The sequence below is a fragment of the Haliotis rufescens genome, unplaced genomic scaffold, assembly GCF_023055435.1.
Source record: "Haliotis rufescens isolate VD_foot unplaced genomic scaffold, xgHalRufe1.0.p SCAF_12, whole genome shotgun sequence".
In the NCBI taxonomy this organism is placed as follows: Eukaryota; Metazoa; Mollusca; class Gastropoda; order Lepetellida; family Haliotidae; genus Haliotis; species Haliotis rufescens.
This window is the reverse complement of record NW_025963802.1, coordinates 19,064,035-19,185,930: the sequence shown is the minus strand read 5'-3', so window position 1 is coordinate 19,185,930 and position 121,896 is coordinate 19,064,035. Positions and strand designations below refer to the sequence as shown.

The window sequence follows — 121,896 nt, the reverse complement described above, 5'->3', positions numbered from 1 at the left end:
ATTCCATTTGTGAGTACCGGTATTGTTTCATTACACGTGGGGTATTAATCCTTCCTATCATGTTCTTGTCCTTTTTCGTTTGTAAGCCGTGAGCTTAAATGTGCATAAAATGTTATTCAACTGAAATAGGCAAAATTCGTAATTAAACTTCTTACGGAGTAGGTACAATGCAAACATACTGGAACAGCAAATGCAGAACATTAATGAATGAGAAAAAACACATGTGTAGGATAAATGTGGATAAATGTGGATAAAATGCTTTTCAACTGAAATAGGCAAAATTCGTAATTAAGCCCAGGGCTTAAAAACGTGCAGTATTAAACATATTATAAACAAAATATTAATTCAGTTAACAGCACTGGAATTAAAAAAGAAAATACCGGAATGTACGACTTATTGCAAATGCAATTTATGGATTATTAATATGTGAGAAAGCCTTGTCAAGTCTAGAATCTGCTTCACCACGATGAGAGTGCTTTCCCTTCACTGATATCGACCAATCAGTGCCACGCACGTCCCAGCGCATGTCAGACTTTTCCTGCCGGTAACGGAACTATCCACGACCACAGGTGGAGAAGACAGCAAAACAGTTACATTTAGCTTACAAGTCATTTGCACCGTCCCATCACAAACATGCAGTTTGACATCAGGCGGTGAGTATCCTTTCTTATTATCTGCATTGCAAGTATTGTTGTCACGTGGCATGCAGCCAATCCTCACAGCTGGAAAATAATATGATGTTGGCCAGCTGTCAAAACATTGCACGTGGACATACCGTTATACCATAGCACAATGCAGCATTGACCGATGTTCATTTACAGTTATGTCAGAGTTTGCGGGACAGTGCTTTTACTGTTTGAGTGCAGTGTTGTTGCAGTGTGTGCGATCTTTTGAATATAGGCCCACACTGAATTAGTACTGTACTGTGTACAAACAACATTGCAACTGGGTTGGGAATAGAACGAGATATCACCTTGAATGTTAGCCTAGTCGAAGTATAATACCCAAAACGGAATATCTTTGATACCGCTTTGCCGTATAAAATGATGTAAATCATGATGAAGAATGGAACACCCTATGGATGACAGCTACATTATGACTTCGTTGAGAGGCATTTAGAAGTTGGAGTGCAAAGAAGGGATAAGATATAGGGATGAACAACTTCTTTATTAAAATGTTAAGGTGTAGGTTCTAACACTGTTATCAAGCTAGTGATATACAGAGTATGGTTGACAAGTACATCACTTGCTTCATAACGGTGTTAGAACCTACACTGAAACGTTGCTCCTAATTGTAATGAAGAAGTTGTTCATCCCTATGTCTTATCCTTACTTAACTACTTTATTGTTTCGAGGGTGGTTGCCCCATCATCAGGTGAATAATTCCTAAATTGTATTGCCAATCAAAAACTTCATTACTGACATTAGGCCTGGCATCGACATGAATATTACTCATTCCCACCATGCGTAAACCGTCTCCATCACACTTGGTTACACACGTATTGAAAATCATGTGCAAGCAAAAGATTCTATTTAGACATGTTAGAATTAAATGTTTCCTCAAAGTATTGACGGCTCAAAGTGTTGAATACATATATCTATGAAGACAGGGTAAAAGAATAATAAAAGATATCTGCACTTACAGATAGCCTCAGATATCATGGATATGTTCCATTAAACATATTGCACATTATTGTATGTTTATGCAAATAATTCATATTTGCACTGAAAATAGTGAAAAAAGCAAGACAAATGTGTGGGAGTATGTGTTTATTTGTCACTTGTTTCTTACATTGACACTACACCATAACCTCAGCAACCCAACCCAAGGTAACTGAGATAGATATCCCAATGTGGCTTAACATGGGTTATATATCATATATGTATATGACTACAGCAAATATGGTAAATGGTTTTCTGAAACACAAGTCTGGTAGAAACCAATAGTAACTATTGCGGCTATTTTCACTGTTGCGATGGTTGTCACCGTTGCGATAGTGTTAAACCATGTATAAGTTTAATGCTTGATAATTATATTAATCAATGTAATAGATATGAAAAAAATATTGACTGTCAATTCAAAGTCGGCCATTTTCCTCGCTGTCGCAAACTCAAACCAAAGTGAAGTACTCTAATCTGTTCACGTAGTTGTAATCCTTACTAACCAACACACAGGCAGCAGAGCTCCAGATAACTTTTCGAGCAATTGAGTTTTTACACTATGGTTTCTATTTTAATTGGGTTATTACATTTTTCATTGGGTAACCAATATTTTTTCACTCATCTATTTATCAGTCTATTAGGTTTTTCCCAAAATTAGTGAACATTTTAAGATTTGAAAAAATGAAGAAATGTTTTTGATGTATATAACTGTTCTAGATATATAGGTTTGACTTGGAAAGCTCGTAATTGTGTTTTGGAAATTAGTTCCTTTGTATGCATGTGAAAAAAAGCTTCATTGGGTATTTATGTGTACTGTTTTTATAATTTGAGTTTTTCATTTAATGCGTGCGTTTCTGTACGCAAGTTAATTGAAAGAAATTGAGTTTTGAATATTTTTTTGGTATTTTATGCAAATACGCTGCTTATCTGTAGCTCTGAGGCAGGTTTGAAATTCGCATAATTTCAGTATTTTAGACCCAAGACTTCTCTTGCAAAATATTTCAGTGAATTGCAATGCTGACATTATAAATATATGATATGATAAGAAATTGCATATGCAAGCATATTGGCCTAAAGCTCAAGTCACCATGGTTGCTAAACAGGCAAAGGAAATGACTGTGTCTGTCTCTTTGATTGATGTTAAAGTAACAGAGTAACCTGTCTTCTATATTCTCCAGCAGTATCTTACATCAACCTCCACCGTAGGCCCTGGGGCTTAAGAATGATACAGATGTGTGATAACAGGACATTCACGGAGAGGTGATACCACAAGCTAGTCGTGCTTGATTGGTTTTATGGCAAGTTATGTACGGTTATTTGAACTGTTGATGGTTATTGTCCCAGCAGGTTGTACTGGTGACATTTACTGGAAGCTATTCACTGACGTGGGTAATGCTTTCATTAGGAGTACATTTCTCACCACTGTTTCATGAATTTCATCGGTTATGTTGATGACGTGGATCTCAGCACCTACCGCTTTCACAAGTATATTGTGTAGACACAGTTACCAAGCTGTTGATAACACAGGCTTATTGTTTTATGCTATGAAACTAAGGATGGAAACCATTTTAAGTGGTTTGTGGAGGAATTTTGCTTTTCTTTTCATTATACTTACTAAACCATGTAAACTGTTTAGTTGTTGTTACCCTGACTGGCACTCGACATTAAGGGTCTAAAACAAGGATTGGTTGGCGCGGAGTCAGTGTACTGTGTCTGAGTGGGGTATTCATGTTAAACTGCGGCATGGTATCTCAATGGGCTACGCCATAAAATTGGCATTTGTCAGGACTAGTACAAGCAGCCACACACATGCACATGCATTCACGTCGCTATACAAGTGCAATATTCCTGAAATCGACGTTAAACCCCATTTTACCTCCCCTTGTGGTGTTGAAAAGGTCTGTAATAGAATAGTTACCATGTTTGTAAAGACCTATAAAAGTAAAGATAATGTTTCTCATGAATTATTTTCAAAATGACATACCGGTAGTCACCTTTTGTATTTTTCAGTCAGTGAACAGACTCTTCTGACAGCGAAGACATTCTTGACCTTTGTAATCGAAATAAGATTTTTTTTTTAAAGCAAACATTATTTATCACCTTTAAAAAGCCACTGGTCACAGGACATGACCCATCGCTTAACACTGACAATAAAAAAGATTGACGTTTCATCATGTGTTCATGTGCTCTTGAGTATTCATACAAGAGACAAACCAGTCTTGGACTGACAAGCAGACACTTTTTTGTAAACTGACCAATTTCTTTAGCCATAATGGGCGATCTTTTTGTTCCAAAGGGCAATAACTCTCCTTTTGAAATGATATAAGCGACGGTCCAAACTGTCGCTTCCGGTCTGGTTCCCGGATCTATGCGCGCTGCGCCAACTACTGACATGTAGAGACGGAGCCAAGCTAAAGAGTTATCCTGTTGCACCTTCGTTCAAAAACGGTCGTTTACAACTGAATATTTTTAACTAGCACATATTTTGTAGTGATTATTAGTTTATATTATCAACATTTGTTGAGTCTTCAACTACAAGACGAATTGTCACTATGGAAGATAGCGGGAAAAACGTCATGAAAAACGGTATATTGCCACGGTATTTTCTACGTCAGAAAACAGCCAGGCATTCTGTCAGTCTGGGCTAACATATTGCATCGATGAAATAATGCAAACTCATTTTATTTATCAGCCTTTGTGTTATTTCCCACAACAATTCAAGCATTCAAATCTCAACAAATACTACCATGGACTTCAATTTAATAAAATCAGTGATATGCCTACATTTGCAACACACAGACATCTTTGACAGGGTTTACCAATGATCTATATATAGTAAGTATACATCCGTGCCTTTACAAATATTTTAAGAAGAAATAACATTCAAAATAATAAAACAACTGATTTTAAATGTTACTTTTTATATCAAAAATAAAAGTTGCATCTGAATATTTAAATTTATATTATTTTTTAGAAATAGGCCAAATGAAAATCTACCATGCATCTATTAAGCACTCAGTTACTCAGTTGCAATATACATACTAGTCATCATACTTTGAAAAAAGAGATTTACCCATATTATTCTGCCCCTTATAACATGTGTCTCACCATTAAGTGCTCTGAGTCATCACAGGTGTTAAATCATTGATCAATAATTTCTTACAGAATTCTGATACTCATGCTCTTCAAATAGTAGTAAATTACAGAGATTTGTCCCAACAAACAACAAATCATACTGACTACCCCACAAAATGTGTATGATGCATAAAAAAATGGAAATCATAGTTTTATCTTCTTGTTTTAGTAACATTATATTTATTTTAATGTTGACAAATTATTTCCCATACATACCAACACACTATCCTGATGTATCTAGGTATCCTGATTTTCATTCAACAATATTTCAAGACACCTGTAATATAAAGTATATTTTGTAGATATTATTATCATATAGCAAATATGAATTTAGAAAGTTTATCATCAAATCTTCTGATGGTTAAATAAATGCAAATTGAACCCCACAATCATTCCATGTAGATAAATGGATTTATTTATGTTATTTGTTTTTGCATACAACAGATAATACTTACATATGTTACAGTCAGTGTCTATAAACAGGTCCAATATGTATATTGACTGAAAATTTTAGTTAATGTGCATATTGACTGATTCACTCAGGCAAGGTATATTTTTTCTTAAATTTTCATTAATTTATTATTGCCTGAAAAATAGGACCGGATTTTAGACAGACTGGCTGAAATGAATTAGACTGCATAATTTAATCTCCTCTATTTAATTTGGATCTATTTTGATCTATCAAGATCAAAGTAACTTATGCAAGAAATTAAAAATGTTTTCACAATGAATTGAATCCTTGAGTTCTTTTTTTATGTTACTTATCTTTATTAGCATAATATTCAGTTCAGAAACAGATGACTGCTGAAAAGTCATGCATGTGTAATCAAAGACTAGTACACATGCACAAGTATGCCGAGATATTAAATAAAATAATAAGAGTCATTGTGCAATGCAGATATCTGTTGGTGTGTATAGAAAAAAAATAACATTGATAATTTGTTTATGTTGGAATTTGAAACATCAGTTTAGAACAAGGAAACATAAGAAGCAAGGCCTAATGAAGTTAAGAATCAGCTTTATCTGTGTTACAATCATATGGTTATTGTCAATGCAAACTGGATGTAGACACTGCAGTTTTAATACAATCAACATTATAGAGATTGACAATTAGTATGAATATATGTTAGTATTGGTATGTTTTATTTTTTTAAAATTGTAGTTGGTACAAATACTCTTGAATATGTATTTAACTAATATATAGGGTCCTCCGTGTCTGAAAATTATTTTTTTCTACTTTGTAAAATTCAAAAAAGGCCAAAATAATATATATCTTTCATTGATCATACTGGAATATAATCATGGTAGTATTTGGCAACAAACAGCTACCATTCATAACCATATAATCCTTTTATACAACATGCACTAATTAACCCTTAATATCAAAACAGATTTCAGTGATTTCCATTACTTTTGTTTTGAACATTGTATCATGATATCTAGTTGATGACAGTGCCTGTTACTCTTACAATTTCTTGAGAACATTTCTCATTGCTCTCTGTTATATATCTGACAAATACTTACATTTCACATCATTGACATGTCTTGCTGTCAATATTCACAACATTGAGGCTACGGGCAACTTTACGTTGCATAAGACCACATTTCGCGTACCGTATCGTCTCACCGTTGTACATACTGAAATGCATGCATATGATGTAGCCTGCTCGGCGATGCTACAACATAGATATAGGAACGTATACAAAATCTACTTATTTTTCATATTCATACATCAAGGACAACACTTTCAGTACCAATTGCAAAACGTCAACAAAGCGACCTGGGATGAACGATCAGCTGATCTCACCGCATCGCTTCGAAAGCCTGTCTAGTGGATAACTATACAATATGATCAGTCGTGGTCATCCCTGATGTATCATTAAATCGAAGAACATTTATTTCCGGACATGGATAAGTCATTGTTTAGGCGAAAAGATTTGCTGTCCAACACAAGCGTGACTGTTGCCGACAGAGGTGAAGGTTATACTAGTTAACTGTCTATAGGCGTCATAGTAACATGTAGTGCTCGTTTTGCGCATACCACATGCGACCTCAGTTTAAGGTTGGACCGTCCGGGTCAGCGCACCTAGCGGGTTAGTGAAGGGAAGATAAATTGAAAAAGATCGCCCATTATTAAGAAATGTACAACAGTTTCTTGACTTTCTACCCACCTGCAATGCCTATCACCTGTTTGACTTAAAATGTGAGGAAAATTAGATGGAGACAGGGAACCCCTTTGGGTAAAAGTGTTTTATTGTTTGGAACGATATTTCTGGGGTACATCTGGCCCCTTCTTAAGGTGACTACTTCTAAAATATATTGCCAATCAAAGACATCATAAGGCTACAGGTCATGACTGGCAGTGACATGAAAATTAAAACATTTTAAATATTATTGTTTTCAACATGTGTAATTTGTCTCCATTATATTTGATTATGTTGGACACTCATGTGTAGGCAAAGGTTTCTCTGCAGACATGTTAAAGAAAAATGCTTTCTCAAATGTATCCTTCAAAAGACAAACCAGTCCTTTTTCGTAAACTGCTATATTTCTTCAGCCTTTTTCATTACAAAATGTACTTGTACAGTTTCTTGACTTTCTACCCAACTGCAATGCCTAACACAGATCAATCTTCAATGGCAGTATGCGTTGTCAGCGATCACAAAACACCACCTGCTGTGTGCTGCCTATGCAGGTGCAATTGATTTATTCTTAACACGTTTCAGTGTCAGTGGCTGCAACAGGTTCCATTGCCACCAAATGGTGTGGATTTGAAGCTACTATCTGTGTTCAGATCTTCTGAATCCTTCCCGATGACAGCTGTTCAGATTGTTTTTCGAATCTCATTTATAAGATCGCTATTTAAACTCAGTATTTGTTATGGCGAAGTATGGAAATAAATATTGCTACAACCAAAGATATTGAGTCGCCTTGAATCAATTGAACAAATTATGGTTTATGAATTTCTATACATACCATCAGAAAATAGGATTTTGAAATTAATTTTAAAACCAAATTGTTAAAAGGAATCTATATGTACTCTTGTTCTGTGACAATATGTCACAGGGCACCAAATCTTAATGAATTGCTAGGGCTGGGATGATACACCCACTGTCCGTTCGATACATATCACGATACCTTGCTCACGATCCGATACATATCACAATACTTGCATGCGCTGTTATCTGTGGTGCGTAAACTATGTTTTCATAGATGGCCAAATACCCGGCACACAGTTGGCAGTGTCAAGTATGACACAATGGATGAAAATATTTACGTTAACACTACTCATTTTCACAAGTGATTAGTGTTTGGTGTCGAAATATTTAAAGAATACATTTAATGCAAGAATTGATAGATCGATAAGTAAAAAATCGTGATGCATCGATGTATCGTCCCCAACTACATGTATTTGTATCGAAGTACAGCATCTAGACCACGACTGAAGATGAGCTTCAGATCATGGAGTATAGTTGCCCGTATGTGCATTCAGACATCTAATTTTTGACCGCTTCCGTGGTCTAGTGGTAGAGCGTCCGCCCGGAGAGCGGAAGGTCCGGGGTTCGATCTACAGCCGCGGCATACCAAAAGACGTTAAAAGATGGTACTTGTTTTTAAGGGGCTAAAACAAGGACTGGTCGGCTCGGAGTCAGTATACTGTGTCTGAGTGGGGTATTCATGTTAAACTGCAGCATGGCATCTCAGTGGGCTAGCACTATAAATCAGCATCAGTCCGGACTAGTACAAGTAGCCACACAAACACACACACGTACATGCACGTTGCTATATAAGTGCAATAATCTTGGACGCGACGTTAAACCCAATTTCACCTCACCTCACATTTAATTTTCTTATTATATCAAACGATCATGTCAGAATGTGAACACCATATGGTGATTCCAGGTCAAAATAGCTCCCTAGCAACTGATGCTTGTCGTAGAGGCGACTAAATGGTTTTGGCGGTCAAGTTTGGTGATTGGTTGATTTTGTGTCAATATATCCTGCAGGTGTGGGACCGCCTCCGTGGTCTACTGGTAGAGCGTCCGCCTGGAGAGCGGAAGGTCTGGGGTTCGATCCCCGACCGCGTCATACCAATAGACGTTAAAAGATGGTACTTGTTGTTACCCTGTCTGGCGCTCGGCATCAAGGGGCTAAAACAAGGACTGGTCAGCTCGGAGTCAGTATACTGTGTCTGAGTGGGGTATTCATGTTAAGCTGCTGCATGGTATCTCAGTGAACTAGCACTATAAATCGGCATCAGTCCGGACTAGTACAAGCAGCCACACAAACACACACGCGTACATGCACGTCGCTATATAAGTGCAATAATCTTGGACGTGACGTTAAACCCCATTTCACCTCACCTCCTGCAGGTGTGGATCGATGTTCACAATATCAATCACAGGATTATGTGATCCAGATTCGATTATTTACAGGCCGCTGTCATATACTAGTAGCCGTAATATTGCAGAGCAAAGCAGACAGTGGTGTTTAACAGCAACAGACAAATCAAATTCAAATAACCAGTCAACTTTTCCATGAGAGTGTCTATCAGAATGTTCATCTCTGTCAACTTAATACCCAGTTCAAGGACATCAAGGTCAGAGAATATGTCTGACAGATATATTTTCCTGCAAGAAAAAATTCATATGTAACCACATATTAGTTGCCACTGCATTTTTGTCACTGAAGACTTGCTGCCGACAGCTGGCACGAGATGGATTTTCATTCTAGGCAGTGACTAGTTAATAACAATATCAATAATATGGTAATGAAGTTCTACAAACAAGGATAAGGTAACTATGCATTAAACAGCAGACCTCGTGGAATAGAGGATATTGAGTGCAGCAATGTTTATTGCAATAGGTTGTCTTTGTTTTGCGAGAGAAATGTAATATAAACTTATTACTGCTGACGTGTGCAGAAAGGAAATTCCATTGTGGCATATTTGGGCCACATGTTGTTTTAGGTGTTCCAACCTTTTTGTGTTTGATTGTTTGTTGTTTAACATGTTTAATGCCACACACAGCCATATGATGCATGGTTTTACCTTGACCTACAAAACTAAGAGTACCCCCTATTACAAAGTTCAAGGGTCCTTACAGGAAATACAAGGGTCCTGTAAAGTAATGATTGTTTGTTTGTTGTTTAACGCCTACTCAGCAGTATTCCAGCTATATGACAGCGGTTTAAAAATAATCGAGTCTGGGCCACACAATCCTGCGTTTGACATCATGAGATTTGATCTCGGCAACTAGGATACGATGACATGCATCAATCAAGTCAGCGAGCGTGACCACCTGATGCACATTGCTGCATCATGTAAACACTTTAATGGCAGCCTGTAAATAATCGAGTCTGGACCAGACAATCCAGTGATTGACATCATGAGGTTTGATCTCGGCAACTAGGATACAATGACATGCATCAATCAAGTCAGCGAGCCTGACCACCCGATGCACATTGCTCCATCATGTAAAACACTATAATGGCAGCCTGTAAATAATCGAGCCTGGACCAGACAATCCAGTGATTGAGATAATGAGCATCAATCCATGTGATTGGGATAAGATGACATGCATCAACAAGTCACAGAGCCTGACCACTGATCCATTTGGTTGTTCAATTTAGTGTGACTCAATGAGTAATTTTTGCTAAAGTTCTGGATGAAAGGAATATTACCAGTGATCCATAAAGTCCTAAATGTCCTGTGCAAGTAGTGACTGCTCTAAGGGAGTATCTGTGTGATTTCTCTGATGAGGGAGGGGGTTGGAGATTTTTCAAGTTAATATTTGTGTTCAGAAATATGCCCCAAATGAATAGCATGTTGATAGTGGTGATGAAAATGAATAGTTTGTTATGTGGAAAATACCTAAACATCAAAAGTTTTGTGGAAATTGTGGAAATAGTGGAAATAGATTGCTTGATGGCAATTCCCCCCCCAACCCCCCCCCCCCCCCCCCCCCCCCCCAAAACAAAACAAAAAAAACAAAAAACAACAACAACAAAAACCAAAACCAAAACAACAACCAACAACAAAAAACAAAAACAAAAACAAAACAAAACAACAAACAAACAGTTCATGTGAAATCGTGCTGTCTGCTTTGAATGTGAATGGTGGAATTTGTATAAACTGCAGTGTATAGTTTGTGGTACTCTGTAACTCAAGTATTTGCCTGTGGTCTAAGATAGAGAACTTGTGCCATTACTTTATCAGGATGAGAACTTACTATTGCGTCACTCTCTTGTGACAGTATGTTTATATCCTGAAAAAGAACTTGCACTCGTCCTCTATGACTCCGATTCCATCTTATATGCTGTTATCATGTTTACGAATGTTAAAAGGACGAAATTAGAAAATGACAAATTGGTTGTTATGCTTATGTGTGTTGATGCTGATCAAATGTGAATGCTTCAAGCAATAAGAGCTTATTTCTCTGCAGACTGGACCTGTATCGGAAGATCCCGAAGGACTTGACTCAGCCAACCTCAACAGGTGCCCTCATCTCTGTGTGTTCCGTTCTCTTCATCACATTCCTCTTCTGCTCTGAGCTGCTGCTCTTCGTCACCCATGAAGTGTAAGTGAAAGATCGTAACAGCTCAGTCAACACAGATCGTACATCACTCCTCGTACAACACAGCTCGGTCAACACTTCTCGTACAACACAGCTCATACATCACAGCTTGTACATCACAGCTCCCACAACACACCTCGTACAACACAGCTCGGTCAACACTTCTCGTACAACACTGCTCAGTCAACACAGCTCATACATCACAGCTTGTACATCACAGCTCCCACAACACACCTCGTACAACACAGCTCGGTCATCACAGCTCGGTCAACACTTCTCGTACATCACAGCTCGGTCAACACAGCTCAGTCAACACAGTTCGTACATCACTCCTCATACGACACAGTTCCTACATCACTCCTTATACGACACAGTTCGTACATCACTGCTTGGTCAACACAGCTCATACATCACTGCTCATACATCACTGCTTGTACATCACAGCTCCCACAACACACCTCGTACAACACAGGTCGTACATCACAGGTCGTACATCACTCCTCATACGACACAGTTCGTACATCACTGCTCGTACGACACAGTTCGTACATCACTGCTCGTACATCACTGCTCGTACAACACAGCTCATACATCACAGCTCCCACAACACACCTCGTACAACACAGCTACCACAACACAGCTTATACATCACAGATCGTACATCACAGCTCCCACAACACACCTCGTACAACACAGATCGTACATCACAGCTCCCACAACACAGCTCGTACATCACAGCTTGTACATCACAGCTCCCACAACACACCTCCTACATCACAGCTCTGACAACACACCTCGTACAACACAGGTCGTACATCACAGCTCGGTCAACACAGCTCATACATCACAGCTTGGTCAACACAGCTCGTACAACACAGCTCGTACAACACAGCTCGTACAACACAGCTCGTACAACACAGCTCATACATCACAGCTCATACATCACAGCTTGGTCAACACAGCTCATACATCACAGCTTGGTCAACACAGCTCATACATCACAGCTTGGTCAACACAGGTCGTACATCACAGCTTGGTCAACACAGCTCGTACATCACAGCTTGGTCAACACACCTCGTACATCACAGCTCGTACATCACTGCTCATACATCACTGCTCGTACAACACAGGTCGTACATCACAGCTTGGTCAACACAGCTCATACATCACAGCTTGGTCAACACAGCTCGTACATCACAGCTTGGTCAACACACCTCGTACATCACAGCTCGTACAACACAGCTTGTACAACACAGCTCGTACAACAGAGGTCGTACAACACACCTCGTACAACGGAGGTCGTACAACACAGTTCGTACATCACTCCTCATACGACACAGTTCGTACATCTCTGCTCGTACATCACTGCTTGTACAACACAGCTCCCACAACACAGCTACCACAACACAGCTCATACATCACAGATCGTACATCACAGCTCCCACAACACACCTCATACAACAAACAGATCGTACATCACAGCTCCCTCAACACACCTCGTACAACACAGCTCATACATCACAGCTCATACATCACAGCTCCCACAACACAGGTCGTACATCACAGCTCGGTCAACACACCTCGTACATCACAGCTTGGTTAACACAGCTCATACATCACAGCTTGGTCAACACAGATCGCACATCACAGCTTGGTCAACACACCTCGTACATCACTGCTCGTACATCACAGCTCATACATCACAGCTCCCACAACACACCTTGTACAACACAGCTTGGTCAACACAGCTTGAACATCACAGCTCGTACATCACAGCTCGTACATCACAGCTCGTACAACACACCTCGTACAACACAGGTCGTACATCACAGCTCGGTCAACACATCTCGTACATCACAGCTTGGTCAACACAGCTCGCACATTACAGCTTGGTCAACACACCTCATACATCACTGCTCGTACATCACAGCTCCCACAACACACCTTGTACATCACAGCTTGGTAAACACACCTCATACAACATAGCTTGTACATCACAGCTCCCACAACACACCTCGTACATCACAGCTCCCACAACACACCTCGTACATCACAGCTCGTACAACACAGCTCGTACATCACAGCTCCTTCAACACAGCTCGTACATCACAGCTTGGTCAACACAGATCGCACATCACAGCTTGGTCAGCACAGCTCATACAACACAGCTCGTACATCACAGCTCCTTCAACACAGCTCGTACATCACAGCTCGTACATCACAGCTCCCACAACACACCTTGTACAACACAGCTCTTACATCACAGCTCGAACATCACAGCTCGTACATCACTCCTCGTACAACACAGCTCCCACAACACAGCTCTTACAACACAGCTCTTACAACACAGCTCTTACATCACAGCTCGTACATTACAGCTTGGTCAACACAGCTAATACATCACAGCTCATACATCACAGCTCATACATCACAGCTCCCACAACACACCTCGTACATCACAGCTCACACAACACACCTCGTACATCACAGCTCGTACAACACAGCTCGTACATCACAGCTCGTACAACACAGCTCGTACAACACAGCTCGTACAACACTGCTCGTACAACACAGCTCGTACAACACAGCTCGTACAACACAGCTCGTACAACACAGCTCGTACAACACTGCTCGTACAACACAGCTCGTACAACACAGCTCGTACATCACAGCTCGTACAACACAGCTCGTACAACACTGCTCGTACAACACACCTCGTACAACACAGCTCATACATCACAGCTTGTACAACACAGCTCGTACAACACAGCTCATACATCACAGCTTGTACAACACAGCTCGTACATTACAGCTTGGTCAACACAGCTAATACATCACAGCTCATACATCACAGCTCATACATCACAGCTCCCACAACACAGCTCGTACAACACAGCTCGTACATCACACCTCGTACAACACTGCTCGTACAACACTGCTCGTACAACACACCTCGTACAACAGAGGTCGTACAACACACCTCGTACAACAGAGGTCGTACAACACAGCTCATACATCACAGCTTGTACAACACTGCTCGTACAACACACCTCATACATCACAGCTTGTACAACACAGCTCGTACAACACAGCTCATACATCACAGCTTGTACAACACTGCTCGTACAACACACCTCGTACAACAGAGGTCGTACAACAGAGGTCGTACAACACACCTCGTACAACAGAGGTCGTACAACACAGCTCATACATCACAGCTTGTACAACACAGCTTGTACAACACTGCTCGTACAACACACCTCGTACAACAGAGGTCGTACAACAGAGGTCGTACAACACACCTCGTACAACAGAGGTCGTACAACACAGCTCATACATCACAGCTTGTACAACACTGCTCGTACAGCACACCTCGTACAACACAGCTTGTACAACACAGCTCGTACAACAGAGGTCGTACAACACACCTCGTACAACGGAGGTCGTACAACACAGCTCGTACAACACAGCTCGTACAACACAGCTCGTACAACACAGCTCGTACAACACAGCTCGTACAACACACCTCGTACAACACAGGTCGTACAACACAGCTCGTACAACACACCTCGTACAACACAGCTCGTACAACACAGCTCGTACATCACAGCTTGTACAACACAGCTCGTACAACACAGCTCGTACATCACAGCTCGTACAACACTGCTCGTACAACACACCTCGTACAACAGAGGTCGTACAACAGAGGTCGTACAACACACCTCGTACAACAGAGGTCGTACAACACAGCTCATACATCACAGCTTGTACAACACTGCTCGTACAACACACCTCGTACAACAGAGGTCGTACAGCACACCTCGTACAACACAGCTTGTACAACACAGCTCGTACAACAGAGGTCGTACAACACACCTCGTACAACGGAGGTCGTACAACACAGCTCGTACAACACAGCTTGTACAACACAGCTCGTACAACACAGCTCGTACAACACAGCTCGTACAACACAGCTCGTACAACACAGCTCGTACAACACACCTCGTACAACACATGTCGTACAACACAGCTCGTACAACACACCTCGTACAACACAGCTCGTACAACACAGCTCGTACATCACAGCTTGTACAACACAGCTCGTACATCACAGCTTGTACAACACAGCTCGTACAACACAGCTCGTACATCACAGCTCGTACAACACTGCTCGTACAACACACCTCGTACAACAGAGGTCGTACAACACACCTCGTACAACAGAGGTCGTACAACACAGCTCATACATCACAGCTTGTACAACACAGCTCGTACAACACACCTCGTACAACAGAGGTCGTACAACACACCTCGTACAACAGAGGTCGTACAACACACCTCGTACAACAGAGGTCGTACAACACAGCTCATACATCACAGCTTGTACAACACTGCTCGTACAGCACACCTCGTACAACAGAGGTCGTACAACACACCTCGTACAACAGAGGTCGTACAACACACCTCGTACAACAGAGGTCGTACAACACAGCTCATACATCACAGCTTGTACAACACTGCTCGTACAGCACACCTCGTACAACAGAGGTCGTACAACACACCTCGTACAACAGAGGTCGTACAACACAGCTCGTACAACACAGCTTGTACAACACAGCTCGTACAACAGAGGTCGTACAACACACCTCGTACAACGGAGGTCGTACAACACAGCTCGTACAACACAGCTCGTACAACACTGCTCGTACAAAACACCTCGTACAACACAGCTCGTACAACACAGCTCGTACATCACAGCTCGTACAACACAGCTCGTACAACACAGCTCGTACATCACAGCTCGTACAACACAGCTCGTACAACACAGCTCGTACATCACAGCTCGTACAACACTGCTCGTACAGCACACCTCGTACAACAGAGGTCGTACAACAGAGGTCGTACAACACACCTCGTACAACAGAGGTCGTACAACACAGCTCATACATCACAGCTTGTACAACACAGCTCGTACAACACACCTCGTACAACAGAGGTCGTACAACACACCTCGTACAACAGAGGTCGTACAACACAGCTCCCACAACACGCCTCGTACAACAGTGGTCGTACAACACAGCTCGTACAACATGCCTTATAAAACTTGTTTATTCAAGATCCAGACTCTCTACTCTCTACTCTCTCTGTTACATCCTCACAACCTAACCATATATCCTAGCAGCATGTACCAAACATTCAATCACTTACCTTTACTTACCAGCAGAATTTCCCCAACTCACTACAGTGTTTACCTTCGTTATCACTCCTGGTATCTCGTGTTATCTCCCTTTGACTGTAAGCGCTTATCGCTAAGCTAAATACTGAGAAGTGAATGTGAGAATGAGTGAAATGACCCATTCACATGTGTCATCAGTCTGTGTCAAGAGCTTTGAGTCTACTAGCAATAAGTATCTTTTTCTGTACATTTTGATGTTATTTTAAACTATTATAAGTTGAGCTTACTGGACCGGACAGAATTTTACTAGACTCGGGCTTCAGACTAGTGGCAAAAGTTACGGACTCTGATCATCAGTCATTAGATCACCGTACATCAAACTTTTTGTTTACCATGAGAATACGGTAACCTCCACTGACAAGATGGCTGCCATCAAAGTTTACCAAGTTGTAAACAAGGCAAAAGGAAGAAATATTAATGGTGAAATTGATATATCTGTGGGACAATATTAAGAGGCTTTGTATTATAATTCAATAATATTGTCCCCAATTAAGGTATCCTAATTTTCAGTGTCTACTGCCGTGTGTTTCAGTATCAGTGAGCTGAGTGTGGAGGATCCCGTCCAGCACTCGGAGAAGATCCCTGTCTTCATCAACATCTCCCTCTTCAAGATGGACTGCCAGTGTGAGTACGTTGTCATGAATGGCGCTGCATGTACACCCTTTGTCACTCAATCTCATTAAAATCAGATCTTAGTTCTCGCTACCGCTAAACAAAGATCTGAGGACATCCCATTAGGGGTCATGTCAGAATGACCTTTCATCCGACCAATCAGAGCGTCGCTTACCAGATCATGAAAGTGACAGTCAGAATGGATTTCTAATCATGCAGCCTCGAAAACTTTAAAACGGGGTACTCCGAACGATAGTTACGGGCTTAACGACTGAATCTATACAATCTAGACCATATAGCCTTTCTAGAACGTTCTTTTGTTCAGGTTTCAAATCTTTAAGCGAGAATTTGTCAAAATATGTTTCGAAGCGTAGTCGCCAATTTGAAATTAGTGCCATAAAGCACGAGAAAGCTGCCTCCTGATTGGCTCATATCAACTTCTTGTCAGTAATTCCATTGGTCGGTCAGAGTTTGCGCAAGTCGGTCTGACATGACCCGTAATGGGATGTCCTCAGATCTTTGTTTAGCGGCAGCGAGAAGATCTGATTTTAATGAGATTGTTCGTCACTCGGGTGGTGGGGAGGGTGGTTAAAGCAGTGTTCAACATGAAGGGTTGTTCATCCTCTCTGTCTCCAGTAGACCTACACTAACCCAAGGACCCAGTCACAAGGTTTTCGCGATTTCAAATTACCTGCCCTTCATTTTTATTAACATTTACCCACCAATCAAACGTTGAGTTAAATAAAAAGAAAATGGGTAAGGGAGATGTCTCATATTGCTTAGAAAGGTTAACTATAGTAATATGAAAGAGTGAGTATGGTTTTACGCCACTTTTAGCAATATTCCAGCAATATCACAGCGGGGGACACCAGACATAGGAAAGAACTGGGTGATCCTTAACTTTTTGAAGTAGTATATCTTGCTTCTTTGTTTGTGCATGATGCTAGTCCCATGGTGTACCTTGGTTGTAATCTACATGGTATGTTTATAATTATTAACTTTCTCAAGAAGTGCATTAAGAAAAAAATGTTTTTATGTGCGAATACATTGGACGAAATACATTTAAAAATTTGATACATGATTCCGCCCCTTCAAATTTGGTTCATGCTTTTGTGTGCGGGAGTGAAAACAGTGTCTTACTTGTTTTACCAATTCCCACACGGATGTTTTTGTAGACATTGGGTTGGACATTCAAGACGACATGGGACGTCATGAGGTCGGCTTCAAGGACAACACGCAGAAGTTTCCTATAGGTGTCGGTGGTGAGGGCTGCAGATTTGAGTCCTTCTTCCTCATCAACAAGGTAATGCACAAGATTCAGCTCAGTGTTCACTCATGAAGACCCAGGTTAGAATAGGTATTCAGCTACTCATGCTTGTCTCCTGTGAAGACCTGGGTTTGAATAGGTCTTCAGCAACCCATGCTTATCCCACTGTAAAGATCCGGGTTGAAATTGGTCTTCAGCAACCAATGCTTGTCCCCCATGAAGACCCCCATGCTTGTAAGAGGCAACTAAACTCAAAAGCTGTATGTTACTTGATAAAATGCCCTTGCAATGTTAAAACAATGGGGAGATTGGGAAATGTATTCTAGTTCGCTGGAGTCTGTACTAGCCCTGAGCTAGTGGGCTACTGCTGAGTTATAATCCTGTCAAGCAGTGTGGATTGCTGCTCATGCTGTCGACCAATGGTTTGCCTGGCCACTATTAATCTCGTTTGCCTGTCCCAGGTGGCTTTGATGTTGCTGGAATATTGCTGACTGGCATAAAACAACATTCACTCAGGGCAACAGGAAGCCACTAAGTATTGCACAACCTTCAGGTCCCAGATCGTAATGTGTCCCCAAATTGGACAGTTGTTTTGATGTTTCTCACTTCAACATATGTGTTAAGAAATGCAACTATTGCTGTGACTGATAACTCCATTGCTGTTCAGATTCCCGGCAACTTCCATGTCTCCACCCACTCAGCAGTGGAACAGCCGCCAAACCCCGACATGACCCACATGGTGCACAAGCTCCGCTTCGGGATGGAGATGGAGGAGGGCAAGGTTGGTGATGACACTGTAGTGAGGATGCCTCCCTGGTCTAGTGGAGAGAGTGTCTGCACCGAGACGGTCGGTGGTCCAATCCCGGACGCGTCAGTACTTGTTGTTACCCTGTTTGGCACTTGGCGTTAATGGCATGAATCTAGGACTCGTCGGCTCGGAGTCAGTATCATATAATCGCTATATATTTAATGCCGCAGTATTGTGATGTCAGTGTGTGTGTTCTTACCATGCTTACAGTGTGTGAAACAGCTTGATTTTTAATACATCAGCAGAATTGTTGTAGATGGTTATATGTGGTATTTCTCAACTGTAATCAAGTATGAACACACAATGCCATTTAGAAAGTGGTCAAATGTAACAAATGTCATATTTGGGATAACACTTTCTTAGTAAAGTACAGATTCTCATACTTTTTTGGGTTGAGTTCCAAGGAAGCCTCGGTGGCTGAGTGGGTTAGATCGCTGACTTTGTGTGCTGGCGATTAGGTGCCTCACTCTGGCAAGTGTGGGTTCGAAGCCCGGACGGGACTCAACCTCAAAAAGTACGAGAATCTGTACTTTACTTAGAAAGTGTTATCCCAAATATGACATTTGTTGTAATCAAGTACCCAGTTAATGTCTTGGTGTAAGTCTAAGAAATATAGTATAAGCTTCTGTTAGGGCTAGGGGGGGGCACCGGTCGCCCAGTCGTCTAAGGCGCTGCGATTCGCCGTGCAGAGTTGCGTCCCTTGGGCACGCCAGAAACCTATGATTGTGGGTTCGAATCCCGGTTCGCCCCAATTATGTTTCTAGGTTTGTCAGCACCATACCCGTGCTCGTGGGTTTCACCGAAGTGGTAAACGTCTGACACCTGCATCACTTCGGGCTTTCCTCCCACATTAAGCTACCACACCACAATATAACTGGAATACTGTTAAAAGCGGCGTTAAACCAAACTCACTCACTCACTCACTGTTAGTGCTAGGATGAGTCCACATTTACCACCCAGGTAGCCAACTCCCTATTACCCGACCCTTCACAGGTACCTGCTGTAAGTCTCAAATTGGGTACAAATGTCCATTACGTGGAATTGTTTTACTGGAGCCCTGGCAAAAGCTATTTAGATACACATATGAAATGATCTGATCATGCATACACTGAAGTTGTCTGAAGGTTTATCTTTACTCCGACATATTTAAATCAGAGGGAATGCATGTATTGTCAGAAAGCAATGCAGACATTAGCGACTTGTTGTGTGACCATTGAGTTTTATTATTGTTATTAAACATTATATATCATGTGACCTACACTGGGTCGGGTAGACCTGTCGGTACCCAGGTCCAACTCAGGACCCACCCGACCTGAGTACCCAAGTAACCCGCCCCAGCCCAAGCCTCTATTGTCGAGTTGCTGTCACACACTACTGACAATATTGGGATGGAAGTAAAAGTTTATGGGACTTCCTGAATTTCTTGCAGTAGGTAATAGGGCTGGGGCAAGTCCAAATTTAGCCACTGTTGGTGTCAAGAGATAGGTATAAAATGTCTGATTGGGAATAGTTTGACAGTAGCCCTGGCAGAATGGTTTTAGATACACATATACAACGATGTGGTCATGCATACACTGACGTTGAATGAAGTTTCAGCTTTGTTCAAACATATTTAAGTCAGAAGGAACATGCAAACATTAGAGACTTAAAATTGTCGTGTAACCATATTGTTAAAATTATAGTGAATTTTTGTCAATGCAACAATATATCATGTGACTAACCAGGGGTCGGGGTAGTCCCTTGGGTACCCAGGCCCTACTCAGTACCCACCCGACCCGGGTACCCAAGTTTCCCATCCCAGCCCTAGTAGGTAGCACAATGTAGTCCTGAAAAAGGAATGTAGTACCTCTTGAAAATTGGCCGAATCGCTTGGAAGATTGAACCGTTGTTGGCAGATCCATGGCAGCAATTATCTACTGATGCGTGGACACAAGGTCAATAGCACTGGCCTTGTAGAATATAACTAACTTGGAGGATTTCTGTGGTCAGTGACGGACATTATTTATTCCAAATGTATCTACACTGGCTTGGCGTGAGACCCAGGTGTTGTGATAGCTCTGCTGCCAGAGTGATGACATGCTATCAACCAAGTCGTCAAGCCTGACCATCCAATCCGTTAAGTTGCCTCCAAGTTGACCAGAGTTCCTAGGTACCAGTTGTAGCCAGGAAACCGCACGGGGTCATCAACAGAGAGTGTGAACAGAAGGATCACCTTGACGTGTGTACCATTGTGATACCTCCCCTGCCAAACGGATGGTTCACGTTACAACATACAGCACTATTTGTAGTCTAATAAATAATGCGAGATGCCTTTGATCTTGCCACCAATCATGATAGAATGTTGTATCAAGGCTGTAAAACAATGTGAGAGTATGTGTTCCAAAACACCTGAACACATTTGATCAAACATCGCAACATTGTTTACGCAGATTACGTTATTACCTCCCTTACTTAAGTGTCTCTAGAAGCTGTATATTTTGTATGACTTGATCTGGCAATTAATGCATGTAACCATGGTAACATGACCCTCCTTTGATAAAAGATCTAAAATCTACTGCTAAACATGCTAAATGCTAAACTATCCAGTTTCCATGACATTCTTCATCTCAATTTCAGACAGTAAAGGGCTCCTTCAACTCCTTGGAGAATGTGGACAAGTCAAAGTCTAATCGTAAGTACCTGGTTCCTTTTCTTTGGGTAAAATATACTATCCTTTACTTCAGTTGAAATCTTGGCTGCAGCAAGCATGAGAGAGAAAAGTAGAGAGAAAGAGGGCTCAGATGGACGTCACAATCTCATTAAAATCAAATCTTAGTTCTTGCTAAGTAAAGATCTAAGGACATCACATTAAGGGTCACGTCAGAACGACCTTTCATCCGACCTATCAAAGTGTCGCTTACCAGATCATGAAAGTGACAGTCAGGATGTGTTTTCTGATTATGCAACCTCGGAAACATTAAAACAGGGTATTCCGAACGACAGTTACGGCTCGTACGACTGATTCCATCAAAGTATCTCTTGCTTCCGTGGGATAAACATTTGAACGAAGGAGGCGTTGCACAGTACATAGGAAGCACTGCCATACAATAGCAACCATATATTAGACATTCCGGAATGTTCGTTTGTTCAGTTTTCAAATTTTTAACTGTGTCAACATATTTTTCAAGCGTAGTCTGAAATGGACGTCGCCAGGTTGAAACGTGTGCCGTAAAGCTCGAGAAAGCTGCTTTCTCACTGGCTGATATCGACTTCTTGTTATTCGTTACAGTGGTCGGTCAAAGTTCGCGAAAGGTCGTTGTTCTTGGGGTGTCCTCAGATCTTTGTTTAGCGACAGTGAGAACTTAGATCTGATTTTAATGAGATTGGACGTTACCAGACAGATTTGGCGGGGATTGGGGTGTGGGTTGACCGATGGATCAGTAAAAGAAGAAATTAATTTTCCTGTCCTTATACACATGATAAAAAGACTGAAAAATGTAATTCTAACAATATTCAAATTCAGTTTTATGAGAACTGCATACAAGGAGTGTCCATTACTGTGGTAATGGCTTCAGAACACCTGTAACGAAATCCTGTAAAGCTTGATGGTGGCAATCTAATTCATCCAGATTAATAAGATAACAGATTAACCATGGTAACAGACGAATTATTGTTACTGAATAGTGGTACTCTGTAAACGTGTATGGGTTCCCAGTAGTAATCGTCTGGAAGGTAGTGTCGCCAGATTAACAGGGTCCAGACTAGTGGGGTTTTGTTGTATCTAATACCAACATTGTTTCTGTTTCCAGCCTTATCAACCCACGACTACATCCTGCGAGTGGTGCCCACTGTCTATGAAGATATACAAGGGGCTGCCAGATACCCTTACCAATATACACATTCCTATAGGGTAGGTGCAGCCGGATATGCTTCTAAGCAGACAATCAAATACTTAGCCAAGCAATGAGTGCTGTATGGTTCCAATGTTCAGCAAGTGAATATTTATCCCCCGCCCCAAGGGATTGGCGGGGGATATAGAAATGGGTTCCGTCGGTCCGTAAGTGCGTGTGTGCGTGCGTGTGTGCATGCGTCCTGCAATTGTTTCCGGATCATAACTTGGACATGTTGGAAACCGTTAAATATTTCTCTACGAAACTTTGCCTGTCTATCAGACTCATGATGAACTGGTGCCTTTTGCTATTTAGGAATTTTAGAAATTTATTTTTTATGTTTCCATGGCAGCAAGTTGGACTTAGAAAAAAATAAGGATAGGGTTTGATTCCAGATGAAATTTGTCACATCTATCAGGCACATGCTGAATTGTTGCCTTTTGCTATTTAGGAATTGTAGCCTCCCCTGAGCTGATACTAACTGGTGTTGTTATACCCACAGGATATAGTACAGTATCATCACGGTGGCGCCGCGGTGCCGGCCATCTGGTTCCGATATGACCTCAGCCCCATCACCGTCCGATACAAGGAGAAGAGCAAGCCTTTCTACACCTTCCTGACAACAGTGAGTTGGAGGTCTCTTAGTTCTGTAGGGGGGCATGGGTGGCCCAGTCGTCTAAGGCGCCACGATTCGCTGTGCAGAGTTGCGTACCTTGGGCACGCCAGAAACCTCTGATTGTGGGTTCGAATCCCGGTTCGCCCCGATTATGTTTCTAGGTTTGTCAGCACCATACCCGTGCTCGTGGGTTTCACCGAAGTGGTAAACGTCTGAGACCTGCATCACTTCGGGCTTTCCTCCCACATTAAGCTGACACGCCGCGATATAATTGGAATACTGTTAAAAGCGGCGTTTAACCCAACTCACTCACTCACTCACTCACTCACTTAGTTCTGTATAGGGGGAGGAGGCCCGGTCAAGTCCTCAAAAAACACTTTACTAACTGCTAACTCAACATTTTATTGGTTAATTATTTAGAAGTTAAAGATGACCCAGATTATGCAGAGGCAAAGTCTCATTTTATACGTGCCACTTGTTATAAGGTGTAGACCATGGCTGTAGAATGGCACGAGAATGTTTAGGACTCTGTTTAATCATAGTAATCTTCATAGCTCCCGAAAAGCTGAGTATTTGCATAAAATATGCATAATAAATCATCATCATAGTTTTGAGTTGCTTGCATACAAATATGCATGAAATATTTCAATACCTCTATAGTATGACAACATTTGTTGTAATTACACATTGTATCCTGTCAACTTGCGGCATGTATTTCTTTGCCGATCTTTATATTAGATTGAAGGGGGGCACGAGTGGCCCAGTCGACTAAGGCGCTGCGATTCGCTGTGCAGAGTTGCGTCCCTTGGGCATGCCAGAAACCTATGATTGTGGGTTCGAATCCTGGTTCGCCCCGATTATGTTTCCAGGTTTCTCAGCACCATACCCGTGCTCATGGGTTTCACCGAAGTGGTAAACATCTGAGACCTGCATCACTTCGGGCTTTCCTCCCATATTAAGCTGACTCGCCGCAATATAACTGGAATACTGTTAAAAGCGGCGTTAAACCCAACTCACTCACTCACTCTTAGATTGAATGCAGAAATCACAAACATAAACTCTACTTCAGTGAATAATGAATAAAAAAAGGCCCTGTCTCGATTGGCGTTAATTAGACATGTATTTCTGGAGTGCATTTATTGACGCAATTATTTGGAACTTCTATGTCATACTTAGTTTGTTTGTATTAGATACCCTTGTGACTTTATACATCCTGTTACACACTTGGTGCAGCACATGAACAGTGAACACACACAAATTAGTCACCTGAATCAACATTTTAAGCTGAATTATTCAGAAAAATGTTTTCTTATTGGTGTAAAAATACTCAATAGACTGGACTCAAGGCTGTGAAAATATATTGAATAAATAGAGAAAGCTATCGATAAGACATTTGAATTATAACTTTTGAGTAAACTAATGGCCTCAAACAATACCTGGATGCCTCGGTCTAACTGATTGCACTCAGCAATATTCCAGCTACATCGTAAAGCACAACAAAAATAAAAATTGATTCCTTGATATATTTTTTTCTGTTTCAGGTATGTGCCATTGTAGGAGGAACATTCACAGTTGCTGGAATCATAGACTCATTTGTCTTTACTGCTTATGAAATATTCCGAAAGGCCGAGCTTGGCAAACTGAGCTGATTGGCTGGTTGTGACAATCATCATCATCATCATTATCATAATCGTCAACACCATGTCGCTACATTCCATAGACTGTACAGTTGGTGGCGGAAGAGGATTTGTAGACACTATAGTCAGGGTCAAGGCTATCCAGGAACTCGCCTTTCTTGGGCTCCTCAAAATAGCTTATATTTTTCGGGTTGTTTATTGAGGAAAATGGATGTAATTATTTTCTGAGTATGGCAGCCATGCCATTGACATTTGTTTTGTTACCTGCCCTGGATATGGATGAAAACTCGGAAATATGATCGGTTACACACAAGATACTAGAAGTAGCGTGAATCTGTATTAGAGTTTTTCCACCTTAGTCATTGTAATCGACAACATGCTTTATAATATTATTTTGGGATTTCGATAATAATAATTTTCTTTCACGATATTTGTAACAAATAATCAGCAGCTTTTTTAATATTATGGTTTTTACTACTTTTACCAATGTTTACATTTGTCTGAATATTATTACTGGCAGAAACGAGAATCAAATTAGTTTTCTTTGGCAAAAAAACCTCAGTGTAATTATAATGTTACGATGGGTTGGATCATGTGTAAAAAAATGGTAAAAAAAATTGGTTTAGATTATATGTTTTTAAACTATTTTCCTAAAAGCTAACTTTGTTTGTTATTGGTCTAAATATTGTTTTTTGTTCATTTCTTTTCTGAATATTATGGTTTATGATCCTATGTGAAGAAATAATGACTTAATTAGAACTTCAAGTTTACAACCATCTATTTCCAAAGAATAGAGTATAGTATGGATGTTATAAATTTGGGAAGATTGATCTGTAGATCAAGGAAAATAATTTGCTGAGCCGTGAGTAATATTGTTGTAACTGCATGGAATTCACAATAAGTAGTTATGGAGGTAATATATTTATTCATTCAACTTGAAATCAGCTACGTGTTCATCTATTTAATAATGCATATTTTGTTAGCATGGCAACAGAAATTAGAACAACTGGATAACGATGTAGCATGTATTGCCTGTAGTAGTGGTGGTGGATGGGGTTGCCAGTGTTGTATATATGTAGTTTGGTTGTACTGTTGAATGTAAGACTGGCCGCCTGGTGGTTAAAGCTTTTCCTCGTCACACCGGAGACCTGGGTTCGATTCCCCTTATGGGTACGATGAGTGAAACCCATTTCTGGTGTCCCCCGCCTTGATATTGCTGGAATATTGCTAAAAGCAGAGTAAAAACATACTCACCCACTCATTGCTGGCAATATATTCACATGCTAGCATTATATTCACATGTGAAGTGTCGGGCGGTAATGATTCACTTCATCAGGCTTCAATACAATACATGAGATCGTGACTCTTACAAAGCCATATTCCACCAAGAGAATGGCTGAAGACACAAACAAAACCTAATTAGCCAACATGTCTTCGGACAATAATATTCAGTTCAACCCTGTTCATCTGGACTATAGTTTTCAGTGAAATTTTCCGGATTAACAATGATGTGGAATGTAAGGGTTGTGAATGTATGGTTAATCTCAACAAGAATCAACAAGGTCCAGATTGACAGTGTCCAAACTAACCCAGTTTTGTTTATAACATCTGAGTTATTTTTCATGCCATATATAATGCTTGTAGAGGATACATTTTGTCAAATGTAGCTCTACACCGATACGCATTGAATTGTTAAAGACGAGGTGTTCAGTGAGACTGATGTATATACTGTCTACTGAACTCACATATGTTGTTCATTATTATGTATTGTTGGATTAATGTGTATATTGGGCTAAAAAAATAATACTCTTGGTTCTCAGGCACTGCCCCCATAATCATAAAGTTTGCCGCACCTTTTGTGTTTTTTTCCATTTAAAAAAAAAAATCAAAGGGTTGTCAAAAACTTTTTTACGCATCAAGGAATAAATTTATGTAGGGAGGCCCTTTCCCAGGCTGATTGTACACAACCGTTTATTTGGTTACACAACTGTTTTGTTGGTTACATACTAGTTTGAACAATATCAACAGCAACAACAACAAAACCACCCCCCCCCCCCCCCCCCCCCCCCCCCGCTCTATATTTTCAAAATCCATTGCCTGAGAACCAATTATATTTTGTTTAAGCCTTGTTAAACTCAGTTGACAAAATATTCAGCCTTTACTGTTCCCAGTCCACTGACACGTTGCTTCATACATAGTTATGTTTATCACAAGAACAACTACTGGTCACTGAGTATACAAATACTTAAAGTAAAAGAATGTAAACATATTTGTTGACCTGAGAGATCGGAAATGTGCATTTTTACCTTTGGCTCAATTTGACCCCAGTTTTCTTCATTCCTCTCACCATCACCATCTTGCATCTTAGTAAGGGATGTAACATTAACCATGATCAACAGGCAGTTTACTTAAACAGGTCAAGATGACCTCATGGCTAAAAAAAATAAGTCTTGGTTCTCAGACACCAACTGCATCATCATAAAGTCTGCCGCACGTTTCGTTTTAAGTTCCATTTTCAAAAAAAAATTAAAATCTATAAATATTCTGCGTCTCGAACACACGACCCCGGCAATGAAATGCAACAATACTTAAGAACACAATGATTTTGCCGAAATTATTGTAAACAAAATTTGGTGACATACTAGCTTGAACAACCAAAAAAAAAAACACCAGTCGCCCGCACTACATTTTCAAAAGCATTGCCTGAGAACTAATTCTTTTATATTTTTAAGCCTATGACACAATATTTTCATGAACTGAGCTGGTGTCGATAGTCATGTTCAGTACCAGGACTGTTTAGTGTATTGTGTGTACCCTATGGTGTGTATCGTGGGACTAGATCATGTTTGTTGTCTAGACGTGTTGTTGTTTATGTTGACCCATACAGAATGTTACATGGCCGTAGCATCCCTCCATCTGGAAGTCTGGTCCGAGTGGTGTAGCTAACAAGTCATCATTTAAGAAACACTGTATAGCCTTGAATAGATGCTCAAACGTCTATGTGTTTCGGGGCGATCGGGTAGCCTAGTGGTTAAAGCGTTCGCTCGTCAAGCCGAAGACCCGGGTTCGATTCCCGACATGGGTACAATGTGTGAAGCCCATTTCTGGTGGCCCCCGCCGTGATATTGCTGGAATATTGCTAAAAGCGGCGTAAAATCATACTCACTCACTCACTCACTCACTCTATGTGTTTCAGAGACGTCTTACACCCAGCATGTATTTCTTAAATAAGGTAAACACTTCTAATTTCCACGAAGAGGGGACGTGTAATTTGAATAAAACATGTCTGGTTTGCATTTTTTAGGATAATGGCGTTCGTTTCAATATGGCTTTGAGTTCCTAAAGGATCATCCATGTTTCGACATAAAGGCTTCACAGTCCATTTTCTTGTCTCTTGATTTTGACCCTGCATCTATTCAAGGATTTACGGTATATGAAGTGTTCATTGCCATCAGCCTTTTGTTGTAATATCATTAATGACATCACTTGTGACATCATCATGAACATCGGCAAGGGAGACATCATGGCGTTTCAATTGAGAACAGTTTCACACTTAATCTGTTAACCATTATGATTAATAATGTCGATGTTTCTTTTACTTTTGAGTCGAACCTATTCATGTTCTGACAATATTACCAGGTGCCTGTCACATGACCTTGTAGCTAGACCGTTAAGGTGGAATACAAGTTTATAGATTAGAGGAGCATGTAATTGTTCGATGTTGCAAGGTTGTGTGGGATATATTGGATGTATTACATTTTAATAGTATGTATATGTACTTATATTGGATGGTGTATATGAGGAAATTTAATTGTATTTATATTTCATATATATTAAGTTGTATAAATTCCATTTCAAGTTTTCACCCTAGTCTAATTTCAACAAGTCCAAATGTATAACTATATTCACAATGTATGTCTGCTGCATGAGATGAAACTACATACACTGTGTAGAAAACACAAACCACCTCGCTGTGATCCATATCAACTATCTGCATGAAGACACACCACCTGATTTTTGTGTGAATTGTACAAGTGAACAGCCTCATAAGGATTAAGTGACCGACCTTTTGATATTCAGCAGGGGGATGGGGGAAGGGATCTGGATCTGGATCACCTACAGCTGCAAAACTAGCTATTTTCTACAAAAGAGGTGAGGTGTAATGGGGTTTAACGTCGCGTCCAAGATTATTGCACTTACATATCGATGTGCATGTACGTGTGTGTGTGGCTGCTTGTACTAGTCCGGACTGATGCCGATTTATAGTGCTAGCTCACTGAGATACCATGATGCAGTTTAACATCAATACCCCACTCAGACACAGTATACAGACTCTGAGCCGACCAGTCCTTGTTTTACCCCCGTAATGCCGAGCGCCAGACAGGGTTACAACAAGTACCATCTTTAAATGTCTTTTGGTATGACAGGCCAGGGATCGAACCCTGGACCTTCCGCTCTCCGGGCGGATGCTCTACCACTAGACCACGGAGGCGGTCTTTTTTAATAAGGACTATGAGCCTAAATAAATATTTAAGGGGGGCAACAGTGTATTTTTTGTGGCTGACAATTTCTTTTTTCAAAAGTTTGAAGCATAGTTCATTTTCAAGCATTTTCTGGGAAGCATCATATTTGTTTCGATAAAAAGCCCCAAATATGAAATGGTCGGTCCCTAACGACATTGTGATACAGATGTTTATATTGGTGTCACATGAACAATTGTATCTTTGAGACCATTTCATTGTTATCTGGTAATACCTGATTTGTTAGCAGTTGTAAGTTGAAATGAGAAGACGATATATTCTTGTTTTTTTATGTACTCGTTTTGACCAATATTTTTCACACTGTAATAGACGTAATTAGCAACCCTTCCTGGAACTGTCCCCACTATACAACCCCACGCCCACACTCTTCACCTTGCTTCAAAGCTGATCATGTCTGGTGTAAACTACTCAACATTTGCTAAGGATCATAAGTCATCTTCAGTCAAAGGGGTGGTTCTTATCAAATGGGTAGTATAGTTAAAAATCCTTTGGAACTTGTAATTGCAAAACAGTCTTCCTGTTAGACATTATATTTATATTTTCAATCATATTTGACCTATCAGTATTGAAATAGGCGTACGGTACACGTTGTAGGATGAGAATGAAAACATTTGTTTACCTGTCCACCTGAAGTACAGTGTCGCGTACATTGACGAGGCAACACTGACCAAGCAACACTGACGAAGCATCTATTCTAAGCCACATCCCACCAAGCATCTTCTTTGGCGCCAGCTGAGAATCCATGCTCGTTGGTTCCACCAAAATGGTAAATGTCCAAGACATGTATCGCTTCGAACTTTTCTCTCACATAAAACTGAAATGCTGTTCAAAGCAGCTTTTAACCATAGTCACTCACTCTTCATGATGTAAGCACCGTGAACTAACTACGTCTGTTACAGTTGTTTTTGGAAACAATAACATCCAAATTAACAGGTTATCTTGTTTGCACGCATTTTCATGTTATTTGCACTGCACTGATGCTGGGGACCAAACAATGTTAAGTTTTTTATTCATATAATTATTTGATCATTTGTCTCACGAGATCAGATTTGTTTGTTTGTGTAGGATGAAGGGTATGTTTGTCTCTTAAGAATCTCATCCTGGCCATCTTTTCACAGTTACAGAATGGCTTCATTAACTGATCGTTTTTCATTAATTGTACTTCAAATCCTTTGTACAAACGTTTGTTCTTTTAGGCTGCACATACAGTTGATCATGTTTGGTTGTGTAAATTGTCATCAAGCAAAGTATTCTACCTAATAAGCACCAAAGGGCGCTCACAAAATGAGAGTTCAAAGACTGTTAATTTTGTGGTTAATGCTGACTGTCTGAAATGTTTATATATGACAGGTATAATTTTCCAGAATTTGCCCATAAGTAAGTGTGATTATAACACACGAGTGCATATTATACACAAATAAATTTAAGTCTTGTATACATTGTTCAATCGGAAGGGGGGGCGGTCGGGTAGCCTAGTGGTTAAAGCGTTCGCTCGTCACGCCGAAGACCCGGGTTCGATTCCCGACATGGGTACAATGTGTGAAGCCCATTTCTGGTGTCCCCCGCCATGATATTGCTGTAATATTGCTAAAAGCAGCGTAAAACCAAACTCACTCACTCACTCAATCGGAAGGGATGCTAATTGGGATTGTTCACTTGCCAATATATTAGCAAATATCGCCGTGGGCGCTTATTACGTCAAATACGGTAATAACTATAGACTGGCAGACTAACCTGAATGCATTATTTGCTTAGTCCTGCAGCACAAAATCATTCAATCAAATTACTCTTTTATTTATCAGATTGCATCTCTATACGTCTTTTAAAGAGGGACTACCTGGTATGTCTCTCCACCTTGACCAATGTCTAGTCTAAATCTAGATGTTCCATTAGTTCCTTCAGTGAATTTGTGACCTTGTATGTTTGACATTGGGGTCGTCATTTGGCCTACTAGACACAAAAGAATGGTGTTTGAACGAGTTGCATCATCTGTTACGTGACATCAATCAAGCTGATACTTGCCGTGAAATTACTCATATGTTCTTTGTGCTACAATGTTTTTTTACACTTTTATAGTCGTTATGCTTATGATACATGAATGTACATTCATTTTGAAGACAATAGGGAAATATGAAAACTGGGCCGCAAGTGAAGAAAATGGAGATACCAATGAAGTTCATCATAGTTGAGACATTTTACGATTAGAACCATATTGAGCTGGTAGACAGCTGTTTCTGATTGTAGTATTGGACTATTGAGTAAAGATACCACAGGTACAGAAGCTCACCTTTATTAGATCTTTTCTAATTCATTGTCATTATATTTTGTTAATGACCTGTAAAAGTAAAAAAAGAGACATAATATACATTTGTCCTGCTCTGTGTAGCATTATCAAGACATTTCCTGAACTCAGATAAAAAATATCTAATTTCTATGTTCATTTGTCAGCTATATTAACCATGTTTGTACCATCAACGTTGCTAATGACTAATCGGAAAATATGTCCACATTCCAAAACATAAGAAACTGTACAACTTTATGGATAATAACTTCTGGTATATTGCAAACAGCAACATTTCGATGTAGATTCTTACACCGTTATCAAGCTGGAGTGACAACAACCAAGTGATAAGAGGTATATATGCATGACATGTTGTGATGAGCAGATTAACACTGACAACAACAGTAATAGATAACAAGTAGTTAACACTTGGTCACTCCAGCTTGATAACGGTGTAAGTGTCTACATAGAAACATCACTGTATGCAGTTAACCAGAAGTTAGGCACCATTATTTAAAGCCATGACATCAGCACACCTTGATAGTGTCTAGTAAGCTAAAAAATATTTTTCAATATTCAAGTGATAATAGATTCTTTTCAGTACTACAAGACCCCTTACAATTTTACTATATTTTATTACAGCCTGAAGCCAGTTATTTATTGGTATTTATGTTAAATGCATGTTTATGTAATTTTTGTTGAGTAACTTTCACATTGCCAAGCATGGAATCATTAATGTATATCTGGAGATGTCTGTGTTCGTACTGCAGTGTTCAACACCTGATGTTAGTCAATATTACTTCCTTGAATATCGAAACCTGACAATCATGTCAAACTATAGGTATGGCAGTCTCATAGGTCAATCTCTGCCACAATTGATTTACACAAAAAAAAGAAATTCTATTTTTTTTCTGTTACACTAACTATGTGTTCCAGATAGGTGTCATGAACTGGAGAGAGGTATGACAGACATTTGCTGCTGTTTCTATCATTGTTTTAAAATGTTAATATTTTCTAAAAATATTTTCATGAATAAACGTTTTTCTGTTGAAATGTGTATTGTGCTTTATTAGTTTGCTCTGCATGTTATATACCCAGTACTACTCAATAAGGGCAGTCGGGTGGCCTAATGGTAACAGCGTTCACTTGTCACACTGAAGACCCGAGTTCGATTCCCGACACCGGTACAATGTGTGAAGCCCATTTCTGGTGTCCCCCACCGTGACATTGCTAGAATATTGCTAAAAGCGGCGTAAAACCAAAACCAAACTCACTCACACTAATAAAGAAGACAAGAAGACACGATTCTGTCAGATTACTGTAGTTAATTGCCATGCCATGATTAAAGATAGTAATATGAAAGAATCGTGTGTTCTTCAACTTCTTTTGGGTGTGGTTCGGCTGCTACTGTGATACCAAAACAGACTGGAATCTTGTGACATCATCATGATCATGCAGTGGGCCCTTTGATCCAGCCAGTCTTTCATGAATGATCAGTCCCTGTTAACAGGGCCGTAAGTTCTTTTAAACACACCATGGACGCCAAGGATCAGAGAAACCAGGCTCTGGGATGACTGCATGAATAGTTGCCAATGTTTTCAATGTCCATGTGAGAACCATCTACAGATTACAGCAGCGATACCAGGTAACAGACAGATTGCAGTCTTCCAAAAGCCTGGTTTCTGATTCTTCGTACAACTTGGAATGGCACTAGCATCGATACAAAAATGTTGGATCCACGTATTAGGTGCCGTTTATCGGAAAAGGCACAAGGAATTTTGACTTTCATGGAAAACATTCAGGACTTTGTACCAAGGGCGTTTGTTAAGCTGTGTTTTGGCGAACCATTATATTCTTATTTGTAGCACTTTGTAGCACTACAGTATTATGTCAAAAACGAAATACCTCCAAAATACGCATTGATATTTCAATGGGAAACTTTTATGAAGCATTTTCATGAAGTGATGTTTCTTTGTGGCTCGGTACATAACTAAAAATAGTGTTCAAAGTGACACCTGGCACAGTTGGCCTTTTCAACCACTTGTTTATGACATTATTTGTTAAATATCTCATGGTGGAACAAATATTGTGAACGATCAACATAATATTGCAGTGAAAAGCATGTTTGTGTTGATCTATTACAGCACTCCAGAAATCAGTAACAAAACCTTAGGCATAACACCACAAATGCTTCAGCCTGTGTTTTTGAACAAATAATCTGGGATCAAGCTAAATTTTGCGCATTCTGGTTTCATATTGAATTAATAACATCAACATGTTAGATTTTTCAACACAACAAATAGTTTATTAATTTTCCTCTGTATCCATGACTACAAGATGGCAGCCACTGACCATGCTGTGGTTTTGCTCGTTTGTTGTTTCACGCCGCACTCAGTAATATTCCAGCTATATGACAGCAGTCTGTAAATAATAGAGTCTGGACCAGACAATCCAGTGATTGATATCATGAGCATCGATCCACGCATTTGGGATACGATGACATGCATCAAACCAAGTCAGCGAGCCTGACCACCCGATCCTGTTAGTTGCCTCTTACGACAAACGTAGTGGCCTTTTATGGCAAGCATGGGTTGCTGAAGACCAGTTCTAACCTGGATCTTCACGGTTAACTGACCATGCTGAGTAATATTTACCTTAGTATGTACAAAATAGGTTCTGCATGTTCAATTAATGTCATCAGTGTCAAATACTTTAGCTCACAATATTTCGCAATCTAGATAGAAAGCTGTATCGCAATATACTGCAATACAAAGGTTTTGCCGCTACACAGCCCTAAATATGACTATATAGATGAGGTAGCATGCCTGGACACAGTATTGTCTCTGGAACACAATGATGTTTCTATGCTATCCCAATCACATCATTCTGGGTATATCTCCCATGTAGTCACATTCACATCAACACACTACATTCTGTCTGTGTTCTCCCGACTTCCCAAGGCAAGGGAGTTAACCAACTATAAAAGTCCAGTTTCCATCCTTACCGAACTAGGCTGGAATTTCGCTGGAGTTGTAGTTGGGCTGGACTAACATGTCAATGTATAGTCCAATCAAAATTGCGAAACGAATTAGACATCCAGTTTGAAAAACAACATGGATTTCAACATGCAGATTTCATTCGACTGAAGGATTTGCAAAGCATGTGTTCCGCCAACTGGGCGTTGACAGATATTTTCCAAATCTTTTCATGTTTTTAATCAAGGTGTTCAGGTCATTTGATGCACATCCTCAGGTAAGACCTGTTTTATTTCAACATAGATCTTGATTATCGATCTAGGTGCTGCCATTTTGTTTGAAACAAATGCAAGTGATATGAGAGGTGGAATCTGATTGGTCAATAAGAGGGACATAGTAGGGACATAACTCGTAATAGCCACTGGTGGCGCTACGATCAAGCCTAGAAATTCCAGCCTAGTTTGGCAAGGGTGGAAACTGGACTTTTATACTCAGTTAACTCCCTTGCCTCAGGATTTATGGTATTCTCCATCAAAATGGCAACTCTGTACGGTCATAAGTGAGGTATTTCCCAGAGTCCTTCAGTGTGAGACTATTTATAACATCCATCAGATAGTTCACAGAGTGCTCTACGGTGAACAAGTTTGGCACACCCTTGTGGTAGGGGCGGGACAAGTCTGTGTCCACTGTCCCCGGGTGCAGCGCTACACAGATCACCTTGTTGCGACCTCTGCCAAGTTCAATGCTGAGGTTCTTCGTAGCCATGTTGAGGGCAGCTTTAGACATTCGGTAGCTGTACCAGCCTCCGAGACCTGAAGATGGAAACAATACTCGTCAACTTAGACATGTTAAGTGAGCAGGTACGAGGGGCGTTCAATAAGTTTTGCAACTTCAATATTAGACCAAGTCGCAGAATATCTTTTGCACTTTTTTATTTCAATATAATCTCCATTCATCTCAATACACTTATTCCAATTGTCCTTCAAACTTTTAAAGCCACTTTTATAGAAATCCGCAGATTGGCCCTCTAACCAAGTCTGGTTAGTCTGGGCTGCACAGTTAAATCACCCACCCTACAGCCCAGACTTAGCCCCCAGTGACTATTTCCTGTTCCAGCAAATGAAATCTGCCCTACGTGGAAGATGCTTCCAGGATGACGAGGACATACAGGCTGCCACAGAGGCGTGGTTAGAGGGCCAATCTGCGGATTTCTATAAAAGTGATATCAAAAGCTTGAAGGACAAATGGAATAAGTGCATTGAGGTGAAGGGAGATTATATTGAAAAATAAAAGTACAAAAGATATTCTGCGACTTGGTCTTATATTGAAGTTGCAAAACTTATTGAATGCCCCTCGTAAGTACAAGCACACTACTTATTCAGAAAATCATTCTGAATCATGTTTGTGAGGGTTGCTGAAATTGTCTGACTTTGTAAGCCTGTCAAGTAAATTTTGCATTTGTGGAGTTCATGGACAAGTAAAACATTCCAAAAAAATGTAAAATGAAATATTTAAAAATTGGTAAACAAAATACACATGTGACATCTCACTGCAATTTTAGCCTGTAGAAAGTGGTCTTTTATTATTTTTTCATATTCAAACATTAACATATACAATTTGTCGAAAAGTTTACAAATTTGTAAAAATAGAGGCACCAGCATGACAAAAGTTTAACATGCTCAACACCACAAATAAAAACAAAATGCAGAACACAAGCTGCAATATTGTCCCCATATAGTTATAGACAAGTAGGCTTACTGAACAAAGAGAAGTGAATTTCTGTCCTGAGTTCTCCACCCTGGTTACAAACCTCATTGTAGACGGGAGAAACGGGCAAAGTGTTCGGGGGATATGTGACATAAGCATTCTGTATTATTTGTGAGTGAGTGAGTGAGTGAGTTGGTGGGTGTTTGAGTGAGAGAGTGAGTTGGTGGGCGTTTGAGTGAGTGAGTGAGTTGGTGGGCGTTTGAGTGAGTGAGTGAGTGAGTGAGTGAGTGAGTGAGTGAGTGTCCACATCATTTGTAGCAATATTCTCATTCTCGGGAGAAAGGTGGTCCATGTTGGATATTGACTGGGTCTTCGGCGTGACGAGCCAACACTTGAACCACTACCCTCCCTCCCCATGCATGTGTCCCTTAGTAAACATGGCCCCACTCCAGAGTAAGACAACTCAATAAAGGATCTTAACAATGCTATCTCGGAAGTTCCTCATCACATACATAGAATATGTTTTGGGACTTGTTGAACACAAAATAGCTCTACAAATGATCCAGAAGTGCACATGCACTAACCAGTGTTCAAATATCTGATCCCCCGTGAAGACCCAGGTTAGAATTGGTTTTCAGCAACCCATGCTTGTCGTAAGAATTGTGTTCATTGATACACATGATCACAATCACTGGATTGTCTGGTCTATATACAAACCAATGTCATATTGCTGGAATATTGCTGATTGTGGTGTTAAACAACAAACAAAACAAATATCTGAATATATATATATATATATATATATATCATCCAAAACTGGCTCCCACAGGAGATATTGCTTGGATTAGATCAAGTGATATCTACACTGTAGATATCGCTGCAATGAAATTACATCACAATGCTTTGCAGACCATTGTGACGTCACCGGTTACCATGACGTCACAATCAAATGACATCACTAATGGCTCTGCTACTGAAGCTGTTAGCAGTACTTTTTACACTGAAGTCACTGCTAATTACTGTCTACAAATTGAAAAAGTTGGAAGAATGATGTTGGATGATAAATAAAATCTCACGCTCGTGTCTTTTGATATCAAATATATCAACACTCGTTGATAAAACGGACAAAAATCCTCGGCAAGCCTCGGAATTTTTCCACTTTTATCAATGAGTGTTGATATATTTGATATCAAAAGACACTCAGGTGAGATTCTCTATATATATCAAATAAATAGCCTCTACTTCTTTAAGACATCAAACTGATCATTTTCAAGTTAAAATCCGTAAAGAAAGGTGTTATTACCCACCATTATCTGTAATGGAGCCGACCTTGGCCGACATGTTGACCAGGACAGCAGAATGTCTGGCTTTAGGTTCCGCTGCTTGCAGCCCGAACACCCCCGACCCCTTAGCCAGGAGGGGGCTGAAATACTTGGTCATCAGGGTTGGCCCCAACGCATTGGTCATCAGGGTGACTGAAAGCCCCTGCAGCAAGAAAGTCTTATTGTTAATGACAGACCATATGTTTGTAAGACAATAGAGTGTATCCTGCATCACCATGTACACTCATTTCTGACAAAGCTGCATCCTCTCTATCTCCAGGGCTTGCATTTCGGTGTACCTACACTAACCCCTGGTGCATTCTCACAGTTCTCGCGATTACAAATTACCCGCCCTTGATTTTCATTAACATCTTACTGACCAATCAAACGTTGAGGTAAGTGAAAAGAAGAATTTTAATGGACATGAAGACATTGTTTCCATCACAAAGATTTTTAAGGCTTTCTTATGCATGTCAGTCAGTTTTCAATGTTGAATTTTTCGCCAACTCTATCATAATCAGTAGGACTGTCTACCATGTTGTCGATATCGCCAACCCAACATTGAGGCTGGTTTGTCACTCGCATTCTGATTGGTCTGTTAGACTGAGTAGCATAGCAAATCAAATTGCCTAAAATCAATGGTGGTTAACTTGAGATCGCGAGAACCCCAGGGATTAATCCAGGGGTTGGTGTAGCATAGACATGTGAACCCTGGACACAGAAAGATGACAAAGCTACTATAGTCTGGAAGTTAATTTAAGGTACCGACATTTACTACAATATCTGAAAAACTATTGGACCTACTCCAGTCAAAGTTGGTATGAGATTATTAAACAGTTATACATAACTGGATATTTCATTTAAAGACAATTGGTGCATGAATAAAAAATCTGTCTATTTAGCTATCACTATATTTCATCAACAACCAGACCTGTTCGTCACGGGTGGAACGAGCATTCATTGAAACAGCCATCTGCATAATGCTACCCCTGCGTCACAGGGCCATATGACACAGTTGAACCAATCAACTCAACTCGAAAGGGTGCACAGGAATCACGCACGCACGAATACGGTGTTAGCGTAAGGGATCTCAACGTGCGTGATTCCTGGTACCTTAAATTACCTTCCAGACTATACATGTACTTGAGAGAACTTGCAATTAAATTACATGAAGTAGTTGTAGCGGCCATAAAATTTCCGAGTCCCGTGATGGGATTCGAACCACGGACCTTCTGATCAGAGGTCGGACGCCTTGTCCACATGACCAAAGAGGTTAACCCCGTCAGCAAGCTGACAAGGTAAGGATGTCATCTGTGGGATAACTCCACGCCCTGCTACATACTCCCCCGTCAACAGAAGGCACGTCCCGGGCCGCATAGTAGGGTAATGAGGCTTATTTTGCTCAAATTTAATATGAACGTGCTCAGCCCCACGTTGGGCGCCAATGTAGCGGCCATAAAATTTCCGAGTCCCGTGATGGGATTTGAACCACGGACCTTCTGATCAGAGGTCGGACGCCTTGTCCACATGACCAAAGAGGTTAACCCCGTCAGCAAGCTGACAAGGTAAGGATGTCATCTGTGGGATAACTCCACGCCCTGCTACATAGTCATAAAATATACGACTTGTGCTGAGATTATCATCACAGATATTCAACGTGTTCCAAAAATATAAATATGCATTTAAAAAAGACAGTCCTGAATTCCCCTATTACCTCTGCGGATACGTCCTTGAGACTTGTTTCTCCACGCCCGGACGGATGCAGCATGCCTGCAGAGTTGATGAGGAGATCCAGTCTGTCTGTTTCTTCAGTGATTATGCGTGATGATTTTTCTATATCACCCTCACTTGTAATGTCTAGCTGGTGGATGCGGAGCTGGCTCGGGTATTGCTGGGACAGCTTTTGAAGATCTGTTGCAGAGTTTGGTGATCGACATGTCGCTATGACAACAGAGTCTGGACCACGGGCAAGCAATGTACGACAGAACTGAAGTCCAATTCCGCGACTCGCTCCCTGGACAAGTGATACAGCTGCCATGATGTTTAGCACATGCCTAACTTGATGAATCTAGGTATAATAAAAAGCAGACTTATCTATATGTAAGTGACACATAGTCCCTAAACCTATAGTTCTCCATAGAAGTTAAGGACCACTTGATTATTTCATATTACAAAAGTTAATCTGTCATGCCATGTCGGATTAACTATAGTAATATGAAAGAATTGTGCAGTCCTTAACCTCCTGTTAGTAGTATAAGAATAGTCATGCATAAGTTTTGATAAAATAAAACTATAAGGAAACCCTTGAGTCTCTGAACTTCAGATGAGAAGCAGATGGGAGAGTACGGTGGTGTTTTCATGGTTCAAAATATCTTGTATTAAAGTACTCATGGCAATGTAAATTCATTATGACTAGATTAATTAATGCCCAGTGCCTTAAAGGTACACTAAGAACATTGTAGAAATACATTTTTTTAACAAAATAAATAAATATATGTCCAATTTGTATTACGTGAAGTCAGTGATAATTGTACTTTCACACAAGTAAACTGGACAATCATATGGAATATAGTGAACACAGGAACAGGCTTCCTGAACAGAATTTTAAATAGCCTATTTCATTTTTCATTGAAAAATATTCAGATTCTTCTGGTTGACATGCTCAAGTCTCAAAGGGCCCCAATAACGTCAACAGGACTGCCCTTTGGCAGACTTGAAACAAAATACATTTATATGCCTGGTTGATAAAACATGTGTTCAAGGGTCTCCAAGAGAGACTGCACATTACATGCAGCCTGGATTTGTTTATTCGTTGTGGTTTTACTTATTTTATATGCATACACACAATAAGTAATGTTCAATCAAGGTAGTACTAATCAACTTATCAAGTAAATGACACTAATAAAGATCAAACATCACATCAGAAACCCTAAAAAAATGTAATGGTATCTGATCGGTAAAACCTCTGATGACAGGCAGCCTGGAATCTTTTACTGTTGTGGCTGAAATACAGGGAAACCTAATTTGTTACTTGAACTTCAATCACTTAAATTGATGCATGTACAGGGTCGATTCTGCACAGAATCCTTTGCTTGACCACTTGCTTCAGTTGAAGTCTGTTGATTCGATATTTCAGATAAGGTCATTTCTTCTGGTTTCGGGCGTCAAAATATGTACAATTTATTACCTTGCTGCATGCAGAGACCATGGTCGCTGTTACTAAGTATTCATTTTCATAAATGTGTCAGATATATGCGGAAGCTAATACACAGCCTCATTAGCTTTCCTAAATACGAGACAATGATAACATTCTAATGTGATTTCACTCATTACACACAGTAAGTAATTCAATCAAGTAACTGACACTAATTGGGATCAAATTTTAATATATCCTTCATATATGGTCGAGCGAGTGAATGTTGTTAAGCTGCAATGTGCGATATTCCAGATGTGACTATTTCATTCAGGACATATTTGAATCAGATTATTATTATTAATGCTTTTGTGAGAAAAAAACGCGGTTCTTACACCTTTCACTTGCCTGCAAAAAACTTCGCTGCTGGGCAGTTTATGTAATCAACACATGGCATTGTTGACGGAAGTGACGTCCGCGAAGTGTGACCAATCAATAGAGAGGTAACAAAATAGACCAATCAGGATACTTGTTATATCTGTTTGAACATGGCGCTGATTTTGACTACGGTAAATTTTGTTTCCTTAACTGTTCACTTTGTGTACGATACCGTCACCACAAAAACACGATCTCATGATTTTTTTACACATAAGTCCAAAAATAACGCATGCAATGTAGTAATATACAGGCTATTGTGAGTGTTTGATTTATTACTGAGTTGTTTTTCATGAGTGAAAACCTGCAAATACATCTGAATTTCAATGGAAATAGAGCTGTAGTTTATGACCAGGATAATTTGATAATGATATCATATGAAGTTATGAACCAGTGTTCCCCGGGCAGATTATTTGAAAACTCCACGTTCATGCAATTTCTCCTCAACTCTGGGCCAGTAATAATGATAAAAAGATCTTGAATGTACATCTCGATTCCGAAACCAAATGGACATTTATCGTCGGCTCCTGTGAACATTTGCTACTGGCCTAGATGCAAACTAGGCCTAAAGTGTTATTGTATTTGCCATATAAGTCCATCCATTTTTCCATCTACAGTTTGTCAAGACTGTGAACATGGTGAAGTCATGAAGTAATACAGGTTTAATGCCAACTCATTCACACATTAGGCTAAGTCATTACTACATTAAGCTAACTGAATTACTTGACTAGAACTCTTAATACACTACAGTGATATCTTTACTATCAGAAATGAAGATGTCAGTTGTTTTTTCTTTGCTAGTGAAACATGGGGCGGCGGGACAAGTCAGTACTGACAACATATGGCCGTCACAGGAACCGTGTGGTGGCCACAGACGTCTGGAGTTCCGATGAAGACAAGAAGAAGCATGTGTTCAGTTTCAGCTCTGGGGGGTCAATCAACTTATCCTCTGCTGAAAGTGATGTGTCCTTACTTGATCTGTCAAAGAAAGTACCAGTGACCAAAAGGAAAACCACGTAATGAACAGCAATTTACATATACTGTGTTTTAGTCATGGTAGTCAGGCCTTATAATAGATATGATTTTGCAAGTTCTGACTGCAAATATTCCAAAATAAACTTATTTGTGTAGCTCAATATTTTTCTATTTCACTTGGCATTAGGCATGTTCAGTTGTTTTAGGAGTTCTCTTTTTTACATGTTTTAAGTGCAATATGCAAACTATTTGGCCATGTTTAAGCATTGTCAAAGACCAGCCTTTGCATGTATTTACTTTGTTGTTATTTGTATTTAATATAAGTGTGTACAGTGGCCAAAGACTTCGTCAGTGTTCATGTTGTTCAGTAATTGCCAGTTTTTACCTATAAAATTAGGCTTGGACTGTAATTCATGTGACTGCCAGGCCCTATGGACCGGCAAATAAAGTACCTTATAAATCTTTGTTGTTGAACATCGGTAATACTCATATAAGTATATATTTCAAACTAAGTCAGCTTGTCTTGGGTGTCCCCTTGCAAATGTAAAATAATTCTATATTTTGTTATTGTGTCTCTTATCAGTTGTTCCAGAAAAAAATGTTGCTTTTGATTAGTTTGAAGTCTCACTTATCATGTAAAAAGATGATAAAAGCAGACATGCTGTTCCTGAATAATATGTACTGGTATTTGTCAAACACTATACTAGAAAGTTGCATTTTGGTGTAGTGAGTACATATGTTCTAAGGGGGCAGTCGGGTAGCCTAGTGGTTAAAGCGTTCGCTCGTCATGCCGAAGACCCGGGTTCGATTCCCGACATGGGTACAATGTGTGAAGCCCATTTCTGGTGTCCCCTGCCATGATATTGCTGGAATATTGCTAAAAGCGGCTTAAAACCATACTCACTCACTCACTCACTCACATATGTTCTAAGATATTGATGTAATGTGATTCTTATACAGTGCCAAGAATACAAAGAACACCAAGACACAAAAAACAAAGGGAGTAAATAAGGAGAACCGTTACATCAAGAAAAATGGAGGAAATAAGAAGGGGAAAAAATTTGCTGTTTTCTCAGAAACAGAAAAGGTAAATAATTATTTTATCAAGTCAGTGGACCAGTGTCAGTCAGTGGATTGCAAGACTCCATTTTGTACAGACCGATGTCATAAAGCTGGAAAATACCTGAGTCGCATTAAACCACAAACAAACACAAACTACATTTCTGTCCCAGCACTCACTCATGTTGATGTATTTTCAGGACAGTTGTTCAAGCACAGGAGGAGAAAGTTTAGTGTTTTCAGTCAAGGCTGTGAATCAGAGGGTTCTGCGGGACAGGAATGGCCTGACAGATTCCTCCATGTCCACAGGAAGTCCGGCTTCAAAACGACGCACTCGCAGACACAAGCAAAAAGCAACCAACAAGAAGAAAGATGATCTTTCCTACAACTTCAGTGAGTTTGACGATTACAGTCTTGTTGTGCTGTCTGGAACACCACAAAGTGCCAACAAGAAGCCCAAGAACAAAGCCTTGACTTCTGGCATCGAGACAAGTACTCCTTTCCGGGACGCCAAGAAGAACAGTCACATAGTAGAGAAGATTAAGGATCCCAATATATCTCTTATTGACCTTGTAGAAGACAGTCCATTTGTTTCCGATCTTCACAGTAGTCTTCAAGACTCGCCACATTCATTGTCTGATATGACCGGTATAACATCCAGCTATGGTGCTAGCCCATCATTAGTTGTGTCTAGTAATGCTGCCAAGAGGTCAGATAGGAATAACAGTCCTCATCTTTCCGTTGATAAGAACATGAAGACATTGAAGGACCGAGACGTGAAACTGCTACAGGAGAGTGTTCAGAACTTGCATATAAGTGATCGTTCATGGAGACGTGGTGACCAGGGCGATGCGAGCACAACCTCGGCTTTGGACTCCTTCCAGCAGTCTCAGAGCCTTTTTGACAGTTCCATAGAGGCAAGGTCATCACATCTATCAAGAAACGTCTCAGACTCTAGTCGACAAATTAGTCCAAACAGTTGTGTGGTGCAGTTACAAAAAATGCGTGATAGCCTGTTACGGTCACAGCTTAGTGATAATGTCTTTTCTCCATTAAGGACAAATATACACAAAACACGTTCAATATCGAAAGAGACTGAAAATGTGATAAGTGGTAGAAAGTTAAGGTCACAGAATGTGGATACAGGGGGAGACGAATGCTGCCCAAAAGTGGACTTAAGTTTGGTTGACAAACAGGGTGGGGAGGAATATAGTACAGATTACAGCACAGAGGAAGACGAGGAAGAGGAGGACCTCAGTGACATCTATGAGGATGAGGAAGATGAAGATGAGGACAGTTCAGCTGGTGGGATCGATGAGACAAAATATTCTCTTACAGATAATGTAGTGAGTGGTGATTGGTCCGTAGAGATGGTGTCGGGGTACTTGTCGGAGGTGAAGGAGATGGATATGTCCGTAGGATCTCTGCAGGGATTACAGAAGTCGGTGTATTACTCTGCAGAGTCCGACGGATCCTTCTACCGAACTGCTGAGGGGTCGAGCGCCGTGCATCAAGACAGGCGAGTCAAAGACAGGAAGAAAAACAAGCATCTGGAGAAGACCTTTGATGATGGGAACATGTCCAGGTCATTTGTGGTGAGTTCTTGTTTCGTTGATCTTCTGATCTGGCTACAAGTACAACATGTCTGTTGTGTAACACATATGCGTACAGTTTAATTTGTCTATGTGTAGATAAGTGTTATGTAAAAACTATCATTAGGAATCCCTGGATCATGTAGATACTATTGCAGAAAACCAGAACTGGCTCGGATCTCAGGACCCCCTTAACTCTGTTTATGTAGTTTGTAACACTGCTGGAAATGTTAAGCTGTATTCAATATTCAACCCCTGTTTTGATGCTGCAGAGATCTCCTGCTCTTGGCCCTCAATCTCATTAAATCAGATCTTAGTTCTCGCTGCCGCTAAACAAAGTGGTAGCGAGAACTAAGATATGATTTTAATGAGATTGCTTGGCCCTGTTCCACACAGCAATTTAGGGCTACGATTATCATGACTATCTTTAACATAGATTTACGACCATATAGCATGATATAGTGCTAAGATCGCCTTGTGGAATGGGGCCAGATCCACAAAGCAAGCAGCAATCCTTTGATCATGTAAGGTTCCTTCTGAAATGACTCTCTCTGGGGCGGTCGGGTAGCCTAGTGGTTAAAGTGTTTGCTCGTCACGCCGAGGACCCGGGTTCAATTCCCGACATGGGTACAATGTGTGAAGCCCATTTCTGGTGTCCCCCGCCGTGATATTGCTGGAATATTACTAAAAGCGGCGTAAAACCAAACTCACTCACTCTGAAATGACTTTGACTCAGCTACTTGTCTGTGACTACAGGAGATGCTGACGCCCAACAAAAAGTCGCAGTCATCCCCACCATTATCGCCAAGAAGTAAACTCTTCCAGATGTGTGAACAGAAGGCGCCCGTCACCTTCCAGGACGTCATCCCTGACAAGTACGTATAGTAGCAATAAAACATTAATGTCAAAATTAAGAGATACCTGTGTTTATACCTCATCCAAGCAATCATTTTGCTTTCTATAATGCTCTGTTTTGTTAGTTATTTCATCACATGAATATTAGTTGTCAATGAAATTCATCAAAACTAACAATCTAAGATTGGAAATTTAGATATCAGTGCAGGAACCACATCTGATGCTAATTCCAAGCTCCAAGGAAACTGTGTGGTTCATGTTCAGGGGGGGTTGCAGGGATTTACCTAGGATTCCAAACTAAGTACCCATGGCCATGTTGGCAATAAAATTGGAAGAATTATAGCCCTCAAATGCTACTAGTCTGTGAGGACTAACATCATTCGATTTTCACTTATCCTGATCACTGTTTAGAAGTATCGGGCCAGTGCTCTACCGTGAATTTCAGAGTCAGCAATATTCAAGCTGTCACAATGGCCATTATATAACCAGGGCAACCAGTGACTGAATGCTTGAGCAGCAAATCCCCACTTTAGTCAGCTTTTATGGTATGACTCTATATTATCGCAGTATAGGTAAATCTTGTCATCAACAACTTTTTTATGATAGTTTCTGGAATGTTTTTGAAGTGGAATTACCCCTACCTCCATTCGAAATTGATTCGAAAAGAACCCATTTGTTTGGACGATGTCCCTTGACCCAACCTAGGTCGTATGAATACTGATTATGCATAATCCAAAACAGGAAGTGTTGTAAACCACATAATCCACACGTATCACGCCACAAAATAGTGATGCCCTCCCTTTTGTCGCCAATGACAGGTACTTTGTTTACCGAACTCGCTAAAGAAAATCTCCATCAATCAATCAATCCTAATTGATGTGTCATAAAAGTTCGACAAAGAATAAGAAACATTTTGCATGTGACATATTTAATAGGTTAGTAAGTGTCACCATTATGACTTAATTACCGTGATAATATAGTGTACCATGCTGTGACCCAAACCAGCAGGAAGGGAAGGAGTATATTTGATATGCTAGAGGTGTTTGCCCTTGTTTCAGCATGATGAAGAAGATTGTGAAGATAGGTGAGGGTGTGTACGGTGAAGTCTTCCGAGCTGATCGCAGTGGGAACTCAGTCGCTATCAAGGTAGGTCTTTGTCTGGATGTCGTGGAAAGGCAGATCAACCCTTAACTGAAAACTGAAATGTTGAACCATGGAATGTTAGTTCTAACTACTTAGTCATGAGATCATTCACTGTATCATTGGATCGTCAGGTTGTTAATGTTAGTTAATGTTTGTGTTTGCTGCTGATTTTGTGAGGATACCTATGTATATTGCTATTTTGGTTGGTTTGTCATACTGTTGTATTCCCTTTTCGTATCTTGTTTGTATAACAACATTTTGAAATATTCCAAAGCATGATAGGATACAAATTAAAACAACAAATAATGAAAAAAATATGTCTACAAGATTGTTTTACTACTACTTATTCTGGACAAATGCAGTCTGTGACATTAGCCACTCCAAAACCCAAGTCTAGTTTACTGGTACATGTAGTAAATTTGTTCGGATCTAGTAAGATCAGTGATGCTAGTCCTAAAATCTACTGAAGCCAAGATACAACATGTACAAGTAGACACCAATGTTTTGACACAGACTGATAATGTATTCTGATAAACAGTGCCCTGATTTATTGTTACCTTCCTACTATGACTGTGATGTGCTCAATAACATCAATTTGCCCACCACAGCCACCTTGGAGACATGGCATATAAAAATGAAAATGAAATATGAAATTATTCTGGTGATTTTCAGCCATCTGTAGTGAGTGAGTGAGTGTGTGAGTACAGTTTTATGCCGCTTTTAGCAATATTCCAGCAATATCACGGTGGGGGACTCCAGAAATGGGCTTCACACGTTGTACCCATGTTGGGAATCAAACATGGGTCTTTGGCGTGACGAGTGAACGCTTTAACCACTAGGCTACCCGACCGCCCCCAGCCATCGGTAACCACAGTAACGCACCAAATAAAGTAGTGCCATGTAACATGTGTTGCAGTTTGTTACAAGTACCTGAAATCAGTGTTGACCATTAATTGACAACCGGTTCCTTCCCTTCCAGATTATTCCAATAGAGGGAAACTTCGAGGTGAATGATGAACCACAGAAAACATTCTCAGAGATTCTGCCGGAAGTTGTCATCTCGACGTAAGTTCCCAACAAAAGGAATATAAAATTATAAACTAAAAAATTATATCTTGTATTATGGCTTAGGTTCTAGGGTTGGCAGGAAACTCAGTAATAACTGTGTACCTACAGGACTACCCGGACATGTGGTTAGTCAAATGATATATTGTTTAAAGACCAAAATTATCTAGAACTCCATGAATACACTACAGGACAGGAATGTTCACATTTCTTTCGGACTATTCACGCATTCCTTCTGACTTTTATATTTTTTAATAAAAATATGCTTCAGTCAACTTCAGTTATGCATGACAAGATCGTTGTATAGTGTACTAAAATAGTTTTGTCAGGGCTCTGGTTGAACAATTCTCTGTCAGACATTTTTTACCAATCTTTTGAGACCTGCAGTGGGTACCCGAGTAGATATCAGAAAAGTAGCAAAACGGAACCCACAAAGGAGGTCATTTTTTGTTTTGTTTTTTGTGTGCGTTCTGCCCCAGCCTGCAACTACTCAAAGTGGTTTACTCACCAAGTATTCACTCACTCACTCACTCACTCACTCACTCACTGCTTGTATTCTACAGAGAGCTGAGTGGTCTCCGCCTCCAGGGCAGGAACACCACACCCAACTTCTGTCGGGTCAACAGGTAAGTTCCCACACAGTTATACTCAGGCACTCAGACACTCATAGTTAGGGCTCATTGTACAAGCAGACCGCCTCCGTGGTCTAGTGGTTCGATCCCTGACCGCGTCATACCAAAAGACGTTAAAAGATGGTACTTGTTGTTACCCTGTCTGGCGCTCGGCATTAAGGGGCTAAAACAAGGACTGGTCGGCTCGGAGTCAGTATATTGTGTCTGAATGGGGTATTGATGTTAAACTGTGGCATGGTATCTCAGTGAGCTAGCACTATAAATCGGCATCAGTCCGGACTAGTACAAGCAGCCACACACACACACACACGTACATACACGTCACTATATAAGTGCAATAATCTTGGACGCGATGTTAAACCCAATTTCACCTCACCTCACATAGTACATTGTACAAGCGACCACCTCTGCCAGGAGAGCGGAAGGTCAAAGGTTTGATCCAGGCCTGGTTATACCAAAAGACATTAAAAGATGGTACTTGCATTTACCCTGCCTAGGTGCTCGGCATTAAGGGGCTTAAACAACGTATGGTCAGCTCGGAGTCAGTATACTGTGTTTGAATGGGGTATTCATGTTAAACTGTGTCATAGTATCTCAGTGGGCTAGAACTGTAAACTTTGGCATCGGTCCGGACTAGTACAAGCATGCATGTCGCTATGTAAGTGCAATAATCTTGGGCACGACATTAAACCCCATTGCACCTTACCTCATTGTACAAGCAAATCTACAGGTAACACACTTTGTCATGAAAAGGAAATCGTAATTCTTATGTTCCTGTGAAACTGTAGATGGGTCAACTGGGATCTGTCAACTGTTTGGTAGTGCATGATGGTTCCGTGTTTGAATCATGTTGACAGTGTTGCATGTATATGTTCCATGTTTCTAGTGTGGCGTGTGTACAAGGCCGCTACCCGGACCACCTGCTAGCACAGTGGGATATCTACAACAAGAAAAGGAAATCGGAAAATGATCGACCAGGTTAGAGTGTTTCATGTCCTCATATTATGTGGTCCTCATCCTCATTTTGTAAGTTGCGGATTTTCTATGAGAAAGATCAAATTCCTTTGACAACAATCACCTGAAAATATGAAAATATAGTTTGGAAAGTTTGCAGTAAATTGTTTTTATGGCCTTTTCCCATCTCTCATTGTTACATATGGAATTCCCAGTTCACAATGCTTCGTCACACCATGATCCAATCATAAAGAGTTCCAATTAGATATGCCCATGTTATAATCCTTGTTTCGCCAGCACCATATCCTTCATTTGCTTTATATAGGTTTCACCCATAAACAGTCAATGTCTAAGACATGCTTCACTTCAGGCCTTCCTCCCACATGGGGCATGTTTCACTGAAACTCCATCATACAACTGTGACCAGTGAAAGTGTTGCTAAATCCAACTCTTTCACTCACTCACTCACTCACTCACTCACTCACTCACTCAGAATAAATGCTGTTCGTCCCTTGGGCTCGGGACTTACACTATTGTCTCGGGATAGATAATCCACAATTCCTCATGGCTCACTGGTATTCTCTAACTATGTCATACCAATGTTTCTGAAAGTTGTGCTGTATTCTGTTTTCAGATATATTTGATGAGAACCAGCTGTTCATCTTGTTTGAGTTTGCTGATGGGGGGTCTGACCTCGAGTCTTTTCAGGTACTGTCTGACAAGTATTGACTTGGCCTTACTTTACATATCAAGAGTTTGTAGGTACATGGACACAGTGGAATAGTGATGCATTGGTTCATGAATAGACCCATCCAAAGTGAGAGCATTGTTGGTGTTATGCCAACATGGTTGTTTATGCAATACATAAACTCCCTCGGCAATGTTAGTCATCACTACACAGTCATCACTATGCAGTCATCACAAGAAACCTACGCAAAACAGATGTAGTTAATGTTATATACACTGCATCCTCTATTTCACCAGGGCTAGCATTTCAGTAAACCTACACTAACCCCTGGCCCCATCCCCCTGGTTCTCGCAATCTCAAATTACACCCCCTTTAGGCAAAATGATTGGTTATGCTACTAGGTCAAACATACCAATTAGAATGCAAGTTACAAGCCAGCCTCAATGGTGGGTTGGTGATATCAACAACATGGCGGTCAGTCTCATGTCAATAGTGTTTGCTAGAAATTCTACGTTGAAAAACTGACTGACACGCAAAAGAAAGCCCTGAAAAGATTGATGGAAAGAATGTCTTCATGTGCGTCAAAATGGTGCTGGCTTTGGTTTCTAGGCAATACGAGTTACCTATCTTACCCATGTTCTTTTTCCTCACCTTGACGTTAACTGGTCGGGAAAATGTTAATGAATATCAAGGGCAGATCGTGAGAACTCAAAGATTGGTGAAGGGGTTAGTGTAGGTTTTTCGAAATCATTGTTGATATCATAGCAGATGCTGACACCATTCATTGTTGATGGTTATAGGTGCAAAAACGTTCAATGCAACGTTCGACCCCATTTCGCCTTACCCCCAAATTAATGATGTTTGCAGGGTTTCACAAATGTCATTTACATTGAACACCTGCAGCAATTGATTAAGGGTTTTCTCCCTCATTAATCTTGCATGCCAGGATGTAGCCCAAACATTTTAAAATGTTAAACTGACATCACACTTAAGTAGAGTTTAAAGAGTTGAAAGATTTCTAGAAAAATTACCTGTTCCAACTCATACCTGGGAGTTTTGAACTAGTTGGTTCTCACTGTACAAAAATATAGATGTTGGAGAAATGTAATTTGGATTTCCAAGACGCTCTTTGTTTAAAATGTTCACTGCTATGTAAGTCTGATCAGTGTTGTTGAATGTGTTCCAGTTTGCTCATCCCTGGCAGGCTAAGAGCATTCTCCAGCAGGTCTCTGTGTCTCTGGCCGTGGCGGAGGAACAGCTAGAGTTTGAGCATCGAGATCTACACATCGGCAATGTCCTTGTGCGAAGCAACAGCACTGATGACAACATCACTTACCGTCTTGCTGATGGTGTTGTTGAGACGGAGAGTCATGGCGTTATGGTCAGCATCATTGACTTCACATTGTCCAGACTCAGGAAGGGTGAGTTATGCTTTCAAATTGGACAGAGCAAAACTCAGAAGTTTGTCTGTCCTAGGGACCGACCCTTTCATATTCTCCCGATAATAATGGCACTTCAGGCTGTTGGAAAAAGACTTTGCCAACCACAAAAATTACATTGTTGCAAGGTGTTTTTCTTTAAAATAATTCAGGCTCATAGTTTAAAAAAATGATATGTCTGGTTTGTAGCTGTAGCTGAAAAAATATCTATCCTTGAAACCAAATCCCAAGTCCCCAAGAAATATAATTACCAAAAACATGGTCTCATCTTAGTTGTTTATTTCAGATGGCTGTACAGTGTTCTGCGACATATCGAAGGACGACAGCTTGTTCGAGGGCACCGGGGACTATCAGTTTGACATCTACAGGAACATGAAGATAGAGAACAAGTGAGGCAACCCACACTGTAGCTTAGTCATGCACAGGTTACTCTGTTGCACTGAAATATTAATCTACCACAGTGAGATGGACGTCTCTCTTGCTCTCTCACTCTCTCTCTCTGTTGCATGAATCTACCCCAGTGGGGCATAGACCTTTCTCTGTGTCTCTCTCTCTCTTCACTTTTTTATTCAAATCTATTCATATATTGTGATTATGATAATTGCTAGGGTAATGTGGTTTCATGTAGATTTATGCCTTGTTGCTGCATTCTAAACACCAACGGTTCTACAATGACACGTCTTCAATGCTCTTTTCCTCCAGGAATGAGTGGGAGCCGTTCAACCCTCACTCCAACATTCTGTGGCTCCACTACTTGGTCGACAAACTCCTCAAACAAAAGAGATACAAGCGTAACAGTAGGGAGGATCGGGAAGCTATGCGGTACCTGCGCCAGTTCCAGGCCGAGGTTCTTCAATTCACCAGCTGCAAACATCTGGTCCTGGAGAGCCACTTGTTCCAGACATGAACTTAGAAAAAAATGGGGAAAAGTTCTAAACATAGGGTTCTGGACCTCCTGTGTTAAATACATCTGAAAATACTCCCAGTCCTGCAGTCAACTGTCAGCGTGAAGGGCATTAAACAATGAATGGATCAAGGGTCCATTTCCAGAAGTAGTTTGCCTGACAGAGGGGCAGACAGTAGATAACACAAGTACATGCTCTCAGAACATCACTACGTACATGATCTGTAGGTTCATATGGACAGGTGCTCTGGGTGTTGACTTGCCTATGGACAGGTTTGATTCCCATGCTTTCAGAATCTGAATTCTTTGTCTTCCCATCATTATGTGAAAACACAAGCATTCACTTGCACATCTGTGGACATGGAGCTGATCATGACCCGTGAACATCCGGGTAAGTGTTGGTCTTCAGCATCCCATGCTTGTCGTAAGAGGTGACTAACGGAATCGGGTGGTCAGGCTTGCTGACTTGGTTGATGCATGTCATCATATCCCAATTATATAGATTGATTCTCATGATCTCAATCACTGAATTGTCTGGTCTAGACTCGATTATTTACAGACCGCCGTCATATAGTTTGAATATTGCTGAGTGTGCGTTAAACAAAACAAAAAAGGCCTGATTATGGTACCCGCTACAGCTGTGTGGGAGGTGGAGTGACTGATTGGAGAATACAGCTTAGATCATCACTTGGACTGTTTATGTTCAGAGGTATCTCACACAATATACATCTGTACTTTTGACATAATAGGTGCTTTAATTAATTATAGAAAGTGTATCTCAGTTGTTGAACTCAATTCAGAAAGATAGCCATCTCATATATATGAAGTGTATTACTACAGTATGATACCTGTCTGCATGTAGATCTGATGACCATAGGTCACACCAGGTGAACCTTCTAATCAGCCAATCAGCAGTTGAAAACGATAGTTTCGAATTAATTGTCATAAATATCTGCCAGAGCACACTTTGTGACCTCCTAATGAATGTTTATGACGGTTGGTTTGTCATCCAATCAATGTTTATCTCAGTTGTTTTGTCAGCCAATCAATATTAATGTCAGTTGGTTTGTCAGCCAATCAATGTTAATGTCTATTGGTTTGTCTAGCAAGGAGTACAGAGAACCTATTTAACACTGAACCCAACAGCTGGTTGTAAGACAATATTTTCCTGTGGAAGCTTTGTTGAGTGATGTGTATAGAATCATGTGAGCATTGTACAAAACATTGATCCCAACATCCTGTGTTACAAGATAGGACTGTAACTGAAGTGTTGGAACTGAACCTTCTTATGAAATGCAGTAGATTAAATATTGAAACATAATTTATATGGAAGGGAATTCAAATGATGATGACCATCTTCTAATGATAAAATTGCTTGTCCATCCAGAATACCCCTGTCAGTATTGTCCTCAACAAAAGGAGTGATATTATGGCATGTATGTGGAAAGTGAGAGAGTTGTTTGTACCATAACTGTAAATTTGTAATAAAGTGTATATCTGAATGAAGTCATTGTTTTGCAGTTATCTTTGGATCAACACAGTGCTAAAATATATTCAAAGACCCAAATTTGGGGGATTTCTTTTTTAAGTTTTACCATGGCAGGGTTATTTATTGCCTTTGACAAATATGGTGGAGCTCTTACAATGAAAATGTATACATTTGTTAAACCATACTTTTCATGTTTTGTGTGCAAGCAAATAAGAATACCAAGGGATTTTCTTATTGCAGCTTTTAGCGCTGCTGGTCAAAGTCCATAAAGCGAAAGTGTCACTTTAAGTGAGTGTGTTGGATTTTACGCCACTTTGGACAGTATTGCAGTTATATCATGGCGTGTCAGCTTGGTGTGGGAGGAAAGCCGGAAGTGATGCACGTCTTATAGACGTTTACCACTTTTGTGAAACCCATGAGCACGGGTACTGACAATCCTAGAAACATCGATTCGAACCAACAATCATAGATTTCTGGTGAGCCTAAAGGACGCAACTCTACACAGCGAACTGTGGTGCCTTAGACAAATCGGACATTCGGTCCCCCAGCAGCTTTAAAGGGGCAATTCACCGAAATCAGTTGTTGTTTTTCCCTGTATATCCCAGAAAGCTTGACTAGTTCGTGACCTGTGATGCGCCAACTGTAAGCGCATTTGTCTCTTTTTATGAATGGTACAAGGTGCATTAGTGGGGCGGTTAAGGCTGGAGTTTGTCAAAATTGTGAGCTTTGGGTTGAAAGCACCAAACTTGGCACACTTATACATTGAACCATTCCAAACATTTCTGGATATGGATCCACCTCAGCAGCGCCCCCTAGTGGCAGAAAATTCAAGATGGCCGCCAACTCGGTTGAAGTCTCCACTGATGCCAATCTATGCTCAATGTATCATAAATATCTGGTCAAATTCAGTAATTCATTAAGAGTTCGTTACAAAAATTGTATATAAATAAATTCATTATGCGGTGCCCCTGGTGGCGACAGAAATCCAAGATGGCTACCAAAATTGCTTAATTTTCAGAAATTTTCAAATATCTGTTAACAAGAAAAATATTATTTGTCCAATTCAATTCAATTTGGCTTTAAAGCTAAATGCTAAATAACATAAGTTGTTATGCAAGTAGTATCAGAATTATCTTCCCTGAAGAATCTAAGATGGCTGCTTGTAGCAGATGACACATTTTGGAGAGCATTATTGTGGCAGGTAAATCTGAACGGTAAGTATCTTACCATTATCAAGCATCAGTCAATAAGACACCAGAACAAAGAAACATTTGAAACCAAAACCTCGGGCACAAATAAGTTGTACTATATATCTTTTTACCTTTGAAATAACATACATTTTCATCCTCATGAGTGGTTCACCAAAGTCTTTGGCAGTTCAACAAAATACTGTGTAGTCTACATGTATTGAATGTTTAATTTAACTGACTGGACAATTTGGAAATTGGATGAAATTGAGAAAAATACGGTATAAATAGATATTTCAATCACTAACAGTTTGAAAATTGTGCCATCAAATCTTCACTCCAATATGCTAGTTTCATGACCACTCATTCTACTCATGTAAGGAGACCTGAAGTGAACACAAGGAAATACAGTGCAAACATAGATATAAGGAGTTCTATTTCATTTCCCGAAACAGTGATATGCCATACAGAGATAAATAATGCATGTTTTTGTGTTTATTTACAGTTAAACGTCGTCAAGATGTATACAATGAAAGCCAACGGCCATGTCAAAAGAACACAGGCTTATGAGTGGAACTTTCACGAATCATTTGGTGAAGACAAATTTCTAATCATGTTTGGTAGATTGCAAATTGAAATAGCTGCTTTCAGGATCATCAGATGGACAACTGCAATCTGTGCTGCTGGGGTTGCATCAAGTGGAGTTGCTGATTCATTCAGCAAGTGTACCCACCTCACAAGAACAAGACATGCCCATCAGATCACAGCAGCTACACTCTACCTGCTACAACACCAGGCATATATTCATTATACGGAAACGGAAGCTAACAAAGAATACCTTCTAACTTTCAGGAGCTGGTGTGTTGCGAAGTCAGCTTCTCAACCCCAGTTTCACTACTGGTCCCTTGTTCTTGAACTAGAACTTTGCATATTGTGCCTGGTGGGTGCAATTCGAAAAGCAGATTTTCCAAAGTATGTAGCATCACTTGTCAGATTAATGCCACGGGTCTTCATGTTAGACCATGTCAACTATGCACGATGGCTTTCATTTCATATCAGAGATATATCATCCTTGTCAGTAGAACATCCAGCACTGTACCACAAATTTTGTTCTGGTGGATTTGCAGCACATAAAACGAAACGACTCAAAAGACTCAGGTTGCAGCTCCCAAGGGCGACTGTGCTCTTTTTTCCAGGTTGTACATAGCATGTCAGTCAAGAGTAGGAATTACTTCAAACATGAAAATCAGCCATGGCCTACTTCATTGTCGAATTTGGGAGAAATAAGATCTTGCAACAAAGCAGACCTTCTTGTACAACTTGAAAACCTACAAGCAGAGCCAGATTGAATCAACCAAATGAAATACACTTTTGTTTTGGAAATAATAAGGAAATGTAGGTATCTTGGGAGAAGCATCGGTAATGGCAACACAGTTTTGATAAGTCACCTGCTTTGTATTGTGCGTTTACACTTGTTTTACTTGTAACACAAACTATATATTTCACCTGAGCATTCCTAATTTTATCATTACAGTGAATGTGTAAAATGACTAAACTTTTCACCTAGGCAATTTATGAAATGCTGAAATATTCAGTTATTTTACAAATTGACTGAAATATCTGTCCATATATTTTATTATGATAACGAATTCTAAGCATTTTTATGTTTATGTGTAATGTTATCAACCAGAGACTGAAAATGATGGACTTAAAAGAAAACGAAATATGTTTTGGCTTCTAATCAAAGCACAATTAGTCTACTGTGATGTTTGTAAGCCCTAATGAACGTTATCATATTTTTTAGTCATTCTGTTAAATAAATGGACATATTTTTTAGACAATTTGTAAAATGACTGAAATCTTTAGACAATTTGTGAATTGCCTGAGTGAATCACATTTTACAAATTGACTGTAACATATACATACCTACAAACGAAAAGTCTGGTGAAAACAGCGGCCTAGTGTTTTCTGGCTCGCATCGAAAAACTTCCCAACGAAAACGTAGAGGAACAAGAATGATTCTGTTCAATTTTACAACAAAATGCAAATATCGTAATTACGACCGACCAAAGTTATATGGAGTCTCGTGCTGCGCTGTCACGTGCATATTACATAGCATACATTTCACCCCACTTCAGACCTGACTTTAGATTGAATAAGTACCCCAGACACAATACATGCCAAATGGGAACCTTTGTCAGGTACTCTGAGTGGTCCTACCACTAATTATACATGTGATCAATTTATTAACCGAGCATCAAGTGAATGACGACAAATACACAGGTGTAGGACTATACCAGAAAACATGGATGACAACAAGGGAGTAGTAATCGTACTTTAGTTTATAAACTGGTGTGACATTTGATTATTCCCTCAGAAATATGAACTTTTTTAAATACAACAAAATGGGATCTTAGTTTGGTTCCTGTAACCAGAGTATAAAATGCTTCCTAATGCAATACAAATGTCATAAAATATGACTGTTGAATATGAAATCATTTTTTTAAGATAAATTTTATGATTCTGTAGGGGACATGGACTTCATGTAGTGCTACGGCACTGGATCCATGTTTTAAACACCAGATTCATCTTGATTGGGTTTTTATACGGAATTTGTCATGATTGGCATGGAATACTGCTGAGAGCGGCGTTAAACAACAAACAAACAAACCTCCCAATGCATCCGCGAAAATCCGGGGCAAAGTAGGTCTACAGCATCCCATGTTTGCCGTAAACGGCGACTATTCTTGTCAGAAGAGGCGACTAACCCCATCGGGTGGTCAGGCTTGCTGACTTGGTTGATGCATGTAATCCTAACCCAATTGCGTAGATCGATGCTCATGATGTCAATCACTGGATTGTCTGGTCCAGACTCGATTATTTACAGACCGCCGTCATATAGCTGGAATATCGTTGCGTGCGGCGTTAAACAAACAAACAAAGAAATTTCTCCCTATACTTGACATATTAATTATTTTCACGCAAACATACCGGTTAACAACCTTTGCCAAACAAATAAACCCTTTCTTGCCGGTCGATTTTAAACATTTTTTGTAATCCTGATAAATCACACTCATTACTGGTTTGCTTTCACAGAAACTTTATGATTTTTTTGGTCCTCTTCATCTTAATACCCATTCTTCCCATGGCGTGTCAAGGCGAATCCTGTCCCCAACCGCACCGTATTATCTGATTGTTATGGCGGAAAGCAGAACCAGCTCAATGGGTCTATTGCCGTTAGCAATCCATACGTGATTATGTGACTAGACTTTTCAGTAGATGCAAATAGTCACGATATCGATCCCGTGGAAACACATTTATTCCATCAGTAGTACTTTTGATGGAGGTATTCTTAGACGATAACTTTGGCCTGATAAGAGAGTTGCCGAAAGGTGGCATAGATGTGGGTCATTCTAGGTTGTGACACCTAAAAACATTTCAAAGCATTTTCTTAATAACACATATTATTGTTATGGATTTATTTCTATGAATATGAGGAAGTCATTGGTGTTATTTGATGCGGAGAGAGATCCCTTTACCCCGAGAACGAGATATAGTTCTCTTCGTGAATGTAAGTGTACACCGGATTTCCGTGTCCCGTCACCGCACGGTAGCTTTGTCTCCCTGATACTGATGGGGATCTGATGGATATGAACTTCAGCACAGGAAGAGTACCCAGTAACCCGGGAAGACCAAGAAAATACAAAAATCTCAGTAGTAACGCATTCAGTTATTTAAGAACAAAACACGTGAGCACCTGGTGTCATCATGCACTGATCTTCAGTGACCATCATAGAACATCACCGCTCTTTGCCTTTTACGCCCAGTGGAATCTGTTTCGTCGGATAATCGAGACTGGTTATTCTCTGGCGTTGATGTTTTATATGTGATGTAATGGGCAAAGTGTGAAGTTGGTTGGTTGGTTGGTTGTTGAACGCCGCACTTTCCAGCTATATGACAGGGGTCTGTAAATTATCGAGTCTGGACCAGACAATCCAGTGATTGATATCATGATCATCGATCCACGCAATTGGGATCGATGACATGCATCAACCAAGTCAGCGAGCCTTGACCACCCGATCCCGTTAGTGGCCTTTTACGACAAGCATAGTCACCTTTCACGGCAAGCATGGGTTGCTGAAGACCTATTCTACCCCGGAATCTTCACGGGTCTAAAGTGTGAAGCTCCTGTCTGGCGTCCCTACCGGCATATTGCTTGACTATTGCTAAAAGCATAGTAAAAACGAACTCAACACACAAAAAACAATCACGTAAAAACCTTTGACTAATAAGCAGGAAATGTTTGAAACCAAAGTCTGTTCCCAATCTCTTCTCATTAATTTATTATATGTCCTGTCTCGTATATGACCTAATTGTCTGACTGATTGACCTGGGTTTAACACGTCGTTTTCAGTAGAATATTAGGTGTGTCAAGGCGCCTCTGCAGAAATGTTAGGTTAGGACGTTAAAATTTATCCTCTTGGTCTAAAACCAACCACAACGGGCGATATAAATTATTTTAGGTCGACGGTCTTTAGAAGATAAGGTGCTTCACTGAAACCGTAAATATTTCGAATGTTGTTAAAGTAAAACCTTTATACCCTAAACAATAACTTCTTGATCTCAAAACATGTAGGCTCGTGTCAGATGCTACAAACCTGCTTATCTCGAACTTCGTATAATATATTTTATATGTTCTCAATAATCTCGTGCACACGAGGTTATACTGTATTTATTCGATACGAGACATTTTACAAGAGGGACTGTCAGAAAACAATGAAAGGGGCAATGGAACGCGCCGAATTAATGGCAATACGATACTGTACGTCATTTTTACCCAATCAATGTTAGCTGTTTATGCAGATTGAACAAATATAAAAAAAAATGTCGTGAAGAAACTGATTGATTATCGTAATATCGACAGCATCTTCGACACTACTTACAACACGAAACTCATTACACAAAAAGACTGTTTCGATGACTATACAAACTCCTCGGAACAAAGCCAGTTAACGTTGAAGCGCTGGACCACCGTGAACGTCCGGGTTAGAAGAGTGAGTGAGTGAGTGAGTTAGATTTAACGCCGCTTTTAACAGTATTCCAGTTATATCACGGCGTGTCAGCTTAATGTGGGAGGAAAGCCCGAAGTGATGCAGGTCTCAGACGCTTACCACTTCGGTGAAACCCACGAGCACGGGTATGGTGCTGACAAACCTAGAAACATAATCGGGGCGAACCGGGATTCGAACCCACAATCATAGGTTTCTGGCGTGCCCAAGGGACGGAACTCTGCACAGCGAATCGCGGCGCCTTAGACGACTGGGCAACCCGTGCTCCCTCCGGGTTAGAAGAGGTCTTCAGCAACCTGTGCTTGGAGTTAGAGGCGGGCGGTGGGGTAGCCTTGAGGTTAAAGGGTTCGCTATTCACGACGAAGACTCGGGTTCGATTCCCAACATTGATACAATGTGTGAAGCCTATTTCTGGTGTCCCCCGTCGAGATTTTGCTATAAAAAAAAAAAAAATTAAAAAAAAGGGGGGCGTAAAACCATACTCACTCAAGCACTCACTCATAAGAGGCGACTAACGGGATCAGGTGACCAGGGCCACGTTCCACAAAGCGATCGTAGCGCAATGATGATCGTAACTCCCATAATTTAACAAAGACTTACGACTGTCGTAGTGCTGCGATTGCTTTGTGGAACAAGGACCAGGTTAGTTGACTAGGTCGATGTATGTCATCATATCCCAACTGCGTAGATCGATGCTCATGATCTCAATCACTGAATTGTCTGGCCCAGACTCGATTATCTACAGATCGCCGTCATATAGCTAGTCAAACAACAAACAAACAACCTAGAACGCTTGACAAGAAGCCACCCGTGAGACTCTCTTTAAAACTGCATGGTATATGTCATTATAATTGCCCAGACTTGGATATTAATGTATATCGCCTCCTACAACTCAATCAAACGATTCTAATGACGATTTCATCAACTTGACCTACAGACGGTCCTCTGACGTTTTAGGAGTAGCTGGAACTATTAGGCAAATTTCTGTGAGGAAACTCCGGTGCCTGTTCAATGCCGCATTGTGATATCATTGATTATACAGATTTGTAGCAATCACAGTACCCAGCAGGAAATGACTGAGTCCAACTGGGGTTCTGGGCGTTAATCACACTCGGGGCCAAGGTGAGAAGACTAGGAGCAAGTGCGCGGAGGTGCCGAGATGAGATGTCCCTGTACACGCAGGTAAGTTCAGTTAGATGAGATATATACATACACATCTTTATAAACGACGATCATTTGGCTAAAATACAACTATTTCTGAAATATTGACAACTGTGATGACGCAAGTTTCACATTTCTCCACCGTATTATTATTATGTAGTAATCGTCGGTTCATTTATTTCAGCTTAAGCAAAATATAGTGACGTCAGATTTCTATAGACAGTTATATAACAAGTCATCTTGTTATTCTGTGTAAGATCATATTTAAAGTTTCTTTTAGAAACTAGGGCCGGTGGGTTAGCCTTTTGGCTCGTCACGCCGAAGACCCGGGTTCGATTCCCCACATGGGTACACTGTGTGAAGCCCATTTTCCGGTGTGATATTGCTAAAAGCGGTATAAAACCATACTCACTTACTCACTTTTAGAAACTGTAGTATCGGTGAAAGCAGGATGAAGGTAATAATTTCAATAGCTTTCACATTCTTTAAAATACTGGTACCGTTTTCAAGCAATGTCGACATGTGGAATCTTTGTTTTCTCTTGTTTACTGGCGATAGGTGAATTTGTTCAATTCTGTTGATGTTTTTCAAAATGTGTATAGAATTCTTAAAATTAAAAAAAAATCTCTGAATTTACAAAAAGAAAAAAATGTACTGGTTTGCTCATTTTATTACTTTAAATAACTTAAAACGTTCTTATATATCTCATTACCATTTCTCTGATCTAACAAATAGTTAACTGAGAGCTTATGTTATATGTCTTTCAGTCATTACAGTGGAGTTAATAGGGGCTTATTCAGTAGTTATTTTGTTTAGACCCATTGATATAGTGCTCTTCATTCACAGTTAATCCTTTTGCGATGTTGAGAAAGATGTCACAGAGAAGATTATCGGTGTTGTTTGTTGTCATGGCAATAGACGCTGTCGGATCCGCCATAGGTATGTTAAAATGCAACCTATTTAATTTGATACATGAAATGTTTTGGGGGTAATGTTATTCACATATCGTTGACCACGACATGAAGGGGACATAAATCACGCAGGTAGCAAAATCCAATACAAAACTATCCCACTGTGGCAGCTGTCGGATGAGGAAGCGTGTTGAAAGCCGCCATGAACACTTCATTTTAATTAAGTGATTGGATTTGTGCTGGATTATGGTAGGGATAATATAGGATTCGAACCAATGACTAGCGGTCCCAGGTAGCTTAAGGGCACGAGCGACCACGCCCAGCAGCAACACAGACATCCACATTAAAGGATACACCGTGAACATTGGACAACGGTTCCTCACGCGTTTGACGTCAGGATTGGGACACAAATGTAACGTTATTGCTCACACAGATGATGACGTCAGGGACCGACCATTATTATATATTCGGGGAGTAGGTGGTAGCTTATTTTTGCTTTTTAAAAAACCAACCAAGATATATTTTCGCTCACTGTTGAACACAAACGTTAAAATCTCTGACAGGAGGAGCTGGTCAATTCTATTTTTACACACCTTTCCCGGACATACATTATACCCAGTTTGGGGAAAACCCAACCAACATCAATTTCAAATGGAAGGCCCCTTCCTATACGCATGTGATACGCTGTTCGACACATATTATGACGCCCCTTGACGCATGTGATACGCTGTTCGACACATATTATGACGTCCCTTGACGCATGTGATACGCTGTTCGACACATATTATGACGCCCCTTGGCGCATGTGATACGCTGTTCGACACATATTATGACGCCCCTTGACGCATGTGATACGCTGTTCGACACATATTATGACGCCCCTTGACGCATGTGATACGCTGTTCGACACATATTATGACGTCCCTTGACGCATGTGATACGCTGTTCGACACATATTATGACGCCCCTTGGCGCATGTGATACGCTGTTCGACACATATTATGACGCCCCTTGACGCATGTGATACGCTGTTCGACACATATTATGACGCCCCTTGACGCATGTGATACGCTGTTCGACACATATTATGACGCCCCTTGGCGCATGTGATACGCTGTTCGACATATATTATGGCGCCCCTTGACGCATGTGATACGCTGTTCGACACATATTATGACGCCCCTTGACGCATGTGATACGCTGTTCGACATATATTATGGCGCCCCTTGACGCATGTGATACGCTGTTCGACACATATTATGACGCCCCTAAACGTAGAGGATGACATTGTTCGACAAGCGATTTCGTTGACGATGATCGACACAAGTGATGACGCCGGGGGATGAGTATATTACGCAAATACGCAGCTTATCTGTAACTCTGATTATTGCACAAAGCGGCGGACTGTACTAGATCCAGGAGACAAAGTTTGCCAGCCATTGGTTGTATATATAACCATTTGAACAGTCTCATCTTGCACTTCTCTTGCTCCAATGCACTGCTTATATTTGTTGATCAACGATCATTTTGCTTTTACATAATAAAGTATGAAACCATAATCTGTTGATTTAAAGTTAGTGCTTGAATTCTTTTAACCATCAGTATATCAATCTGTTTCCAAGTGTGGAGGACGGTGTTCATGATGAAGACAAACAGCGTCATCACCCCGAGTCAGCTATTCGACAACGTGGGCGGACTCGCCCCTACCACATCCCTCACAAGTTACTCTTCCGTGTTTGACCTCGCTGCGGCCCACGATGAGTTCAGAAGCGACGCCATCGACAACTGGGAGATCGAAAATAAAACTGTTGTACGTTGGCGAAGGTCTTCGGTTTAATTATGACTAAGATAAAACGCGAATTAAGGATGGTAATAGCAAACATGAAATGATATAAACATAAGGTTTCAATGTTTGGACCAAATGTCAATAACATCAAATATGGCAATGCGAGGTATGCACATATGCGCTCGACAATCAGAATCTGATTGAATATGTTTCAGAGAAAAAAATACAAATGAAAAAGGTCATCCATATTGCCAAGGTTTAGACGAACAAGGGGGATAGGTCTATGGATATACAACTTCTTTATCACACATGTATATACCCTTACATCTTCACATACCTGACACGTGAAGATCCGGGGTTGAATAGGTCTTCAGCAACCCATGCTTGCAGTAAAAGCTAGGCGACTATGCTTGTCATAAGAGGCGTCTTACGGGATCGGGTGATCAGGCTCGCCGACTTGGTTGATGCAGGTCATCAATCCCAATTACGTGGAACGATGCTCATGATATCAATCACTGGATTGTCAATTCACAGACCGCCGTCATATAGCTGGAACATTGCTCAGTGCGGCGTTAAACAACAAACCAACCGACTTCAAATATCTGTACATCAACGGTGTGAGTATCTTCACCGAAACGTCGCATTAAGTAACAAAGAAGTTGTATATCCATAGAATTATCTCCCTTGTTTATCATTCGAACTTTAAATGCTACTTAAAGAAACGTTTAGACGGTTTTACAATTTAATCGCCCACAATTCCAAACAATGGTAAACATTAACAACCAAAAATAATACAACTTGTAGTTTTACATAAACGTTTGCTTGTCGTAAGAGGCGACTGACGGGATCGATGCTCATGATATCAATCACTGGATTGCCTGGTCCAGACTCGATTATTTACAGACCGCCGTCATATAAGCTTGAGTGCGCCGTAAAACAACAACAAACCAACATAAATGTTTGCATGTCTCTAGTATATAAACATCGTTCATCCCCACGCTTGTATGTCAAGGTTTGATAGCTGCGGTAACCGTATCTCTATGCTGCTCACTATAAACGATTTTGATTTTGACTTGTCGCTACACAAACCTCCGGGCTGTTTTCATGGTGTAAACAAAACCTAACTTGTTGGTATATAGGTAGGAGCACACTTCAGCACAGAGATGTGCTTGCCGCGGCTAAGGTTTGAGAGAGGCATTCTTGTATGCAGCCAGGAAATAGTCGGACAGAAGCTTAACCACGACACAGTAGTAAAATTCAGATATCAAGTGTAGACTTATGGCTTTCTCGTTAACGATTACACCAGTAAACCACATGGCTGCTTCTAATATGTTGCAGTGATGACATTGTTAGATCTTCGCTACTATCATATCACATTGATTTGTGTTCGTATACAAACCTAGGTCGTTATTATCCAAAGCTTGGCATGGGCTTCACGGTAGGGCCGTAGTCGAAAGGGCTGCAACTCGCTGTGCAGAGTTACGTCCCCAATCCGTGCCAGGATGCGCTTGTAGTGGGTTCGAATCCCGGATTTGATTGGATTATGTTCCAGGATCTATCATCACCATACACACGCTCGTGGGTTTCTAGGACTGTGTCACTTGGGCTATCCTCCATGCCGTGATGTAACTGCTGAACAGTTTAAAGCGGTGTTGAACCCAACTCACTCACCGGGTACTCTCGAGATAGTACCACTATGTCTAACTACCCGGAAATTCCAAACATGCCATCAGGGCCCCGTTCCACAAAGCTATCGTAGCGCTAAGATGATCGTAACGCCCATTCTTGAGCAAAGGCTTATGACAGTCGTAGCTCTACGATCGCTTTGTGGAACGGGGACCTGCTGACTGATTATGCGTCGTACGTATTACTGACGGATTGGATTATTGCTCACCTTATAGACCACTGGATTTCCACGTTCGAGTACTTTACACGACATTGTGAAACACTCTAATACTACGCCCTTCAGCGTTAAACACACTTCACTGGCTTACTGTAGACAGGTCGGTTAAAACAAAACGGTGCTTTATCACGAATATACATAACTAGCTCATGTATACATTAAGCTATTAGGGGGCACCGGTGGCCCAGTAGATTACGTCGTTACAATTCGCTGTGGAGAGTTGCGTCCCCTTAGGGCGTGCCCGCAACCTGTGATGGTAGGTTCTAACGTCTGTTAATGTTTCCATGTTGTTTCAGCGAAAGTGGTAAACTTCACAAACCTGAAACACTTCAGGCTTTCCTCCCACGTCAAGCTGACACGCCGTGATGTTGCTAAAATATTTTTCATCAGCGTTCAACCGAACTCACTCACTCATCAGCCATACTGATAATGTTGTATTCTTTCCTCAGGTAAGGCTGTCGGTGTTCAACCTGCACGGCGACGTCATGTGGTACACCGACCTAGACGGACTCGGCAGTAACCTCATCAACTGGAACAGAGCGAGCCGTTTTGAAGGCAGTTCCGACCGAAAAATGGCGGAAAACCAAGACCGCCTGCAGATCACGTGAGACTTTGATCAGAGACCATAAAATAAATGTATTTCATGGTCTCTGCTTTGACGAAGTTGTTCATCCGGGTACGCTGCATCCGCCAACCAAGTGTACCCGGATGTTGTTAGGGTCATTCAAAACATGCTTGGATCCTGTCTGTCAGGGTATAACTAGCTACGCGTACCAACAGTAGAACCAGTTAATGCCTCGACCCTGTTGGCAATATGTCTCCAGCAATTTATGCTGGTCGTAAGAAGGTGATAGGGTGGTCAGGCTCCGAGATTTGTTTGATTGCGTGTCATCGTACCTCGTCGGCGTGAATCGTTGCTCATAATATCAATCACTGGCTTTTCTGGTCCAGACTCGATTATTTACAAGCCTCCGTCATATAGCAGGAATATTGCTGACGAACAAACAAACAACAGTGGTATTCCCCCAATGACAGGCATGTCGAGTTTAGTCAGATGTGTATACCACTCAAAAGAAGTTACAGAGCACCCGTTTTTTCATATGAGTGTGGGTGTTCTTTAACCTGTTTTGAGTAGTATAGGTTCTATGCGCTCATATCATGTCGTGTTATGAGAGAAAAAATATCTCAATCTTGCGTTAGTCCAAATCCGGAAGTAATTACCCGTAAGGCTATGGGTGTTAGACGTACATTGCAAACGATTTATTGTATAACTTGTCTGTCCCTAGCTTCAACACGTCTGGGGTGTTTGTGAACCGACCTGACGACAACATGGGGTGGTTGTGGATGGAGCAGATCGCAGATCACCAGCGGATCCTCATCACAAACACAGGCCCTAAAGCCTACCCCACAAGTAATGCATTTATCACTGAATTTAGATATTATTTCGTGAAGAATATACAGTAAACTACGGTTATAACGAACACGCTTATAACGAACTAACGGATATAACGAACTAACTTTTTAGTCCCGACTATTTGCTGTAGTTATACTGTATATATGCTTATAACGAATTACGGTTATAACGAACTAAAATTAGTAGTCCCTTTGAGTTCGTTATAACCGTAGTTTACTGTACGTGAAAATATTTTGATATAGACGTTACATATTCTGACTCTCACCCCCAGAATTTGATAAGAAATGACGATAATACAAAAAGGCAAATCAATAATGGATACAATCATGCGAGATTAACAGTAACAATATTTTCTTTAACTTCTTTTGAATAGTATTGATACATGTCATCCCAGTGTGACATTAACGAATTTCGCGCGGTTTTATCGAAAGGATATTCAAAAAAGGGAAGTAACTCTGCCTAGCTGTCTCATTCTTGTTTTCCGAATGTTCATTTGTTTGTATTTGCTGATGAACACATTGTTATTCTCCAAGCACTGAAGTGGCTTAGTGGCAACAGCAGTGTGGCAATACCATTTACTGACTCCATGTCAGATGTATGGGCTACTGGGTCTGGGGAAGCTAGGTCTAGAAGTGACAGTGTATGACAACAGAAGTTGGTCGCTTTTCTCAACTCAAAGTCTTTATATCGTGATGTGGTATGGATTCCAGCCCATGTTGGGAAATGACTGACAATCTTGACAAGTCAGATTTAACAAAGAAAAGGGTATCTCCTTGTGAAAAAGTAAACCATGTCCACAGGATCTTAAGTCCTGTATCCGCAGGTCGTTGGTAGAGCTGTGACTCGGGTCATCTGAGTTCAAGATTCGCCGACGTGATGAAGTTATGCTCATGTGGCATCAGTGCTTATCACAGTATTTTAGCCATAACTACTTACCGAATGTTCTTAAATGATAAATGATTTAATCATTTATCACGTTTTCCAAATTTTACAGGCTTCATACCAAAAAGCAACTCGGTCCAGGTTGCAGAAAACCGAAACAACCCGACACTTAACTTCACATTTGCAGCAGGAAACTCCATTTCTTGGGGGGTAAGTTGTATGTTGATGACCTCAAACTGGTGTGAATTCCGCAGAGTGAGTGAGTGAGAATGATTTAACGCCGCTTTTAGCAATATTCCAGGAATATAAACATCCAGTAAACATTTTGTAACAGGTAGGAGAGATTGAATTGAGATTGATGAAAATGTGTTGTTAAACACACACTCCAGATTTTTTTAGCTACTGAGTATTTATGTATTTACTCACATGTTGCCATTCACATTGAGCATTAATCATCTTTGGGTATTCAATACTGCCTTAGGTCCATGCATGGGGTATTTTCAAACCAGTCAAACAACCTTTTTTGAACATCATTCCCTCACAATGCTGTTTCAGATTACTTGCATCTCTCCATTTGATTCCCCAAGTCACATATCGCATGAGCTCACAACAGTGATACATATAAATATATGTATTTGTTTATTATTATTTATTTATATATTTATTATTATTTATTTATTTTATTTAAGTTACAATAAGCTGCACTATTCACTGCAGGAGAGTTCATGTATACGTCAGACCTGCACACGATCAGTAAATAAAGGTACGCAATCTGAAAAGGCAACATTCGGTAATTGCGTAGAGTTTAAAATTGATTTTGTTAATGAATATTTTGTATTTGTCCACAAATAACACAAAATCAATTAGGTTCTGGTGATTTATTGTGCGTATTGTACGCTAATACGCAGCTTATGTGTCTTTGAGTTGAAGACTTAAAGGAGCATATTGTTTGTTTCACGTTTTTGTACGGGACAGATTATTGCCAGTTTCTATTCTAAAATATTTCGTGTCTCGGTCTGTTTTGATGTCTGCACCTCTCCCGTCCCTCGATATGAAGGGAAACTCGAACTCCATCTCTTTACTGCCTCTTGCATCCGAGAACGTCTCACAAATAGCCAATTCCCTTCCACTGATGTACCCACCTGAGCGCGTGACAGAGTGAAAAGAAACTATCCACAAGAGAGATGACGTCAACTTTCCTCGTACAATGGGCTCTGCTTTGAGGAGAGATTTGTCGCTTTTATTTATACATATGCTAATATACGCGGGAACTAACCTAACCCTGCCCTGGTTAAACCTCTTCGCGTCAATTTGGCTCAAACCGGCTGAGCATGCAGTTTTTTTACCTATACTAGCTGACACCATCAGACCATCTTCCCGAGGCAAGTGAGTTAACTGGGCTAGGCTGGAATTTCTGGGCACGATCCAGTGGCTATTACGAATTATGTCCCTTCTATTGACCAATCAAATTCCACCTCTCATATCACTTGCTTTCGCTTCAAACAAAATGGCGGCGTCCAGTCTGATCAATAATCAAGATCTATATTGTAATAAAACAGGTCTTACCTCGCGAAGTGCATCAAATCACGTGAGCACCTTGATTAGAAATATGAACAGATTTGGAAAATATCTGTAGACGCCCAGTTGACGGTACACATGTTTTACAAATCCTGCAATCAACCAAAATTTGCACCGCAGTTTTACGAACCGGATGTCGATTTTGTTACGTGATTCTACTATGCATAGACTCGTTAGTCGAGCCAAAACATAACTCCATAATTGCAGCCTTGTTCGGCAAGGGTGGAAACTAGACTTTTATTGTCAGTTAACTCCTTTGCCTCGGGAAGATACTATCAGACGTACATCCGAGGAACGTCTCCGTGCGAGCGTGTTGTAATAAAAAGAATTCCCCAAAAGAGAGCCAGGTTCCACTCGTCTTCGAATCTTATAGGGAAAGTCAGGGAAAGCATGCAATTATGTTTTACCAAAGAATATCCACGTTAGAGCATGCCAGTCCCTGTAGTTAATTCAAGGGTACAGGGAGTGTGTATATAAGGTATAATTGAGATAAGCTGCTCAAGAGGCGACTAAGCGATGTTTTTTGGTTGGGAGAGAATAAAGGAAAAGGGTGCAGCCATTGGCTAAGCGGTACATATTTGACTTCAGTTCGCCTGGTCCTTTGCTGGCTACGTGGTGGGGTTTTCCCTACAGAGGACGTCATCCGGTCACCTGACGGAGTTCAGACTCGCCTACAGCGACGAGGACGGATGTCTCGCCAAGTACCCGGATGCGTACACAACATACAAGGACGATACTGGGACAGAGAAGGTAAGGACAACCAGTGTTGATTCTTTGGAACGCGTAAGTATGCAAGTTTTTAAATATCAGTTCATTAGTATCGTAACAAGAATGTACATTCAACAAAAAACAATCAAGTTCTTATTTCGCAGTTCACGCCTTTCCACTAAACCTCATGTGACGTCATCCCATTGTTCTGCAGGACTTTTCTCCTGTGAGCAAGTGCGTGGATGCGATCAAGCGACTTTGAATATACATAGGGATCTAAGGTTTTACTTGAATCCAAAGTAATACCTGTTCTGATGAACTGTATCATTAATTTCGAATCTAATGTTGATTTTTTTTCCCCCTGGTTAAAGGTAAAGATTTCTGTCACATGCAAATTCAATGACGAGAATCGAACCTGCAACCACGTGTATCATGTTTAGTTCTGTAACCCAGTGCATTCCCTCTGAGCCACCGGGGCTGGTGATGAAGTAAAGGTTCAGTGAGCGCAAGGTTTGTGACAGGGTGCGTCACCCACAGGTTTGTGCTCATGTAATGCACATGCTAGCATATTATTGAGCGTTACAGGGATATAATTTATCAAACACCGAAATCATATTTGACTACTGTGTGAATCAGTCAAAGAAGGTGTCAGTTTGTAAGTCCGTTCGTGGCCTGGAATTCGGTCTTGATGATAGTCGGACCTCCGAGGTTGGTCGAAAAGTGCCATTTCGGGCCTATCGGCCGCCGGTCTTGCTTTTCGACCTATCCCCCTCGAGTCTTACAACTCTCACCGAGACCAAAATCGTGGTCGTGTGTCTTCACATATTCAATGTTTAGAGATATAACTTGCTTGGAAGAATTACCTGTACCGAGCAAGAACACGTAGAAATGTGTAAACTTTAATTACTTAAGAATTGGACCCGTGAAGATCCAGGGTAGAGTAGGTCTTCACCAATCTATGCTTGCCGTAAAAGGCGACTATGCTTGTCGTAAGAGGCGACTAACGGGATCGGTTGGTCAGGCTCGCTGACTAGGTTGATGCATGTCATCGTATCCCAATTGCATTGATCGATGCTCATGATGTCAATCACTGGATTGTCTGGTCCAGACTCGATTATTTACAGACCGCCGTCATATAGCTGGAATATTGCTGAGTGCGGCGTTAAACAACAAACCAACCAACCATCGTATCCTAATTGCATTGATCGATGCTCATGATGTCAATCACTGGATTGTCTGGTCCAGACTTGATTATTTACAGACCGCCGTCATATAGCTGGACTATTGCTGAGTGCGGCCTTAAACAACAGACAAACAAACTTAAGAATTGACTTTCACTTTGTGTGAGTTCACTGAAGTACTCACTCACTCACTGACTGTTTTGGTGTTTCAGGTGTTCCTCCCCGTGTACAACAGTGACGTGGCCGAATTTCCCTCCGTCACCTTCTATGCCAAATGTATACGCATCTCCAAAAATAATGGAATAGGCCAACCTGCAATTATATTTCCGATTTATTTGTCGAAAGGTGTGTTGAGGTCAGGACACACGAAAGTAACGCAGCGCGCCGTCAGGCAAATATCAATTTGTTATGCAACCCACACTGACTGAAAGGGGAATCCCCTACGTGACACGTCAATTCCAAACAGACAGACAATTTGATCAAAGAGGGTCAAACATCACGAAGAACACGGTTCAGAAACATTCATTGTTTCATTTGCTAAATTGTACAAACAGTAACCTTGTTACGCCTGAATCACACATTCGGGGAATTGTTCATTTTCGAGGAAGAGAAGCAAGTGAATCAAGCGACCTATATGGTCTCCAATAAGTGGAAAACCACATGTCACATTCCACCTTTATCGCGGCGTGTCAGCCTAATGTGGGAGGAAAGCCCGAAGCGATGCAGGTCTCACACGTTTACCACTGCGGTGAAACCCACGAGCACGGGTATGGTCCTGACAAATCTAGACACATAATCGGGTCGAGCCGGGATACGAACCCATATTCGGAATAGGCGTGCCCAAGGGACGCAACTCTGCACAGCGAGTCGCGGCGCCTTAGACGACTGGGCCACTCGTGCCCCCTACAACTGTGTAACTTTATAACTATATGCAACCAAAATAAATGCATTTTCAGCGACACAAACTTGTATCACGCCTGACACTGACTCAACATGTTTCCTTTCACGGCTTTTCCTGTTGATGGCATTTTACCTGTAATGTAAACAGAATAAATAAAGTTTAGTATTCTCTCCATTGTATCTACAAACTATCCTCTTCTTTGTGCTGCCTCAGTGTGGGTTAAATGTACATGTGTATTGCTTTGACACGCTGTGCTGCTTGAATGTGGCTCGACCTTTAGACGTGTAAGCCGATATGAAAGCGTCGTACATTTCGAATGTTTAATATAACCGGACGTGTTTTGTAAAGATTATTCTTGGGGCACAAATGATTATACAAAGTCTGGGTAAGTAGTGCTTAGAAAATCTACGGAAGCCTTTTCGGGAAGCCTTGAAAATTCAAGATTCTAAGATGAAATCTCAAGATACATAAGTTGAAATTTCAAAATATTAACTTGAAATTGAAAGATATAGAGCTTCCTAGGAATATTTTTATCATATTGTATATATTTGTTAGTTCATTGTTCTGGTGAAGGCAGGTTGTTAAGTAGTGGTGAATCTTGAAATCTAGTACACTGAGGTTACAAGAAAAAATGGAAAAGCCCCCAAAGGCTTCCATAGAAATCTGTCAATTAGATTGAAACACGTGCAAACATTGTATATGGTGTTGTGCATGGCACTGGTCTAAAGGCACAAGACCAGAGAAATAATTAGAAATCTGTCAAAGTTTAAGAGAAAACAATTAAATAGATGTTTCGATATTTCTGTTTCAGAGACCTATGTGGAAGGTGCAATGTTTGGGATACAGTGGGGCAGAGGTAGGAAGTGTGGACAGTTCAATATCTTTGTCGTAAACGATTGTTCTTTTGTACCCCATTGTACTAACTGTTCATTTTTGTCACCAAAATAAGCCCACGAGGATTGAGTATCTGCTTTAGTCAATCGAGCTACAGAGTCTAGTGGATAGTGGATAGTGGATGTTACCACTGTGGAGTAAACATATTCATGTGATACCACACCCGAGAACATCCGGGGTAGAATAGGTCTTCAGCAACCCATGCTTGTCGTAAGAGGCGACTAACGGGATCGGGTGGTCAGGCTGGCTGACATGGTTGATGCATATCATCGGATCCCATTTGCGTAGATCGATGCTCATGATGTCCATCACTGTATTGTCTGGTCCAGACTCGATAATTTACAGACTGCTGTCATATAGCTGGAATATTGCTTTGTGCAGCGTTAAACAACAAACAAACGAAATGAAATACTACTATGAAGTTTCCGCTCAGCAAATGAGAATCAGGTGGTTCGAGTCATGCCCCGACGTGTTTCGTGAGGCGTTGCTCAATCAATCACGGGTTTCTTCTGGTCCAGACTCGATTAGTTACAAACTGCCGTGATATTGCTGGAACATTGCTGGGTGTGGCATTAAACAACATTCACTCACATGTGCTATAGCAAAACGAACACCGCCCAGCGGTTTACAGACAAGACCGAGGCAGAGTGACGAGGATGTCCTAATATATAGGCACTGGGAGCAGAATAGGTTCTCAGTGCTTTTGTCATGTCGTATGAGACGACCAATCTGTGGATCGGGTGGACACTAATTATGCCCTCGTACCTTGATAAAGTGGATGCCCACAAATTAACGACTGTTCCTTCAAACCCCTTTGTGGTATTGGGGTAGCCTTGTATAATTTCGTTCCCCTTGGCTACAATTCTCTTTCTCGTCGTCCAAGGCGCTGCAATTTGCTGTGCAGAGTTATCTCCCTTAAGCGTGTCAGAAACCTGTGATCGTGGGTTCGAATCCCGGTTCGCCCTGATCATATTGCTAGGTTTGTCAGTACCTAAACTGTGCTCGTGGGTTTCACCGAACTGGTGAACGCCTAAGGCCTGAATCACTATTGGCTTTATTGATTTAGTGAGTGTGTGAGTTAGATTTAACGCCGCTTTTAACAGTATTCCAGTCATATCGCGGCGTGTCAGCTTTATGTGGGAGGAAAGCCCGAAGTGATGCAGGTCTCAGACGTTTACCACTTCGGTGAAACCCACAAGCACGGGTATGGTGCTGACAAACCTAGAAACATAATCGGGTCGAACCGGGATTCGAACCCACAATCATAGGTCTCTGGTGTGCCCAAGGGACGCAACTCTGCACAGCGAATTGCGGCGCCTTAGACGACTGGGCCACCCGTGCCCCCTGCCGCGATATTACTAAAATACTGTCTAAAGAGGCTCTAAAGAACTCTGAGATACTGTTTTGTGTTCGGTAGACGCTGAAGAGAACCCACTGAGGGATGCATTAAATGAGATTGAGGAGGAGCTAACAGTTGACAAGACTGAGACAGCCCAGTACAAGAGTAAGTTCACCAGCGCCGTAGACAACCGAGGCTCAGTCGTCGTATTCGGAGTCGCAGGCATCATCGTATTTCTCATGATCATCCTCGGCATCGTTCTCCTCGACCTGTCAACATTGTCCAGGCAGATGCGGTTCATGAAGAGAAATTTCGGCGACTTTAAGAAGTTGCTTCGTCATTTGCACTACATGTACAGAAGCAAGGCCGTGTTTCGTGGAGGTACAAAGAAGACAACGCCGCGCAAGGTTGACGTGAAACAAGTCAAGGTTGACATAATTCAGGGATCAGGGTCGGGAACAACTGTCAAAAACATAGCGGCAACATCCTCATCGAACACATCCGGCATGAAATCGAAACCAGGGAAAACTGGGGTTAAAAAGTCAAAGTTCAAGAAGAGCGTGAAGAACATAATCACCAAGAAGAAGACTCCGGTGACACTAACTAAGATATCAGAATGAACCACTCGGCACTTTTCGATCTTTTCCGTCGCTTTCGTAAGGCATAAATAGGCCCATTCATCACCACTCGCCTATGTCTTGCATTAAAAAATATACGGTAACCCAAGACACATGAATGTTTTCAATCATACTGTTTAATACTGCTAGTCCCGATGTGTTTTCAATAGCATCTGGAATATACATATGACATATGGGGAAAATATACCTGAATCATCACGCAACGAGTTGACAATTCTTCTAGCTATGCGCGTTTGCGCTTAGACTGAACCCAGTCGCCACGAAAGGGGTATGAGTCGCTATTCGGTTTGTCCCGGAAGAACACGAGTTGGTCACGAATGAAATGGGTCTGGTTATGTGTCAAGGCTATTTACGCCGGGTACGTTTGATGTTTGTCCATGTTGTGGATCGTGAATACCTTTCGTTAGCTGTTTGTGCCGTATAAGACATTCCGTTGTTGTGTCGTCATGAAATGTGTATTTTCGTGACGCGCATTCCGTGTTCTAGTGACCAGTTGTCATGGAAACTCATGCATGAATTACGTCTGTTTATACATTCCCGTACATGGCATTCTTGACTACCTGTGGAAACACGAGCCAAGAAACCGGTGAAAACAAAATGATAATATTCATGACAATAATAACTGACGAATCACAATAAACTACGACTAAGAATGATCGCTATGTTGTGTTTGATCTGTTAGCTTGTATTGTGTTCGATCTGTTGGTGTGTGTGTTCGATCTGATAGGGTGTTGTGTTCGATCTGTTACTGTGTGTGTCCGAGAGAGAATTATGCTGCCCTTGTTGGGCGATTACGGGGTAAAATTGAGACTGTGATACGGGAGAGGCTGAGAGTATGGCACCCTTCTGTTCCAAAACGCGAATAAGCTCTATCCGGAACCAATTCCGAACGCTGATGTCATTGTAGCTGTGGAGAACGTTTTGGACAGCCAAGAAAAGGAAGTCTACGAAACTGGGATAAAATCCCCCCAACATCGTTGGCAAAAGTGTATCAATGTGGAAGTGGATATTTTGATTATTTAAATGTCTTTGGGTCCAGGTTTTTTATGTGAGGCTTCGAACACCAATCACCCCCGGGGCCGGTATTTTACCGACTTGCATGTACTCTATTACAGACAATGGTCGCAATGGTCACACTTGTGAGTAGAGCTTCAATAAGATTCTTCTTAGATTCCAGCCATCTTACGGGGGGTACATCAGTGTACCCACGACTGTCCCACGTTGGGTATCAAACCAGGATCTTCGGGGTCTTTACGGAGCTTCAACCACGAGGCTATGTAACGCCCCCACAATAGCGAAAGTAAAGCTGCCTATGTATTTATATATTCAAGGACATTTCAGGGTAGATAAAACATCATTTTTGGGGTGTATTTCGAAACGTCGGTCTGTACATTTATGAGTGAGTGGGTATGGCTTGACGCCGCTTTTAGCAATATTCCAGCAATATCTTGGCTCCGGACACCAGAAATGAGCTTCACACATTGTACCCATGTGGGGAATCGAACCCGGGTCTTCGGCGTGACGAGAGGACGCTGTAACCACTAGGCTACCCCACCGCCCCGTACATTTATAAAGAGAACCTGGATGTTATTTTACGCCGCACTAATCAAGGTTCCACCTGTACCACGGCGGCCTGTAAATAGTCGAGTCTGGAACCGGGAAACCAGTGAATGAAAGAAATCAGACGTCGATGACAATCAATCCGCCATATCACAGCGCCTAAGTCACCGACCCAGGTTCATTGACCCTTACCACACCCACAACCTACCTGGGTCTGACTGACGGAGTATTGTGACATAAATTTTATGGTCCATGGACCCGTTCCACAATGCGATATAACATAGCGCTAAGGTGTCCATAACTGCCATACTTTAACATAGACAGACGATAGTCGTAGCGCTAAGATCGTTTTGTGGAACGGCATCAGGCGATGTGGTAGTCTAGTGGTTAAGGCGTTCGCTCGTCACGCACAAGGCCCGGGATCGATTCCCCACATTGGTACAATGTGTGAAGCCCATTTCTGGTGTCCATGATGTCCATATGTTACAGTCAATTTGCAAAATGTGATTAACTGAGGCAAATTTTAAAAGCATACTCATAAAATGCATAAATATTATATGCAGGTATTTAATAAATTGCCTAAGTAAATCACTCTTCTTACAAGCGGACTGAAAAATCTGTCCATTTATTTGACAGATTGACTAAAAGTTATTAAGAAGTTCTAAAGGGCTTAAAATCATCACTAATTGTACTATGATTAGAAATATATCTATATATCTATATATATACTTAATGTCATTTGCTTTTAATCCTTTCAGATGAAATTTAACATAAAAATGTTTGGAATTAGTTGTCAGATAATAGAAATGGACAGATTTTTCAGTCAAATTTGTATAACGGAAATATTTAGCCGTTTTGTAAATTGCCAAAGTGAAAATTTCAGTCATTTTGCACATTGACTGTAACATCTACAGTGCGGAAATGGTACTGACCGCTGTGGTCACTGACCCCCGATTCTGCTTAGTCATCCATTACAATAAAGCATGCTTGACCTAATAATCCCCGGAATGTCCATGTGGAATATACATGAAGAAACTGACGACCTCAATACATATTCTCTGTATGAAGAATTGTGTGTGAATATTCTCGGAGACATACGGCATAATTATCCAGTGACCTGCATAAACGGTCCCAAGCAGTCTTTGTAATATATGGCCTCATTTGTCCAACAGGTGTCTGGTACAAAGTTACCAAGTACTAAAAGGTCACTAGATTCAATAGTGTCTTGTGTAGACGAAATAAGCGTTTCATATATGCAGTTGGTGTCTTTGTGCTCTGTTATGAATGCCTAAAGACCATAATGGCAGGGGGGAGATTAATGTCGAAGACATTATAGCTGCCCAGAATAGGAAAGGTAATTTGCTGGGTTATGTGAAGTTGACAATGTCAGAAGCACTGTCGGCAGGACACAAACAGAACAGGTACCAGTGTACCGATGCCATGTTCAGTCAGTTATATAAATTGGTTTAGGAGCGTATTCCTGCTAATAGAGAACGGAGAAAAAAACGGAAATTCTTAACAATAGTCAATAGTTAAGTTTAACGCCGCTTTGAACAGTATTGTATTTAAATATAAACCGTAAACGTCAAAGAATAAACAGTCTCTATTGTCTGTCGAAACATATTCCATTGGGCGTAAAAGGCAACATCAGAAACCATAAAATTGATAGTCTCTGGCAACATATTTATGAAAATTATATGAATGGATCACTCAAAAACAATGATGACACCTGGTCTTCGCTGAAAGGTTAAGCAAGACCTGTTCTACCCGTAAAACCCGTCATTCACACTATTTGCATTAAAAAGTAAATGAATGTTGCCTAACCCCGCATTCATCACTACTGATATAAAAAAGGCGGCCTGTAAAAACTGATCCAGACAGTCCAGTGACATTATAGCGCGTTTACTGATTTAGTTGAAACTAAACACGATAGCTTATCTTTGAGTTACGTCTCCTGTGTCAAAGTGTAGAGATTTTGCTGCTTACAAGGGAAGAGAAGCGCTGGAGAAATCTGTTCTTTTGCAACACAGTAGGTAGCAGGTTTAATGTCTCGCCACAAACATTGTTCTGTAGTTATTGATAAATGCTACTGAACTTATAAAAAACAGGTGTCAGGTTATTGTGGAAAGAAAGACCGAACTGGTGTAGGTCCTTGGCGGTTACCAATTTGGTAAAACCGTGATAACGGCTATACGGCGCTGGCCTGGGCACATTACCGGGAGAGCCTAGGAACTGACGAAAATAGGTCTATGGCTAGACTAACATTTAATCTATGAAATCTAATATAATTACAAAATATCCTTCTTAACTCTTAAAAATTAAATCCCTCTGCTGTGGAATAGAGCCAGCTTGAGCTGGCTAGACTTGCTTTTGTGTGCGTTTCTAGGTTGTTGTTTTCATTAAATAAATAGATTCCACAGTCATGGTGCAGGACTAGACTATGGCATAAGCGAATTTCAGTGGCTGCTCCACTCGTGCCACCTACATGTATGTAAGTGTTTGATGGAATTAATGAATATTTGTTTGTTTAGTCATCACGAAGTTTGTTTGAACTTTTCTAAAACGTGAATTTAATGTTAATGTCACTTGGTGTTGTCTCAGGTTCCGAGATTGGTTACATTGTTTTCAATTTCGAACAGATAACTGTGAAACGAAATTTTAGTGATAATCGTTTCTCACATTTATCACATGTTTTAATTTGCAACGCTCTGCACAACTCCCCTTACCCCGTGTGCGTGTCCGTCATGGCAAATACATACGTTACTTTGCAGTTCCAGTGGATATGTATTTCATATATTGTCATGACAAAGGAAACATACACTTGAAAACTGGATTTGACCAAAAGTGAGTGAGTGAGTTGGGTTTAACGCCACTTTTAACAGTATTCCAGTTACATCACGTCGTGTCAGCTAAATGTGGGAGGAAAGCCCGAAGTGATGCAGGTCTCAGACGTTTACCACTGCGGTGAAACCCACGAGCACGGGTATATGGTGCTGACAAACCTAGAAACATAATCGGGGCGAACTGGGATTCGAACCCACAATCATAGGTTTCTGGCGTGCCCAAGGGACGCAACTCTGCACATCGAACCGCGGCGCCTTAGACGACTGGGCCACCCGTGCCCCCTTTGACCAAAAGATTAGAAACGTTATCAAAACGTGACAAGGCTGATAACAGTCGCCGAAACATTGTAAACTTGAGGTCCAAAACACAACTTTTGATACCCGTATTAAATACACGACCATCGAATAACCATGTCTTGTTTGTTTCATTTCATTTTCAGCCAACATCAATCGTGGGTGTATGCTTTCTTTTGCCGGGCAGTTTATTTTCATGGAATGAAAGTGATCAGATAATACTCAACAGTGTCATGTCCCTTTCACCTCTGAAATCTGGACATGCACATTATACCATGGTGTTAGCAGGATTAAAGGACAGGTATAGAATTCATTGTAATGAAACATTACAATGAGGCTTTTTGTTTGTATGTATGTTGTTTAACGCCGCACTCAGCAAGAATCCAACAATATGACAGCGGTCTCTTAAATAACCGAGTCGGGACCACACAATTCAGTGGCTGTCGAGCATCGATCTACGCAGTTGGGATACGTCAGCGAGCGTTACCAACTGATCCCGTTAGTCCCCTCTTACGACAGCCATGAGTTGCTGACCAATTGTAACCCGGATGTTACGGGTGTAAGGGGGCATTATGGTAAGAAAACGTACACCCAAGAACAATATCAGCATACACCATTAAAATAGAATTAGATATTAAATTTTTATTAAATCAGTTTGTTTGTATATTCAACGAAATTAGCGATAGTAAATCTGTATCCCGATGGCCTGTAAGTAATCGGGCGAGGAAGTGGTTAATAGAATGAGCGCCTGGACCAGACAATCCAGTGATAGACATCATGATCCTCTATCCACGCACTTGATACGATGACATGCATCAACCAAGTTAGCGAGTCTGACCACCCGATACCGTTAGTCGCCTCTTACGAAAAGTGCAGTCCCCTTTTACGGCAAGCATGGGTTGCTGAAGACCGCGAAAGTAAAGTGATTTATTAATTGGGTTTAAGGCCGCTTTGAACAGTATTCCAGTTATATCACGGCGTGTCAGTGTAGTGTGAGAGAAAGTCCGAAGTGATGCAGGTCTTTGACATTTATCACTTTGGTGAAACCCACAAGCACGGATATGGCGCTGACCAACCTAGAAATTAATCGGGGAGAACCCGGGTTTGAACCCACGATCATAGATTTCTGGTGTCCAAGGGACGCAACTTTGCACAGCGAATTGCGGCGCCTTAGACGACTGGGCCACTCGTACCTTCGTCACACTAAATTGTTTTTCTTGAACGTAATTATGAGTAACCAAAACCGTGGTCGACAGCGTGATAAAAGGTCCGTATTTATGAGTATAACGGCTTTAATGTTCAACGTTTTAAACCTGTCAAAATGAGAAATTGTGTGTTTCACTGCCAATACCTGCTTTTAATGTCACAACGCAGAAAATAGTTGTTATATGGGTAAAACATTTTTATCTATCATTTAGTTTTGTATCGTCTCTCATAACTTGATATGAATGGTACTGTATTATGTATATGAACTTCTATTTTCTGCATGTTTTTAATGATGCACAGGGGTGAGAATAAAGTATAATATGTGTCAGCATGGGGACGCGTCTACCGGGTCCCAGATATTGATCCCAGAGCAGTCTATGCCCCCCCACCCACGAAATACCGCAATCGTGTTTTATATTATAGTGAAATACAATAACAGAATACGATATATGCTCGGTATATATTTGTATTCATGGATTATGATAATCTATTTCTGACGGCGAATAAATGAAACGTATTAGCTGGTCAGTTATTAAAGGGACAGCGGTGACGCACAGAGTCAGTAAACGGGGGGCGTCTTTGCTCGCCCTATATAACAAATCAGTGGACGGTTTCACTTGACGTTCTGTTAGCGCTAAAGGCCAACGTGCTTGCAGGAACATTCTGAGTTATCTTAACACGTCTTTCCTAAGTCATGAGGAACCCGCATCAACGAAGTGATGATAGTCTGGTCTCTACATCGAGTTCATTTGAAATGAAGGTAAGAAAGAGTATCACTTTACCTTGAAATATTGTTAACTCATTTAATCAGATATAATTGTTTAAGGCGATGTTACGTTCTAGTCCCACCAGAATGGTTATCGTCAGTGATCTAATATCGGCTATCCGTTTGTCTCATACTTTGTGTATAACTCGATGTTTTGTCAGTGAAAATACGAAAACGCAGAATTAACTGAAGGTTAATTTTACCTTCTTCCTTTTAAGGCAAAGAATTTATGGATGTCAACTTCTTTATTATAAGGAACACAAAGTATCGGAGTATATGCTTACTCCTTCATCAGGTGAATCACATGTTTACTCCTTCATCAGGTGAATCACATGTTTACTCCTTCATCGAGTGAATCATATGTTTACACCTTCATCGAGTGAATCACATGTTTACTCCTTCATCGGGTGAATCACATGTTTACTCCTTCATCAGGTGAATCACATGTTTACTCCTTCATCGAGTGAATCACATGTTTACTCCTTCATCAGGTGAATCATATGTTTACTCCTTCATCAGGTGAATCATATGTTTACTCCTTTATCAGGTGAATCACATGTTTACTTCGTCATCAGGAACACAACGTTTCGGAGTATATGCTTACTCCTTCATCGGGTGAATGATTCACCTGATGACGAATCACAATTACATGTACCTCGCCACAATGTAATTTTTGAGGCAGGGAATTTCCTCCTCCTTTTTGTAACAGTCTGAGGCATAATAAATATTTGGAACAATATACGAGGTCCTTCACAGATCAACACCAGAAAGCTGTTATTTATAACCCAGGACATAGCGGATGCAGGTCTTAGACGTTTCCTAACAGATCTACAAACATACATCTTGGTGAATTTTGCATTCGAACCATAATCATAGGTTTCTGTGAAAGCAAACGAAACAAAACAAACGACTCGGCCAATATGATTAGCAACAAAACCTTATGTTCCTCTTTGTCTTTTCAGGTACAGTGGTACAAGCCGGTGCTTGTATTTATTGCCTGGACTCTGTCATCAGTGCTGTGTCATCAGTTTGCCCGGAAGTTTCTGTTGTTTGACCTTGACCCTGGCGAGACTGACCTGACCCGACCTTTCTACCTGACCGTAAGCAAGCTAACGTTGTGTCTGGTGTTGACCGACATCAACATTTTGAAGCATCGTCAAAGTAAAGAACAGTTCTTGTTCTGGATAAAGGCGATCTGCCACGCACTTGCGACCACGGCGACTAATATGAGCATGGCGTTAATGCCAGCGTCTTCCACATTCACCATCAAACTCCTGGAACCACTGACCAGCGCGTGTGTTCAGAGACTTGTCCTAGGCACCCCTCTCTCGAAATGGACTCTTCTGGCACTTCCTTTAATGGTGTCTGGAGCTGTGGTCTTCGCGAACGACACTCTGACACAGTCATCACTCTCAATGGGAATATTCATGGCGTTTGTATCAAACGTCATCCTTGGCGTTCGGAACGCTGCAATCAAACTGGAACGTGACTCATTATCGTCTGCTCCAACTCGTCTGCGACACGCGAACGTCGTTTTGGTACTTGCGACAGTAATAACCGTTAGTAACGCACTCTACACTGGAACATATGTTGGACTTTTCCCTAGCGCGGTTATTTACATGTTGGGAACCTGTTTCCTGTCTGGTCTATTTCACGTGGCGTATTCCTACATCTCCACTGCACTTGTCCTGTCCTATATGTCGGTACTCAGCCATTCCGTCGCCAACATTGCTAAGCGATCCACGGTCGTACTTGTCCTCTACGGCCTTGGACAAAGGGAGGCGACCCACACACATTTTGCTGGCCTTGCAGTCTGTATCTTTGGGTTAATTCTGTATACTTGTGGAAACAATACAGAAGCAAGACACTCACAACTCCCGACACAAGAGACAGTGGGTAAGTAACACAAAATATTTACCCTTGTCATTATTTCCTTCATATTTACCATTTACAAAATGATGAAGTATTCATTCATTTTATCTATTCGCCTCACCCCAACCCACAAGCTCACGGATATTCCGGGTAAGAATACAGGTCACCAGCAACCTATAGACTTGTCGTAAGAGGTGACGAAATTGGTCGGGTGGTCAGGCTCGGCGACTTGGTTAATTGCATGTCATTGGATCCCAATTGTGTGGATCGATGCTCATGATGTTAATCACTTGATTGACTGGTCCAGTTTCCATTATTTATAGACCGCTGTCATATATATTCGATGTGATGTTTGTTGTTTAACGCCACACTCAGCAATATTCAAGCTATATGACGGCCTTCTGTACAAAATCGAGTCTGGACCTGGCAATCCAGTGATTGGTGCCATGAGCATCGATCCACGTAATTGGGATCGATGACATGCATCAACCAAATCGGCGAGCCTGACCATCCGATCCCGTTAGTCGCCTCTTACCACAAGTACAGTCGCCTTTTACAGCAAGCATGGGCTGCTGAAGACCTATTCTACCCTGGATCTTCACGGGTCTTCTATACACGTAGAAGTAATATCAACCGATGAACTATTATATTGCATATATATAGAAGATTAAATATATAGCTAAATATTTCATTCTACGACAACAAAGATTCAAAGCTTATATGCATTTTAAATCTGCTATTCCTTATTGCAGTGATCAGAACAAAACCAATTTGGACAGATGCCCGAAAAGCTGTCGGGCTGGTGACAGTGTTGTGTTGCCTGGCAACGCTTGGACAGTACTCAGCGAACAGAGATGAAACTGTCCTCCGTCAACAGAGGATGGATACGCCAAGAGAAGCAGCGGCGGCAACCATGGCCGGAAGTTCCTTCATTGGACCAGGATTTCACAAGCCTGTATATCTTACAAGTGAAATCGTGTATGAAAGTTTGGACGTAACTACGAATGACAAGTTTCGCCAGTTCCTTGATACAAACCTGTCGAAAACGCCAGCATTGACTGACGTCATTTCTCCTAACCTGCGTTCCTCATATGACGTCATCGCAGAAGCCCAGAGAATTCATTTCAACGTATTTTCCGAGTTGCTTGCTCCATTCAAATACGCCATTTTGATCGACATCGCCGCTTTTGCTAATAAAGGCGACCCGGCCATAACGGTTGGTGAGGTGTATCTTCTACGCCGCCTTGGGATAAAGCTGCTATACTACTGCAACTACAACGCTTGTAAATCACGCAACCTCAACTACATCCGCAACGTTGCGAGAAACTTCAGCGACAGTGAAGTGGTTGTTTTACTCCAAGGCGGCGGCAACGTCGTGGGCTATAAGTTTCACGACTACCTCCGACAAAGAATATTCAACACATTCTCACAGTACAAGATCATATTGTTTCCCCAGACGGTCTTCATGAGGGAAGGTCTTTCAAAACACGTCACTTTCTGTGAAAAACTATACAGACAGACGGATTTTATCATGATGTTGAGGGATCGTCAATCATTCAGTTTAGCTCAGAAACATTTCAGTGGAAAGCCAACTTTCTTCCTCATGCCTGACATTGCGTTCCAGATAGGGGCCATCTCAAGGTTTATTTCTCCAATGTTTGATATCATGTGGTTGAAGAGAGTTGATCCAGAGGCACCGAGACAAAACGTAACAAAATGGCCGAAAGGCGTGACTGTACAGGTTGAAGCGTGGGTGAATTGGGAAACTCCGAAAGGAAAGACTACAATAGAAGACTCTTTTCTCATGCAGACAAATGGGATGATATTCTTACAGAGAGGTCGCGTTGTAATAACAGACAGACTTCATGGACATATATTCTGTGTTTTGATGAACATACCCCACGTACTGATTGACACACCTTACCGGAAGTTGTCGAGTTACCACGAGACTTGGACGCGGGATCTCGAGAATACTGTTCTAGCCGTCGATGCGGACGATGCCTTGGTGAAAGCTGTTAGCCTGCTTGACAAGTACAAGGATTCTTTGCCGTCTATTGTTTCTTTCATGGACATTGAAGAAAATCCAGTTCTGTAGAAAGAGTAGGAAGTTGCCAAGATAAGCTTTATGTTGGTCCTAGATTTGCCCAGTGAGTCTATGTGGTCTCATATAGACTCCCTGAGGCGCCCAATCTGTGAAATTTGGTCTGTGAGCTCTATTTGGGGGGTTTCACCAAAGTGATACACGTCTAAGACATGTGCCTCGTCGTAAGTGTATGTTAAAGTATAGGATTTACGAACGTCTTTGTGGAACGGACCCCTGCACCGCTACAGCCCATCCCATATATCAAGCTGACTCGCCATCATTTAAGTGAAATACTGTTCAAAGCAGTGTTTAAGAGAAACGACATGGCACTGTCTGTGAAACGGGGACGCTGCCTCTAATTATTTGCAAAATGAACATCCATTGTAAAAACATTTAACAGTATTCCCCTGTGAATTTGGAGGAGAGAATAAATTAGTTCTTAATTGACTTGCAGGGACCATAAACTGTTCATGACATAGTGTTGCTTTAATGCATGTACATGTGGCATCATTTCATCAACTGCTTAATTATTTTGTTAATGATGATTAGTTTGGTATGTTGTTGTTGTTGTTGTTGTTATTGTATGACAATGTGATCACAATGTGAAATAAAAATGCACGCATTTGCCGTTTGCATGGCTGACATTGAAGTAATTGGAGCTGTATTACAGACATTTTGTTAGTCGAAAACGTATTTTGAGTTCAACTGAACTGAAAGCTTTATTCATGACGCGTTGTCCTCCGATATCTCTTTTGTTTGTTGCTTTACGCAGCACTCAGCAATATTTCAGCTAACATGACGGCGGTCTGGACCTAAAAATCCAGTGACTGAGATCATGAGCATCGATCTACACAACCATGCATCAACCAAGTCGGCGAGCCCGACCCACCCGATCCCGTTAGTCGCCTCTTCGGACAAGCATGGGTTGCTGAAGATCAATTCTAACCCGTATCTTTACGGGCGTTCATGAGATCTTTGAAACCCCAAACCAATAAATTTAAAACTTTCCGTGAATGATCCCGTTAATGGTGTGTCGAACACATACTCATGTACTTCCTGTCCAGCCTGGTTCCCTGGGTAAGCTGCGCTGGTGCTACACTAAGCGTCAGCGCAGCATACCAAGGAAACCAGACTGATTCCTGTCCAGTCCAGCAATTGGAGACATACAGTAAGTCAACGGCGAATTTTCTGAAATTACACCAAGCATTGTGATGTTCTTTCCACTTTTTCATACACCTTCACGCTCAGACTAATATTTATTCTCTGAAACAAAGATATAATTTTAAATATTTTGTTTTGTGACATTGCGTGGGCTTTAGGGTCTTGTGATCGAGCAGAATCTCGGTCGCATCCAGTTGTCCATTCTGTAGAAGACCCGGGTTCGATTCCCTAAATGGGTGTACACAATGGTTTTCCCCCGCCATAACATTGCTGGAATATTGCTAAAAGCGGCGTAAAGCCATACTCACTCACTCCATTCTGTAACCAGCCAGTCCTGTCCATTGTATCCTCATCAGCCATGATGAGAAACAAGAATGTGTTGGCATTCTGTATTTGACAAATCCCTGTCACACATCATATAGAAACATATCCCAAGATTGGTTTGTTTGTTGTTTAACCCCGCATTCCGCAATAGTCCAGCTACATAACGGCGGTCTGTACATATTCGAGACAGGACCACACAATCCAGTGACTGATATCATCAGCATAGATCTATGCAATTGGGGTACGATGACATGTATCAACCAAGTCAGCAAGCCTGACCACCCGATCCCGTTAGTCGTCTCTTAGGACAAGTATAGTCGCCATTTACGACATGCATGGGTTGCTGAAGACCCATCCTAACCCGGATCTTCACGGATCTCTGACGTGTTTAATTATGTATATTCGATGGAAGGTTAGACTACAAGATATAGGACGTCATGTGTACACACCTGTTAGACATACATCTTGATTCATATGTGTTTAAAATGCACATACTTTCGTGTTTGTTGATACGAGGTCAGTTTTAATAAAATTGAAATAAACACACGGCGATGATGATAATATAAATAACAACACTAAGTCTTGCATTAATAGAAATGAAATAATAATAATAATATAATTATAATGATGTTGATAGTTGTATATACTCGTACGTATGATCGCAATTTGCGTGAAAGAATGTATATAGGAGATTAACATGAAACTAAGTCATTGTTAAGCCATGTTCTCGTTGCAAATCGCCCTTTGATGACTATAGTCATCTAATCTCACATGCTTATTCACAGCATGTCGTTAAAGTGATGGCGATATGTTTCTCACGTGAAGTCAACACGTTCTTTGGACCAAGATACGGGGAATGTCTCAAAAACAAAACAGAAGTACACTTGTGTATATATATATATGTGATTTGAACAATATGTTATTTCAAAAAAGGATTTGGTGAACAATAAAGCCTATTTGAACACCTCTTTCTGCAAGGTCATGTAACAATTAATAAAAGAAAACTATACATAAAATAATAAAATTTATTTAGATTAACTGTACTTACTGTCGCAAATATCATGCCGCAAAATACAAGTCACTCATAAATACACACATAAATATACCGGTACATAACCAAACCGGTGCACCCATGCAGATATTCACAATACATATACATAATAAACATAAAAGTATATATTTGAAGGCACATAAAACTCTACAAGAGTTAGCTGGCCCGCCTGAAGTTGGTTGGTTGGTTGGTTGGTTTGTTGTTTAACGCCGCACTCAGCAATATTCCAGCCATATGACGGCGGTCTGTAAATAATCGAGTTTGGACCAGACAATCCAGTGATTAATATCATGAGCAACGAGCCACGCAATTGGGATCGATGACATGCATCAACCAAGTCAGCGGGCCTGACCACCCGATCCCGTTAGTCACCTTTTACGACAAGCATAGTCGCCCTTTACGGCAAGTATGATCGATGCTGAAGACCTATTCTACCCCGGAATCTTCACGGGTCCCGCCTGAAGTTGGTCAGCCAGGAGTTGGAATATCCTGAATGTTGTAATACGGGTTCACCATGCATTCTGGCTGGGACGAGTCCAAATTTACTACCCGGTACCCGAAACCTATAGCTACATTCACCAATATATTTCCACAACGAATTGCGGACTTGTCCTGTTTTCATTCATGAGCAGTGGATGTTACATAAACGTAGCCTTCATCCAACTGGCGCGAGAGTTAGTGTGCAGGCAGAGGGCGCTCAGAACTCAGAAGTGTGGAGGGGACTGTGTCGTACTTGCAGCGGGCAACAACAGCTTGGCTGTGTGCTTGTGGTTGAAACAGAGCATCTGCAAACAGAAGATGATACAACAGGCTTGTGGCCATGAGAGAGAGAGAGAGAGCGAGGCGGGGGCTGGGTATTGGTAAGGGTAATTAAGCTTTTGCAGATATACGTGTAACCTAGGCCTCAAGCTGTCGAGTACCTGATAAAGCTAGATATTATTTTGGTGTCGGCGTGACGGAGGATGTGGATATGAGAGAGAGCGTGACGGAGGATGTGTGTGGGTATGTGAGAGAGCGTGACGGAGGATGTGTGTGGGTATGTGAGAGAGCATGACGGAGGATGTGTGTGGGTATGTGAGAGAGCGTGACGAAGGATGTGTGTGGGTATGTGAGAGAGCGTGACGGAGGATGTGTGTGGGTATGAGAGAGCGTGACGGAGGATGTGTGTGGGTATGTGAGAGAGCGTGACGGGGATGTGTGTGGGTATGTGAGAGAGCGTGACGAAGGATGTGTGTGGGTATGTGAGAGAGCGTGACGGAGGATGTGTGTGGGTATGATAGAGAGCGTGACGGAGGATGTGTGTGGGTATGATAGAGAGGGTGACGGGGATGTGTGTGGGTATGTGAGAGAGCGTGACGAAGGATGTGTGTGGGTATGTGAGAGAGCGTGACGGAGGATGTGGGTATGAGAGAGGGCGTGACGGAGGATGTGGGTATGAGAGAGGACGAGACGGAGGATGTGGGTATGAGAGAGAGCGAGACGGAAGATGTTGGTATGATAGAGAGCGAGACGGAAGATGTGGGTATGAGAGAGAGCGAGACGGAAGATGTGGGTATGAGAGAGAGCGAGACGGAAGATGTTGGTATGAGACTGAGCGAGACGGAAGATGTTGGTATGAGAGAGAGCGAGACGGAAGATGTGGGTATGAGAGAGAGCGAGACGGAAGATGTTGGTTTTGAGAGAGAGCGAGACGGAAGATGTTGGTATGAGAGAGAGCGAGACGGAAGATGTTGGTATGAGAGAGAGCGAGACGGAAGATGTTGGTATGAGAGAGAGCGAGACGGAAGATGTTGGTATGAGAGAGAGCGAGACGGAAGATGTGGGTATGAGAGAGAGCGAGACGGAAGATGTGGGTATGAGAGAGGGCGAGACGAAGGATGTGGGTATGAGAGAGGGCGGGACGGAGGGTGTGGGTATGAGAGGAGCCTAGACTTAGGATGTGGGTGTGAGAGAGGGCGAGACGGAGGATGTGGGTATGAGAGAGGGCGAAACGGAGTATGCGGGCATGAGAGAGAGCGAGACGGAGGATGTGGGTATGAGAGAGGGCGACTCTATACATCTACAAGGTGCTGAGATATATGTGTCAACTGTGAAATCCGCAATTCTCAATCGTGTGCATGTAAAGCTGTGGCTGTATATACAAGAGTAGCTTCAACACAAAAACACGAATTTTATGGAATCCGATTCTTATATCATGTATGTTTAATGCTATCCATGTCTTTACATTTCATGGTTTCGTGGTATCCTATCCTCATTTATGGTTTACGTTGTTTCAACTCCATCAAGATTCGGGTTAGAATTGGTTTTCCGTAACCTTGTCATAAGAGGTGACTATAAATCGGGTGGTCAGGCTCGCTGACTAGGTTGATACATGTCATCGTATCCCAAAAGCTGAGATCGATGTTCATGATGTCAATCGCAGGATTGTCTGGTCCAGACTCGATTAACTACAGACCGCCGTCATATTGCTGAATGCGGGATTAAACAGCAAGCAATTACAAAATGTCGTTTCACCTGCTTTCTGCACTCCATGTGATGTCCTATAAAAGGCGCTGACAGTTCTTTATCCTCGTATTTGTAATGTCACGCCGACGTTCAATGACCCGACACCCCCCACTCCATTGCATGGCTCGCAGTTGCTGCAGTCTGTTAACATTAGCGGTTGAAACATAAGTTGTAACGACAGAAAACACCTCAACTCACAATAACTAGCGACACAGAACTTCGCCTATGTTTACAATAATTAAATATTAAATAAACCGGACATTTATATCAGATGCTGGATAAAAAAATAGTATATAGAATATGCACAGCCCCTTATTAATGCGAACGAAAAGCACATTTACATGAGGTACTAGCAAAATATCCTTTGCAAGGAGGAATCTTTATTGATCTATGTGATCGTGTGAGGTACCATCACATGTAACGAGCAAGCATCCATTTTCTTCCTTTGATTGTCCATGGCGGACTGAATCTCTTATAATTTTCCGATGTTAATTCTACTGTAATCATTATATTACTCACAACGTCAAACTGTCCGCTGTCCCCAGCTATTCGGTAGTACAGTGTTTCGAAGTGACCTTGATCGGTGGAAGATGTTAAAACAAGCAGAATCTTGGTCTTATCTTTATTCCGTATCCTGTTACAATTAAAAACAGACATGTGAGTGAGTGAATAGTGGTTTAACTCTACTTTGGAGAAAACCCATGATCATGATTATGGGTCGGACAAACCAAGAAAACAGATGCATGGCGAACCAAGATTCGAACAAGGGACGCAACTCTGCACAATGAATTGTGGCGTGCCAGATCCAGTGATACAGATCACTACTTTGGATGAACCCCAATCCCCAATAGAGCGCACCAAGATTCGAACAAGGGACGCAACACTGCACAATGAATTGTGGCGTGTCAGATCCAGTGATACAGATCACTACTTTGGTGGAACCCCAATCCCCAATAGAACGCACCAAGATTCGAACAAGGGACGCAACTCTGCACAATGAATTGTGGCGTGTCAGATCCAGTGATACAGATCACTACTTTGGTGGAACCCCAATCCCCAATAGAGCGCACCAAGATTCGAACAAGGGATGCAACCCCGCAGAGATCTCTTATGAATATGAATATTCTCATATATATGACTCGCTTTAATTTAAAGGATTAGTTACAGATGCCTCTATGAGGTGGCTCTTTTGATGTACGTTAGTATATGGCGGTAAGAATTGATCGTTTCGATATGCTGATGACCATATTACAAAGCAAAATTTAAGGTATAATTTTCCATTCAGGAATTACATAACACGTTGCAACGTCTATGCACGTACTTGACATCCACAAAGACAATTGATGACTGTCTATTAGCGCTGAAGAAAGTGACATGTCCTTTGATTTGTATGGCTTTAGGAACAGTAAGCACTCCGCGCGGTGTCAAAACATGTGACGTTGTAGGATAACTTTACTGTCAGGGACAACTGAACCTCCGAGTGTCCAATATAGTATGAAGCCCTGACAGAGATGTTCAATGGTTGAACATTGGCCACAGCTCTCTCCCACAGGATACGTCCAGTGCTGAGGTCAATGGTCATCTCAGATGCTGCTCCGGTCAGGTACCAATCGATCGGAACAGTGCCCTGTAAACATGTCTTAAATTCAATGTGCCAGGTGCTTCTTTGAAATTATGAAATGTATACCTTCAGCGGATGATAATATTGAAGATCTTATCGTATTTGTGAAATTCAATTTGAAATAAATACTGCTGAGAAGTAACCCATTTGTAAACAAATTTGTGTCCAACTTATGATATTTCGTTAACTGCAATAGTGTTCACTATAAACAAATGAGTTGACGTTGATTTTTACATACGCTTCAATTGTAACTGAATTGTTTTAAACAGTTTTTATTGACATCGAAAGGACACTAAACTTAATTAGTTATTGCTTCTAATGATTCCCTAACTGCTGTAATCATTCAAAAGCCTTAATGTCATGTACTGCTATATATGTAGGGAACGTAATAGGAAAGTGTAATTTGCGAGTTTCTATCAATATTCCTTTAATATATATTTTCACCACCATGTTACCGTTAGTATTGCCAACTGTGGCTCTAAACAATGTATAAACTACTCAAAATAAGTTAAAGAACACCTGTAAATGGAAAGATGTGGTCGCCATACCCACCAGTCCTGACAGATTATCATATTACAAAATCGGGTGTCCCTTAACTTCTTATGTGTAATACAATTGGTTGGTTGGTTGGTTTTTTGTTTTACGCCGCACTCAGCAATATTAACGCTATATGACGGCAGTCTGTAAATAATCGAATCTGGACCAAACAATCCAGTGATTAATATCATGAGCATCGATCCGCGCAATTGGGATCGATGACATGCATCAACCAAGTCAGCGAGCCTGACCTCCCGATCCCGTTAGCCGCCTTTTACAAGCATAGTCGCCTTTTACGGTAAGCATGGGCTGCTGAAGACCTATTCTACCCCGGATCTTCACGGGTCTTGTGTAATACAAAATTAATGCATAATATATTGTTCTAGCGGTACTTCAGTTTTTTAAGGCCCTTCCTTCTTTGCGACAAGTACCGGATACAAGTACCAGATCCAGGTATCATCCAGGGATACAACTTCATCAAATACGTGGACATCCGTAAGTCTTTGTTAAAGCATGGGAGTTACGATCACCTTAGCGCTGCGAGCGCTTTGTGGATAGCGTCCTAGATTCGTTTATGGCCTGTCCTATTAATGCATGTGTTAGATGTGACTCAGGATGGGGTGGTGCAGACTGCTCTGACTTCGACTGCTCTGATGTTAGCAATTGTAACAGGAATGGTGTCTGCATGAGGCCAAACCAGTGCAACTGTTCACTGGGATGGGAGGGTGCAACGTGTGTGCTTGCCGCATGCCACGAAGTTAATGACTGTGGTGGACATCAAAGAGGATACTGTGTGTCGCCTGAGATGTGTACATGTTTCCCCGACTACAGCGGAGATAACTGCTTGCAATGTGCACAGTCAAGATGGGGAGAGAGTTGTCTCCCCTGTCCTCTATGCAATCATGGATCGTGCAACGTCACAAATGGTAGGTTAACAATGTAAATAATTCAATAGTTTCTCCAATTTCCATAACGATTGTTACTTCAGTTACCTTAAACATATGTGTATGACTTGTGTTTAATAGTGTAATAACATACATTATTTAAATAGGTATGTGATTGCATTGGTGAAAACTGGTCGGGAGAATCATGTGACACATGCACTGAGACGTTTTATGGCCCCGCCTGTCTTCCATACATCAACGTGCTGAACATCATCCCTAGGCCCGTTCCCGACACTGGAGGTAGAGACGTGCATATCTGGGGCCACAACTTCCCCGAGACAGGGAACAACATCTTCTCCTGCAGATTTGACACCATCGTGGTGAATGGAACACGTCTGTCCAAAGAACATATAGTTTGTAAACATCCTCAGCATCCAGCAGGCGTCATCAGTGTAGAAATATCTCCTGACGGGGAACACTTTACCACAAATCAGGTACGCATCACAGAGTCAAGTCTTATGAGCTAGTTACTTGAGGGGCGGTCGGGTAGCCTAGTGGTTAAAGCGTTCGCTCGTCACGCCGAAGACCCGGATTCGATTCCCGACATGGGTACAATGTGTGAAGCCCATTTCTGGTGTCCCCCGCCGTGATATTGCTGGAATATTGCTAAAAGCGGCGTAAAACCATACTCACTCACTCACTCACTAGATACTTGAGTTGTACATGTACACGGTCACAATGATGTTAACCGCTCTGTGTTCTAGACTCGGTTTCACCTACTATGAAGTTTGTCCGCCTGGAGCCCGTGGGAAAACGGAGACTCCTCCTCATGGCCACTGTCTCTATGGTGGATGCGGGTGCCTGTTGCCCTGGTCAGGGAGGACTGCCGTGTCGAGTTGAAGATTATCTCCCTTAGTGCACAAACACAGGTTGTTGCTGAAGGTGATGCATTTTCGTTACAACCAGTGTTGAGCCAGGTAGGTCTAATTATTGACTCAATATATTATATACAAAGGTAAATGAATGTGCCCGTGGCCTCATAGACATTGCTTCGTGTACACTTGTAATGTGAGTGAGTTAATATTTATAGTCACATCGACAATTTGTCAGCCATATGATGATTAGAAGAAAACAAGTTATACATTCATAAATTCATACAAAACCTGGCGACAATGGACAGTAAAACACCTAGAGTATCACAGATTGTTATCTTAAACTAGACTATATATAACAATACCTTATACAAACGGGGAACAGATCATCAGCAACTGTGATCGGGACCATGGGAACTTATCAAAAACACATGCAAAGGCAAGTCTTGTGTTTACTTGATAAAATACGGGAACATATGATACAAGCCAACCAATGGGATTTTATCAGACATCAATTTGTCACTTTTGCCGAAAATTTGTAAATGTCCCATAGATGTCCACCATAAAACGTTTGAAAGTTTTACTTTTGTTTGTTTGTTGTTTAACGCAGCACTCAGCAATATTAAAGCTAAGTGACGGTGGTCAATAAATAATCGAGTCTGGACCAGACAATCCAGTGATTGATATCATGAGCATCGATCCACGCAATTGGGATCGATGACATGCATCAACCAAGTGAGCGAGCCTGACCACCCGATCCCGTTAGTCGCCTCTTACGACAAACATGGGGAAGCTTTACTGAGCAAGAGTCGTGACACTTTCTGGAAGAGTATGCTCATTTTTTCCTCAAAAGTTTTGAAATGTGGACACCAAAGGCTGGAAGCGCTGGAATGCTGCTCGACATGACGGAATCCGTCTTGCCATTCAGCCTTGTGGTTATTGTATTGTCACATTGCTTCTTTTATGCATTAATCTATAAATGAATCAGATGAGGCGATTCACTGGTATCTTTTATTTCTATCTGAGGTGGGTAATTCATATACCTACGTTATACCTATGCTCAGTTAAACTTCTTTCCATGGTTTTGATTTTGCTAATCAGAGCCGAAATTCTGAGTCGCGTGCATAAAGAAGCAGGTCAGCCAGTTGGGTGCACAATCGGTGCCCATTGGGGATTTCACTAAAGCCTCGGACCCGTCATTTTTCAAATTCAGCAAAGATGCTGTCTTAAACCTGCAACCTTGATTAAAGTAGAGCTCAACTTAACTAAGAAACATGTCCATTGCACCTTCAGTAGGCCACAATACATTCAGCACTACGTTATTTCTTCTGAGAACTATTTATAACAACGCTCCTATGTCCACAAGTGGAGTAGTATGTGTCGTCTACATGTAGCTAGTTTAGCAGACCTCAAATCAGATTTACCACTGGCTAAAGGTATGTGTACGTGAGGTATTCTGATTTTACTTTACACTCTCATTGAACCTTTTAGAATGAAAGCATGAAGAAATATTTTGTTTCTATGTTGAGAACTTTTGCCATCATATGGAGAAAGGGCCTATGTAATGATTTACTTGCTTGATTAGTTGCTGCAAATATGGCTGAGGACCGTGTTAACTAGGCTTGTGTCGATCATAGTACCGCACTGTATCCTTGCAGTGCTACGATAGAATGGTGTCGACAAACCATAAATCGTCACCAGGGTTAATCAGGGATTCGAACCCACGATCACATCCTGACACGGCTAATGGACGCATCAGCCAATTGCGGTGCCTCAAACCAATATTCCTAATTGCCCTTGTTACGGTAACAACATAAGTCAATATTGTTCATTTAAATTTTTTATTAAAAATATTTTCCAATAAGTATGAACAAAGACAATGAATACACTTATTTTCACAGTCGTGTTTTATTAAACGTTGCTCTCAATCAGGTTTGTACCAACAGGGTGAGTATACAATCATCAAGTTATAATATACGTTGTTTAACGCCACTCAGCGGTCTGGACCAGACAATCCAGTGATTGACATCCTGAACAGACCGCCTCCGTGGTCTAATGGTAGAGCGTCCGCCCGGAGAGCGGAAGGTCCAGGGTTCGATCCCGGGCCGCGTCATACAAAAAGACGTTAAAAGATTGTACTTCTTGTTACCCTGTCTGGCGCTCGGCATTAAGGGGGTAAAACAAGGACTGGTCGGCTCGGAGTCAGTATACTGTGTCTGAGTGGGGTATTCATGTTAAACTGCGGCATGGTATCTCAGTGAGCTAGCACTATAAATCGGCATCAGTCCGGACTAGTACATGCAGCCACACACACACACATACACGTGCATGCACGTCGCTATATAAGTGCAATAATCTTGGACGCGACGTTAAACCCAATTTCACCTCACCTCACCTCACATCCTGAACATCGATCCACGCAATTGGGATCGATGACATGCATCAACCAAGTCAGCGAGCCTGACCACCCGATCCCGTTAGTCGCCTCTATAGACAAGCACAGTCGCTTTTTACGGCAAGCATGGGTTTAAGATCTATTCTACCCCGGATCTTCACGGGTCTCTTAGGCTTGGAGGTTGGTTTGTTGTTTAACGCCGCACTCAGCAATATTCCAGCTATATGACGGCGGTCTGTAATAATCGAGTCTGGACCAGACAATCCAGTGATTAATATCATGAGCATCGATCCACGCAATTGGGATCGATGACATGCATCAACCAAGTCAGCGAGCTTGACCACCCGATCCCGTTAGTCGCCTTTTACGACAAGCATGGCCGCCTTTTACGGCAAGTATGGGTTGCTGAAGACCTATTAATTCTACCCCGGAATCTTCACGGGTCTCTTAGGCTTGGAGGAGAAAACACTTTAACCACTAGGCAACCCTACAACCTCACGATTTTGTGAGGCTAAACGTAATATTGTAAAGTACACTGGGAATACACAAAACATGTGTGAATTGCTATAATATATAAAATACAATCATCACTATAATCAATATTAGTATCACTTGTTTTGGTATTTACACTGACACCGATAGAATATGACCCGGATCTGTAAAGGACCGCTTGTCTATAAAGTTGGCTAAGGCTAGGTATCCCAGTGTGTACCGATACTATGGAGAACCCCTAGGCTTGTTAGGAAGGTTGTCAAATGAATACATCCAGAGCAGCATGGCTCAACCACATCTGTATATATCCATTCTCCTGATTTGTAAACACCACTAACATGGCGGAACCCAACGTTGACCCACAGCAACAAAAAAACTGAGCTTTGAAATTTAAAACAATTAGTGAAATTCAAATATTTACGTTTGCTTTAATTTTTAAATATGCTTAATAAATATTTAGAATGTCACTTGGCTGAGCATATCCAGGGTAGCATGGCTCAACTACGCCTGTATATAGCCACCCTCCTGACAGACCGAAAATGTCATATAAACATGTTTCAGAATCCAATGATTATTTTCCTAGCAGTTATGACGTGGTAATGGCGTTATGTAATACTGTCCATCCTAATACCATTGGATTGGAAGAGTAATAAATAGGTAAATACTTAGGGTATTCGCTAAGGGCAGCAACATTTGTAACATGACTTCCAATTCCAATAGTAAATTTACAGAATTTAATCTGAAATATTTCAATTGCTGCAATTTTTGAATAGCCCCATATTTCTGAAGTGTATAATAATACAGGCTTAATTTGACTGTCAAATATTTTAAAAAGTATATGTACGGGTATGTTCTTCAAACAATGCTGTAAGTTCTTAACGAACAACGAGCGTTGCTGTGCTATTTGATAACTTTACAGCCGATTTCACTTTTAAATACATATCTTTAACGACATAGAATAACATTCCATGTATACCCTTATTTAACATGACATACCACAACAATTTTCTATTTACACAATCAAAGGCTTTTCTAAAATCAACAAATAAACAGTAAAATCTGCCATTAGCTTTAGATAAGTATTTCTGTATTAGACTTTGCAACACAAATATATTGTCAATGGTGCTGTATCCAGCCCTAAAACCTGCCTGAGACTCTGGTATCTTATCGTAAATGTCACAAAACATAGTAAGCCGTTTATTAAGAATAAAAGTAAATATTTTACCCAATACATCACTAAATGTAATACCCCTATAATTGTTAACATCAAATTTGCTGCCTTTCTTATGAAGGGGAGTAAGTAAACCTCGAGCCCAATCCTCAGGAAAATTACCACTCTGCAAAATAGCGTTATATAATATAACTAGATAAGGAAGAAGACTACCCTTGCAACACTTTATCATTTCTTGAAGAACTCCATCGGGACCAGCCGCCTTACCATCTTTCAAATGATTAATAGCATGTAAAATTTCTGGTTCAGTGATTTCACAATTCAAAATATCATTTAATTCTTCATCATTGCAGACAAAACAGTTAGATTCCTCGTGTTCATAAACAAAACTCTCAGCGGAAGCAAGATTATCATGATCAACATCATAATCAGTTATATTCAAAATATTTTTAAAGTAAGAGACCCATTCAGATGGAGCTATAAACTGAGTTGCATTACTGTTTGTTTTTTATACAAGTCCCTTCACTTGGTTCCAGAAGATCTTAGGACTACAAGTATGAGACATTAAATCCTCAAGTAATCGCTCTTCAAAAATCAATTTCTTTTGTCTACACATATTTCGATACGCATTTCTTAACTGTCTAAACTGTTGTAAATAATTCAGATCACCAGTTATTCTAAACATATTAAGAATACGATATTTCTCATGTTTCAGCTCTTTACATTCGCATTCATGCCATTTTGCTTCTGAAAATGTACATATGTTTGAACTTGTAATTACCTTCATATCACTGACAGAAGCACAAGTAATGATCAATGATGTCTATTTTGTAACTGCACAATCAACACCGCTAGAAATATCACCCATGAAATCATCAAAACTATATGATGATAGCGAGTCCCGAAGTAACTCAGAAAACGCTTCAGCCTTACCAGCACACCATCGGTATCTACAAATAGATTCTGCATTATCAGCATTCATGTTACTGATAACATTCTCTGTATCTGTAACAGCAAACTTAAACACAATGGGAAAATGATCTGACTCACATCTTGTGGCTACACTGAAATCATAATTAGTACTAAATAATTCAGATGAACATAAACAATAATCAACCATGCTGGCACCCCCACCAGCAAAGCATGTAAAATTGTTCTCCCATTCATCATATGTATATGAAGAGAACAGCATAAATCTATTAAATCACAACCATAGGAATTTACATGATCATCTGTCCACTTTCTAGATATGCTAAAACTGTCAGTTTTATAATTCAAATCTTCCAGTGAAGGAATGTATTTGTTGCCATCCCGTAAAATATAATCCTTTAAGTTGCCTGTTCTAGCATCCATATCACCCATAATCACAAAAAAAAAATCTTCAATATCAGCATCTGTGATGCACGAGAGCAAACAGTTTTCTAAATAATCAATCCCTTTCTACAGTCTTGGGTCGCTCCGGACGGATGAATATACAGGGTGAATATGACGACGGTCTGTAAATAATCGAGTCTGGACCAGACAATCCAGTGATTGACATAATGAGCAACCAAGTCTGCGAGCCTAACCACCCGTTACTCGCCTCTTATGGCAAGCATAGCCGCCTTATAAGGCAAACATGGGTTGCTGAAGACCTATTTTACTCCGTATCTTCACGGGTTAGTCCTTGAGATTACGCGGAGTAAGGAAGGGGATCAAGACTAGTCCACTCCAGTCCTTGAGTTCCGATACATCGCGGAGTAAGAAGTCCATTACGACAAGTCCAATCTGGTCGTTGAGGGTTCGTATACATATACGGAGGTAGGAAGCTTGACCTTGAGACTTGGAGGGAAAGCCTGTTGGACAAAGTTTGCTTGATATTAATTCAGAGGATGGCTGTTTGAACATACTTGTATACAGTCACGTTTCTGTTATATACATGGGGACATTATGCACATTATTTGAGCAAGACAGTATAAAGGTGAAGAATAATTTGTGTGTTATACTATCCTGCTATGCCTATATACGTTTTTGACAACTGTTGTCTCAAGTTATAGTGATGTTCTTTTCCCATTTTCAACAGAATCTTGTATATTCTACAGATGTTTGTATCGATTCATTGTTTGCATAATTCAGCATTCAGATACTCACCATTGTCCAGAAGCATTTGTGTAGTTGACAGGAGAGTCAGGTGTGGGAGTCACGAGAAGGTTACAGCTGCGGTAATGGGACCTGTTCACATACAAATTCTGATTAGATGTTGAGTCATATGGAATGGAATGGAAAAGAAACTACAGGTAAGATGTCTTTTTTCTTCGAATAGCCTACAGAGATACAATTAAGATGCATAATATTCAAACATCAAAAATAAGATAGCTGCACGATATATCGCAAAGAACAATGAAGAACGAAGCGTGATTTATTTCACAATAAATCATTGTTCTATCATGACGTCATTTCTGGAGATTCGAACATGCCCTCGCAACATGACGTCGTAAATTGGACGACGTTATTGTTTACAGGGAAGTATCCAGTTAGTTGTTTCCAATAAGCTGGGCAAAGTCGATAAGCGCGATGGCCGAAGGATCGCATCGAAAAGTGGGCGAGATATGACAACCGACACTGTGAGAAAAGGTTGATATAATCGAGAATTGTGAGAATATCCAAGAAAAAACAAAAATTAACCCCCATTTTCATAAATAAACTTGTTCGACATGGCTGAGGTCTGATTGTATTCAGGGAGTCATTATTCGAATACGGGTAAATATTTGTAAAGCTTGTACATCCTATTAACGTCCTTCAAAAGGCTGTTCATAATGTTGATATCTCATAAGAAAATAAAGTTTATAATTTGAAACTCACCTTACGAATTTGTTGTGTTGAAAATACATCCATCTTAATGGACTTGGAATCTGTGTTCCTATCACGTGGTATCTGATGCAAACAAATGGCAGTGGCATCGGGCTGTGGTAATGCGACCTGTACATGAAGACATTGTGATGAGATCTAATTTCATATATACCAGGAACATTCATTTAGAATAGCGTAGACCAGAGGAATGTTCTGGAAAAGAAAATACAGATGGCATGCCCTGTATCTACGAATAAATTTAAGATATAATTAAGATTCATGCCTTTCAAACATCAAATAAAGTATATAGTTTGAAACTCACCCTGTGAATTTGTGCTGAAGATGCATCCCTCTTTGTGGTTGACTTGAGATCACGTGGTATGGGGTGAGATCACGTGGTATGTGGTGTGATCAGGGGCGATGGCATCAGTCGAGGACCGTCCTCCAGTTCAGACATACAATGTATCCAGCAGTAGGTCCACTGGGGTAGTATTGCTCATATAGCACATCATGACGTCATTCACAGACGGGCAAACGACGCTACCCCTCATAATGCCAATAGCATCGAACATGGTTAGGAATGTACTCCGTCTTTAATTTCAAGTGTCGAGAATACTATTTGAAATAAATTGATTCCATAACCAAGGGTAAATAATACTATACAAGAAATACTCGTGTGATAAGAGCTACTCATTTTAAAGTACGTACAACCTTTCTGCTTTATAATCCTTCGAAAACGTAACTGTCTAAAAACGCTAACTAGGTGAGGTGAGGTGAAATGGGGTTTACGTCGCGTCCAAGATTATTGCACTTATATAGCGACGTGCATGCATGTGTATGTGTGTGTGGCTGCTTGTACTAGTCCGGACTGATGCCGATTTAAAGTGCTAGCTCACTGAGATACCATGCCGCAGTTTAACATGAATACCCCACTCAGACACAGTATACTGACTGTGAGCCGACCAGTACTTGTTTTAGCCCCTTAATGCCGAGCGCCAGACAGGGTAACAACAAGTACCATCTTTTAATGTCTATTAGTATGACGCGGCCGGGGATCGAACCCCGGACCTTCCGTTCTCCGGGGGGACGCTCTACCATTAGACCACGGAGGCGGTCTAAACGCTAACTAAATACCACTACCCGAGAAGATGCTTGTGAATACAACCGAGTCGCCGTTCAACTAGAAGGTGTTGGCGGGTGTTTCAGGTAGGAGAACGAGCCATGAAACATAAAACACCCCTCAACACCTTAAAGCCGCCGAGTCATCAGGAAGTACACATGACCATCCAGGTGTTGTAAGTGGACGATCTTCCAGAAAATCATGACTATGTAACACTTATGGGCGATGTATCTGGTCAGTGAGCAATAGTGGCATACGAAATGTGCGTTGCCCCAGTTGGCAGTAGTGACATAAGACGAGCACGAGTACAGTAGCTGCTATTAACAGTACACCATTGATTCCAAGGTATTGCTGTGTAGGTAGAACGTTTACGTTGTAAACTGAGGCACAAACATGTTGAGGTGAAACTGAATTAAAAATGAAGATATGTTCATACGGCCAAAATACAGTGCTGAGATACCTTCGTTATCTGGTACATTATAGGAAGCAATAAACATGTACATGTCAATTTGGTTCAAACATTCCAACAGAAAAATAACCTCTGTAGGCTGCCCTTAGTCGGAACATGGGTATAGAAACGAAGTGTAATTCCTGCACATGAAGCGATGTAATTGGCAGGTGTTAGGGAAGGTAACATTGACTGTACCAAACCTGAAGAAGAAAGAGTATTTTGTTGAACAGAATAATTCAGTGGCTTTTTAAAACGTAGATAATTCCATTTGAGTTGCAAAATAGTTTCGATAATGGACGAACGGATACTATCGACACTTTTTCAACAAAGATATACATAGAAATAACGTCATTTACAACTTGAACTAAAATTAAATGAAGTTCTACTTACGTATGTAGCGGAGAAACGCCTAGTTGACGTGGTTGCCGAGGCTGGCTGGCAACAGTGGGGCGACTCGGGCTGGCAGCAGAGTAGGGCGACTCGGGCTGGTTGGCAACAGTAGGGCAACTGAGGCTGCATAGCAACAGAATAGAACGACTGAGGCTGTTGTGGGTAACAGTAGGGTAACCGAGGCTGGTTGGGTGGCTGGCAGCAGAGTAGGGCTAATGAGGATATCTGGCAACAGAGTAGAACGACTAAGGATGTCTGGCAACAGAACGGCGACTGTAGATTATTCCTTAAGCTCTACAGGACTGGGGATGACTGTCAACTGTCTAACGCCTGTCTGATGAAATCATCTTGTTACTTTGTGACGACACCTGGAGTGAGCAGAAAAGTGTTTCGTTAACATTCATAAAATAACAGCTGTTACAGTTACTTATTAATACTAATTTTAGAAAAAAATAGCATCTGTCTAGTTAATACTTCGACAATTCTACGTGAAACGACTGCAGATTAACACGTGTCCTGCTAACACGCTATTCAAAGCATTCAATTGTAAGAATAAACACACATGCATTGTGTACCATTTCATATCCTTTACACCGCACTTAAAGCATGATGTATTGGGAGTGCAACTTACACCTTCAGGTCGACTATGTTACTTGTGGCTTACAACGATAGCAACGACCCACAATAAATGGGTACTGGGTTTTAATCAAATTCGGTATATTATTTGTTTAGAAAACAAGAAAAGACTATATGAAACTCACGGAAGTCCTCTGTGCTTCGTCCAGAAGACATAGCAACTCCTCGTATGACTGTTTGTTGCCCTCGTTGCTGTTGGCGTTGTTGTCGTTGCCTTTTCCGCCTGACCTGGCGTTGGTTTCTCCGTTCTGTTCTTTGCCTGGCCTCGTCCGGTGTATGGTTCTGAGTGAGAAAAGTCATTGAAAATATAAATGAACAACATTTCATGACTGCGTATAATTATATGTTGTATTAATAGCTGCTAATGACATAAGATTACTTAATAGTTGTGATAAGGAATAGTGTGTGGCAAGTTATGCAATAAAAAAACATTTTTCAGTTTCAAGTGAAACCTGTCAGATCCGTTTTCCCCTTAAATATTTATAAGAAGTTATCTTGACCTTTAAATTATTATATTGTATTCAACTTTCTCTGGCAATGACAATTTTTTTTATCTATTTTAAAATCTAAATGCAACTTTCTTATCTTATTTATTATTATTACATTATTATATATATTCATATATATAAATGTTCTTGTGTGAGCAGGTGAATGTTGTTTAACGCCGCAGACAGCAATATTCCAGCTCTATCACGGCTGCCTGTCATCCGGACCAGTGACAAACGGGCAGCATGAAGTAGCAGATTACTCACAACGGGAACGATTTTAGAAAAAGTATTATGATATGTCAAGAAGCCTTACAACATTGACTTGAGCTAAAAGCAAACAATTCAGGTTTATGGCGAGATTTAGTTTCAACATGAGTGAATCTTTAATGGCTGCCAGTTATGTTTAAGTAGTTGAAAAGCATACTTACTGACTGCACCGTTTCGGTCGCCAATGTAACCGTGGTTCATGCTGTTGCCGATGTTGATCCAGATGCGGTTGTGGGTGTGGGTGTGGGTGTGGGTGTGGGTGTGGATGCGGATGCCGCTGCGGAAGACGTTGCTGAGGCGGATGGCGATGCCGAGGCGGATAACGATGCCATCGTCGATGTCATCAGCGACAACCTAAACAAATGGAATGCGTGTTATATTGCGTTATATATGCACAAGGGATCAGATTGACGGCAATCACAGCTGTTATGAACCCATGGGACATGTTTTATTGTCATGGAGATTGATCTTTACCATATTATAAAACAGCATATCCCCTTTCCCACACACATCCATACCTATAGCCCCAGAAGACAACACAACGCCTAGGTAGTAATGAACTGAATATAAAACAAATGACTGAAATTAACGTGCATGCCACGTCACCCCATCTAACGTCTCACTTTCGACTTTCTCCAACGATCATCTCCTGACTACATATACTACTCAAAAGAAGTTAAGGATCACCTGATTCTTTCATATTACTATAGTTAATCTCTCATGTCATGACAGATTTACTTTACCATTATGAAAGAATCGGGTGATCCTTAACTTCTTTTGAGTAGTATAAGAAGTGAAAGAACACCATAGTCATGGCATGACAGATTATCTGTGGACATATGAGTCGGATGTTCTTTTACTTCTTTTGAGTAGTATTATATTGGAATTTTTTATGCATATACAAATCAGTCGTTTTAAATATAGATCTATTCGATCTTGTTATCTCATCAATGTCCTGTGTTGAAGTTCCGAGAACGGATACATTTGAACATCTGACAGTTACAGTAATAGTCTTGCAGTTTAAGACGCCGTTACATCCTGGTGCAGACAGGATACACCTCTACGGCCTGTGACACTTTGGGCCCACCTCCAACATCGTGGTGCCACGCAATCACAAACATAAAGGACTGATGAAGGCGGCGTTAAACCTAAACATATTCATTGTGGTTGACTTACATTTCCTTTCAGACGCCGGTTTTCTTCTTTTAGTTCCCTGATATCCTCTTGTAATTTCCGGCTTTCCTCTCGGAGTTTCAACAATTCCGCGGATTCAGAAACCTGTCAAACATAAACAAATGTCAAATATTGCCCAAACAATGAACTTACACATACTGCCGGGGAAAGGAGAGTGACAACCATGCGTGATGGTGGCTAACAATGAAACAATCAAGGGACGGTTTATTCCATGGTGATGTTTTTGATACAGCTGTCATAGTTGTGTTCATGACCAGAACTGTAGAAAACCCCGTGCTATGACAGTAAATCAAACTTCCATTTCACTTTCAACGCGACGTTTTGGTGTATATGTTTGTACATTTTACAAGCAAGTTAAACAATAACTGGATAGGACATGGTCATGCATATATTGCTACAAAAACAAAGAGTTAAACCAAATGAATATATAGGATAACACACGATGACCGTAACACAATATTGCCCAGTAGCCCTTATGTCATACACCATACCATTGATGGTACAAGAAAACTGAATCACAGACTTTGGAACGCTGGGGTAGCGTAACGAGTAAAGTGTTCGCCTGACACGCAAAACGACTTAGGTTAGATCCTTCCCCGCCGTGATATTGCTGGAATCCGCTCACTCAGAAGCGTAACAAAAATAAATAGATTCAGAGATAAACGATTGCATCAATGACATACGCAGTAGGCATGTCAAGTACATGTAGAACGGGTATCGAGACGTTGCTTGAAGAGGATGAACTCTATGAGGTTAATGTGTTTACTTACATCCACTGGAGTCGCCCCCGATGTCGTGCCCCAGCCTACTCTCAGATGGTGTGACGAAGGGCGTGGTCACCATTGGGATGGCAAAAGGCGTTGTCGACGATGATGATGTTACCCTTGAGGATGCCGGAGTAGTGTCCTGTTGGATCTGAGGAGTTTCTTGTGGAGTGGCCTGTCGAGACGGAGGCGCCTGGGCTAAAGGCTGTACAAAAGTGCGAAGAACGTTCAACATGATGGAAAGCGAGTAAATGTAGCGAAGAGAACGATAGGATGAACTACAACCGTGATGAATCCTGGGAAGTATCCGTGTTATACACTGGCCCATTTACACCAATTAAGCCAACAAGCCCGTGCCCGCGGCCTTATGGGTATTCAGTATCAATCAACTGAGAGAGAATACATGGGCTATCCTCTTGTCAAATCGCAACCCTTAAAACAATGGAATCTGTAGATGGACATGTCGAGCACGGGCTACTCGTGAAACACGCCATGCTCTTGGAACACCTCGGGACACATTTCTACACACTGGAAACCAAATTAAACCCCAGCGCATAACTATAACGAGTATATTTTCCTCAATGTATGTATATCTTCTCATTTTCTATAAACGTTCATTGTCAACACGGTGATTCTTCGATATTAACAAAAGCCATGTTGGTCTTAAATTTTACATCTCACTGTTGGTGTGCAATGATTCCTCTTACTTGACGTACATTATGGTACATTATTCAATGTTGAAAACTTAACTACAAAGACAGTTAAATCCGACTTGGTGTTGATTGAACATTGGTTTATCATTTAATTTACAGACAAAACAAAAATGACGAAAAACGTCAGGCACAAGCAGGGTCCGATCCTGCGCAGAAGGTTCAGAAGGCTCACGAATATGTTCTCCTGCAACGGTGACATGGACAAAACTTTGATAAAAAATAAAATATTGTATTTATATACGAGTGATTTGATAGCTTTTCGTTAAAAAATACGTATAGAACTAAAAGTACTTTTGTTCTTGACCAGGGCGATGTTTGTTCATAAATGGCCGCCAACATAGACATTAAGTGTATTATGATCGATAATGTGTTCGATTTTGTTTTATATGAATTGTCTCAAGACCAAAGGACTTGCATTCCACAACCCGAGTCGACAAAGACAATAACATGTTACCTTGATGACCTAGATACGCATAACGATGAATTACCTTGATGAGATACACGGTGCGGAGACCACGTGTATATATACAACATCATGTAGCACTGATGGTATACCCCCTACCTAGACTTATATGCAACAACATGTAGCTCTGATGGTATACACCCTACCTAGACTTGTATACAACATCATGTAGCTCTGATGGTGTACACCCTACCTAGACTTATATACAACAACATGAAGCCCTGATGGTGTACACCCTGCCTAGACTTGTATACAACAACATGTAGTCCTGATGGCATACAGCCTACCTAGACTTGCATACAACTACATGTAGCACTGATGGTATACACCCTACCTAGACTTGTCTACAACAACATGTAGCCCTGATGTTATACACCCTACCTAGACTTGTATACAACAACGTGTAGCCCTGATGGTGTACACCCTACCTAGACTTATATACAACAACATGTAGCACTGATATACACCCTACCTAAACTGGTATACAACATCATGTAGAACTGATATACACCCTACCTAGACTTGTATACAACTACATGTAGCACTGATGGTATACACCCTACCTAGACTTGTATGCAACAAAATGTTTCTCTGATGGCATACACCTTACCTAGACTTGTATACAACAACATGTAGCCCTGATGGTATACACCCTACCTAGACTTGTATACAACACCATGTAGTCCTGATGGCATACACCCTACCTAGACTTGTATGCAACAACATGTAGCACTGATGGTATACACCCTACCTAGACTTGTATACAACAACATGTAGCTCCGATGGTATACACCCTGCCTAGACTTGTATACAACAACATGTAGTCCTGATGGCATACACCCTAACTAGACTTGTATACAACATCATGTAGCTCTGATGGCATACACCCTACCTAGACTTGTATATAACAACATGTAGCACTATTGGTATACACCCTACCTAGACTTCTATACATCAAAATGTAGTCCTGATGGCATACACCCTACCTAAACTTGTATACACCAACATGTAGTCCTGATGGCATACACCCTACCTAGACTTGTATACAACAACATGTAGCACTGATCGCATACACCCTACCTAAACTTGTATACAACAACATGTAGCCCTGACATACACCCTACCTAGACTTGTATACAACAACATGTAGCCCTGATGGTATACACCCTACCTAAACTTGTATACAACAACATGTAGTCCTGATAGCATACACCATACCTGGACTTGTATACAACAACATGTAGCACTGATGGCATACACCTTACCTAAACTTGTATACAACAACATGTAGCCCTGATATACACCTTACCTAGACGTGTATACAACAACATGTAGCCCTGATGGTATACACCCTACCTAGACTTGTATATAACAACATGTAGCTCTGATGGCATACACCCTACCTAGACTTGTATACAACAACATGTAGCACTGATGGTAAACACCCTGCCTAGACTTGTATACAACAACATGTAGCACTGATGGCATACACCCTACCTAGATTTCTATACAACAACATGTAGCGATGATGGCATACACCCTACCTAGACTTGTATATAACAACATGTAGCTCTGGTGGTATACGCCCTACCTAGATTTCTATACAACAACATGTAGCGATGATGGTATACACCCTACCTAGACTTGTATACAACAACATATAGCCCTGATATACACCCTACCTAGACTTGTATACACCAACATGTAGCACTGATGGCATACACCCTACCTAGACTTGTATACAACAACATGTAGCCCTGATATACACCCTACCTAGACTTGTATACAACAACATGTAGCACTGATGGCATACACCCTACCTAGACCTGTATACAACAACATGTAGCTCTGATGGCATACACCTTACCTAGACTTGTATACAACAACATGTAGCCCTGATGGTATACACCCTACCTAGACTTGTATACAACAACATGTAGCACTGATGGTATACACCCTACCTAGACTTGTATACAACAACATGTAGCTCCGATGGTATACACCCTGCCTAGACTTGTATACAACAACATGTAGTCCTGATGGCATACACCCTAACTAGACTTGTATACAACAACATGTAGCGATGATGGCATACACCCTACCTAGACTTGTATATAACAACATGTAGCTCTGGTGGTATACGCCCTACCTAGATTTCTATACAACAACATGTAGCGATGATGGTATACACCCTACCTAGACTTGTATACAACAACATATAGCCTGATATACACCCTACCTAGACTTGTATACACCAACATGTAGCACTGATATACACCCTACCTAAACTGGTATACAACATCATGTAGAACTGATATACACCCTACCTAGACTTGTATACAACTACATGTAGCACTGATGGTATACACCCTACCTAGACTTGTATGCAACAAAATGTTTCTCTGATGGCATACACCTTACCTAGACTTGTATACAACAACATGTAGCCCTGATGGTATACACCCTACCTAGACTTGTATACAACACCATGTAGTCCTGATGGCATACACCCTACCTAGACTTGTATGCAACAACATGTAGCACTGATGGTATACACCCTAACTAGACTTGTATACAACAACATGTAGCTCCGATGGTATACACCCTGCCTAGACTTGTATACAACAACATGTAGTCCTGATGGCATACACCCTAACTAGACTTGTATACAACATCATGTAGCTCTGATGGCATACACCCTACCTAGACTTGTATATAACAACATGTAGCACTATTGGTATACACCCTACCTAGACTTCTATACATCAAAATGTAGTCCTGATGGCATACACCCTACCTAAACTTGTATACACCAACATGTAGTCCTGATGGCATACACCCTACCTAGACTTGTATACAACATGTAGCACTGATCGCATACACCCTACCTAAACTTGTATACAACAACATGTAGCCCTGACATACACCCTACCTAGACTTGTATACAACAACATGTAGCCCTGATGGTATACACCCTACCTAAACTTGTATACAACAACATGTAGTCCTGATAGCATACACCATACCTGGACTTGTATACAACAACATGTAGCACTGATGGCATACACCTTACCTAAACTTGTATACAACAACATGTAGCCCTGATATACACCTTACCTAGACGTGTATACAACAACATGTAGCCCTGATGGTATACACCCTACCTAGACTTGTATATAACAACATGTAGCTCTGATGGCATACACCCTACCTAGACTTGTATACAACAACATGTAGCACTGATGGTAAACACCCTACCTAGACTTGTATACAACAACATGTAGCACTGATGGCATACACCCTACCTAGATTTCTATACAACAACATGTAGCGATGATGGCATACACCCTACCTAGACTTGTATATAACAACATGTAGCTCTGGTGGTATACGCCCTACCTAGATTTCTATACAACAACATGTAGCGATGATGGTATACACCCTACCTAGACTTGTATACAACAACATATAGCCCTGATATACACCCTACCTAGACTTGTATACACCAACATGTAGCACTGATGGCATACACCCTACCTAGACTTGTATACAACAACATGTAGCCCTGATATACACCCTACCTAGACTTGTATACAACAACATGTAGCACTGATGGCATACACCCTACCTAGACCTGTATACAACAACATGTAGCTCTGATGGTATACGCTCTACCTAGATTTCTATACAACAACATGGAGCGATGATGGTATACATCCTACCTAGACTTGTATACAACAACATATCGCCCTGCTACCACCCTACCTAGACTTGTATTTAACAACTTGTAGCTTGGTGGCATACACCCTACCTAGACCTGTATACAACAACATGTAGCTCTGATGGCATACACCCTACCTAGACTTGTATATAACAACATGTAGGACTATTGGTATACACCCTACCTAGACTTCTATACATAAACATGTAGTCCTGATGGCATACACCTTACCTAGACTTGTATACAACAACATGTAGTCCTGATGGCATACACCCTACCTAGACTTGTATACAACCACATGTAGCACTGATCGCATACAACCTACCTAAACTTGTATGCAACAACATGTAGCACTGATATACACCCTACCTAGACTTGTATACAACAACATATTGCCTGATGGTATACACCCTACCTAGACTTGTATACAACAACATGTAGCCCTTATGGTATACGCCCTACCTAGACTTGTATACAACAACATGTAGTCCTGATGGCATACAGCCTACCTAGACTTGTATACAACAACATGTAGCTTTGATGGCATACACCCTACCTAGACTTGTATACAACAATTTGTAGCCCTGATATACACCCTACCTAGACTTGTATACAACAACATGTAGCCTCGATGGTATACACCCTACCTAGACTTGTATATAACAACATGTAGCTCTAATGGCATACACCCTACCTAGACTTGTATACAACAACATGTAGCTTTGATGGTATACACCCTACCTAGACTTGTATACACGGACATGTAGCTCTGATGGCATACACCCTACCTAGACTTGTATACAACAACATGTAGTCCTGATGGTATACATCCTACCTAGACGTGTATACATCAACATGTAGCCCTGATGGCATATACCCTACCTAGACTTGTATACATCAACATGTAGCCCTGATGGCATACACCCTACCTAGACGTGTATACAACAACATTGAGCTCTGATGGTATACACCCTACTTAGATTTCTATACAACAACATGTAGCGATGATGGTATACACCCTACCTAGACCTGTATACAACAACATGTAGCTCTGATGGCATACACCCTACCTAGACTTGTATATAACAACATGTAGGACTATTGGTATACACCCTACCTAGACTTCTATACATAAACATGTAGTCCTGATGGCATACACCTTACCTAGACTTGTATACAACAACATGTAGTCCTGATGGTATACACCCTACCTAGACTTGTATACAACCACATGTAGCACTGATCGCATACAACCTACCTAAACTTGTATGCAACAACATGTAGCCCTGATATACACCCTACCTAGACTTGTATACAACAACATATTGCCTGATGGTATACACCCTACCTAGACTTGTATATAACAACATGTAGCTCTGATGGCATACACCCTACCTAGACTTGTATACAACAACATGTAGCACTGATGGTAAACACCCTACCTAGACTTGTATACAACAACATGTAGCACTGATGGTATACACCCTACCTAGACTTATATTCAACAACATGTAGCTCTGATGGCATACACCTTACCTACACTTGTATACAACAACATGTAGCACTGATGGTATACACCCTACCTAGACTTGTATACACTAACATGTAGCCCTGATATACACCCTACCTAGACTTGTATACAACAACATGTAGCACTGATATACACCCTACCTAGACTTGTATACAACAACATGTAGCCCTGATGGTATACACCCTACCTAGACTTGTATACAACAACATGTAGTCCTGATGGCATACAGCCTACCTAGACTTGTATACAACAACATGTAGCTTTGATGGCATACACCCTACCTAGACTTGTATACAACAATTTGTAGCCCTGATATACACCCTACCTAGACTTGTATACAACAACATGTAGCCCCGATGGTATACACCCTACCTAGACTTGTATATAACAACATGTAGCTCTAATGGCATACACCCTACCTAGACTTGTATACAACAACATGTAGCTTTGATGGTATACACCCTACCTAGACTTGTATACACGGACATGTAGCTCTGATGGCATACACCCTACCTAGACTTGTATACAACAACATGTAGTCCTGATGGTATACATCCTACCTAGACGTGTATACATCAACATGTAGCCCTGATGGCATATACCCTACCTAGACTTGTATACATCAACATGTAGCCCTGATGGCATACACCCTACCTAGACGTGTATACAACAACATTGAGCTCTGATGGTATACACCCTACTTAGATTTCTATACAACAACATGTAGCGATGATGGTATACACCCTACCTAGACGTGTATACAACAACATTTAGCTCTGATGGTATATGCCCTACCTAGATTTCTATACAACAACATGTAGCGATGATGGTAAACACCCTACCTAAACTTGTATACAACAACATGTAGCCCTGATGGTGTACACCCTACCTAGACTTGTATACAACAACATGTAGCTCTGATGGCATACACCTTACCTAGACTTGTATACACTAACATGTAGCCCTGATATACACCCTACCTAGACTTATATACACCAACATGTAGCACTGATATACTGCCTACCTAGATTTGTATACAACAACATGTAGCGATGATGGTATACACCCTACCTAGACTTGTATACAACAACATGTAGTCCTGATGGCATACAGCCTACCTAGACTTGTATAGAACAACATGTAGAAGTGATGGCATACACCCTACCTAGACCTGTATACAACAACATGTAGCTCTGATGGTATACGCTCTACCTAGATTTCTATACAACAACATGTAGCGATGATGGTATACACCCTACCTAGACTTGTATAGAACAACATTTAGCCCTGCTACCACCCTACCTAGACTTGTATTTAACAACTTGTAGCTTGGTGGCATACACCCTACCTAGACCTGTATACAACAACATGTAGCTCTGATGGCATACACCCTACCTAGACTTGTATATAACAACATGTAGGACTATTGGTATACACCCTACCTAGACTTCTATACATCAACATGTAGTCCTGATGGCAAACACCCTACCTAGACTTGTATACAACAACATGTAGTCCTGATGGCATACACCCTACCTAGACTTGTATACAACAACATGTAGCCCTGATATACACCCTACCTAGACTTGTATACAACAACATGTAGCCTGATGGTATACACCCTACCTAGACTTGTATATAACAACATGTAGCTCTGATGACATACACCCTACCTAGACTTGTATACAACAACATGTAGCACTGATGGTAAACACCCTACCTAGACTTGTATACAACAACATGTAGCACTGATGGCATACACCCTACCTAGACTTATATTCAACAACATGTAGCTCTGATGGCATACACCTTACCTACACTTGTATACAACAACATGTAGCACTGATGGTATACACCCTACCTGGACTTGTATACACTAACATGTAGCCCTGATATACACCCTACCTACACTTATATACACCAACATGTAGCACTGATATACACCCTACCTAGACTTGTATACAACAACATGTAGCGATGATGGTATACACCCTACCTAGACTTGTATACAACAACATGTAGCCCTGATGGTATACACCCTACCTAGACTTGTATACAACAACATGTAGTCCTGATGGCATACAGCCTACCTAGACTTGTATACAACAACATGTAGAAGTGATGGCATACACCCTACCTAGACTTGTATACAACAATTTGTAGCCCTGATATTCACCCTACATAGACTTGTATACAACAACATGTAGCGATGATGGTATACACCCTACCTAGATTTGTTTACACCAACATGTAGCACTGATGGTATACACCCTACCTAGACTTGTATACAACAACATGTAGTCCTGATAGCATACAGCCTACCTAGACTTGTATAGAACAACATGTAGAAGTGATGGCATACATCCTACCTAGACCTGTATACAACAACATGTAGCTCTGACGGCATACACCTTACCTAGACTTGTATACAACAACATGTAGTACTGATGGCATACACCGTACCTAGACTTGTATACACTAACATGTAGCCCTGATATACACCCTACCTAGACTTATATACACCAACATGTAGCACTGATATACACCCTACCTAGACTTGTATACAACAACATGTAGCGATGATGGTATACACCCTACCTAGACTTGTATACAACAACATGTAGTCCTGATGGCATACAGCCTACCTAGACTTGTATAGAACAACATGTAGAAGTGATGGCATACACCCTACCTAGACATGTATACAACAACATGTAGCTCTGATGGTATACGCTCTACCTAGATTTCTATACAACAACATGTAGCGATGATGGTATACACCCTACCTAGACTTGTATAGAACAACACGTAGCCCTGCTACCACCCTACCTAGACTTGTATTTAACAACATGTAGCCCGGATATACACCCTACCTAGACTTGCATACAAGAACATGTAGCCCTGATATACACCCTATCTAGACTTGTATACAACAACATATAGCCCTGATGGCATAAACCCTACCTAGACTTGTATACAACAACATGTAGCTCTGATGGCATTCACCCTACCTAGACTTGTACACAACAACATGTAGCCCTGATGGCATACACCCTACCTAGACTTGTATACAGCAACATGTAGCCCCGATATACACCCTACCTAGACTTGTATACAACAACATGTAGCCTGATGGTATACACCCTACCTAGACTTGTATATAACAACATGTAGCTCTGATGGCATACACCCTACCTAGACTTGTATACAACAACATGTAGCACTGATGGTAAACACCCTACCTAGACTTGTATACAACAACATGTAGCACTGATGGCATACACCCTACCTAGACTTATATTCAACAACATGTAGCTCTGATGGCATACACCTTACCTCCACTTGTATACAACAACATGTAGCACTGATGGTATACACCCTACCTAGACTTGTATACACTAACATGTAGCCCTGATATACACCCTACCTAGACTTATATACACCAACATGTAGCACTGATATACACCCTACCTAGACTTGTATACAACAACATGTAGCGATGATGGTATACACCCTACCTAGACTTGTATACAACAACATGTAGCCCTGATGGCATACAGCCTACCTAGACTTGTATACAACAACATGTAGAAGTGATGGCATACACCCTACCTAGGCTTGTACACAACAATTTGTACCCCTGATATACACCCTACATAGACTTGTATACAACAACATGTAGCCCTGATGGTATACACCCTACCTAGACTTATATACACCAACATGTAGCACTGATATACACCCTACCTAGACTTGTATACAACAACATGTAGCGATGATGGTATACACCCTACCTAGATTTGTTTACACCAACATGTAGCACTAATGGTATACACCCTACCTAGACTTGTATACAACAAGATGTAGTCCTGATGGCATACAGCCTACCTAGACTTGTATAGAACAACATGTAGAAGTGATGGCATACATCCTACCTAGACCTGTATACAACAACATGTAGCACTGATGGTATACGCTCTACCTAGATTTCTATACAACAACATGTAGCGATGATGGTATACACCCTACCTAGACTTGTATACAACAACATGTAGCCCTGCTACCACCCTACCTAGACTTGTATTTAACAACTTGTAGCTTGGTGGCATACACCCTACCTAGACCTGTATACAACAACATGTATCTCTGATGGCATACACCCTACCTAGACTTGTATATAACAACATGTAGGACTGTTGGTATACACCCTACCTAGACTTCTATACATCAACATGTAGTCCTGATGGCATACACCCTACCTAGACCTGTATACAACAACATGTAGTCCTGATGGCATACACCCTACCTAGACTTGTATACAACAACATGTAGCACTGATATACACCCTACCTAGACTTGTATACAACAACATGTAGCCTGATGGTATACACCCTACCTAGACTTGTATATAACAACATGTAGCTCTGATGGCATACACCCTACCTAGACTGCTATACAACAACATGTAGCCCTGATGGTAAACACCCTACCTAGACTTGTATACAACAACATGTAGCACTGATATACACCCTACGTAGACTTGTATACAACAACATGTAGCGATGATGGTATACACCCTACCTAGACTTGTATACAACAACATGTAGCTCTGATGGTATACACCCTTCCTAATCTTGTATACAACAACATGTAGTCCTGATGGCATACAGCCTACCTAGACTTGTATACAACAACATGTAGAAGTGATGGCTTACACCCTACCTAGACTTGTATACAACAATTTGTAGCCCTGATATACACCCTACCTAGACTTGTATACAACAACATGTAGCCCTGATGGTATACACCCTACCTAGACTTGTATATAACAACATGTAGCTCTAATGGCATACACCCTACCTAGACTTGTATACAACAACATGTAGCTTTGATGGTATACACCCTACCTAGACTTGTATACACCAACATGTAGCTCTGATGGCATACACCCTACCTAGACTTGTATACAACAACATGTAGCCCTGATGGCATATACCCTACCTAGACTTGTAAACATCAACATGTAGCCCTGATGGCATACACCCTACCTAGACGTGTATACAACAACATTTAGCTCTGATGGTATACGCCCTACTTAGATTTCTATACAACAACATGTAGCGATGATGGTATACAGCCTACCTAGACTTGTATACAACAACATGTAGCTCTGATGGCATACACCTTACCTAGACTTGTATACAACAACATGTAGTACTGATGGCATACACCGTACCTAGACTTGTATACACTAACATGTAGCCCTGATATACACCCTACCTAGACTTATATACACCAATATGTAGCACTGATATACACCCTACCTAGATTTGTATACAACAACATGTAGCGATGATGGTATACACCCTACCTAGATTTGTTTACACCAACATGTAGCACTGATAGTATACACCCTACCTAGACGTGTATACAACAACATTTAGCTCTGATGGTATATGCCCTACCTAGATTTCTATACAACAACATGTAGCGATGATGGTATACACCCTACCTAAACTTGTATACAACAACATGTAGCCCTGATGGTATACACCCTACCTAGACTTGTATACAACAACATGTAGCTCTGATGGCATACACCTTACCTAGACTTGTATACAACAACATGTAGCCCTGATGGTATACACCCTACCTAGACTTGTATATAACAACATGTAGCTCTAATGGCATACACCCTACCTAGACTTGTATACAACAACATGTAGCCCTGATGGCATACACCCTACCTAGACTTGTATACAAGAACATGTAGCCCGGATATACACCCTACCTAGACTTGCATACAAGAACATGTAGCCCTGATATACACCCTATCTAGACTTGTATACAACAACATATAGCCCTGATGGCATAAACCCTACCTAGACTTGTATACAACAACATGTAGCTCTGATGGTAAACACCCTACATAGACTTGTATACAACAACATGTAGCCCTGATGGCATACACCGTACCTAGACTTGTATACACTAACATGTAGCCCTGATATACACCCTACCTAGACTTATATACACCAACATGTAGCACTGATATACACCCTACCTAGACTTGTATACAACAACATGTAGCGATGATGGTATACACCCTACCTAGACTTGTATACACCAACATGTAGCACTGATGGTATACACCCTACGTAGACTTGTATACAACAACATGTAGTCCTGATGGCATACACCCTACCTAGACTTGTATACAACAACATGTAGAAGTGATGGCATACACCCTATCTAGACTTGTATACAACAACTTGTAGCCCTGATATACACCCTACGTAGACTTGTATACAACAACATGTAGCCCTGATGGTATACTCCCTACTTAGACATGTATATAACAACATGTAGCTCTAATGGCATACACCCTACCTAGACTTGTATACAACAACATGTAGCTCTGATGGTATACACCCTACCTAGACTTGTATATAACAATATGTAGCTCTGATGGCATACACCCTACCTAGACTTGTATACAACAACATGTAGCCCCGATGGCATACACCCTACCTAGACTTCTATATAACAACATGTAGCTCTAATGACATACACCCTACCTAGACTTGTATACAACAACATGTAGCTCTGATGGTATACACCCTACCTAGACTTGTATATAACAATATGTAGCTCTGATGGCATACACCCTACCTAGACTTGTATACAAGAACATGTAGCCCTGATATACACCCTACCTAGACTTTTATACAACAACATGTAGCCCTGATGGTATACACTCTTTCTAGACTTGTATAGAACAACATGTAGCTCTAATGGCATACACCCTACCTAGACTTGTATACACCAACATGTAGCTCTGATGGCATACACCCAACCTAGACTTGTATACATCAACATGTAGCCCTGATGGCATACATCCTATCTAGACGTGTATACAACAACATTTAGCTCTGATGGTATGCGCCCTACCTAGATTTGTATACAACAACATGTAGCACTGATATACACCCTACCTAGACTTGTATACAACAACATGTTGCACTGATGGGATACACCCTACCTAGACTTGTATACAACAACTTGTAGCCCTGATATACACCCTACCTAGACTTATATACACCAACATGTAGCACTGATATACACCCTACCTAGACTTGTATACAACAACATGTAGCTCTAATGGCATACACCCTACCTAGACTTGTATACAACAACATGTAGCTGTGATGGTATACACCCTACCTATACTTGTATCCACAAACTTGTATCTCTGATGGCATACACCCTACCTAGATTTGTATACAACAACATGTAGCGATGATGGTATACACCCTACCTAGACTTGTATACAACAACATGTTGTACTGATGGGATACACCCTACCTAGACTTGTATACAACAACTCGTAGCCCTGATATACACCCTACCTAGACTTATATACACCAACATGTAGCACTGATATACACCCTACCTAGACTTGTATACAACAACATGTAGCTCTAATGGCATACACCCTACCTAGACTTGTATACAACAACATGTAGCTGTGATGG

General features: G+C 41.0%; 6 protein-coding genes and 1 long non-coding RNA gene across 9 annotated transcripts; 5 read left to right on the top strand and 2 right to left on the bottom strand.

Moving 5' to 3' along the window:
- Window positions 1–493: 493 nt before the first annotated feature.
- LOC124138509 (endoplasmic reticulum-Golgi intermediate compartment protein 1-like) lies at window positions 494–27,463 on the top strand. Its single transcript, XM_046505214.2, has 9 exons — window positions 494–653; window positions 11,240–11,374; window positions 17,140–17,231; window positions 18,395–18,522; window positions 19,154–19,267; window positions 21,911–21,965; window positions 23,083–23,183; window positions 23,666–23,788; window positions 25,321–27,463. Exons 1-9 carry the CDS (start codon window positions 634–636, stop codon window positions 25,426–25,428), a joined length of 876 nt encoding a protein of 291 aa, XP_046361170.1. The 5' UTR covers window positions 494–633; the 3' UTR covers window positions 25,429–27,463.
- Window positions 27,464–34,744: 7,281 nt separating this feature from the next.
- LOC124138511 (C-factor-like) lies at window positions 34,745–41,861 on the bottom strand. Of its 2 annotated transcripts, none has more exons than XM_046505216.2 (4): window positions 41,784–41,861; window positions 39,957–40,310; window positions 38,228–38,405; window positions 34,745–36,025 (listed from the first exon to the last, which is right to left on the bottom strand). In XM_046505216.2, exons 2-4 carry the CDS (start codon window positions 40,278–40,280, stop codon window positions 35,745–35,747), a joined length of 783 nt encoding a protein of 260 aa, XP_046361172.2. In that variant the 5' UTR covers window positions 40,281–40,310; window positions 41,784–41,861; the 3' UTR covers window positions 34,745–35,744. The 2 variants fall into 2 exon arrangements, with proteins under 2 accessions (XP_046361172.2, XP_046361171.2); XM_046505215.2 differs by having other exon boundaries at window positions 41,771–41,838.
- A 50-nt stretch (window positions 41,862–41,911) lies between these two features.
- Window positions 41,912–54,622, top strand: LOC124138512. 2 transcript variants are annotated; one of them, XM_048393430.1, is made up of 13 exons: window positions 41,912–41,944; window positions 42,612–42,826; window positions 43,746–43,872; window positions 44,045–45,439; window positions 46,193–46,311; window positions 47,350–47,437; window positions 48,414–48,499; window positions 49,063–49,125; window positions 50,018–50,109; window positions 50,720–50,793; window positions 51,960–52,194; window positions 52,499–52,601; window positions 52,915–54,622. In XM_048393430.1, exons 2-13 carry the CDS (start codon window positions 42,618–42,620, stop codon window positions 53,117–53,119), a joined length of 2,796 nt encoding a protein of 931 aa, XP_048249387.1. In that variant the 5' UTR covers window positions 41,912–41,944; window positions 42,612–42,617; the 3' UTR covers window positions 53,120–54,622. The 2 variants fall into 2 exon arrangements, with proteins under 2 accessions (XP_048249387.1, XP_046361174.2); XM_046505218.2 differs by lacking the exon at window positions 41,912–41,944 and adding an exon at window positions 41,983–42,069.
- A 7,363-nt stretch (window positions 54,623–61,985) lies between these two features.
- On the top strand, window positions 61,986–76,810 carry LOC124138535. The gene is made up of 10 exons (XM_046505241.2): window positions 61,986–62,043; window positions 62,869–62,961; window positions 64,556–64,743; window positions 67,072–67,226; window positions 67,909–68,033; window positions 69,031–69,128; window positions 71,085–71,246; window positions 72,598–72,730; window positions 74,098–74,142; window positions 75,598–76,810. The coding sequence occupies exons 2-10, from the start codon at window positions 62,883–62,885 to the stop codon at window positions 76,137–76,139; spliced, it is 1,527 nt and encodes a 508-aa protein (XP_046361197.2). The 5' UTR covers window positions 61,986–62,043; window positions 62,869–62,882; the 3' UTR covers window positions 76,140–76,810.
- Window positions 76,811–85,611: 8,801 nt separating this feature from the next.
- Window positions 85,612–86,793, top strand: LOC124138524 (pyruvyl transferase 1-like). Its single transcript, XM_046505230.2, has one exon. The coding sequence runs from the start codon at window positions 85,612–85,614 to the stop codon at window positions 86,791–86,793; it is 1,182 nt and encodes a 393-aa protein (XP_046361186.2).
- A 3,928-nt stretch (window positions 86,794–90,721) lies between these two features.
- Window positions 90,722–91,390, top strand: LOC125378266 (keratin-associated protein 5-4-like). Its single transcript, XM_048393718.1, has one exon. The coding sequence runs from the start codon at window positions 90,722–90,724 to the stop codon at window positions 91,388–91,390; it is 669 nt and encodes a 222-aa protein (XP_048249675.1).
- A 14,807-nt stretch (window positions 91,391–106,197) lies between these two features.
- Window positions 106,198–107,978, bottom strand: LOC125378359. Its single transcript, XR_007220223.1, has 3 exons — window positions 107,940–107,978; window positions 107,152–107,253; window positions 106,198–106,329 (listed from the first exon to the last, which is right to left on the bottom strand). It is a non-coding gene; the product is annotated as an uncharacterized LOC125378359 (long non-coding RNA).
- Window positions 107,979–121,896: the final 13,918 nt, after the last annotated feature.

Coding starts and splice junctions, on each gene's coding strand:
- LOC124138512 (XM_048393430.1), top strand. CDS start 42,618: ATGGGGCGGCGGGACAAGTCAGTACTGACAACATATGGCCGTCACAGG. Junction 45,440..46,192: donor ACATGTCCAGGTCATTTGTG/GTGAGTTCTTGT, acceptor CTGTGACTACAG/GAGATGCTGACGCCCAACAA. Junction 49,126..50,017: donor AACTTCTGTCGGGTCAACAG/GTAAGTTCCCAC, acceptor CCATGTTTCTAG/TGTGGCGTGTGTACAAGGCC.
- LOC125378266 (XM_048393718.1), top strand. CDS start 90,722: ATGAGAGAGGGCGTGACGGAGGATGTGGGTATGAGAGAGGACGAGACG.
- LOC124138524 (XM_046505230.2), top strand. CDS start 85,612: ATGGCCGGAAGTTCCTTCATTGGACCAGGATTTCACAAGCCTGTATAT.
- LOC124138535 (XM_046505241.2), top strand. CDS start 62,883: ATGTTGAGAAAGATGTCACAGAGAAGATTATCGGTGTTGTTTGTTGTC. Junction 68,034..69,030: donor CCCTAAAGCCTACCCCACAA/GTAATGCATTTA, acceptor CAAATTTTACAG/GCTTCATACCAAAAAGCAAC. Junction 72,731..74,097: donor TCCGATTTATTTGTCGAAAG/GTGTGTTGAGGT, acceptor TTTCTGTTTCAG/AGACCTATGTGGAAGGTGCA.
- LOC124138511 (XM_046505216.2), bottom strand. CDS start 40,280: ATGGCAGCTGTATCACTTGTCCAGGGAGCGAGTCGCGGAATTGGACTT. Junction 38,406..39,956: donor TCAAGGACGTATCCGCAGAG/GTAATAGGGGAA, acceptor TTCTTGCTGCAG/GGGCTTTCAGTCACCCTGAT. Junction 36,026..38,227: donor CGGCTCCATTACAGATAATG/GTGGGTAATAAC, acceptor TTCCATCTTCAG/GTCTCGGAGGCTGGTACAGC.
- LOC124138509 (XM_046505214.2), top strand. CDS start 634: ATGCAGTTTGACATCAGGCG. Junction 17,232..18,394: donor CTTCAAGATGGACTGCCAGT/GTGAGTACGTTG, acceptor ATGTTTTTGTAG/ACATTGGGTTGGACATTCAA. Junction 21,966..23,082: donor GGACAAGTCAAAGTCTAATC/GTAAGTACCTGG, acceptor TTCTGTTTCCAG/CCTTATCAACCCACGACTAC.